The 105704-nt window shown below is 39.5% G+C and overlaps 3 protein-coding genes, 1 non-coding gene and 1 pseudogene across 5 annotated transcripts; 4 read left to right on the top strand and 1 right to left on the bottom strand.

The window, feature by feature from the left end:
* The first annotated feature begins 992 nt into the window (after window positions 1-992).
* On the top strand, window positions 993-19049 carry ARHGDIB (Rho GDP dissociation inhibitor beta). Of its 2 annotated transcripts, none has more exons than XM_036866606.1 (6): window positions 993-1244; window positions 10130-10313; window positions 11008-11091; window positions 13016-13092; window positions 16273-16336; window positions 18362-19049. In XM_036866606.1, exons 1-6 carry the CDS (start codon window positions 1005-1007, stop codon window positions 18559-18561), a joined length of 849 nt encoding a protein of 282 aa, XP_036722501.1. In that variant the 5' UTR covers window positions 993-1004; the 3' UTR covers window positions 18562-19049. The 2 variants fall into 2 exon arrangements, with proteins under 2 accessions (XP_036722501.1, XP_036722502.1); XM_036866607.1 differs by having other exon boundaries at window positions 1015-1125; window positions 18362-19043.
* Window positions 19050-19137: 88 nt separating this feature from the next.
* On the top strand, window positions 19138-41254 carry ERP27 (endoplasmic reticulum protein 27). The gene is made up of 7 exons (XM_036866608.1): window positions 19138-20178; window positions 20555-20652; window positions 22369-22506; window positions 34652-34768; window positions 38329-38454; window positions 39587-39784; window positions 40590-41254. Exons 1-7 carry the CDS (start codon window positions 20085-20087, stop codon window positions 40635-40637), a joined length of 819 nt encoding a protein of 272 aa, XP_036722503.1. The 5' UTR covers window positions 19138-20084; the 3' UTR covers window positions 40638-41254.
* A 2097-nt stretch (window positions 41255-43351) lies between these two features.
* On the bottom strand, window positions 43352-43426 carry TRNAA-AGC. The gene has a single exon. It is a non-coding gene; the product is annotated as a tRNA-Ala (tRNA).
* A 22889-nt stretch (window positions 43427-66315) lies between these two features.
* On the top strand, window positions 66316-66695 carry LOC118902027 (annotated as a pseudogene).
* A 10529-nt stretch (window positions 66696-77224) lies between these two features.
* Window positions 77225-80440, top strand: LOC118901535 (matrix Gla protein). Its single transcript, XM_036864724.1, has 4 exons — window positions 77225-77354; window positions 78805-78837; window positions 79578-79653; window positions 80064-80440. The coding sequence occupies exons 1-4, from the start codon at window positions 77294-77296 to the stop codon at window positions 80203-80205; spliced, it is 312 nt and encodes a 103-aa protein (XP_036720619.1). The 5' UTR covers window positions 77225-77293; the 3' UTR covers window positions 80206-80440.
* The last annotated feature ends 25264 nt before the right edge of the window (window positions 80441-105704 follow it).

The following is a 105704-nucleotide window of genomic DNA, read 5'->3' as shown; positions in this document are numbered from 1 at the left end:
TGTATTTGGTTTTCCTCACTTTTATTAATTTTAATTCTATACTGTTTTCCTTTTCATATTTTTCTAGATTAATCTCTTTTCTCCCATCAAATCACCACCACCTCCTTATTTATTTCAGTTCCATTGACTAAGGATAAGATCTAGCTGGTGGCATCAATTTACTAAATGAAGTGAACAAAATGCACTACATTTAAATGACTACAAAATAAATGTCAGTTTCTCCAAATATATTTGCATAATTTGTCAGCTCTAAACATATTAGAACAATGTAAATACTGAATATTGAAATATTAATATAAATAAGCATTTATTATTAGCAGCAACAATGGAAATGTCTAGTGAAAACGTGGCTTGGGTGCTTTAAAAACTGTTTGTTCCCTCAAATGATTTAAATATGGCCTCTGAAACTTGTTCCCATTTAAATTACTTCACAAGCCATTTCCTCAAATAAGGTACAAAGTCAGTTTTAGCACTTATTAAATTATAACAAGTTCTGAGTTAGAAGACTATGAATTAATGAAGTTTTATTTTGTAATCTGCATTCTTAGGTTTAATCAAAACAGTGCTTTGGCTTCTTTTAATTTAAAAGAAAAATTAGTGAAAACTACAATAAATAACATTTGATAGTTTGTGCTGGAATACACGCTACATCTTGAAATTATGACCAACAAAACTCTAAAGCTCAGTTTGAGGACAAATTTTAAGATTTAGGGCTAAATACATGTAGTTAAAATTCATAATTTCTTAGCACCCTGCATTCACTGCCAGCTAACTTTCAAAATATCTGGCTGATAAGGAAGCTGGCAGAGACCCCAAAGGAACAGAAGTTAGTGATACAAAGTAAGGCCTATGCGAATTTTCTGCTACTGGTTTTAGATTACTTGCCTCAGAAGCGTATGCACTGAAATGACTTGATTTTTAGACATATCCACACAATTATTCATAGGACGCACAGTTATAAGCTCCAGGCCCTTGTCTGCACACTCAGATATATCCGTGTTCACATGGGTGGCCGTGCTCTCACATGTGCCATGAATTGTCAGGAATGCTGTTCAGAGTTGGCTGATCAAGAGATACACAGCGCAGAGGAACAGGATTTGAGACAGCCCAGGGTTTCCTCTTCAAGTAGGTTTAAAACTTTTTTTTTTTTTTTCTCACAACTTCCTTCCTGTTCTAACTGCCAGTACTCAGAAGTCAGCCTTGAGAGACAGAGGCACCCAGGACGGAGACGTGAACCCCTGAATGTAAGTTGAAATACCTTCAGGGTAGGGGAGGCTACAGGTGAGCACAGACAAACGGAGGAATCTCTACACCAGACTACAGTCCTCTACGGTTTATTTTTTTGAGAGGGGCTGTGCCTCTTTAAAACAAACTTTATGAAAAGAAAGTACTAAGGAGGCTGCAGAGAAGGGGAAGTCAGAGCAGGGAGTGGCAGCAGTGACTCAGGCGAGGCACCTCGGTGAGGGAGGGCGAGTGCTGCAGCCCAGGAGATAAATTCTGGATGTCTTGGAAAAGGACTCTGAGTGTAACCACTGGGTGTGCCTGGCCAGGTTCCTACAAGGTTGGAGCCGGCATCTGGCCAAGCTCAGAAGCAAAAAGACTGTAGATCCAAACTGATACGAAACGCGTTGGTAGATGGTGGGTTGGTGCTGGGGTGGAGATGTGTGGTTTCCTGTTTATAGGCAGACTTTAAAGAGACTGGTTGAAAAGAAAAAAAAAAAAAGGTTCAAAGTTGTCAAATATTAAGCTCTTTTCCACTGAAGAATTTTCTGGGGATATAAGAGTAATGCATAATGAAAGCCTCCCCTAGGGTACAGTGCGATTTAATTATCCAGGGGGGGAGCATGGCTATTCACTCATCCCTCTACAGGGATAGATAGCATTTCTACCACTAGCAAAAGCCAATGAGATGGGCAAAAAGATAAGTGCTGTTGTTGCCAAAGACCAGCTCTTTACCTCTGAGAGAACTAAAAGCAAACACAGAAGACACCAAACAATTTATTAAGAGATACATTCTAGAAAAATCCAAGTGGGCTCAGAGAGGACCCCCAGTCAGTGGGCCTTCAAAATGTCAGGGTCTGAATTTGGCAGCCATGAGAAGTGCTTTAGGTGTGACCTGAAATACTTTCTTCCTTTTTAGAGGATGTCCTAGGCAGCATGTTTCAGAAAGTGGTCTGTAATTAAACTCTGGACCTAGGGTAACTTGTGGCATGGGTCTGATAAACTCTGAGCTGTTCTGCTCAGGGTGGAGGAAAGCAGATTGCTCCTACACGGAGGTCCCATAGTCGCCCCTTCACGTAGAGACCAAGAACCACTGAATTCAGGGTTAGCATGTTGGAGCCGCAGCGCAGGAATGATCAAGCAAAGGAAATCAAGCGGTCTGTGCTGGCCCCAGAGAGTTCAGTCGTAGGCAACCATCATTCACCCTCGCCATTGCTTTGTCTCATTACATTTATAAGGAAAGATCCCTCCCAAATCCAGATATGACACAGACATAGTAAGATCATCGTATTATTTCCTGAGATGTGTGGACTTCTGAGAGAATAGTTCATTCCCCATGCATACCGCCCAGATCCAGCACACGTGGAATAACCAGGTTATAGCCGAACAAAGGCTGGCATCTTCCAGGCATTGGAATTTGGTCCTCATTTGGGAGACCGTGAGTTTGTCCCTCAGGAAGTATCCTCTGAGCAATGTCAAGGTTCTGTTTTCAGTGGAAGGTCGGAACAGCAGAGTCAATCTGATGGAAAGATGAGGGCCCTGACCAATTCATGGGAGCACAATAAATTCCAGACTTCAGCTGGCAGGAAGAGAGGTGCCTTGGGGGGAGTAAAAATTAAGCAGATAGAGAAAGAGAAACAACTTACGTGGAGGGCCTTCTACGTGTCAGGTCTGGTATGAGAAATTTATAAATCTGAATTCTGAGAGGACACAGTGAAGGCAGGAAGGCTCAGAAGTGTTCAATGACTTGCCTAAGGTCACACACTGGTGCAAAAAAGAACCAGTAGCTACAATGCCTCAGAGGGACATTTTAGGAAATGCCCATGGAAGAAATATTCTTTAATCCCACATTTTGAGCACCCTTGTTCCTGGGTCAGTGTTACTGTCACCCAGGATCTTGCGTTAGAGTCCATACTGGCACCCCCAGAGATGGGTCTCATGTTACTCCTGAAGCTTCGACATTTATCCATTCAATGAAGAATCACTGAGTCCCTCCCTGCTGGTTTGCACACACTCTGGTTTCCACAGCCAGAGCTGGTAAAAATTCACTTGGGTTTTCTTAGAGGCGCTGATATTCACCAATTGTGCTTATAAAAATCGTGTCTACTTCTGTCTAACTTTTCATGCTTAATTTACAACCTCTGTGAATGGATCGAGTAATTGCAGTGTAGTCTTTTGCCCAATAATGGCTGCCTTAATGCAATTTTCTTTGAGCATTATTTCAGATGAATGTTTGTGGAAGTAGGGTGACTTCACACAGTAGAGGCTCAGGAAAGTTGAATGCATCCGCTGAGTTCTCTCTCCTTTTGCATATGAATCTGGGTGTCCACGGGGCATTGGCGCTAGGACCACCCGCCTTCTTCCTTGATACTAAAATCCACGGATGCTCTGAGTCCCGTGCCCTCAGTATCAGCAGAGGACCAACTGTACTATGAAAGTCCAGGAAGGAATGATGTATTATTTCTTGGGAAATAATTATTTCAAGGGAAATGCTAAAGAATTCTGCTTCTAGGAATCTGTATCCTCCTCTGATTGATCTTAATGTTTATTGTATGTAACAAGACACTGTCCTGTCAGGCATTGGGTTGGTTCCTCTCATCCAGCACTGCAGTTTCAGATGATCTTGGTGGGGCGGAGGTGGTAGAGAGCAGCTCTGAGAAGCCCTGGAAGCACCAATTCCTCTAGGTCACTAGGGAATAGTGACACCCCAGAAAGGAATCCAGAACCAAGACAACTTCTGGTGTCCCGAAGGATAAACTTGGATTCCCCCAAATGAGCCGAATTACCACGTAGGCAGCAAAGCAGACCCAAATCCTCCTCAACTAGCTCTGAGATGGTCCAGCTCTCCATGACCCGCTGTAAAGCTACAACCCCAGATTTGGGGAAAGTGGGCATATCCTGGACATCGGGAAGTGAAGATGTCAGGGATGAAAGGGAGTGCTGATGCTCACATAGGTACTTCTCTGATGGGAATCCCCTACTTCTGTTACTTCCCACATTATCTCTCTCTCTCCCTCAACTTTACTCTTTTATCTAATACTCCCGGCCTGTGCATCTAGAAGCATGATCTGGCAACTTTGGGGCATGAGTTAAGTCTCCACTGTACTTTGCTCCAGAGCCAGAGGGAATTCTCTCCATTAGCTGCGCCTGTGTCTCCTGTCATTTCCCATCATTCACAGAGTGACCCCTGGCTTCACTTATGAAAGAGAGCAATAAATAGAATCTAAAATTAAATTGCTTTTTAAATAAATATAATAGTGACAGTCCCATTTTACAGCTGACTCAGTTCATAAACAATCCTTGCAATTCCCAGAACTTCTTGTCTCTTTCCTACTCCTCAAAGAGACAAAATCTATTTTTAAGAAGGAAGGAGAGGACCTTGTCAACACTGCAGATCCAAAAGAAAGCATTGGTGTCTGGCAGCCAGTTCCCTTGCTGAAGCTGAAACTGTAGCAAAACAGACAACGTCACCAGGAAGGGAGGAGACAAAGGGAACAGAGTGTTATTGAGCATCTACTAGTGACCAGGATAGTCCAAGAACTTTTCATGTTTTCTCCCACCCTGTAAAGAAAGATTATTATTCCCACTTTACTGGTGGAAAAACTTGGGCTCAATGAGGTTAATAACTGGCTTAAGTCCCATAAAAAGTCAATCATGGATACACATTTTGAATTTCTGGTCCATCGGTCTCGAAGCTCAAGTTCCAGGAGACATACAGGGTCATCTTTCTATGAATTAACCAGGTGATTTGTTTCATCTAAACTCAAGAGTTTTACCTTTTCTTGCCCTCCACTTATTTAGAACTGCATTAATGGACCAGAAGAGTGTGCTCCATCCTGGAGACTGGTAAATTCTTAAGTGCATTTCACTTTCAGTGTCTTGGAAATTTCACTGAATTTGTAAGCAAAAACACTGATTTGTGCTATGTTATACTCATGCCATGAGTACCCACCCTAATTTAATTTGGCATTTTAATTGAGCCTGAGAGGATTAAGTTCCTGCCTCAGCCCATCTAAAGCTTGGCACTGTTTCACTGAATACTAAACATGGGTGTGTGAGGGTTTGCTGTGAAAATTCACATGTGTAGGCATCTGTGAAGCAGGAAATAGATAACTAGAGTGGTGAGCACATAAAAAAAAAAAAGCGTGTGTGCTTTGGGGCCTTATGAAATCTAAAATTGATAATTCTCCATTTCACTTCTACTGTGTAAAGAACCAAAGTCAAAAACAACCTACAAAGAAACAAACAAACAAAACAACCCTGCTCTTTGTGGAACAGGGGGTGAGCTGCAGAGGAAGGGGAGCAGACCCCAACAAGAACGTTCTATGCTCATGGGCTGGGTTCTCCCCAACCTCACCTCCACTTCCTCTTTCCCTTTCTTGTTTTACAGGCTTCTTTAACTTAAGGAGCATTAGGGTCATTGAATTATGAAGGGGGTCTCAGAGATCTTTTAACACAACGATTTCATTTTGCAGAGGCCAAAACTGGAACAGAGGTTCAGTGACTTGCGCAAGGGGACACGGAGCCTAGTTGCACCGAAACCCTCTTTATGTGACACTTCCCTGACTTGCTAAAGCCGCCCTGCAGAGTTTTGCAAAGCAGCACTTACCTCTGCCTGTGCACCCCCCGGGGAGATTCCCACAATGACCAACGAGCTCTCCAGAGCTCTCCAGTTTCATTATTACTTCTTAATAAAGACAGCTGGAGCGACAGAGCGTAGAGCCTCAGGTCAGACCACCCGGGCTCAGATATTCATTCTGCCGCTTACACCACAAGTCTTCTTGGGCAAGTTACTTACCTCACCTTTAGTTTCCTGATCTGTAGAAGGGAATGATGATAACGGCCGTCCTTAGGGTTGTGGTGAGGACTAAATGAGATAATCCTCAAGACAGCATTTAGCACTATGTGTGATAACTGTTAGAATTATTATCATCAATTACAAAACCAGCTGTTCTTTAGATGATGAGATTAGAAAAAAGTCTGGAATTTCCATAAAATTCCTATTCTCACTTCAGCAGCACCCATAAAATGGAAAAGAGAAAAATGAGGGAGTTCCCTGGTGGCCTAGTGGTTAGGATTCCGGGCTTTCACTGCCATGGTCCGGGTTCAACCCCTGGTCAGGGAACTGAGATCCTGCAAGCTGCACGGTGCGGCCAAAAAAAAAAAAAACAGTAAAAATTATAAAAAAAAAAAAAAAAAAGAAAATTGTATTTGTAGTTCAATATACACACACAGGTAGTCTGGGAAACCATTGTCAAGATATATAAACCAGTTGGGGCTTTGGGAGAATCTGAAGTTCCCCGGAAATGAACTGTGAAATTGAAAACGTAGGATCTTTGGGGAATTCACATAAATTTGAAATAGTAAAACAGAGGTAGGTAGTCTCTTATATACACCGGTGAAATACGGTAACTGAATGGCAATTTAGCTGACACTTGACTACAGGTAAAGGCCTTAGAAAAGGAAAGCACCTAGAGATGGTCTGCCCTAACCCCTCACTTCCCAAGATGAGGAAAGGAAGATCACAGCAGTTGGAACATTTGCTCACAGGGTTACAGCTAGTTAGTGGCAAAGCCAGAATGAGAACTCATGTATGATGAGGCCTAGTTCAGTGAGGGAATAATTATCCAAAATCAAATAGATTGACCCAGAACTCTTCCCTAAAACTGCCCCCTGTGCACCGTCGCTCTTCTGCTGGGCTTGTGGTCAGATCCAGATGTTACCTGGTATCTTCTCCTGCTTCTGAGGGCCAACGTTTCAGGTTCACAGACAGGATCCTTGGCTTGAGGCTGAGTTGTGCCATTGGTCTGGCCAGGCTTCAGAGACAAGCAAGCTTCCCCTTTAACACTCAATGCTCTGCTTCATTGTTTCCAAAAGTTACAGTTTCAAGGTCATGTTCTTAATCATGGACTTCAGTAGAATCTACAAAGGACTTTAGGAGTCCATGAACCCCTGTACTGCATGCACAATTTCATGGACTTTTTCCTTTTTTCCTTTTATAAGGACCGTGACCCTTACCCAATTTTTAAAGAGCTTTGTAATCTCCAAAAAGATTAAGAACCATCAGTCAAACGAGCTGGGCTTTTTTGATATGGCTAGATTGCTCTTCCTCCAGCGTTTTCTCCACTTTGGAGAATAACTTAAATATCAGTATGTGCTAAAGTACAGTGTCTTGTAAATACTAGATGCTCATCAAATATTTGTGACCTTAATTTTGCTTTTAAAAGGCCTTTCCCTGAGAAGTGGTTTCCAGTCTTTTATTTGCCATATTATAACATTTTCATCTTTTCTTCCAATCAGCTCTCCAGAGTGAACTGGTTTGGGGTCATCTGACTTCATATCTCTTTTTTTTTTATGCTATATAATTAGACCAAATTATTTTCATGTAGTCCCGAATTTCCTCCTTTTGACTTCCACAATTTCATATAGTAATCCCACATTATCCTCTGATCTTCAATGTCTTTAAATAAATTTTTGGCTCATTTTTATAGAGCAACTATTGTATCTCTAATGAATCAAGGAAATTTAAAAGTGACACAAGTCTCAGATTCACTAATGAAAAGATCAAGCTCTAGATGACAGTTAAATTGACTTGTCAATGATTACAGTGTGAGAAGTTAGCAAATGCTGTCCTAGACCAGATCTTTCTCTCTCTCTGTCTCTCTGTCTCTGTCTTTCTGTCTCTGTCTCTATCTCTCTCTCTCTCTTTTCAAAATTGAGATTGGAGGGTGCAGAATTACAATTCCCTAGGTTATTAAAGTCACCTTGATCTACTGTGATGTCATCATCTCATGGTCAAACTTCAAGCACATGACTTGTTAGAACCAAGCGATATATTCCAGAAAGTCCTGCCTATGGGGGTTGAGATGCTTTCATCTGTAGATAGCTTTACTGATGCTCTGTCTGCAGGTTTCTTATGTGACCTCTACCCTGGATATCTGGTCAGGCTCCAGAGGAGAACCTGTCTCATCTGATTAGTCTCCTCTGGGTTGCTCTTTATGTGTGGCTTAATGGTTGTCCTTAAACTACCCACAACCTACGACCTCCACCCACTGCATCCTTCATTGTTTTTCCAACCAGTTCATTCACTTTCCCTGAGTGTTGTTTGTAACATGAGTTGAGTTAGTCACTCTGTTTATTGTGATCTTCTCTAGAGGCTCAACTCTGAGTGGAGCTGGTTCTGTAGCTGAAGCAAGAGTTGCCATAGGAACAGGCCTACATGCTTCCTTCCTACACAGGAAGCGGACCTGGGCATTGCAATACTGTTTTCAGAGTTGATCAGGAGTCACAGTGTTTGGCTTGTTATTTTGCTGGAAGAGGATTGATGAGCCAGGAGATATGATTTCTTTTCCTTTCCTTTTTTTATTCTGTTAAAACTGCTTTTGTTTGGCTTCACTTCCAAATTATTTTTCTTCCTGTTGCCAGTAATAGTGACATTGAGACTCAAAACCATAACTGATTTTGGCCAGACACAGCTTCACTCTCAGGGGACTTTATAGAGATTTGAAGAGTCACTCAGGATGAGATGTGATAGGTATTTTCTTAGTGTTCTGCCACTTCCGAGCACTAAAGCCTTTACCCAAGACAGGGAAGAGAGTTACCCTCAGAGCAGAACAAAAGGAAATCAGGACATTATCTCCTTCTCCAAATATCTCCCTTGTTTCCCCAAATAGCTCCATTGCTGCCAGCCATGGGGCCTGAAATTCTTCCAGTAGAGATTTCTTCCTCTTTATTAAGACATGGCATCTCACCCAGCTATGTGAACTTGGGCAATTCTCTTAACCTCTGGGTTTCAAGGTTCTCAATGATTAAATTAGGGTTTGGAATATATTACCTCTAAGGTTCATTTCAGCTCTGAAAAGCTCTGAGTATACATGCCCTAAGAGGAATAATTTTAAAATTTATTATTCATTCATCAACACTTAAGTGTGAATAATTTTATTAGATCTTCCCTCAATGTTTTAACACAAAACAAGTAAATATAAATGATGATGGAAGAAGACAGACCCCAGAGTATGCCCAGGCGAGGTCTTAGAGCATAAGGTCAGGGGAAATCTCGAGAGGGTAGAGAGGTACTAAAAGGGAAGCGGAAATGGATAGAAGGTACTAAAGACACAGTTACAATTTGTCTGGAGGAATTTAGAGTCCTTTGTTATTTTGTGTCATTTCCAAAGAACAGAAGATCTTTATATATAGAACCTATTAAGTCAATGAATGAACGCTTATAAAATGGCTGAACTATTCCAGTGTCTTGGGAAATTCAAGAGAAACACAACACTTAGTACCTGCCCTCAAGGAATTATTAGCAGTGTGGGGTGAAAACCAATCAGACACTCAGGCAGGTATCACAGGGACCTACAACTTCTCATGAGTAACCTTTGAGCTCTTGCAGGAGTTCAGGGAAAGATTCAATGAATGGGAAAGAGCTAACTTTTTTTCGCATGTACTTGAAACCATCATAACTGGGATTGTACACCCTGAGCACTTTGACACAGGCAAGGCTGGCTGGATTTGGAGGACTGTGATAATTTCTATAAGTATATGAACTAGGGCCACTCATTATTGTCCGGGGCAGCTTGTGCTATGTTGTTTCACTTGTTTTACAGAACTCCCAAAGAGTTACTTATTTTCTGTCAGTTTCATTCAGTGAACGGGAGGGACCCGTCACAGTGTGGTAACATTCAGGCATGTGAAAGGAAAGCCTGGAATGCATTATATTCTTATTTTGTGAACTAGAATGAGGCTGAATTAGCGGAAAATCTGGAAAATCACGGACAATTGCACAAGTTCATTCTGGCAAAAATAATGCTAAGAACAGCCCCACAAACATCCTTCATATCCACTGACTTTTGGCTAATAGACCGTCATCTCTCTCTCTCTTTCTTTCTCTCCCTCCCTCTCTCTGTAGATCAAAATGACTGAAAAGGCCCCAGAACCACACCTGGAGGAGGAGGAGGAGGAGCTGGATGGCAAGCTCAATTACAAGCCTCCACCACAGAAGTCCCTGAAGGAGCTGCAGGAGATGGACAAAGATGATGAAAGTCTAACTAAGTACAAGAAAACGCTCCTGGGGGACGGTCCTGTGGTAGCAGGTGTGTGTGTGCGGAGATGGGGGGCAGGTGGAGGGGCACTGACAAGGCAGACATTTCAGCTACTCAGGAGCAGTTGCAAAGGAAAGTGTACCAAGTGCTTCCAGGGTTAAGTGAGTGAGGTGCAATCTCTATGTGCCGAATCAAATTATGGACCAGATAATTATGTTTACTTTCGAGATAAGGTGCAAGTTGACATTGAAATAGATAAAAATAACACATAGGGAGGGTTTAGAAGGAATTTCAGACTACCACTCAGAATTGCATTTTCTCCACGATTGTTCACATTCTCTCTCTTTCTTCTCTTTCTCTTTCTCACTCCTTACCTAAATAACCATCTCTTCCACATACACATATGCAATGGCGGACTAAGACATGGCCCAAAGATATGGATGGGCCGTGACTAACCAACAGAGTACCCATAGCCACTCAGGAAATGTCTGCTATTGATGATTGAGATGGACCTACAAGTACCTGAAGCAGAAATAGCATCACTGGAATTTATAAGGCCACTAAGACCAAGCATGGTGAATCTGCCACTTCCATTTCTATTTCTCCTCCAGATGGAGATATCCCTTTTCTTTTTTATCTTCTCTCTCTCCTACTTGAAATGCACACACACACACACACACACACACACACACAGAGTATGTAAATACCTCCTCTCTGTGCTTACATTCCCTTTTGAATCCTGCAGACCCAACAGCCCCCAATGTCACTGTCACCCGTCTTACCCTGGTTTGTGAAAGTGCCCCAGGACCAATCACCATGGACCTCACTGGTAAGTGGACACATCTTTTCTGTTCAGTGGGGCCTAATGGCATCACTGGGTAAACTGGTTTTTGTCCTCTGTCCCAGCAAAAAAAAAGAAAAATCCTAGTAAAGTGAATTCTAGTAAGGTATGCTGAGACCAGTTCACAAATCATAGTTTTCACAGTATTTACTGTGCTTAATGAAAAGCCCAATCTCTGTCTCTAATTGAAAAGCGGTCAGGTGTAAGTACTGGATATAGCTACCTATATCATATTTATTTCAGATTTTTATCTCCACATGGTAGCAGGAGAATTACTATTTGTGTAAAAAGACTGCTGATGGAAATGTTAAGAAGCAAGCTGTATGCTTCTGAAATGGTAATATTTATATAATCTAAACATCAGAGAAAATATTGACCTTACATCAGCTACAGAACTTACCTGAAGACAGGAAGCAATCTAAGACCTCCTGAATAATGCTAGGAATTCCACTGTTAAATAAACATTATTTAACTTAAAGCTCTGATTCTTTTAAAGAAGCAACTTCCCCCACTAAAGATATACAAATTAACATGTTATTTTCTTTCACTTTGTTGTGACAAGGGTCAGGTCCTTTCCTGAGACTTAGGTCTGGAGGAAATGAGGAGAGACGGGGAAGGTGGGTGATTTGGGGAAAATTGGCAACTAGGAGGAATGAGGAAAGGGCCACCGAGCTAGGGGTTGGGGGCATGAAAGGCAGGTCTTTAGTAAAAAACAAAAAATTATTACCAGATTCAAAAAATGGACTCATGAGACAGAATAAAGCATGACTCTAGAACAGTAGGCTTAGCAACAAGGTGGTTCCCCTCACACAGGACACATCCACTCTTTACCTTATATGGGCTTTTTGTCAGAGAGAGGAAATTGGAGGCTAAGACACACTTCCTATTCAACCGAAATCATTAGAGCACACATTCAACTACCTCCATGTTCTAGCATCTCTCCCAGAGAGAAACTCTCTCTCTCTTTCTCTCATCGGACCTCAGACCTCTTCCTGTGCGAAATTGCGTAAAGTTACCAGGTACAACCGTCATTTTGCAAGATAAGGTCTGAATTAGCGCTAAGGAAACCTGCTCTGTTCAGAAGGGCTTGATGATATTGCAGGGAAAACTTGGTCTCTGTCCTCTTTTCCCAGCAGCAAGAAAACCAAATTCAGTTTTCTGTCACAAAAAAGCTATGGAGGTGAATCCCAGATGTATACATAGGATTCTGGTACCAACTCTGTACATGAAGCAGCTGCACAGAACTGTGCAAAACATACACACACACACACACACACACACACACACTCACAGAGTCACCTCGAATGTCAAATTATACAGGATCACATTGGGAGAGGAGCAGAGAAAGATCACCTCTCTAACCAGGGTACAGGAATTAGGGGCAGATCTGTTTTATGGAGCCTGAAGCTTTTATAACTTAAGTGATGTTTCCTTTTCCTTAAGAAAAATGATATGAAATTGCAAATGCAAAAGCAAAATTAAGTACAAAAGTGAATTTTTTTCAGAATGATAAAAAGGAACCAAATGAGTACATTTTTTAAAGCTAGAAAACACCACAAATGCTAACAAATCTCCAAAAACAAATAGCTGGCACTCATATAATATTTTTCTCCTATTTCTTTATTTGTAGGGTGTGGGCAGAGTCTTTAACCATAATGTCTTACATATTCTTAAGGTTGCAGTCAAACTTGGGGAAAAGCTCTATCACATTTCTTTCACATCTGGCTGCAAGATTTCAGGCATTTCAAATGTGTGTTTGTGCAGCAACTAATCTCAGACATTCTTTGACTTGAGGACCATGTGGATCATGTTGCTCTGAGGAGCCCAGCAAATGGCTCTGGAGCTTCAACTTCATTCATCTCCTTGTGAATGTCCTTCTGAGAATTAACTGTTTCAAAATCCACTTCTACAGGGGATCTGGAAGCCCTCAAAAAAGAAACCTTTGTGCTAAAGGAAGGTGTTGAATATAGAGTCAAAATTAACTTCAAAGTAAGTATCTGGTTTTGTATGTTTTAATAAAGTTTAAATCCTTCCTATAATCAGAGGAAGAAAAAATCAAATTCCTTGCATTATCACGTTGGCATACTTTTTGTTTATTTCTCTTTTTTCCCTAGACTGTCCTCTCCCCAATCCTGGGCTCTACCTGTTAAAGGTGCACCTTTGCTTCATGCCTTTTTTCCAGCCAGGACCCTTCCCTTGGACTCTCCCTTGATCACTGAAGCCAATGGGATCCCTCTCCTGGGACCTTCTAATACTCCCATCCACAAGACACACATTACTTTGTTTTATATCATTTGTATCATTTCTCCCCTATTCAGCCTAAACACCTTGAGATAGGGAGAGACTATCTATCCCTTCTTTGCAATATTTCAAGCAAAACTTTGTAAATGGTAGATATTTCATGACTATTTATTGAGAAATAGATAAATGAATGAATAAATTAATAGGAAAAGAAAATAGAACAGCTAGAGCCTCAGCTCTAATTGTTCAAGGATATATAAATCCACGGGGTGTGGTCCTTGGTAAATAACTGGAAATTACAACTTAGTTGTAGAGCAGGTAAAGAAGTAAGAGCAAAACTAAATAGGAGATAAACTGACATAGAATGAATAGGCCCATATCCCAGTGAGCAGCCAAAATCAAGGAGAAAAGTAACCTTGACTTTGAAAACAAATGAGTTAGAAATTCACTGTTTGCATTTAATTGTTTATATGTGCCTTGGTTGCCCCTCACTCCCACTTGGTCACTTCCTCCAGGGCTTGGGCTCCACCAACAAAGACCCCATCTGCCCTCTCTATTTGCACACCAGCCCTTCTTTCTCCAAGGTTCAGGATATGATTCAGGGTCCATGGACAATCATTCCCCACCACATACAAATATGCCTCAATATAATTTCCTTCTGAAAATATTTGTTGATGCCTACTCTATAATAGACACTCTATAATAGTCACTTACTTGTTTCCTGTATTTATTATTAAAGCACCTGAGAGTTTAGTAAGGCATTGTATCCAAATATGCTTCAAATGGGTTTCACATCAGTCCAATTTCGAATCATTAATGCTACTGCCTTAATTTTTCAATTTAATAAGCAGTTGGGATTGACACATATACACTAATATGTATAAGACAGATAACTAATAGGAACCTGCTGTATAAAAATCAATAAATAAAATTCAAAAAGAAAATGTTGATGTGAATAAGATGAGAAGGAAAGGTCTGGTACATGGGCTTCTGCCACGGGTGGGAAGGCCGGGGTTGGGTCCTCGGCAGTCAGGGTTACACATGAAGGCGATGGAGGAGGTGGGCACAGAAAGCAGTTTTCAAGTCCCATCCACTTCAGAGATTTGGCCTTGTCTCTAACAGGGAAAGATCACTCTCTATGTGTAACCCACATAAAGTCGAACTGCCCTGTGGCCTGTCCCAGCATGGATCGAGGAAGAAACACCAGTCCAAAACTGAAAATATGTAATTGGAAAGTGATTTAAATCTTTATTGATGTCTCTTGAAAAATGTCCAAGAAAGTTTGCATTCATAACACCAGCAACACATCCTAGAATCCTCTTTCACTATCTCTCTTAGTTGCTCTCAAAGTTCTTCTCTTTCTTCCTCAAAACTTAACAACACTCTCCGAAAACTGGGATGGTTCTTTTAGTTTCTCCCCCTTTTCCTTCTGCCTCCCAAGGAGATGTGGTATATGTGATTCCCATGCCTCTCACTTTTATTCATGCCCTCAGTAAACTGTCTTTTCCTGGGGTGGAAAAGACAATTGCGAGGGATGTGCAGGCAGAGGAAGAGAATAGCTAGGAATATTTATACTTTTCTTTTGTCTGTCTCAACCATATTTATATTAAATGAACACTCTGTGCAGCATTAGAAAAACAGGAGTCTCTTTATCTTGAAGCCCTTATTTACCAGTCTGCCACCATTCCTGTGTTTTGGTCTTTTAACCACCAGACCACGTCTTCTACTAGGCCCAGAAGACCAGCTTAGAGACTTCTAGAAAGATGCATTCATTTTTCCTATTTCTATGAGTCACATGTGGAAGTCAGAGGAATTAGAAAGTTTGGGTTTCATTTCATCACAGTTTCTTCAATGAAGCTGTTTTCATTCTGTCTGCTTTTGGTAGGTTTATGCTACAGATTTTACCGAGTGACAGTTTCAAACCTCAGCTGGCAGTATTCACTGCTATGCTACCTCATTGCCAACAAAACAAAATGTAGCACTGACAGATTGCTTTAACTATTCTGTCCAAAACAAAAAGGGAGTCCTACCTATTGTTGAGGAGAAACTATTTTTAAGATGCTTTAATTCTTACATCGGTGAACAATTAACCAAGCCATCCAGCTAATGCTGCTATGCCCACTTTAATTTGTTTGTATAAACATGACCACTGTATAAAATTAACAGAGAGACCAGTTCAGTCCTAGGTAGAATGAATTATGGAAAAACAAAGTGCTTGGGCTGTCTATATTTTCATTCTGCTTTAGTAAATTTTCTTTGAAAGGCTTGGGAAAGTGGCAAGATCTCAGACAACGTCTGAAAATGACAGCCATCCAAAATACTTGCCAGATGCAAATGGATTTCACCCATTATTTACATATGAGTGGGATGTTTTCCTGTGACCCATCTCCTCATCTCTAGACTCCAATCACAGTTACATTACAGGCAAAGTCATCTTCTAGACCCGATTTTCCATTACGACTTTTCTCTTTGTTTGTTTTTCATATGCTAGGTGGATCATTTCTGAAGTTAGGATTTTTCAGATATTTACACAGTAGTTTCCATTAGTACCTTTGTAACCTAAAACAAGGGTGGTCTTCTGGCCAGTAATATCAGGGAGGGGGAGATCAAGACCATTCTCTGGACCATTGAGGAAGGAGAAATATAATGAAAAATATTGAGACCATGTTGTAATTAACTATCCCCTCCCCAACACCAAAAATCACAGTATTAGACAGTTACAACCAGATTGGTAACGTTGAGTCTTGTGACCTCCTCTCTCCAACGTCTGCCTCATCACCATGCTAAAAGACAGTAGTAACTTATTCTGAACCAAATCTTCAGTCCTTTCGTCCTCAGAGAAGCCTCAGCTAGGTAGGATCAGCATGAAAGATGAGGAAAAATGAAAGACCCTCTAATCTGAATCGCTTGGATCCTTCCCACCTACAGGTGAACAAGGATATTGTGTCAGGACTGAAATATGTTCAACACACCTACCGGACTGGGGTGAAAGGTAAAGTATCCACACTTTCCACTGTCCCAAACTCTGCTTCTCACTGACACTTAAACTTCAGGTTATTAGCAATTTTTAGTCCTAGACTCATTTAAGAATCTGATGACAGCTGTGGACACTCACCCTATGAGAGGCACACATATACTTCTGACCTACATACTAATGGCAAGTTCTATATTCAGGAAACTTAGTTAAGACTGGGTCAGCCACTAACCTTCAGCATTCAGCTTCTGGAATTCAACTTTATTACTTATAAAGGGGAAGAGTAACCAAGATAAGTTTGAATCAAAGTACATAAATGTACTCTTAAAACTAAAAAAAAAAAGCAGTTCATGAGTATAAAACCTGGGTGTCAGGGAAATCCAAGATAGGAAAGACCTATCCAATGGGAGGTGGTAGCAGCATACTGGGGGCAGGTGGCAGGGCAGAGGGGTGGGAACAGTGCTCAATTTCATAAACAAAGAAATAGAAAAAAGTACTCTTTCTAGAATTGAGAAAAGCTTTGTAACGGAAACAAATAATATCACATTACTTAACGTGCAGTTTTCTTAACAAGTTGTACCTAAGCGGTACATGCCGTGGGAACCTGTCTTTAGTTGTCTTCCATTAATATGGGCAGGGAGAAGAGAAAGGTGGAAGGCTGATGGAAGCACTTGTAAAGTTCCCTTTTACCTGAAGGTGTCAAACAGCATCCCCCAGAAGTGTGAAACAATAATGTGTAGGTCAGTTCCTCCAAATCAATCAATGAGGGCTAGGGAAGACATTGATCAATTTGCATGACATAGAGAACCACTCAGTGACTCAAATGCCACAGAAGATTGTTAACCTGAAAGATCTTGGTTGATCTTTCCAATACCTAGTCTCATGAAAAAATAGTTCAGTTTCCTATTTTCCTTTGGGCGTAAAGGCTGTGGTGCTTCACTGGGGCAAGAGGTCGATGACGTGTCTGTAGCTGTTCCTCCAAGCTTATTCAAAACAACAGCCAACTAAATGTCACCTGCCTGCCTACCTACCTTTACTTATACTTTCTAATCCCTACTATTCTTAGTATATATCCCAGTTACCTATTAATAACTTTGGTTAGCTATTTTTACCATCTGTCCCAGTTCATCACTATTTTTTTTTAACAAAATTATTGGTTTTTCCTTTTCATTTAATTATTCCATCCATGAATTCTGTTCATTCTGATCCCCAGCTGTTACCTTATCTCCTCCAACTGTTCATAGAATGATAGTTTGTAGACAGAAGATCCTTAAAGTTCATTATATAGAAAAGAAAGAGAGGCTCCAAAGTGTTAGGTAGTTGCAGAGCTGAAGCCAGAACTCAGGTCTCAACTAGTTTGAGATATTTTTTTATGGAGATATAATTGACATATAACATTGTATCATTTTGAGGCTTATAGCATAATGATCTGATATATGTATATATCGCAAAATGATTACCAAAAGTTTAGTTAATACCCATCACCACACATAGTTACAATGCTTTTTTCTCGTGTTGAGAACTTTTAATATCAACTCTCTCAGCAACTCTCAAATATACACTAGAGTACAGTTAACTATGGTCACCATGCTGTACATTACACCCCCAGGACTTACTTATCTTAACTGGAAGTTTGTACCTTTTGACCACCTGAGATTTTTTTTATGGTATAATCTGCTACATCTCCATAAAAAGAGTCTTGATCCCCATGGATTTAGGGCACTGATTCCCCACCTTCCTGAATCTCAAAATCAGCTGTGATGTGTTTTAAAGACACTGATTCTTGGGACCCCCAGCAGATCACTAACCTTTGGGAGTGGGTCAAAGAATAGTGTATTATTAAAAAGAACTCCAATTTTTTTAAAAAAAATGTTTTTAAGAGAAAACAAAAAGTTGCCCCAGGTAAATCTGGTGTTTAGCCAGGATTGGAAACCATTGCTCTTGGCTTTGATCACAGTGAGATGTGCTCCAAATTCTCCAGTGTGCAGAGTTTGTTTTCGCTCTACCAGGCTTTCACCCTAATGAACTTTTCTTTCTTCCCAGTGGATAAAGCAACATTCATGGTTGGCAGCTACGGACCTCGGCCAGAGGAGTATGAGTTTCTGACTCCAACTGAGGAGGCCCCCAAGGGCATGCTGGCTCGAGGCACTTACCACAACAAATCCTTCTTCACAGATGATGACAAGCACGACCACCTTACCTGGGAGTGGAGCCTGTCCATCAAGAAGGACTGGACAGAATGAGCGCCTCTGCCCATCCCTTTCCCTACCTTTGCCGCCCAGAAGAGCCCCGTCCCTCCTCCCTGATCACAGCTGAGCCCCTTCTCCAGCAACCTCCACCTTCTCTTATCGCTGCATCCTCTCCCACACTGTCTCTCACAGTGGTCCCCCGAACAAGATGCTTAAAACCCAGGCTTTAATCCTGCCCCACCCTTCTGATCCCCTCTCATAGCCAGATCTCCCCAGTTCTCCATCCCAACAGACAGTCATTTAATATTCCCTCTTTTATTCCCATTCGAGCAACTAGAGGCCAGGAAATGGGCAAACTAGCACTAACAGTCCTTTTGCCTGGGGTCCCTGTATCTCCTCCCATCCCTGGATTCTCCTGTGGTTGCTGCTTGTTCACTGAAGGTCCCTAATCACATTCCCTGCCAACTGGGGTTCTTCTTTACTGGGAGACACTGTAAACAGCACAAGAGTACAAGAATAAAACAGTTGTATGATCAGATTGAGACCCTCATTTCTTTGCTTTCTTCCTTCAAACAAATATGGTAACCGGATGGTTCCCATTCATGAGTTTCCTCAGAGGAACTGGGGCAGAGCACAGTACACGTGGTGCTACATCATTGGGAGCAGTGTCGTTCCCCTGTTCCAGTGCGATGGGCAATGAGCTTTCAGGATAGGAATGGTAGGAAATCTCAATTTATTTTATTTTATAGTATGATCATATAGAAGTTTCTACTAAGCTTGAGACTTATATATCCCTCTGCCTGTGAGAATCTCTCAAATTTCCACAGGCACCTGGGCCACATCAGGCACTGTTTCTCTCCTGCTTAAGATCTTTCAGTGGCTTCCCATCACCTACGAAATAAGACAAGCTCCTACACTTAGAATATAAAGCCCCCTGCGATCTGGTCCCAGCGTGCCTTTCTGCCTGGATTTATCATTCCCTTTTCTGGTAATACTAAATTACTAATAATTATCTCTCACACCACGTTTACATCTCTGTGCTTTGGCTCTTTACATGAAACTCCCTTTCCACCTTCGTTGCTTCGTAAAATTTTATTTACCCAGGACTCTGTTTAGGCATCCCCAGCAGGAAGAAAGCCTTCACTGGACCCCACCAGTGTTTAAAATGTCCTTAGTTCATCCTCTCCTAGCACCCTATGAGTTTCCCAATTTTATAATCACTTTCCATTTTATATTTAAACGATCTGTTCATTTGCCCATTTTTCACATAAACAATCTAGGCTGGGAGAGGTGATCAGGTCACAGGTATCATTGTATCTCTAGTGCATAGGTCAATACCCGGCATAGAATATTTTATTTAAATGAACTGACCTGACTTTCTTCTAGCTGGTTTTGTTCTGAGGCCCTGTCACTGAACTCCATCTCTTATCTCAGAAGTTGAAGGTCCCCCATCCCAGAGCCAGCTGCAAAGTTCCCAGAGCTTGAATAACACCACAGTCAACTGAAGAGTGGGCTGCCCTGAATCGGCAGCTTCAGACACCACGGCCGGGGCTTGGAGCAGGACCAGGAGCAGGAAAATGGGGGCCATGCCGTCCAGATGCCTGTATCTGTTATGTCTCTTCACGTGCAAACTATCCCCGGAAGTTGCTGCAGAAGTTCAGGAATCCTCAGGTAAAAGAAAAGAGCACCATGGGGTGAAAGTGTTGTTGGAAGAAGGGAAGGGAACATGCTAGGGCTCTGGGTATTTGTCTTCCAAACCTAGGAAACTTCCCAGGAGATGCTGGACAAAGATCTGCCTCGCCTAGTCTGGCATTCTCCTTCAGAAATAGGCTATCTTGTGGGGACACCCCCCTCCCCATGTTAGTAAAAAATAAATAAATAAAGCCTTGGAATGATAACTGCGCTCCTAAATCTCATTGGCCTTAGTATGAAGAGAAAAAGTAGAGATGCTCTTATGATTTAGAGCTGCTTCTTCTCTACTCTGTACGCCCAAACCTTCTGTCTCTCTCTCACTCTCCCCCCACCACCCTCCTCTGTCTCTGTCTAGATGGTCCCGGCGCCCGGGAACCCGTGCGGCTCACAGATGTCCAAGCCGCCATGGACTTCGTCGCTGCTGCTGAGGTGGCTGTCATAGGCTTCTTCCAGGTTTGTCCAGATGCCCCCAGCTGTCGTCCCTCCAAAGAACCAGAAATATTCTACCTTAAGGGAGCCGCGTTAGTCACATGCGGGCCAGATGACACTGCCTTAGCAGCCAAAGGGTACAGAGTCTGCTTTTAGCTTGTCCATCAAGATCTCTCAATTTCTAGACATTCCCAGTCTCTGAATTACGTCTTCCTCACACTTGCTTCAAGAGTTCTGAGACTGCCGACTGTGTCTCCCCATCTGTGGATGCTTTGAAGCTTCGGACGGTATCTGAATTTCTGAGGCAGGGGCCAGAGTAACCCAACTTCTATTATCCAGGCAACGCATTTGTCAATAGTTGCCTCCAGTCTCGAGGCTCTTACCAAATAAGTAGTCCCCCATGCTTCTCTCTCTTTGTTTGCTCTGAAATGTTGAATAAGGATGGCATTTTATATATTGAAGGTGTTAGCCTCCATCTTCCAGATTGGCTTCCTGGCTAAGAAAAGCACCCATAAAGGCGAAGGCATCATTCCATTATTTTTCTCTTTCTCTGGAGGTAACATCTGGAGATTCTCACAGCTGATCAAGCCCCTGCTCTCTCCTGGCAGATCTTCTTGTCTTCTTTCCATTCATTAATTCCAACTCATCATCACCCTGTCTATTCTGTGTACACAGCTGGAAATAGCCTTGATGAGATGTAAGTCGGGTAGGAAGACCAGGGAGCAAATTTTTCAGTGATGAGAGATCTGAACTGTAGACAAAAACAGCCACCCTCAGACAGGCAGGAGTGCCAAGTGGAGTTGGGCGCAATAACTTAAATGACCACCGGGTGTCGTTGTTTGATTCACGAGCAATTCCATTCTAAGGAGCAGAATAAAAAAAGAGGAAGCCTTGATGAAAAATCGTTCATAACCTCGAATGAACTCCACACACCCTTTTGGATGAGCAAGGTGCCAACTCCCTCTGCTTGACCCCAGATGCAAGGCTCACCATGATCTTTTCTCTTAGCACATCTACTTCTCTAGCTAGAGAGATGTCAGGGACAAATACATTCACTCTATAGTTTATTGCCTGGAGCTGCTGAGGACAAACGTCCCATGACAGCAGGGAAATAATGCCAGCTTGTTATAGAAGGACTGGAATCATCACTCAGAATAGGCTTCCCTGCTCTGTCCTGCAGGCCTGGGTTCTAGAATTGGACCAACGCATGAACAGTATCTTCATGGCTTACACACAGTGGAAAGAGGATTGTTCCTCTACATCCTACACAAGCCTTTGTTAATAAACCTTCTAAGATTCCACTTTAATTTCTCTTATTTTCATTATTTTCTTTTTTGGCCCTTTTGACAGCACCTATTCTGATTTTTGCATTTCTTTTTTCTTCCACAAATTATTCCCCAAACATTTGCCCCCTCTGGTATATCAATGATAGCGCAGCCCAACTCTGCAGGTCTCTATGATTTTGAGACCCCTCTCAGCTACTAATAAACTGCAAGTTCTATGGTAAAGACAGACAGGAGTCCCAGGCTTAGCCACAATGTTATAGTTACCTATTAACCCACCCAGCCTGGAAAATTCAACCATGTGGCTGCAGATCCAGCCTGCATTTTTAGAGGTCAATGTTGTCTCACTGGACACTATGATTTCTGATACAAGTGAACACATTTCTACTCCCTAGTCTGTTTCTCTGTCTCCCTCCTCCAAAAACAACCTGTGGGGTTTTTTTCTTCTCGTTTTTAGGATTTAGAAGTACCAGCAGTGTCCTTATTCCACAGTGTGGTGAAAAATTTCCAAGATGTGTCATTTGGAATCAGCACTGCCTCCGAGGTTCTGGCCCACTACAGTGTTACTGGGAACACCATTTCCCTCTTTCGTCTGGTAAGTCAGGTGGGCAGCTCCAGCCTTCTACCAGTTTTTCCTTGGGTTGTGGATGTACAGACTTCTGAGACCAGGAAGGAGTCTAGGTCTTGAACACTAATGGTGCTGCCTGAGTCATGATGACAAGGACGATGGCTCAACTCACGTTCCTAAACAGATGGTGTCACGAAATGGGAAGAAGCCTGGACTGAGGGTCAGGACATAAGATTTGGAGCACTGCTTTGTCACCGACCAGCCATGTGACTTGGGCAGGTCACTGAACATTTTTCGGCTTCAGTTCTTTCATCTATAAAATAAAAGGGTTTGACCATATCATCAGTAAGGTCATTGTGAGCTCTAAAATTTTATATTTTCATACCTTTGAGAGTTCACTTACATTCATCAAACATGTGGTAACAACTACTCTGTGTGCTATGCAAGATAATGATAATAAAAACGCATTGAGTATATTCTCCCCTCTCATAGATCTTACAAATATAGTAGAGATTGTAAACATAATATGCACGTATCTATAATACAAAGAGCATCACCATGGATAAAATATTACAAGGGTTCAAATGATAAAGGCAGGGTAGGAATTGTGACCAAAATAAATTATGAAGGAGACAACTGAACTGGGATTAAAAACAGATAAAATTTGGACAAAATAGAGGAGAATTCATGGCCAACATGGGGGAAAAAAAAATAAACTTGGGAAACAGTGATCAGGCCAACTTGACTGGATCTCAGGGAACATGTTTTGGGCGAATGAATAAAAGACAGAGAAGCTTGATTGGAACCATATTGTGAGGAAATTTGAATAGCAGCAAATGGGTTTGCACTTAAGTTGCTTGGCACTAGGCAGCCCCTCAAGCCTTTAGATCAGGGGAATAATATGAACAGAAATGTGTTTGCAAAATTATTTTGGCAGCAATGAGTCAGATGGATTGTTAGGCAAAAAGACAAGAGTAGAGAGAACTTTTATTAGGCTGACAAAATAGATCATGTACTAAGGATCTGTAGCAAAGAGGTAGCAGTAGAAAGTGAAGAAAAGGCAGGTCCTGCAAGGATTAGATATCAAAATTATGGAAAGGAGGCGAGGTTTAAAGCCAGGGTACCTAGGAATAGTGAGGGCATAACAGAAATAGGGATTTCTGATGCTTTATTTTGTTGTTGAGTTTACATTGTTGGTGGAACACCAAGGTGAAAATCACCAGAGTCCACTGGACATGAGAAACTGAGCAAAAGTTAAAGTTTCAAGATTTCTGGACTGAAGGTCCTTCCCGCTCTCACCTCCATCCTATCTATCTCATATTCCTCATCCAACTGTCTTTTAAATGTATTTTCTACTCAGTGTCTCCAACTTTCTTTAAGCCCATAAACTACATAGTTTATGTACCACTCCATTAAAACTGCTTTCATACAGTTCAGGGTGGCTTCCATATTTCCACATCCAATGAATACTGTTTAAGTCTTATTTTACTGAACATTTCTGCCATATTTGACATTGTTGGCCTCTTTTCTCTTTAATATTCTCTCTTTCCTTGACCTAGGAGCCTCCTTCTCCTGGTCCACCTCTTCTTTTCGTCTCCCTGGGATATTCTCTTCCTCCACCCATACTACTGCCTGACCCAATGCTCTTCCCAATCTAGGTTATATAATCCATGCTCCATGGAGGCAAAGACTGTCTTGTTCATTACTTCAACCACCGAGCATTTAAAAGTGCCTGTCATGTAGCAGGTACTCATAAATGTTTGGTGAATAGATGAATATGTGAATGAATAATTATTTTTTTTTACTTTTTGAAAAAGTATTTACTTGGAGTAGTTTTAGGTTCAGAGCAAAATTAAGAGAAAGATATAGAGATTCCTCTTATCTCCTGCCCCATACATACATGACCTCCCCCATTATCAACATCCCCCTCCAGAGTGGTACCTTTGTCACAATTGATGAAACTACACTGAAACATCATAATCACCCAAACTCCATAGTTTACTTCATGGTTCACTCTTGGTGTTCTGTGGTCTATGGTTTTGGACAAATATATAATGACATGAATCTATCATTACTGTATCCCAGTATTTTCACTGCCTTAAATTCCTCTGTACTCTGCCTGTGAACGAATCAATTACTGAATGAATGTGTAATCCTTCAGTGATATAATTCTTTCTCATGTTTGACGATTATGTGTTTGTTGAGGATTTGGAATATTTTACCTCTAGCCTGGACCTCTCCTGTGATTCAAATGCTTGCTGGATATAACTGTTTGAATATCCTCATAAGCACTGCAGTCTTAACTTTGTCAAAACTGAATTTGTCATCTGCACCTGCTGAATCATGTTCTTCCCTCTAAAACACTGTCTTACTGAATGACTGTGTTCATTCAGTATCTAATCTTTGCCAATCATACCTCCTAGCCTACTGAGTCTATGCTCTCCTCCACTCTTTCTATTTCACTCCTTGCTTAGATTCTTATAATCTTTGGCATAAATATTTTCAATACCTTCTTAATAGATCTCCCCTTACTACTTCTTAAAGTTTCTAGGTTGGTATCACAATGATGGATATAAAATGGAAATTTGACGATGACACGTCTTTCTTAAAAACTCTTCAATATTCCCCATGTCTTAAGAGAGCAAAATCAAGATATTTAAACATGTAGTTTTTATGACGTGGCACTACCTACTTCTCCATTTCCTTTTCTAGCACATTCCCACCCTGGGCTCTACACTCTCAATACCCAACTATACACAGTGTAGTTCCACCACGTCACACAGGCTATTTCTCTGCTCAGAATGCCAGCTCCCGGCAGGGACCCTGTCACAGCCTCACCCTCATATTCCAGTGAATCCATTCAAGCAGCTTATCCTTCAGAAAGCCTCCCTGGAATCTCCAAATTGGCCTAACTATTCCTCTAAATGTCCATGTCTCTGTTTTCAATTACCACTTTTTATAAGGCATGTCATGTATTTCTGTGTCTGTCTCACCTTTTACCCCACTAGACCATGAGCTATTCAAGGGCAGGAACCATGACTTATTCATCTTTGTATACCAAGGTCTACAGTATGTCTCTGGTACCTAGAAGACACTCAGAAAGTGTTTCAGGAACTTACTCACTCCCAAAAAATATGTCTGAAGGTGCCTGAGTCCCTTCGGCAATTCTTCCCCCACCTGGACAGCAGTTGCAGCTTTGCACTCTAAAATAGGATGAAATCAAACTCTTCTGTGAAGAGCTTTGATGAGAAAGATACAGACTATATATAAAATAGATAACCAACGAGGGCTTACTGTATAACACAGGGAACTATATACAATATCCTGTAATAAACCATAATGGAAAAGAATATGAAAATATACATATATAAAACTGAATCAATTTGCTATACACCAGAAACTAACACAACATTGTAAATCAACTATACTTCAGTAAAAAAATTTAAAAAAAAAAGATATGGAAGGTTACACTAATGCCATTGTACTGTTGAACTATTTGTAGCAACCTATCAGTACAAAAATTCTAATTAGCTACAGATCCACAAGTACTTCTTTCCCAGTTTTTTGTTTATAGATCTTATGAAAGCCTGATTTAAAGTCCTAGTACCACCAAGATACACATGTGGGGAAGAAAAACAAGTGCTGTTGCTTCCAATGTCTCTGCAGGCTTTACAACCTCTAATGGACGCACTACCTTTGTTTACAATTTATTCTTTACAAAGCCCTGTTGATGACTTCCCAGAGCTGCTCGCTCTCCTTTAGAATCTGTTTGTTGTTTCCCACTAGTGACAGACGTACTCCGAATGAACTCTTGGAACCTCTGGGGACAAGATTATTTATGTCCCATACCAAAAACAAGCACCCCGGTTTCTGCCCTACTCCACTGGCAGGTCTGGGACAGGATCAGCTTCTGCAGTGACAGCTTTTAGATAAACATTTTTTTTCTCAGTTTACACTTTCAAAAATTCAGTCCAAATTTTACTAGGATTATTGTTCAGGAGTTTGGAATAACTTTTTTTTTTAAAGAACATCAACCAAGACTATTCTTTTTTTTTTTTAGGGTTTTTAAAATTGCGGTGTATTTCAAATTTTTGCATTGAAAAAACTTTTTTTTTTTAACATCTTTATTGGAGTATAATTGCTTTACAATGGTGTGTTAGTTTCTGCTTTTAACATGTTCAAAAAACATCACACAATGCGATCGTGCCCTTCAGAAGATGATCCTAGTGTTTAGAAACAATGGTCAATTCCTGAGTCCTGCAGGGGTGGCCTGGGAGCTAATGGATGTCCTTACATGATGGACATGGTCTTTACTGATTCCTGCCAGTTGGTCACTGTGGACTCTATGTAGGCCCATGAGGAGACCCTTTTACGTCTGCAGTTAAGACTCTTCTTTTTGACATTGGGAAACATGAGCCAGTTGCAATCTTCTGGTACCTACTTTCATCTAAGGTCTAGAATTTCATCTGTTTGCTTTTCTGCCTAATTTACGATAGGCGCTCTGCCAGGTGTTCCCCGAGGTTCAACCATTGAATTCTCACAAGGCTCTGATGAAATTATTATTATTATCCTTGCATTATCAATAAGGAAACTAAAGTTGCATGAGATTGATTCCAGTATCTAGACTCGCATAACTAAAGAGTCACAGACACCTGATTCATCCCCAGCATGGCCGACTCCAAAGCTACCATTTCTACCATATTATAGTGACTTTCTACAGTACTTAACCCTGAAGAAAACCAATGTTTTTACTCCTAGATTCTATTTACTCTAATGCCCCTCATTCTAAAGACTTAAAAAAAAAAAGAAAAGAAACACACTTTCTCCTAAACCATTTCTCTATCTCCATGGCACTATTTAATCAAACCCCAGGATTATTTCTCAAGAGCTAATCTAGGCATGGCATATTTTGGCAAAGAAATTGCAGAATTTGTCCCTACAGTAAATTTCCATTGTAAGAACGTGTTTAGAAATAAGCTGAAATAATAAGTGGGAATATGAGTTGACAGCTATGTTGGAGAGATGAGAGACTGGCAAATGCTATATTTATGGAACGCATCACCTGCAAAAACAGTGCAGGCCAACTATATACATGTGATTGGGAAAAACGTAAAATGGAGCAATAGTAAGTTGTGTATGACAACCTGTCTGTGTGAGGACAGAGCTTGTCTTTTGTGAGAGTGATAGTAATCCTCACCACTCTCAATAGGACTCTTAATGTTGCCCCAACAGAGATGTAATCCCATGTTGAAAAAACCATGAGCCTGTCCTAAACTGGAATTTCAGATATTATTTGAATGTTTACCTCATTTTGAGTATTCTCAATCACTTCTATTTTAAGAAATATAAGGACTTCCCTGGTGGTCCAATGGTTAAGACTCTGTGTTTCCAGTGCAGGGGTTGCGGGTTCGATCCCTGGTTGGGGAACTAAGATCCCACATGCCAAAAAAGACATATAATTAGCCTAACTTTGACCCAATGGGATAGTGATGGAAACACAGCAGAGGCATCCTTTCATGCCTTTCACAATTATTCCTTGGAAACCTATTATAAGAAATGCACCTTTCCAAGCAGAGAATCAGAAGAAACCAGTGCATAAAAATAAACTGATAAGAAAGGCAAGAAGTAAGATAAATCAAATTTTTAAATATTTTTTTCTAAAGTATATATTTACCAAGTATATGGTAAGCTAAGCAGCTTATAAAAACAAACCCAGAGAAGCAGCCGCATAGCACAGGAAGATCAGCTCAGTGCTTTGTGACCACCTAGAGGAGTGGGATAGGGAGGGTGGGAGGGAGGGAGACGCAAGAGGGAGGAGATATGGAGATATATGTATATGTATAGCTGATTCACTTTGTTGTAGAGCAGAAACTAACACACCATTGTAAAGCAATTATACTCCAACAAAGATGTTTAAAAAAAAAACACAGAAAAAACAAACCCAGAGACATGAGGGCATTTGTTAAACAAATGATTTCTCCGTGATAGCCCAGATATTTAATATTGTAACTGGTGTAAACTAAGACAACTTTAATATGTCTTATGAACTGCTGGGTTGTTAATTAGAGAAATCGAGCAGAATTCAAAGGAATATTGCTGGAATACTAATAAACAGAAAAGGAGTGATGAAATCCATTGGTAGGACACAGTGTCTGAAACATAATCCACATCTGATTCTCTTGGAGAACCTCAAAATTATATTGTAAGGTGACAACCCTTCTGGTTTACTGTTTCTGGTTTACTGTTTACTGTTTTTATTCTGGTGCCTCTTTTCTTGGGGAGAAAAATAATATGATTTTTCAAGGAAAATTCTTTCCAAAAACTGGCAAAATATATAAAAAATTTTCCCCCACTCTTGGTTCCAGGGTTGGGTTTTCTTTCCAGTGCATTAGGCAAATAAATTCCCTTTACAGAGGAAGAATTCCTTTCAAATGTTGTTTCCAGGAACCCTACACATGAACGTTCCAGAGTTTTTGGTTTAAGAAATAGAGAAGTAACCGGGTATGTTTCGTTCAAAGAAGCCCAACCAACTGGAAAGCCTTCAGGAGGGTGGTTTTTATTAAAGCTCTTTGCTTCTCAGAGAATGTTATCACCGCTTAACCGTGGTGCTTCCAGTATACAGCATTCCTTAAGTCCAGAAACACCTGGAGGAGCTGGCGTTTCCTGTTCGTCTTGTTCTGGGAAATGTGAGGGTTTGCCTGGAAAAGGGAGCAGAAAGGGAGGAACTCCTGGCTCAGACCACAGCTCTGTCCCCTGAGCTTAGACACCAGGCCTGCAAGTTTCCAGAAAAATAATCAGGAAGTATTTAAACGTATTAAAGATTAAAAGGACACTGTTTTGTGACTACAATGATGATTTTGATGGTTGCACAATTAGCAAAGCCTTAGGAAGGAGACATGACAGGTGGCAAAGCAGGCCTTAAGCAGCTTTTAAGATCCTTTGTGTTCACTTTCTTCTCTACCGACTAGAGGAGAGGGATGGGAGAAGGGTGGGCAAGAACTCCACCTAGGAAGACATTTTTCTCCTGCTTTTATATTTCTGCCCCAAGCTTTCTACTCAAACTGTGTGAATTTAAAAACAATTAAATATGCAAAAGGAGTTCACCTTTTAAAATATCCCGTGGTTTCGATGAATTTTTTTCAAAATTCTTTTTTTGAAAGACAAACATTTGCTGTACCTCGGCATTTATGTATTTCATAAGTTCGGGTTGTGAAAAACAATCACAAAATAAAGTGATTAAATTGACATCTGAGTGAGGTCAGCACTTCTGGGCCTCAGTACCTAACATACAGCAGGCACTCAACAAATAATTGAACACAAATGGATTATAAGAGAAATACCCAGATATGACTAAATAGACTCAGAATTAATACAATTAACCATAAAGAGTGCATTGGGTTTCTTGGAGGTTCATATTGCTTTTAACTAACCCAGTGAGAGACCACCTTGAAGAAAAGAAGAGAAAAATAGAAGATGGTTCTGATCCAGGGCAAGATCTGATGGGGTAGGACCGATATAAGATAGCAGATAAAGGGAAAGGGTTAAGGAGGTGTTCAAGTGTTGGTGGCCCAAGGATCTCAAAAATGACCCAAATTATTTCAGGAAGCAGAATTGTTCAGGATCTGACCCTGACAGTTTTACCTGTAGGCATAGTTGCTATGGGTGATGGAAGTTTTATCTTCTGTCTTTATGGGCATGAGGAGATGGGGGAGGGGAATGGGAAACTTCTGGGAGCAATGTTTGGCAATATGACATCCTATCTTTTCAACATACCTGAGTATCATGGAAAGGCAGCTCTAAAATGCAAATCTGGGATAACAGACCAGGTAACTAGACAATCCCTTCCACTAAAGATAATTTTTTTGAAAAAGCTGAGCAAAAAAAATATTTTAAAGAAAGACCTTGGAGAACTAGCAAGAGAAGGGGGTATGTCTAGGCTAAGATCTAAAATAAAATGGAAACCCAAAAAGATGAACCCTGTATTTGGACTGCTTTTCATCTGGGGGGCTTAGCCAGTTCTAGAAGGAGCAGCAGAGACGCTGAGAGGTTTATTAGCATTTTTGCAATATTCAAGGAGCCAGAAAATTAAATGTTGGAGTTCAGGGACCACAAGAGGAAGTAGGAGGTAAAACTAGTAAGACATCCTTTGTTCTACTTTGGACCCTAAAGAGAAATACCCTAAAATCAAAGATAAACCGTAAGTAGATCAGCCCTCCCAAGAGCTGCAGCACAGATTCGAGTCACCTCAGCCCCTGATCATATATGAATATATAAATACACACACACACATACACATATATATATACACACACACTACATACACCTGCACACATATATAATTATATATATGTATCATCTATATAATTTACCCGTAGCCATGCCATAGTATAATAACAGAAAGTCAAAGAAGAAGAGAAAAATCTTAAATCAGACAAAAAAGATTACCTTCAAAGTAAGCTCAAAGGGTAATACTAAGATTCTCAGATGACTTCTCAATAGAAAGAGTGGAATGCAGAATACAAATAATTATATCTTTCAAAAACTGAAAGAAAATAACTCTCAACAAAGAATGCTACCCCCAGCAAAAATAACCTTCAAAAATAAAGGTGGGGGGCTTCCCTGGTGGCGCAGTGGTTGGGAATCTGCCTGCTAATGCAGGGGACACGGGTTCAAGCCCTGGTCTGGGAAGATCCCGCATGCCGCGGAGCAGCTGGGCCCGTGAGCCACAATTACTGAGCCTGCGCGTCTGGAGCCTGTGCTCCGCAGCAAGAGAGGCCGCGACAGTGAGAGGCCCGCGCACCGTGATGAAGAGTGGCCCCCGCTCGCCGCAACTAGAGAAAGTCCTCGCACAGAAACGAAGACCCAACACAGCCAAAAATAAATTAATTAATTAATTAATAAAAAAAAAAAATTAAAAAAAATAAAGGTGAAAGAAGCATATTTTAAACAATCAAACTGAAAGAATATGTCACCCAACAGATCTAACTCATTCTAAAGGAAATACTAAATGTGTTCTCTGGGCAGATGGGAAAAAATTCCCAGATAGAAGCTCAAAAATGCAGGAAGAAATGAAGAGAAACTAAGATATAAATATATGCATAAATGTAAATGTATATTGATTATATAACAATAATAATAATGTCTTGTGAGATTTAGAATTAACACACAGAACAATAATCGCCTGTAAGTCTTTTTTATTTTTTTTATTTTTATTTTTTTTTTGCCTGTAAGTCTTGAGTGTGGGCCACGGACTGATTTGGAAGGAAGTAAAGTGTATTAGAATGTTCTAATGTCTGCATTATCCAAGAAGAAGGTAGAATTGCCAGCTAATATTAGATTCTGGTAAGTAAAGTATGCATGTTGTAACGCATGCTGGTGATCCTTAGGAGAATAATTATAGCGTGTGTCACTTCTGAGTCAAAAAAGAGAAAGAAGGCATAATAAAAAGTGCTCAATGGATTCAAAGTAGGCCAAAAATGAAGGAAAATGAGATTTGGAACAGGCAGAACCAATGGAAAAATGCATATTTAATTAAATATATTAGTAATTACATTATATAAAAATAATCCAATTAAAAGGCAAAGATTATCAGACTGGATTTAAAAATAAAACTATGTGCTTTCTACAAGAGATACAATGTTTTAAAAAATAGGGACATATGTAAAGTATAAAGATAGGTTGAAAGTAAAAGGATGGAGATATGCCATGTAAACACTTCTAAAAGAATGCTGGTATAAGTATATTAGTATGAACAAAGTAGTCTTTTATGTAACGAGCATCCCTAGGGATAAAGAAGGACACTTCATAAAGACAACAATTTTAATTTGCCCAGAAGATTTACCAATTCTAAATCTGCCTACATGACTTGAGAATATATAAGAAGAAACTGCCAGAATTGTAAGAAAAAATGATTAAATCCACAATCATACCGGGAGATTCTGACACTCCTCTCTTGAGAGAATATGCTAGTCAAAAAAAAAAAAAAAAAAAAAATATATACATATATATATATATATATAATTTGAATTATAAATTAACTGTGTCCTGATGAGCATATGCAGAATACTGTATTCAAAAACTATAGTATATTCATAATTTTAAGGACACATATCACATATACAGAAGTTGACAAATAATAAGAATAAAATGTAGAAATTAAGCTGGAAATCAAAAACAAGCATATAACCCAAAAATCTTACATTTTGAAATTTAAAAATACACGTCTAAATAACCAATAGGTTGAGAAGAAATAAGAACAGAAATTAGAAAACATTTTGAATTGAATGATAATGAAACATACATATAAAATTTATGAATTTAGAAGGCATCCATAGCCTTATAAAGGGAAATATGGAGATTTTAATGTGTATTTTAGAGAAGAGTAATGCTAAAAATCAGAATCTAAACATCAGTTTAAGAAGGAAGAAAAAATGAGTCCCAGGTAGATTTTAGATCCATTGTGAACAACAAAGTAATAATGTTTCTAGGAGATAAAATAAGAGAATACTTTCAAAACTTTGGTGTAGTCAAAGCACTTTAAACAAAACAAAACAAAAACACACATGAGTTATAGGAAAAGGTTGATAACTTGACTACATTGAAATTACCTTCTGTTCATATGCAGTCACCATTAAAAGGGAAGTCCCCAGTGAGAAAAGATATATAATATAAAACCACAAAGGGTTCATATCCAGAATATATAAAACATCTTCAAATCAGCAAAGAAAGGATCAACTCAATAGAAAAATAGGCAAGTGACTTGAACAGACACTTCAAAGAAGAGGATATACAACTGGTTAATCAGAGAAATACAAGTGAAACCACAGTGAGATACTACCAGATATTCATCAAAATGAATAAAATTAGAAAGGTGGATAATACCAAGTGTTGGCAAGGATGTGGAACAATGGGACATTTCCAACAGTACAGATGCAAATGTACATTATTGTCCATTTTAGAAAATAGCTTGGCATTGTCTCCCAAACACACATCAAAATACATGTCAAAAATATACATATCCTACAATCAAATCCTAATCCTAGATACATGCCCAACAGATATAGAGACATGAGTACCAAGAGAAATGAACAAGAGTGTTCATTGCAGCCTTATTTTAATAACCAGAAGCTGAAAACAGTCTAAATTTTCATCAGTAGTAAAATGAATAAATGCTTTGCATATTTATACAATCGGATATTATAGAGCAAGGAAAATGAACAAACTATAGCTAAATGCAATAACATGGATGGCTCTTATAAACAAAATTTTAAGCAAAAGAATTGAGACACACATACAAAAAATAATTTGTTTCCACTTACATAATGTTTTTAAAAAGATGAAACTAAACTATAACATTAAGAGATGCATTTTTAAGCAGTAAAGCTATAAAGGAAAGGATGAAGATGGTCATCATAAGTCAGGATAATGGTCACTTTGGCAGAAAACTAATGGATTATTGATTAGAAGGGATCACATAGGGCTTCAGGCATTCTGGTAATGTTCTATTTCTTTCCCTGAGTGGTGGTTCCACAGTTGTTTGCTCTGTGATCATTTACTGAGGTTTATATTTTCTGTTTTGTGCTTTTCTCTATATGTGTGTTTTATTTCACATTAGAAGGGTACATAAATAAAACATAAATCTGATCCTGTAAGTGTCTCCCCTTGCCCTCAGGTTAGAGTTTAATCTACTTACCTTGACTTCAAGGCTCTTTAGGAATTTGCCCTGCTTACCCCACTGTCTATGTCTCTCTTCTACCTGCACTTAACATCTACTGCTAGAGTCAAGCTAAACAAACTGCAGCTTCTAGAATGGGCATCTCACATCTTTTTGCCTTTAGCAAATACTGTTCTTTATTTAAAATCCCATCCCCATCCTCATTCATCTGAACAAGTCTTATTAGCCATTCTTCAGGAGCTGCCTCTTCCTGGGAGTTTTTCTGCTCTTCCTTAGGTGACAAATGGGTCTGTGATGACGCTAGCCACATTCTGTGTGATGTTTCTGTTTACTTCTCTGTGTCCCACAGGACAGTGTGTTCCTAGAGGGCAGGGAACATTTCCTATTTACCTTTCTGTCTTTAGAGCTTTAGTTAGTGCCTGACATGTGGTAAATAGTCTAGAAACATTTATTGATGCATGAAGACAGTGACAATGTTATCCTTTTTGTGTGACCCAGGTGGATAACAAACAACTGGATTTAAAGAGTGAAGACATTGAAAGCATGGATGCTACCAAGTTAAGCCATTTCATTCAGAGCAACAACCTCCACTTGGTGACAGAGTATAACCCTATGGTAAATAGCCCCTGTCTGCAGACCCTTAAGTCGCTATGTCAAGGAGGGTACTTGCCTTCATAGCAGAAATCCTTTCCTCCAGGAGTTCTGATCTTTTGACCAATAATAATATTAACCACCATTAATTGAACACCTAGTTTATGTTGCCATCCCTCTACAACCCTTAAGTTGATAGACTTGTCCCTACCCAACAAAGAAAGAAACAGAAAAGTTAAATGACGTCACATGACTAGTAAGAAAGAGAGAGTGCAGTGCTGAGGTGACTAATTCAAAACTTCTGAGTTTGGTTGCCTGAGAGAGTTCAGTGAAGGCAACAAGATTGTGAGCTTGCTGCAATTGCAAAACTGCTGAAGGTCCATTTTGTTTTCCTAAAGCATTGGTGACCAATACTTTTGTAAAATACAATAAAAGTAAATTAATAGACAAATGAAATGTTTAAAAACAAAGCCCACCGATCACATATTTGGATGTCGCAATGATGTAAAATTTCTTTAAAGTTTTTATACACCTATTCCCATTTTCTGTGCCTATCTCCTTGTCGACTAGTAACTAACATTTCCTGGTCTGGCCTAGACCCTCATGGGGTCTCAGGTTTCTTTCTGGGTTTGTCTTCCTTGGGTGTTGCATGCTGCCTGAAACCTGGGTGAAGGTGCTGGTCCAGCTGTCCTGCTGGCCTTCTAACACTCTACAGCTTATAGCATTACCTTACATGTCCTGCCTTTTGCCTTCCTGAACGTAAATCATAGACTGATGGAGTGTTGACTTCCAGTGATCTACATCAGCTCAGAAATGCTATGCATTCTCTACTAACAGTACTTTATATGCATGTCATGCTTTTTAGAACTTACAAAGCCCTTTCACACCATTTTCTCATTTAATACTCACAGAGATTCTTTGAGGTAGGAGAGAGGAAATTATTATGTCCATTTTATAGAGAACTCTCAAGTTCCAAACAACATTCAAGATTACACAGTAAGTGGAAAAGGCATCTTTTAAGTCAGAAAATTTAACTGATGATGCATTAGTTCATATTGTCTATTTCTATTCTACTGGAGAGGAAATGGGAGTTCAGAAAAGTGAAGTAACTTCCTCAAGACCATATGACTAGGAATTTGAGCTTCAGTGACAGCCCTATCCATTTATCCCTGATTTTTTTATGACTGGTCTGTCTGACTGAGTCCTGTGGTTTTTCCATTGCCCCACACAGCCTTCAACAGAAAATACCCCTTTTCCTGTTGACTAAGTTCCTGTCCGCCTCTCACACCATGTTTTTCTCCGTGGAATGGTGACTCCATTTCCACTTTTGCTAAGATTCCAAACACACGCACCGCAGGGGTGTTGGCAGCAATAATTGAAAAGGAATTTTTCTCCTAGACCATCATCATTCTGGTCATTGTGTCTATAAAGCTGCCAGGAGTGCATGTGGGACCAGAAAAGATGATCTTCCGGTACCTGAGCTTATGGTCCAGGGTCCTGGAGTTCTGCAGGCGAATGAGGGCAGAGGCAAGGACTAGCCTTCCTGAGTTCTGATGCCTGGTCCATCTCTCATCTTATAGAACAATGACATTTGTTAAGTTCCATATTAATAGTGACAACAAATCACATCAAGAAGAAATTAGGAAAGAATTTCTTTAGAGAAGCAAGTTCAACTTTTATTGTGACTTTTTCATTTCCGAAAAGTAGTGTTTTTCTCAACTGGTGACCTGCCCACACTACTATAGTTGTTTCTCATTGGTTGCTGGTACAGAGGTTTGTACCAGTAGCAACTGGGAAGAAATTCACAGCCATGTACTTGGCCTCCTGTGCAGTTTTAAGGCACACACTCAATACTTGGTTGCAAGGAGAAAATCCAGCTGTTTAATCTATTAAGATTAAACTAATCACTTCTGCTGTGTTCAATCCCTTCTCCTAAGTCAACTATATCATTTGACTCCTCAGCTTTGATTTTTTGACTCCTCTCAAGATTTATTCTCCATCTCCGTTCTAGGAGAGTAGATGCATGGTCTAAGTTTAAGTAGCAGGATCTAGTAGAACAAGAGACAATTATTTAGCATCCAATCTCCCAAACTTAAAATGTAAGACCTGGTTTGAAACTCCAGGGAGAAAGTTTTGGGAAAGAACTCACTGGACTCTCCTTACCTACATGTTGGTCAGTAGAGCTGAAAAAAATCTCTACAGAGTAGTGTGTAGCTTCTGGAAGGATCCTACCTAGTTGCTCCCCTTCCCACCACCCTGGGACTCTGCCCAAAGATTCCTTAACACACCATACTCTCTCTTCTTGTGCACATGCTAGTTTTACAGCAGTGCTTTCTGTATTTAGAAGGGAGGGGTGAAAAGGAATGGGATTTTGTTTAAAATAGCGACAGTTGCAGCACCATTTCAGGAAAGGGAAATGAAGGGAATAGTTTTACACTGTATCTTCTCTCCTCCCTCCGGTTCACAGCTGTCCCCTCCCCTCCATCGCCGACAACTTCCTGGGGAATGACCATCTCTAATCACCAAAAAAGGGCCAATGCTTCTGGTCTCCTGAAGAGCTTACCTTGTGGCTGATCTGAGGTGGTCTGATTCAACCACGCTGAGGGCTGAATTGGTTCTGTTGAGGCTTTGCCATCAGCTGTGTATGAGGCAGTACATCCTGGTGGTTAAGATCATGGACTCTGGAGCCACACTGCTTGCTGCGAACCGCAGCTCAACACCTTCATGACTTTAGGAGATCTTGGGCCTCAATTTCTTCTTTTATAAAACTGGGACTTTGAGGATTAAATTAGTTATTACACGTAAAGACCGGAAAACAGTGCCCAGCACATCATAAGCACTCAAAAGTATACACTACTAACATGCAAAGTCCACATTTTAAGTGCGTCTGGCTGGTCTTGCAACATGAAAAGGGGTTTAAAAGGTGACTAAAATGTTCCACGGTGTATTTGTTACCTATGGATGCATAACAGCTTACTCCAAAATTTAACAACTTAGAACAGAAAAAAAATGGATTGTCTCACACAGTTTCTGTGGGTCAACCGTTTGGGAGTGGCTAGGGCTAGATGCTGCAAATCTGGGGGCTCATGTGACGTGGCAGCCATTGGTCAGGGAGGCAGTCATGGGAAGGTTTGACTGGGGCTGAAGAGTTTGCTTCCAAGATGGCTCAGTCACAGACAAGTCAGTGCTGGCTGTTAGCAGGAGGCCTTAGTTCCTTGTCATGCGAATCTCCTCATAAGACTGCTTGAGTGACCAGTATAAGAGAGTAAGTGATACGAGTGAGAACAAGGCAGAAGCCACTATGTCTTCTATGACCTAACCTTGGAGGTCACACTCCAGCATTACTGCAATATCCCTTTGGTTACTCAGCTCAGCCCTATTCAGTGTGGGGAGGAGGAAACCACACAGTTGCATGAAAATCAGAGGGTGAGACTGACTCAGAACCATCTTGGAGGAGTTACCACTGGTGTGATGGATGGACAGCTCTCATTTATGTTCCAGTGTACCTATTCACCGGTTGTCACTAATGGTTTTTTCCCCTCCTTTTCACTTTCATTCTACTTCAATACATTTCAATTTCCCAGGCTGTAATTGGCCTCTTTAATAGTATGATTCCAATTCATCTTCTACTGATGATGAACAAGGCCTCCCCAGAGTATGAAGCAAGCTTGCACAGATACAAGGAAGCAGCTAAGCTCTTCCAGGGGAAGGTAAGTCTGGACTGGGAAATACCCTTTTGAATACTCAGCAACAAGACACTAGAAAAAGGGAGATGGGACCAGGGAAGTGAGATAAATGAGGAAAATACATAAGGTTAAGAGATAACAAAGTGAGAACTGGGGCATAATAAATCCCATTACTCTGATTTAAAATTTAAGATGTATTTTATACTATTAAAGATGTATTTAATCATATCTTCCATTAGCAGTAAGTCTATTTCTTTTTTTTAATGCCTTGATGGGTGCAGAGAAAATAGAGACCCAAAGAAACTGAAAATAAAAATCACCTGTTAGTCACGATTTATTTACTCCTTGCTATAAACTCTGAAGTTTTAGACCTCAGGGCTTATTTCTCATCTAAAACACCTGTCAGGTATCTAGTGCCCACTGGGTGTCCAATAAATATTTATTTCTTTCCCTTCCCTACTTTGTGCAGTTCTGCTTATGTTACTGAAATAGTAAAACTTCAACCACTTCAAGGCTACTGCATTGAATTAGAGACCTCGATGACAAGGGCTGTCTGGTAATAAAACAAGCTGACTTTCTGGTGGTTGTTTCCCTAGCACTGGAAGTTTTCAGTGTTACTAAACGTAGATAACTCTCTACACTATTATCAAGAAGATTTCCACTTTGGGCAGAAGGTTTGATTTAATAATATAAAATAGTTAACAGTTTTCAAGCACTTACTATATGCTAAAAACTGTACTAGAAATATTAAATCCATTCTCTCATTCAATCTCCCCCAACAAAAGCCCATTTTTCCAATGAGAACACCTAATCTCAGGGAAGCTGAGTAATGTACCCAAAGTCACACAGCTAGAAAATACTACAGGTAACATTTAAAAGGAATTCTCTTCATTTAGCCAATAGGCCATACTTTCTCCCTTAGCTAACCACTAAAGTCTCTTCCAGTTCTATGGTCTTAAAATGAAATAAACCCGATCAAAGGGATAAAAAACCAAACAATGCAAAACAAGAAGAAATTCATTTTAACTCAATGAAGATTTAAATTGTGTGGCACAGACCCTAAATTCCATCAGTGTAAACTCCAACAATCACAAGGTGTCTCTTCCTCCCCAGGACCTCAGAGAGATCTTTCTTTTTCAAACTTCTCCTACTGCAGATTCTTTTTATTCTGGTGGACACTGGTGTGAAGCAAAATGGGAAGGTGATATCGTTTTTCAAACTAAAGAAGTCTCAGCTGCCTGCATTGGCAATTTACCAGACTCTGGATGATGTGTGGGATACACTGCCCATAACGGAAGTCTCAGTAGAGCACGTGCAAAACTTTTGTGATGGATTCCTCAAAGGGAAGAGGTTGGTAAGTGTGAGACTACAGGTAAAGCAAGTTGAAGTTTGTTTCCCCTCTTGGTCCCTTTAATTTCCTGTTGAATAAAAATTCTTTGACCTCCACTGGATTTGATTAAGAGTAAAGGGATAGGAAATGTTCATATAAATGCATGCACTCACCCTCTTCTTTTGCATAATTGATAAGAGTATTATACACTATTGTATATTATTGTACAGCTTGACTCTTTTACTTAATATGAAGTATTATTTCATTGTGTGAAAAGCTTTCTTATAGTTTATTAACCAACTACACAGAATTTAAATGTATTGATGGATCATGATTTATTTAACTATTCTCTTATTGATAGACATTTAGATTGTTTCCAATTTTTTGCTGTTTCTCATCCTCCAATCATATAAACAAAAGTCTGTTTTACCCAAACTTTGTCCACACAATGTGTTCTCAAGCTTCCTGATCTTTATCAATATTAAAGGCGAAAAAATGGTATCAGTGTAAAAAAAGAAAAGAGTAAAGGGATAGGAGGATATGGTGGTCAGAGTTGGGATGCTTTTTAAGATATAGTCATGGGAACAGAACTCCAAAAACATTTTTGGAAATGTCTTGCATATTCAAAGGAGCTGAATTTTGGATTTTACCATTCTGTGTACAACATCAGTGGGAAACAAGTAAATTCCATATGAGGAGTTCATGAGATAAAAATTGAAGATGGATTTAGGACTTTCAAGAGGAATTAAATAGCTCAATTTGCTAATCTCAGAGTTCAAAAACAAGAGTGGACTCCAAATCTGAATATCAGTCTCTTGGTGTTTTTCAGAGAGAAAATCATGAATCAGAAGAAAAGACGTCAAAGATGGAACTCTGATTTCTCCCTGCTTCTTCTGCGTAGGACCAAGTAGCTACTTTATGCCAAATAAAAAGGGGTGACCAAAACCTCAGAGACAGTAAACAGGATCACCAGGCTTTACACATACACGTACACGCATGCACACACACACACACACAGCCCCAGTTTGTTCCTTAAAATCTCATTGACTCTACTTTCCCTTTCTTTTAAATTTCCTCTACTCTCTCACTACCCTTCCGATTTTCTCTTCTGCATTCATACTGAGTAGGCCCATGCATTGTCATACATACCACTGGATGGAGGCTTTATGAGAAATACTGTGCTACTGCTACGAAGGGGCAACATTCCTAGAGGGAGATTGTTCTGGTGTGTCATTTGATATTGAATTCGTATACTGCAGGCGACTTACACACAACATCTTGTAGGGTTGCTTGAGGGTTGAAACTCTGCTTTCCTCATAAGCCCATGTCCCTCTCTGACTCAGGGCCAAGGACAAAAAGATGGTTTTAAATGCCTTTCTGAAACTGTCTTTTTGCCAGAAGTCAAATGATATTTCCAAGTCTCTGAACTCAGCAGAAACAGACCATGTAAAAACTCTATGCTTGTTTCGAGTTCTTAACTCCCCGTGTAAATCAACAGCTGCATGATAAATAAAAGGCCATCATGTTATAGGAAAAGACTGGCATCTCTTTGCAGATCAAACCTCTTATAAATACCCCGCCACCCAACTCAGCAGAATGGACCTCCCCCTTTGGTATCTACTGTTCGAGTCAGGCCATGAGCCACTAATGTGTTATCGTTCACTGTGAGTGGGATGGGAGCTGGTAGAGACCATCTTGCTTGAGGATTGGTATAAATGTGGCAGAGGAGCTATGGGAATCAAATTGGGTAAAAGGTTGGAGAAGGGGCAGGGGGGAACTTGGCCCCAGGGGCGAGCTGGGGCTGGCTAAACGTGGATTACTGCAGGTGAAGTGTGCAATCCAGCCCTTGTGGGATGGAGGGAGAGTTTGGCTGAGTGTCTCTGGCCCACAGGCTGTTACTGTCAACACACAGATGAGACATTGTTCCCAGGAGGCCCTTGGCTCCAAAGCAAAGTACCTAAGTGCTGAAGAGCTGAAAAACTACAGTGTATACCTAAGGACTGGTCCAAGAGACTGGAACAGAGACTGAAAGACTTAGTTGTTCCTTCCTGGGGGGAAAACTCCATGGCCCCTTAGCTGGGAGTCAGCTGTTGGCATGGACTCTGTGAAGGCAACTGTGTATGGCACACCCCTCGGCAACACGAGACCAGTAGATTCTGAGAAGCCCATCCCATCCATCCACAGGTCTACTGAAAACCACCCAAACAGTTTCCTGCTTAAGGCTGAAAAATATTCCTGGGATAGGCACATCCCAGAAGCCTCCCTTTGATACTGCAAACCAGAACTCTTGACGTTTACAGTCAGGAAATTCTTCCTGATATCCAGCTGAGGTCCAGTAGCCACACAAGCTCGTTTCTTCTTACCTGTACTGAGTGGAAATTCTTAACAGCTGCCAGTCACCATCACTAAATGGTACCTTTAACTCCGTGGGGGGTAAGCCCCTTATCCAACTCCTCCAAACTTATAATCCAAACTCACCTTTTTAAAAAAATTTCCAAGTCATTGATTGACTTTATTATTTTCTCTCTCCCTCTTTTTTCAAAGCCCGCTTTCTTGCTTAAATAAGAATGGGATTCCAGACTATCGGAGGAATTTGGTAAACGTAAAACATAATTCCCATGAGCTATATTTTATTCAATATCGAGTTAATTTTTCAATTATTTTACTTGAAGTCTTCCCCCTAATAACTATGGTCACCACTGACCATAGTTCTTACATTTTTACAGTGTATTTTTCTGCTTGATTACCTTCAAATAGCGATTTTATTATACATAGTACTTTGTATGTGCCTTTTTATCTTTATGGTATTTAATTTAATTATTCCTTCTCAGTTTATGTTTCTCCAGAACTGAAGGATATTTTTGTTTGTCTTCTTCACAGTCAATCTTGTTCTTTGTACAGGAGTTATGACCAAAGAAAGAACTTCATTCAAAAGAAGAGATTTATAAAGGTTCTCATTCATTCACTAAAGATCAGACTCAGTATTATAAACTTCTGTCATCTCTAGATCTTCTCTGTCTTTGAGTAATAGCTTCCTAAGCTGCTAGATTCATTTTCCCAAGGCCATATTATTGTTGAAATATCTAGATATATCACAGCTATTTTTCATTTTGGAGTCATTTATTGGTCCTAGCTGGCAAGACTGCCGTACTTTTTTCCTTAGAGGATGAAGGAAGTGGTGATGTTATACAATAGAACTTTGTAAAATCTATTAGAAGGTTTGGAAGACTACAACAGAAGGCAGGAGTGGGAGGAGGGCATGAGTCAGAGGAATGCCAAGAAAGTTTGTATTTGAGTCTCACCTCTTCTGTGCCTGTGGCTTTGTGACCTTGGAAAAACCACTTTCTATCTTAGAACTTCAGTTCACTGAAGATAATACAATAATAATTCATAGGATTTTTTGAGATCCCAGAGTGATAATACATATTAAGTTTGTCATTACTTTTATTTTTTGGTTTAATGCTACCTTGTCTTCTCTGGGTAATGGTCATTTCTCCAATTGTCAGAACTTATGGCAAAGGAAAGGCTTCCTTCAGGAGAAGTAGTTGAAATAACTTTTAAAGTTTTGTGTTTTTGTTAATCAATCAAACATGGAGGGGCTGGGAGTTGAACCCATGGCCTCATGTATGCTAAGCATGTGCTCTACCACTGAGCTACACCCCCTCCTTCCTTGAAATAATTTTTTAAATGTAGGCTTTATTATTATCCATGTATGGTGAAGCCAACAGATCAGAAGATGATGGTCATTGAAAAGATAGTTTGTTACTCACAGTGCCCAAGAGGAGGGCACATGCCATGTCACAAAGGGCCACATGGGGAAACACCAGCGTTGGTCAGGAGACAGAAGAAACAAGGGGTAAATATGGGCAAGAGCCTTCATTGTGGCTTTTGTGGGAAGGAACAGTCAAGGCAGGGTAAGCAGGATTGGCTGGTTTGAATAAATTCTGCAGACCCTGGGCCATAGAAGCTGTCCCTAGTTGCCTTGAACATGGCCCTGGTGTTATTAGGGCAAATGGATTTTGTCCTAGAGTGTAAAAGCCTTGTGAGAGTTCAGTAAAGGAGGTGGTATGGGTACAGAGTATGGACTTGTTAGTTTGCATATGAAAGAAACTCTAGCAGACGAGTTGTTTACTACCTCTAGGATTGGCTAGCTCTGGGAGGAGCAATCTCTCCGGGGTCAGCAAGGCCCCAGATGTCAAAGCATCAGAAACATATGGTTAATACAATCCTCTCACACTCACCCTGTCGTGAGATTTCTCTCCCAACTCACCTAGTTTGGTCATGCTACAAAGGAAGGCATACTGTCTTTATCAGGCCCTTATTAATACACGTATACCTTGGGTGTGCAGGGATAAGATGGGTACCAAGTGGTGCATTATTAGAGAACAGTTCATTTATTCATATATTCGTTCATTCATTTAAATACTTACTAATCAACTACAAGTATGTGAGGCAAAATTGCCTCCTAAGAGAGAAAAGTTGGCCTTGGGTGATGAGCTATAGAACAGGGAAGTTTCAGTTGTAGTGGCAACAGGCAGCATGGAAGCCATCAGACTGATTCAGAGAACTTTAGGACAGAGAAAGCTGGATAAAGGAGAAGGGGGTGCTGTGGAGAGGAATGGATGGGAGGCTGGCAGTGGGTTGAGGAGCCCCGGAGTTGGGGAAGGGAAACAACAAAGGGACAGAGTCTACCACAAAAGGGGAGAGGCTCATCATGGACAAACTTTACTTCACGATTGAGTTTGGAACCAGTCCTATTTATTTCACCTTTCTGGAAGGATCTGGTTTCCTAAGCAAGGAAAATAGAACAGGAAGTGGGATATATCTGACGCATGCTCCTAATTACAGCACTTTTACATACAGAGACCTAAGAATAGAAAAAGAAGGATGTTTAAAACTTCTTTTGAGTTTTGAACCTTTGAAGAAACGGTACTCAAGAAATCAAAGAAACAAATGAATGTTAAAATCATACCTTTGTAAACAGGCATGAGATTCACCCTCATTCAAATCATTTCCAAGATAGGCCAGGGTGTCATTCTTTTTCTTTCCATTCTGCAACCAGAGGTCATTGTTTCTGTGAGTTTCACAGTGAAATATCTGAGTGACTCTAGGAGCAGAAGGTAAGGGAGAGTGAAGGATGAGGGGGTTAAGCTACATGTATAGGTTCTGAAAAATTGTGTGGAATCCAGACTTTAATGTGTCGTTGTCCAAACAGTTGCACTAAGTCTTTTTTTTTTTTAAAGGAATTCCTTTATTTTTATTATTTATTTATTTATTTTTGGCTGTGTTGGGTCTTCGTTTCTGTGCAAGGGCTTTCTCTAGTTGCGGCAAGCGGGGGCCACTCTTCATCGCGGTGCGCGGGCCTCTCACTATCGCGGCCTCTCTTGTTGCGGAGCACAAGCTCCAGATGCGCAGGCTCAGTAGTTGTGGCTCACGGGCCCAGTTGCTCCTTGGCATGTGGGATCTTCCCAGACCAGGGCTCGAACCCGTGTCCCCTGCATTAGCAGGCAGATTCTCAACCACTGCGCCACCAGGGAAGCCCTGCACTAAGTCTTAATAGCAGGATTCAATTTCTACATTAGACCTACTAGTCTTAATACAGTAACATGGTTTTAGCCTGGGCTTGAGGAAGAAAAAATAGATGAGATTTGCCATAATTCCAGCTGTAGTGAAGTAAGAATTTAAAAATTAACAAATATGTAGTGTTGGACTTATCTGGTGGCACAGTGGTCAAGAATCCACCTGCCATTGCAGGGTACATGGTTCAAGCCCTGGTCCAGGAAGATCCCACATCCTGGGGAGCAACTAATCCTGTGCACCACAACTTATGAGCCTGCATTCTAGAGCCCATGAGCCACAACTACGGAGCCCGCATGCCACAACTACTGAAGCCCATGCACATCGAGCCCGTGCTCCACAGCAAGAGAAGCCACCTCAGTGAGAAGCCCGCGCACCACAATGAAGAGTAGCCCCTGCTCTCCACAACTAGAGAAAGCCCACGCACAGTAACAAAGACCCAACCCAGCCAAAAATAAATAATAAATTAATTAATAATGTAAAATGTAATGTTACAGGTCATGTTTCCCAGAAAGAAGACTCTGAGACTGAATTTCCTTACAGAAAGTTTATTGGGGGGTGTTCTTAGGACCTATGAGGAAATGAAGAAAGTAGGATTGGGCAGAAGGAAAAGCTGGGATGTGATATAGTCACACAATATCCAGATCATCCCATGGGGCTATTTGGTGGCTGAAATGTCCTTGCCAGAGTTACCCCAATTGGAGAATGAGAGGGTGGGGCCTTTATACCCTGATGTTGATCATTTGATGCAAGCCACACACAGGAAAGGGTGTGACTGTGGGCAAGGTGACTCTCCTTAGCAGAGGACAATCTCTGGGTTTGAAGTTAGTGAGTGGGAATTCTGCTAAGAGCTGTCATCTGTCAACACACCCAGCAGCTGGGGTGCTATAGTCTGAGTGTTTGTGTGACCCCAGGATTCATATATTAAATTCCAACACCCAATGTGATGGTATTAGGAGATGGGCTCTTTGGGGGGTGATTAGGTCAGGAGGGTGGAACCCTTGTGAATGAGATTAGTGCCTTTATAAGAGATCCCAGAGAGTTTCCTTCCCCTTCCACTATGTGAGGATACAATTAGAAGTTTGCCACCCAGAAGAGGACCCTCACTCAACCATACTGGCTCCCTGGTCTCAGACTTCCAGCCTCCAGAACCATGAGATATAAATTTCTGTTGTTTATAAGCCACTCAGTCTGTGGTATTTTGTTATTGCAGCCTGGATGGACTCAGACATGCGGGAAGAGTGCTTCTGATCTAAAGAAGTTGGGGGTGATCTTCTCACCACAGTATCCTCTTTCAGGCTACCATAATCATTGTACCAATGCTCTGCAAAAGAATGAGGAAAGAATAAATTTATTTTATCAAATAAAATATATAGCTACTTCACTGAATTGGGATTGGGGGTGAATGTTTGCTTATGTTATCTTCACAAAAAGGGTTAGAGCAGGCTTCCAGGGGCAGTACAAGACTGCTCGTTCTCTCAGTCACTCACCCATTCATCCTTTCATCAAGCATTTATTGTGTCTCCCAGGCAGTGAAGATGTTTCAGGAACCAGAGTAGACCCCATAATGTTGACTTCACCCTTTCCCATCCCCAGCCATCTGGTTTCCTAGTAGAGGACAAATATGAAGTTAACTGGGAATTTGGTCTGTTGGTTCTCAAACTTGAGAGCTCCCCAGGTGAAATCTAAAATTGGCCCCTGCACACTAAGAGCAAGGAGAGACAGAAGAAAGAGAGCACTCCAGATCAGTAGGCGGCAGTTTTAATCAGCAAGGGGACTTCATCCAAGGCTTGTTTAGGGTGGCCGAGAGACTAGTAGATCTCTGCACCTGCCCATCAGAATCTTAAAAGTTTATATAGAGATCTTAACAGGGTTCAGTCATGTATACTGTCCAGATGGCCTCAACAACACGTTACTCTCTCAAGGCCGTGTCCTTGAAATGGCTTCAGCTATGAGAACAGTGGGCAGAACGTACATTCCAAGGACAGGCAAGGGGGTGAGGAGCCTCCAGTTGCCCAGGTCCAGCTCACAGGTCAATGTCCTCTCAATGACTTCTTCCAACATGGTCTGAATTTCTAATGTACTCAGTAAGTATTCAAATATTTTAATGATGATGATGATGTATACTCAACAAAGGGAAAGCGAAGACTTGAATAGTAATTTGTGAGTGACCAAAAGCTAACATTAGATTTAATTCTCAATTCTGACCATAATGCTTATTTATACCAACTAAATTTCATAAACACTATCATATCACTTATTAAATATCTTTTCCCTTATGTTCAGAGCCAGTGGTGCCTTACCTTCCTGTCTCCACTTCCTGCTCCTCATTCCCTCTGGTATGTTACTTTCTGCTAATAATTACCAACCCTGAGGTCCATCCTTTATGACTTTCCTACCAATTCATGGTCTCTGTCTCTACTTCTCCCTCCATCTTTACCTCTTCCTAGGATGTTGCTCCGGGTGATGACATGGGGGAGATGTTGAGGCAGGTTGAGTTAGTATGAGGGGATAGCACAAAGGGGCATAGTCAGGGAACGAAGTGTCCAGAAGGAAGCAGATACACACTGAACAGTATATTGAAAGTTCTGGCCCTGTCCTGCACTCTCCACTTTTATCACCATGATCATGAGAATCTTACTGGTCCCAAAGGCACTCCCACTGCACTTAGGCAAACATGCCACAGAATGAAACTGGGAAATTAATTACTTGGATGACTCATTCTGCCCACTCCACCTGCTCTTTTCCCTTCACACCACTAGTAATATACCAGGGCTGGAGAGGGGAGGAGGCTAAGTCAGTCAATAAGTGGAAATGTTAGGTGTTTGTGGGCAGGCAGGTGGTTTGTGGTATTTACATGATTGTGAAATGCAAGAATGGTATTCGCCAATGATGGGATGTTGATTTGTAAGGCAAGGGCTAAAGGGTCAGAGAACTATTGCTGTGTTGGGGCCAGCTAGTATTTGGAAAAGGATGGCAGTCAGTGAGGTTAAGGCTGGATATAATTATGGAAGCTAGACCAAGTGTTAAAATGGCAATTTACCAAGGGTGACAGTTTTAGAATTGTCATCAACTTATGACCCTCTATTTCTCCTTCCACCGTCTCATTTTCCAATTTGCTAAATTACAAAATATTCAAGTTCATCAGCGTTTCCTCAGGGAGAAAGTCACCATTTTCTAATTGTGTGATTCTAGTTACATTTTAGTATCTTAGCACAAGCCATTTCTGAAAAGTCACAAACACAATTTTCACATAGTTTTCAAGACATCTGGTTTTAAACACAACTTTCTCAAGTTCCAAGAGATAAAATTTTAAGAATAAACTTAAAAGGATTTGGTTGCTAGATAAGTAAGGAATGAATGAGGAAAGCTGTGATAACCATCAAACAAGGTCTTAAAAGGGATGCATTTAGAACAGACCATATAATAGTTACAGCTCTTAGTCACCAAAAATGGAATAGAGCCCAAACCACAGCAAAGGCTGTTTCATTTGTGAAGCCAATATTAATTTCTCATGCACCTCCACAAGTTCTTCACCATGTTTCTGTTTATCCTTAAATAAACAAATACTCAAAAATCCAACAAGATAAAAGGTTTTATTTTTTTTCTTCCTATGGAGAGATCGAGCCTTTAATATCTGAGCGAAGTGGTCACTGTTGTATGGAAGGGAAGAAACTCCAAGGGAACAGGAATCTCATTAAGGAAAAAGTCACCTCTCCAAGCAGCTGTGCCTTCCACCAGAGCTACTCCTCTGCTCAGCTCTTAAAAGACTGTCATGGGTTTTGTTTTTAAGACATCTAGCCTTTTATCATCTGTCAGAGTAAAATGATTTTCCACTAGAAGGGTTGGGCATGGATTGTCCACAAAGAAGCATGTGAAAGGATCTGTCTCTTTAGTCTAGACATGGAAAGTTAAACTTTACAATAACAAAGTCCAAAAAGGAAGTGACTCTTAGGAATCCAAATGCTCTTCAAAATTAGCCCAACATATTGGACAAATTAACCAGAAGCATCTTTTGTGAAAATGAGCATAGGAGCATACGTACCTTCCGGTCTTCCTTTATCAGACAACTTTTCTAATTCATATTAACGGGAGGGAATGGTGGGAGAGAGGCCTGCTATTAAGAAAACTGAAGTGAGAGAGGGGACGTTTGGGTTTGAATCTGGACTTGCCCATTAAATTCAGCATATCGTCTTGAGAACATCTCTTGGTCTCATTTTCCCTGCATGTAAAATGGAGTTCATCGTAACTTTCTATCTCCTCACAAGTATACAGTCGGGATAAAATGAGATGAAGAATGGAAAGCATTCTGAGATATAAAAATACACATAGACTTTGGCCTGGACTCAGAAACTCCAGTGAACTAGCCCTGCGCAAACACGCACACACCCTTGTCCAGATTGCACCATAAAAGGCAACCTTGAATGGCTGAGAAGTTGAGGGGAGAAAACAGGAGAATCCTTAAACGCAGAGTCTATCAATTAATAAAGAGTTGACTCAGAATGTGTGCTCACCTGTGTGCAAATTGAATTGTTCCCACATTAGGTTTCAACCCAGAAGAGCCAAAAACGGAAAATCCCCCTTTGTAGGTACTGTCTCGTAAACTGAGTGATGTGTTGTTTGATCCCGTGCTCAGAAGGGGAAGACACCTTACTTCTCTGAGTCCCAGTTTCCGCCACGCAAAATAAGGTGGTGGGAAAAGTGATTGTAAGGGTTCCTTGAACTAACATTTTCCGTTTTGAAAACTGAAGGAAAAGGAGGGCAGAACTGACAGACTAGCTCCTGTCCTGGGCGCCAGGCCAGACATATTGCCTCCCTATCGTCCCCTCAGAATGAAAATAACTTTGGTTCAGTTCATTCCAGCACAGCCTTAATCTACCACTGGTTTGTAAATCAATCATTAGACTCGACTCAAAAGCAGCTGATTCTATTTCTGTCAGACTCTCAATGCCAAAACTCAATGCCTAGTTTGTTTGGTTTTAATAAATTTATTCCGTGTTGCAAACATTGCGCAAAATGGAAAAAAGTCTAGAGTGGTCTGAGTTCAGGAAGTGAGGGCAGGGTTTCTTTATGAAAAATAAACATCCTCCTCCTTGTTTCCTTTTCACTCTTTTCTCACAAATCTGCTCGCTCAAAGCCCTTGGAATCCAAGGCTCCAACATGTGCTTATTGCCTCAGATCCATGGAGAGCACCTCTGTGAATAATAAAGCCAAGAATATACGAAGTTCCTAAAGGCAGCTGACAGTCACACAAGCTGCACATGACAAAAAAACAAATTACCTGAACCCTAGTAGGATCCTTTATCTTCCTTTTATAAAAGTTGGCACATTAATCCCAGTAAATGAGACACGTTTTGTCTGAATCTTGCCTTCCAAGTTTTTTGGCACTCACTGTCCTTCTAGCGTTAACTAAGGATGTAACCTTTATCACCTCCTGTCCCACCACGGTATTCAGACCTGTAACTAAATCCAGGATTGAGTCTGTTTCAGCTCTCTCTTCTTCTACCTTTAAGGGTTTTCATTTCCTTTTGGGTCTGCTCCTTTTTTTTTCTCCTCAGGAGATTTTGTGAAGTGCTATTAAAATATAGGGGTTTCTGATTAGTGAAGCACACAAGTGACCCACAGAGGGAACCACACTAATATTAATTCTAGATCAACAAACACTTGGAAGGGCCTGGTAGAAGGGATTATAACGTGGGGTTAAGCACACGGACTCTGGAGTCAGAGAGCCTGATTCTACTACTTATTAACTGTGTAATAAACGCGTGAACTTTCTCAAGGTTACTGATTTCTCTGTGCCCCAGTTTCTGCAATGTAAAATGGGAATAATAACAGAACTAACTTCCTAGCTGAAGATCAAATGAAATAGCACAAGTTAAGGACTTGACACAGAGCAAGCACTGATTATCATACTTGAGAAATATTCCAAAGTAAGCAGATGTCACGCACTTTACAAACTTTCTTTGTTTTTCCTTTCTTTCCCTGGTTTGTGCTAGGTACTAGCTGTTCATTTTACCTAGAATGCCCACCGCACCTTCCCTGTTGGTGGCCCCTCATCAAGTCATCAAGGGCTCCAGTCAAATGGGTCTCTCTGGGCTCCCCTAACACACGGTACAGGCCCTGAATAATACAGCATTGATCACATCCTACTGCCATAATTTATTATATATTTTTTATATATATATTATATATTTTTATATATTTCTTATATATGATATATTATATATACACATCTTTACAAAGCATATAGCACACACTGAGAACTCAGTACATAGACTTGATCTCTGGGATACATCCCCAAACCTGTTTTCAATAGTTTCTTTCCACCACCATGTCTATGCTGATCTGATAAAGTACGAGCACATGACCATGACCCTCATAAGACTCAGAGCTGTCTGGGGCATACAGATTAGCTTGGTTGCTTCCAAGAATAAATTTGCTGGAATCTATTGGTTTTCTCCTCTAAGAAACTGTATGTATGTTCCCCCACCCCCCATAGGAAGGCCACACAAATTAGCAGCCCCAGCTGAACAAATTAACTTTTTGGAATTTAGCTAGTTATCTAAAGAGCTTTTGGAAATTTTTCAGATTAGACCAGGCATTTACTGATAGAAAAATACATCAGGGAGGTGGGAAGTAGGATTGAAAACTTACTTTTAAAAATAAATGAGTGTTTATGAACAAGTAAAAGGACAAAGAATAGTGAAGGCATAAAAGAAGGAAGAAGAAAACCAAAAAAAAAAAAAAAAAGAAAGAAAGAAACTGAAGCTTTTCTCATTTGAAATGAGGAGGCACAAAATGTGGGTCTCTCTCTCTCTCTCTTTCTTTGGCTCCTGTGTAGGCTGGCTCTGGAGATGGTCACAGAAGCTCTAGGAGATGAGGGACATAAACTATGTAATCAAGAATTCAGATTAGTCAAGTCGACAAATATTCCAAGACAGCCTGGAGTAGAGGAGAGAACTCAAACCTGAGCTCTGATCTCAACCTCAACATTTACTGGTCTACCTTTGAGCAAATTAGCCTTTCTAAACCCAAAATGGAGATAACATGCATATCTGGAAGGGTTTTATGAAAATTAGAAATAAAAAAGGTGAAATATCTGGAATATATTTGGGACTTCATAAATAATAGATATTATTTTTATTAAAAAATGTATGAAGCAATGTAAGTAAAACATGATTCCTAACCTGCAATAAGTATATGATGCATTAAATTTAATGTACTAAAACATCTTCAGTAATTATTTCCTGAAAATAGAAATTTTTCAGTAGCAAAAGAAGAGAAAAACTCACTGAAAGTTCTGGGGAAAAGTGGGCAAAATTCTTTAAGACACATAAAAGACAGCAACATCTACCTCTTAAAACAAACATACTACTATGACTTGGCATTTTTATTAGGAAATAGATTTTTTGCCCACTAGTTCTCAGGCCAGTTAAATACTGTATCAATGGTTACACAAGATATAGGACCTGAGCTGGTCCATGGAAAATAGAAAGGATTTAGGTAGGCAAAGGAGAGAGGGAAGCATTCCGAAAGAAAGGAGGGTGTGATGCAAAAGGACCCCAGGTGTCTGAGATGATCCTGAGCTTTAAATGCCCCCATCCTCGCAGCCCCAATAAAGAAACTCCTACACCCTTGCTTATTCACAACTACATTCTGGACCTTTTTCCATATTCTTGTCTCCTTGCACTAGGTTAGGAGACCTATTACTGATCTCTTAATTTCTGGCCACATTTCCTGTCTACACATCCCCAAACTCTACCCTAGGACCCAAGGTATAATATATTGTTCCTCTGGTTTTACCCCTTGACTTCCTTTCCTTGATAATAATTTGAACTTGGTATCTTTTTCTGGTCCTTCCAGATGACTGTTCAGCCTGATCCCATGGGGCTATTAGAGCTAAGTTTCTTGCCAAGTCCTTGGTCCCTAGAGAGGGGATGGAAAAAGACACAAAAAATACAAGATCTTTGTAAATTAATTTGACTGAGGCAGTATTTGGGAAGGTGAGTGGTTAAAAACTTTGGCAAAATTACCAAGTTCTTTCCACATTGCCTGTCTTATAAAACACTTTGTGTTAGCCAAATTATATTAGCTGTGAAGTCCCATGGCCTACCAAAGGCTAAGTGGCAGACTGAAACTTTGGGTCTGAGGTTATGTTGTCACTGAACTATGGTAGCCAAAGTCATCCCCTCCAGATTGGGAAGGGCTTTCTCTTGTCTTCTTAAAGGAGAGTGTAGAAGTATTTATGGCCATAGTCATGGTTCTTACAACAAACTCAATTATAAGCTATCATTATAAAAGTGATTTAACAATACTTTCCGTGTGACTTGGTCAAACAACAAATGCGTATTGATCGCCTACTCTGAGCAAATCATCCCAGTGGGCTTATGTGGTTTAAATTCCTTATATATAACTCAATTTTGTTGAGATTGTGCAGTATATTGTTTGGTTTTATTATTATTACTATCATTATTTGGCTTATTATTGTTCCTGGTAAAGGAGTGAAAATAGTAAGCAAAAGGAAATGACAGTCGCTTACCCCTAAGGACTCATCCCCTTCATCCATCCCTGAGTACCAAGCCGTTCCTTCTGTGGAGGAAGACAGGTGGGAACCTGTTTAGGAAAAGGTGTATTTTCATTTATTTTGAAAAATAAATGTAACCATTTTATTTGCATGGACTGATGACCTTGAGATTTGTATTTCCAGTTCAAATCAGACACTGGACACCAACCACTTTCTCTATATTTCTACCTAGATATCACGAAAGCACCTCAACTCACTATATCCATTTTGATTTCTCCCACAAACTATGAACTGCTCTAAATTAACACCGATTGTGCAAAGCAGAAGCAAAGGAGCCATCTTTGACACCACAGCTTTACCTCTGCATTCATTGTTTCAACATCACCTTCTAAACAACTTTCATATCCCTCTTCCTTTCTTCCTTTTCAACATCGTCTTGGTTTAAGCTCCCATCACTCTAGCACGTGGACTACTACAATGGCCCCCCAAATTGATCTCCCTGTGTTAACTCTTACCTCTTTCCAATCTGTTCTCTTCACTGCAGCCAAACTCATTTTTTTAAAACACAATATAATTATATCACTCTTCTTCTTAAACTTTTTCAATGGTTTTCAATTACCTTTAAGGTTCAAAGAAGTTAGATCTTTGGCATTTTCACATGGTCCTGCCTAATTCCCCAACCTGGTCTTATGTCTATTTTATTTTCAGTTTTATTGAGGTATGATTGACAAATAAAAATTGTATATATTTAGGTTATACAATATGATTTTTTAAGGTATATAATGTGTGAAGTGATTACTATAGTCAAGTTAATAACTCAATTATCACCTCACATAGCTGCCTTTTGTGTGGTGTGTGTGTGTGTGTGTATAATGAGAACACTTAAGATCTTGTGCCTTTGAAAACACAAAGCCTAATTCCATCTTACAACTTATATAGCTATTGTTCCTTGAGCCTGTAAGACTCTTTCTCTTCCTGTTCTTACTACCCCCTTTATACATTTAAGTCTTATTTATACCTCAAATTGCAGATCAAATATTCTTCTTCAAGAAATTTTTTCCTAACCCTCTAAACTAAGTCTGGATCCTCTGTCATGTACTTTCTCAACTCACTGTACTTTTCCTTCATAATATTTATCAAAGTTTATAATCATGAACTTTCATGATTATCTCATTCCACAAAACTGCCTTCTACAAAGGTAGAGATCTCTCCATCTTGCTCATTAACAAAGCACAGCACATTGATGAACATGTTTCAGGGGCAGATGGGGGTGGGTTAATCCAAAAGAACATCCAAATATGAGTAAGTGAACTACAGAGAATGTAGAAGAGGTGCTGACCCACTAAGCCATGCCTAAAATCTTTCCAATTACTTGTAGCATTTACCACTATCCCATACAAAATTATTTACTTATGTGTATTATGTTATTGTTTATCTCCTCTGCTAGAATTAATCTCCACGGGAGCAGGGGTTTTGCCTGCTTTGCTCAGTGCTGTATTCTCAGTGCCTAGACCAGTAGTACCTACACACAATAGCACCTTGATAAATAGATGGTTTGAAAAGTAAATAAAAGTTACTATCACATTAAAGCGAAAAAAATAATTTTAATGTGCCATAAAGGACAACGTTTATACCTGACCCTTTGAAATGTATCACTTGATCTATTCTCAGACTGCAAAGTTGGGTGCACATGTTCTGAAATATTAAGTGCCCTCATGTTCAAGATGGTTATATTTTTCTGTTCTATTGGTGTTTTTACTAGGATAAAACATACTCCATTGTCCTTTATGGCATTTTTCCTTGGCTTCTATTTTGTCAGACATTAAGATTGATACTCCTACTTTCCTTTGGCTTATATTTGCTTGAAATAATTTTTCCATTCTTTTTTTTTAAGCTTTTCTATATCTTTTGTCTTAAATGTGTCTCTAAGAGAACACATATTATTAGACTTCTTTTTAAAAATCTATTTTAATAGTCTGTATGTTAATTGATGAGTTTGGCCCATTTACATTAACTAGAATTACCACCTTATTAAGACTATTTTCTACAGCACAATGCTTTTTACATAACTAAGACTTTCTCACAGTATTTATAATTATTTATTTATATATCATCCTCTCTATAGACTATAATTTTCCTGAGGACAGATATGAATTCCAATTAATACAGCATCTGCACAGAAAGGCAAATATCATATGATATCGCTTATATGTGGAATCTAAAAAAAGGGCACAAACGAACTTATTTACAAAACAGAAGCAGAGTCACGGATGTAGAAAACAAGCTTATGGTTATGAGGGGATAAGTGGGGGAGGGATAAACTGGGAGATTGGGACTGACATATACACACTACTCTGTATAAAATAGGTAACTAATAAGAACCTGCTGTATAACACAGGAAACTCTACTCAATACTCTGTAATGGCCTATATGGGAAAAGAATCTAAACAAACAAATAAAGAGTGGATATATGTATATGTACAACTGATTCACTTTGCTGTACACCTGAAACTAACACAATATTGTAAATCAACTATACTCCAATAAAAATTTTTTTAAAAAAAGTCAACAAGAGAAAATTAAAACAAAAAAACAGTATCTGGAATAAAGTAAGTAGTAGTTTAAAAGTCTTGTAGAAATCAATTTTCACTGCAAAGTAAAGGACCTGTTACAGGGGAGGATTACTGGACTGAATGTCAATATTATGACATAGTATGAGTGTGTTTCGTGTTTGGTAATTGCAATCATTGTTGCTTTTGTTGTGGTCATCCATTTACAATGCTTGGTGTCAGTCTATTTATCTCTTGTAAAAATAAAATACAGTGTGTGTGTGTGAAAAAAAAAGTCTTGTAGAAAAATTAGCAAATGAATGAATTATAATTATTGTGCTTAGAAACTGCCTTGTCAGTAATATGTTAACTTGTTTTTATAAATTCTATCTATCAAATAATTATTAAGTGCTTACTATTTGCCAAGCAATGCATCATGTGTTATATTAGAATACAGATATTATGTATGTTAGAATACATAATCTTCACTCTTTAGATACTTATAATAAAATATAAATGATATATAATCCAATACAAATTATATGTACAATCACATATAAACATGCACACAGAGAACTGTTTGAAGTCAGGTAAAACACAAGGCATCCAAGCCATGATATCTTTTTGGACAAGTCAGTTGACAGTTCCAAGCGTCCCCATAAGAACTTTATAAACTATATTCTCTTTAACAAGATAATATTTTAGACTATATTTTGTATTTACATGCATTTATTATGGATTTTTATTATAGACTTGCTCAGTTGTTTGCATACTCTTTATCCTGATCCTCTTTGAAGAGTACTAAGAATTGCTTCTTTTTTTTTTTTTTTTTTTTTTAAACAACTGTCTATTTATTTAGTTAGTTAGTTAGTTTTGGCTGTGTTGGGTCTTCGTTTCTGTGCGAGGACTTTCTCTAGTTGTGGCAAGCGGGGGCCACTCTTCATCGCGGTGCGCGGGCCTCTCACTATCGCGGCCTCTCTTGTTGCGGAGCACAGGCTCCAGACGCGCAGGCTCAGTAGTTGTGGCGCACGGGCCTAGTTGCTCCGCGGCATGTGGGATCTTCCCAGACCAGGGCTCGAACCCGTGTCACCTGCATTAGCAGGCAGATTCTCAACCACTGCGCCACCAGGGAAGCCCCAGAATTGCTTCTTTTGTATGCATATATTCTATTTTTTTAAATCAGTTTTTGTGCATGTCACTGGTGGGAATTTTTTCTTTAAAGTATCATTTAAGTCCTAGATTAGATAGTTTAAATAATAAGTCACATGCCAGGGCCTGTAAAAATTTATTTAGATATTCACTGAAATGTTCCAGTATCTTTTCCTTTCTTGAGCTATTTTTTTTTTTCAGAACATTCAAAACGCCTGAGGGTTCTTTAACTGCCCTCATTTGAATAATTAATTCTAATCTTACACCCTATGGAAATCAACCCTACAAGCCAGGTTTGCCAAATCTCTTCATGGCAGTCCATGTGGTTGCTTTCCTTTAGTGCAACAGAAAGACACGCTGGCACGAGGAGCAGTGAGTCCGTTTTTTTACTTCTCCTTGAGCATACACAGGAAAAATCTCAGCCAGAGGAACTGTGCTTGGCCCTCGAAGGGGTGAGTTTAGGTACAAAGCACAATATGAAGACCAAATGTAAGGCTGAGAAGTCCAAGTTAAAGTTGCCAACTGACCTCCAATTGTTCCAGGAACATTTTTACTTTTGCACCATTGTCCATTTGATTTACTCCTGGCACCAAAATATTAAGTATTTAAGCCCTGCTCTTCTCAAGAGTCCACGGTATAGAGAACAGCCAATATCTGTATTTGAGTTCTTTCTCATTCCCAAGAATCTTTGTATTCAAAATGTGTATCCCCACAAATCCTCCAGCTCTGGCTGCTGACCTTGTGAGAAAGTTCATATGTCATCTGAAGATGGAAAGAAAGTACTGAAATTCATTCCAAGAAATACAGCACAACTTCTGGGAAAAGCGAAAATGGCACAAAATTTTCTTCCTTTCAGCTATTCAGCAAATGGTCAGTGAGCGTAAAAAAAATTGCACGTAGAGAGAGAGGAGATAGCCTTAGTCTCTCTTTTTTGTGAATGAACTTTTTGTATATTACTTCTAGATAAGGCATTCACATTTTTCCTTTTCTAACAAAAGTTGTGCTTTGTTTTAAGATAGTTGGCATAGATGAGAGGCTTGTTTTGGTGAACCAGAAAAAAAGCGAAGACAAGAAAGAAATGAAACTGTTTAATAAATATTATTCATTTTTTAACTTAATGAAAAAAGTAGTTAATTTAATTATTTAATTAATGATGGCCTTTTGGCCATCTTCCTATATTCTTGTTTTCTGTCCATTGAAATTCTTTTTTTTTTATAAATTGATTGATTGATAAATTTATTTATTTATTTATTTATTTATTTTTGGCTGCATTGAGTCTTCATTGCTGCACATGGGCTTTCTCTAGTTGCAGCGAGCGGGGGCTACTCTTCGTTGTGGTGTGCGGGCTTCTCATTGCGGTGACTTCTCTTGTTGCAGAGCACAGGCTCTAAGCATGTGAGCTTCAGTAGTTGTGGTCCACGGGCTCAGTAGTTGTGACTCACGGGCTCTAGGGCACAGGCTCAGTAGTTGTGGCGCACAGGCTTAGTTGCTCTGCAGCATGCGGCATCTTCCCAGACCAGGCTTAAACCCGTGTCCCCTGCATTGGCAGACGGATTCTCAACCACTGTGCCACCAGGGAAGCCCCACTGAAATTCTTATATCTGTAATCTGCAAACGTTTGGTGCTGTACATGGAGTCAGTTTCTTTCTATGACCTCAACTTGTATATACAGGTTCACTCCAGCAGATCCAAGTGTAAAAATCTACATGGAAAGAAAAACCTGCAAGGGGAAATTTTACATCCCACACACAGTAAGGGAACATTTCTTGTTTTACTCTTCCAGAGGAATTCTTGCTATTCAAGTCATTTTCTTTGAAGAGAAAGGACAGTTTTTCCTGTACTCACACTATAATTTGATTTTACAGTGTTATCATCTGAAAATTTTTCAGGAACATTGCTATTTCACAAAGTGGATAACCAGCTAATTTAATAGTTGGATTACCATATAAGCCAAAGGTAGAAAAAATATGAGTGAAATAGTATTTTTCCCTTCTTTGAGCATACTTATAATTTTTTTGTGTTTCACATTATAGCAATTTCCTATCTTTGCAAGGAATTAAATTTATACTTCAACAAAACAGCAGAGATATATTTAGTGTGTGTTATGACAGACTGCGGGAGTGGATTGTTAAGGGTAACTTCACTGAGCTCTCACAGTTTTCAAGCACTGCACAAGGTTTGCAGGTAAGACAATGTATATGGGACTAGGGCTACAAAGATGAATAGAATACAAGCCCTGACTTCCCTTTGAGGAGCTTAAAATTCATTGTAGGACCCTGTCATGTAAACAGACAATTTCAGTATTTTGCAGTGAAACCGTGTGTGATTTATGAAAGGGTGTCCTAGGGTTACTATGAGGACACACCAGAGGCATTTAACTCAATATGTGAATTCAGCAAGAGAGTCTTTTCCTTCTTTCAGAAGAAAGAATCCAGTCTTTCCAGAGATGACAGTTTCCTAGATAGTCAGTTGGACCCTGGTGGATAAATGTGCCTGGGGTGGGAAGGGGAAGAGACCTGTGATTGTACCATCAATAGTTGGGGAAAGGGTGTGTGGCACATACGGAGAACAGAAATGCCTGTAACTCAGAGAGGAAGAAGGTGTGCACTACTAAAGAAATAAAACAGAATGCTAAGGGAGTGTTTAAGGAAGGAGAGATAACCTAGTTGGGAAGCTTACTTATGTAATACATAGTGAAGCAGGTGGTATTTGAGATAAGCCTTAAAAGATGTCCAAGGTTGCAATAGACAGAGACAGGAATGCAGAAAAAGAGATTATGCAATTAAATGAGCAAAGGTGTGATGACAAACACTGAAGGACATCTTAGAACAAGTTGTTCAGTTTGGCTAGAGGACTGGTTACATTCAGAGGAAAAGTGAAAGAAAAGAATGGGACAGACAGCTGGGAATATAAGGAAGGGAACTAACATTTAATGAACAACTACTATATTACAGACACTTACTGGGTAGTTTACAAGGATTATCTCATTAAATCTTTACAACACTTTATGTAACAATTGTCATCCTTCACATGCTACAGTGAGGAAATGACTTATCCAGGGTCACATCGCTAATTAGCAAGAATAATAAGAAAAACTACTTTCATGGAACATTTACCATATGCCAACGCTGTGCCTGCTAAGTGTTCACATGCATTATCTTATTTAATCCTCACTACAACTTTATAAACTACTTTCCATCAGCACCCCCATTTTTTTCAGATAAAGAAAATGAGAATCAGAGAAATGGCAGAGATCACTAAGTGACAGAGCAGAATTCAAATTCAGTCCTGCTGACTCCAAAACGCATGCTCTTTTCCACTATCTACTATGTCACCAGAGAATTGGGGATATAAGAGGGATAGGATACTGACTCAATTCAAGCACTGGGCAGCTGTTGTATGTTAGAAAGATGAATAAGATCCAGTGGCTAAGGCCATGGAAGCAACCTAAATGCCCATTGACAGACGAACGGATAAAGAAGATGCGGTACATATATACAATGGAATATTACTCAGCCATGAAAAGGAACAAAATTGGGTCATTTGTAGAGACGTGGATGGACCTAGAGACTGTCATACAGAGTGAAGTCAGTCAGAAAGAGAAAAACAAATATCGTATATTAACGCATATATGTGAAATCTAGAAAAATGGTATACATGAACTGGTTTGCAAGGCAGAAATAGAGACACAGATGTAGAGAACAAATGTATGGACACCAAGGGGGGAAAGTTGGGGGGGATGGGATGAATTGGGAGACTGGGATTGACATATATACACTAATATGTATAAAATAGATAACTAATAAGAACATGCTGTATAAAAAATAAATTTTAAAAAATGAAAAGATCCAGCAGCTAACCTCAGAAACCTCGCAGTCTGGTGGGAGAGCAAGACAAACAAGTGTTCACGCCAGACTCTCCTCCTTACTCATCCCGGACCCCACCCCATATCCATTTCTCCTGCCCTTCTGTTGCTCTCTCAAAACAAAACAAAACATTACATCTTGTTCCCTTTCGTTTCTCTTCCCTTCCTTTTGATCCCATTCTTACTTGCACTCATTTATCTCCTACCAAAAGCCAGAGAAAGCACTCCAATGAAAAATCCCTTCATCCCCTCAACAAAATAAAAATCGCTTTTAAAATTTCATAGTGGCAGGAAAGAAATAATGTAGGATTACAAGAAAGACAGGAAACAGGGAGAATGATAAATTGGAAGAATCAGAGTCAGGGATGTTGCCACCAAGATTCAGACAAGCACTGGTTACAGGACTGTTTAAGTGAACAGCAGTGGTCAGGCTAAATCGCATTTCCACAGGTCATCCCAACCCACCTTTCACTGCAGTATTTTCCATCACAATTCTATCAGGGAGGAGTCAGATGTGGAAACGATCTCTCATTTCACAGCCTGTTCACTTCTTACCTTGATCAGCCGACGTGTTCTGCACTATACTCTCCCTACTATTAACCTGGAAATTTTTCCTTTCTGTCCTCTTCCAACTTTTTCTGAATTTCATCCTATTTCCAGGGTTTGCAGTGACTAGATGATGAAACAAAGGAGAGGAATTGTAGAGTTTCAGATCTCTGCCGCGAGATTTTTCTCCACTGACCAAACCCCGGCTAAAAAGATTGCTTTTTTTTGTCCCAAGGATTTCAAAGCATATCAATGTCCAACTTGAATGAATGAAGTTATTTGACAGCACTGGGAAATGACAGCAGAGAGGGCCAACTGGGAGGTGGTGATTTGAGTGAAATTTTTGCAAGGCATCTTGCTAGTGGTTTTCAAGCTCATGGGTGGACACCCAAACACCAGTCAGCCCTGGAAGAACCACTTTCAAAATAGCATTAAGAACATAGTGTTCCTTCAAACCCTGTATTATATAATTATTTCTCTATCTTGTTTATCTATTCCAAGGATGAAATAATCTAGAAGCACACAATTATAGCAGTCTATTTCAACACATGTTTAGAAAGAGAATTAAACGATTTTTTCAAAAGTCACATAGGCGTTGCGTGGCAGTGTCAGAACTAAATTGAGCTCTTTCAGCTTCCAATTTAGTTCCCATTGGACGAGACCTTGCTGATTCAATCACTCCCACTTTTTGTCTACTCTCCTCTGCTTTGGTCATTCTTAACAATCTATTCCTTGACTATTGGGGGGAAACCAAAATAACACTAAACCAATGGAGTTAAACCTATCTTTTTGGAAATAACATTGTGTGTGTGTGTGTGTGTGTGTGTGTGTGTGTGTATGTTTGTGTGTGTGTACTCCATGACACTACATGCCAGTGATTAATGGAGGTGCTCTACATGTGTTGTCCTATTTAATCCATCCAACAGTCCTGTGAGTCAAGTTTTATAATCCCTAACTGTGTCACTGAGAAACGTGAGGCTCAGGAAATTAAGTAACTGGTTGAATGTCACACGATAACATTCCATTGCATATATATACCACATTCTCTTTATCCAGTCATCTTCTGATAGACATTTAGGTCGTTTCCAAAAGTCACATCCCTCAGCTGGAAGAGTTACTTACCTTCCATGGGACCTTTCTTCAGAATCCAGTCTAGATTATATGATGATTGTCTGAGGAACTATCAAAAGTATGGAGGGAAAACCAAGATGGAATAAAGACAGGGGATTGTCACTCCTTCCAATTTTTTGTTTGTTTGTTTTGTTTGAGAAAACAATAAAAGAACAGGTGAAAAAGATACAGGCTGGAGTACAGAAAGAGTTTGGTAGATTTGAGTTATTCAATAGTTATTCAGCTATTGAGCAGACTTTCTTCTGCTCAATCTATTGCCTAAAGTTAAAATCACTTTAAGAATAATTTAAATTTCCACTTAAATGGAATACCTTTGGATCAGACAGAGGTCCATCCAGATATCTACCTCTGACTGAGGGAGGTCAAAGAGGAACATGTTTTCATTTCTCATGTCAACTTTAAAAGTGGTAACTATTTTTAACTTCTGTTACTAACTAATGATATCATTATTGTGTTTACTTCAATTTTTCTTGAATCATTTGCTGTTGTTTAAAGCTATTGTTCTATCTTCCCTAAAACTACTCTCTATAACTTAAAGCTGTGCTCTCAAGTTCTTGTGTACTGTGATTTGGTGAACAAAGCTATCATCCTGTCCTTTCCCTTCACATCTTTACAAATGCTTAACATACTCCTGCTCTGCTTCCGTCTTACTCAGAGACACCACTTCATCCTTCTCAAATTCTATTTTATCAGTCCTACCTTCAAACCTCCTGTTTCTGCCAGTCACCAATATCTCCTTCAGTTCCTACAAGTTACGTGGCTCCATTTCTTGCAGTTGTAAATCTCCTGAATGTAGGAAGGAATATTTTTATGTTGGTGAGTTGGAATAGTGAAAGGTGAATACAAGGATGTGGCAGAGTGTGGGAAGGCAGTAGAATAGATCTAAAAGGGCCCCTTGCCTTCCAGGTGAGGCCGTGGTACCATGGGAGAAATTCCCCAGACTTTAACTTCACACCTCTCTCAGAGGAAGCAACCAGAGTCTGATGAGAAAAAGGCCAGCCTTTCCCAACTTCATCTCTCTCCAAGATAGGATATGCAGAACCTGTTCTCTCTATTTTGCTTTGAGTTGAAGGAGCATCTTGTAAATTGAACCCAGATTTCCAGTTTTGCTTGGGGTCTAAGTAACTGTAGAAGTTGGCTTTGTAGACACCGTGGAGCCTGTATTCTTTTACCAAACGAGATGACAGTCAGCAAACATGAGTGTTCATAGACTGGGATGAGACTTGGTGATTTCCTGAAGTGAGATGAAAGGTTTTAGGAAGCAACATATTTGAGTTGGAGCTTGTTTGGACAGACAATTTAGTATGCAGAGTGCTGGATAAAGAAATGAGGGACTTTTAGGTTCCAATACCTAATGCATCCCTTTCTCTGATTTTATAAGTCATTTAGCTATCTGGGATTAAGTGGCAATATGCAAATCCTTAATTTGTATTGTCATATTTTAAAGGACATTGAATAAATTATTATGTTAAGTATGTATATCTTTGTATAATTTTATCTTTAGTTCTGAAACTGGGAACTCAAGGATCCCTGTAGACACAATCACACAATTATTTAAGTAAGTATCAGAACATTAGGGAACACTGTGTGATTGTATCAGTGGTTAAAATCATATTCTTCTAAATCACACAGCCCTGTGTTTGAATCCCGTCTTTGCCACTTAACTGCTGTGTGACCTTGGATTAAATATGTAACCTCTTTGAGCCTTAAGTTTCTCATATATAATATGTGAATAATTATACTCAGTATGTAGGACTATTATGGGAAGTAAAGAACACAGTGAATAAAAAGTGATTATCACAGTACTTAGTATGTAGAAAAGACGATGTATGGTATATCAATATTACTTGGATAGTTGTATAATTTTATTTGATATCTGCTATCATATTTTTAAAAATGAAGCTTTTAATAGAAAAGAAAAGGATAGAGGAAATCATCTCTACAGGAAGAATAGAAAAATTACAGCCGTTCTGAACCAGGAGTTCAGCTAACCTCCAGACTTCTTCACCTTTCCCCAGAAGTTTGTGCCCAGGCTTCCCTAGATGCTCTCCCAAACTTGAGTTCAACAAAGATTGATTTTCATTTAGTTCAGCTAAGACAAATTAAGAAAAAGACAGGGATTTGATGCATGGGAAGCTATGTGGATTAATAAATCTGAGATGTAGAATCCATGCAAGGGGCTTCCCTTAAAAGAACAGAACTAACAGGTCGGCACTGTCTCATGAAATTGGCTAGATGTTTCTCAATTCATTGCCTTTTTTTTTTTATAAGCTGACATTCATTTTTAATTATTATTTATTTGTTTATTTATGACTATGTTGGGTCTTCGTTTCTGTGTGAGGGCTTTCTCTAGTTGCGGCAAGCGAGGGCCACTCATCATCGCGGTGCGCGGGCCTCTCACGATCGCGGCCTCTCCTGTTGCAGAGCACAGGCTCCAGACGCGCAGGCTCAGTAGTTGTGGCTCACGGACCCAGTTGCTCCGCGGCATGTGGGATCTTCCCAGACCAGGGCTCGAACCCGTGTCCCCTGCATCGGCAGGCAGATTCTCAACCATTGCGCCACCAGGGAAGCCCAATTCATTGCCTTTTGATGTCCTAGAAAGTGATTTCTGTTTTTTATCTTCAGAAATGCTGCTTCCTAACTCTTCTTTGCCTTTTTCCCTTTACTGGCAAGAGAAAGGGTTTTAGAGCTGCCAGTAAAAGAATAATATGAACTCATAAAACCAACATTTTGTAAATAAAGCTGAATCTCATGGAGCTGAAAGAAAAAACTCTAATGGGAGCCAAGAAAATTTCTCAAAAAGACAGCATGCCTAGCAGTCTGAAAAAGACTTGAGAAAGGATAATAAAGGGCAGAGAGCAGAAGATGTGGAATTGGTGGGGATACATATTAGCTTCATTATTACTGTACCATTATTTTAGTCACAGAAATACTATAGAAGAAGGATAACTCTTTCGGTGTATGTTCCAGGACGTACCGTTCTGAGAAGCTTGTCCCCACAGTAATTCCTGGCAGCTCTGCCAACCTTCCCCCTCCTCCATTCTCTCCCTGAAGTCTGAGCTTCTCATCAGTGTTTTTTGCAATGTTCTGCAAACAAAAGTACTCCTGAGTGCCCATAACAATGTCGCTCCAAAGCCACCCGCCCCGCAGCGGAGAGGTCATGGCGCGAGGCCGCTGCCACAATCGCCGCGAGGTCGGAGCGCGGGGCTGCACCATGGCCTACAGCCAGCAGGAAGGGAAGGATCGAAGCATATTTGTAACCAAAGACCGTGAAACTCCAAGGAACGCGGAGCTGGTGGCCGACGAGCCCAATGATCCGTCCGAGGAGCACGGACTGATCCTGCCCCACGGAGACGACATCAGCTGGAACAGCCCGTGCCTCCGGGGAACGGCCAGCGGCCCGCGCGGGGAACAGTTCAAGGCGGCCTTTCCTGCTTCCACTGCAGCACAGAGGCTGCCAAGGGGTCGGACTGTGTAGACCAGCTCCGCGCCATGCAGGAGCGCATGCAGAAGTACCCGGACCTCTATCCCCAGGAGAAAGAGGAGAAGCCAGAGGATGGATTAGAGGAAACGGCTGCCTCTGAGGCCATGTAACCAGAGAAAAGGAGGGGTCCAGCTAATGAGGGCCCGGGGCGCTGGGCTCCGGCCTCCTTCAGAGCGTGTGAACCTCTCCAAGAAAGTGTCTCTCCCTCTGTTGTTCTGTGCACTGTAATGTACACAATAACTTGTTGTGCTGATCAGGGGTCTTGGCCCCTTGACATCTACACTGAAAAATGGGTTGTATGAACGTGTGTCTCACATGAAGCTATCAGCGAATGTAGCTGCCGCTTTTGAATTCTCTTCTCAGATTGTCCTGAATTTTGCCGCTTTGAAATAATGTGCTGAATAATCTCAGCAACCAATAATCATTATCTGGGAGTGTCTCTTGTGAGTGAGCTGACTTATTCTGATTCATTGTATCCCTTTTAGTGGATCTGATACCCAGTTGGAAAGTGAAATAGAAACAAAACATCTTCCTTTAAAAATACTGGAGTCGGGCCATTCCTTGTAGAAGAGGCAGGATGATCAGACCTTGAGTATTTGAGGAAGCACTATGCTTCATTTCTGATATATTTTGGTTTCCAGTTTGCATTGAGCTCCAGGTTTTCTACGTTTGGAAAACAGAGCTTTGGACCCTCTGAGTGACTCCTTTGTAAGTGAAGAGAAAGGCTGGTTTTTTCTGTTCTTGTTATTCCGAAAGCCCAGGTTTGGGGTCTGTGTTCACACTGGCTCTGTCTCAGCCTCTTCAGATGCAATGTTCTTGAAAGGTGGGGACCTAATCATTACCAAAGTAGCACCCGAGAGAGGAAACGGTGTCAATTAAAAGGAAAACATGATTTTTACCTGAAAAAAAAAAAGCCAGTCTGATGAGAAAACACATCACTTGGTCTTCTCTAGGGCCAGCTGGCTGCCTAAACAAATGTCTATAGAAGAAGGGCCACTGATTAAATTTGTGATCTGAGAACACACTTTATTCATGAGAGTAGGATCCATATCTGCATTTTTCTCCACTATATTTCCAGCTTAGTGTTGGCACATAGTAAATGCTCAATAAATTTGTAAGACAGATTCATGGATGGATGGATGGATGGATGATGGATGACTAAAAACATGAAGCTACTTCTGGCTCTGAAGTTGTGGCCATGCTTGTCTTTTCCTCCTGAGACAGGTGGAATAGGAGATCTTGTATTTCTCTATAGCTTCTGTTGCCTGCATTATGCCATACTGCCCATCACGCATGAGGAAATTCCTGTACAAACTAAAAAAAAAACTGGTAATCATATCACTGTCTCTCTCATATCTTTGTTGTCACTTCTGGGAGTGTCTTCAAATACCCTCTTCACGAAAGAATACTTTTCTTGGACTTCCCTGGTGGCACAGTGGTTAAGAATCCGCCTGCCAATGCAGGGGACATGGGTTCGAGCCCTGGTCCGGGCAGATCCCACGTGCCACGGAGCAACTAAGACTGTGAGCCACAACTACTGAGCCTGTGCTCTATAGCCCGAGAGCCACAACTACTGAACCTGCATGCCACAACTGCTGAAGCCCGAGCGCCTAGAGCCCGTGCTCCATAACAAAAGAAGCCACCCAATGAGAAGCCCATGAACTGCAATGAAGAGCAGCGTCCTCTCGCCACAACTAGAGAAAGCCCACACGCAACAATGAAGAGCCAACACAGCCAAAAATAAATTAATTAATTAATTAATTTTTTAAAAAGAATACTTTTCTTGAGTAGTAAGGGGGAAATATCTGTATAACTGGTTTTCATAATTACCTAAAATCCAAATGTAAGTTAAAGCTTCATGTGGTCTAGTCTTTACAAGATATACAAATTTTAAAAATACAAACTAGCAGGCAACATTAATTAAAAACGATTTCAAAATTTTTTGGCTATTCTTAAACAATCTTTTACTATCTAAAACAATACAATTCATAACTAAAGCCATTCTGACTTGTCTTTTCCCATGTCTTACTCTCAACGTCTCACATCCCACAGCTGCCTGAAAGTTTTTCTGTCCACAGCTCAAATCTCTACCTAAAACTCCCCCATCCAACAAACCAAGTCTACAAAGCTCTTCCCATTTCTCTCCCTCCACTTTTTATCTACCACCATTTTTTCTCTCTCTCTTCTCTCTGATGAGTTGATCTTGGCCTTTTTTGATACAAAGGCCCCATCAGGGGATTCCCTGGTGGCGCAGGGGTTAGGAATCCACCTGCCAATGCAGGGGACATGGGACCATGAGCCCTGGTCCAGGAAGATCAAACATGTCACAGAGCAACTAAGCCCACACACCACAACTACTGAGCCTGAGCTCTACAGCCAACGTGCCACAACTACTGAGCCTGCATGCCACAACTACTGAAGCCCATGTGCCTAGAGCCCATGCCCCGCAACAAGAGAAGACACTGCAATGAGAAGCCCACAAACCACAAGGAAGAGTAGTCCCTCCGCAATGCAACTAAAGAAAGCCCGCGTGCAGCAATGAAGACCCATTGCAGCCAAAAAAAAAAAGGACACATTGGGTTAGTTCAACTCCTCTTCATAAGAATACATGGCTGGAGAGAGCCTGAGGGAAGTCCAGATCATATACAGTTTGACAGAACATGCCGTATGGCTGACAGGGTCTTGGTGCTCCGGCCGGGTGTCAGGCCTCAGCCTCGTAGGTGGGAGAGCCAAGTTGAGGACATTGGTCCACCAGAGACCTCCCAGACCCTTGTAATATCAAACAGCAAAAGCTCTCCCAGAGATCTCAATGCTAAGACCCAGCTCCACTCAATGACCAGCAAGTTCCAGTGCTGGACACCCCATGCCAAGAAACTAGCAAGACAGGAACACAACCCCAGCCATTAGCAGAGAGGCTGCCTAAAATCATAATAAGTTCACAGACACCCCAAAACACAGCACCAGATGCGGTCCTGCCCACCAGAAAGACAAGATCCAGCCTCATCCACCAGAACACAAGCACCAGTCTCCTCCACCAGGAAGACTACACAACCCACTGAACCAACCTTACCCACTGGGGGCAGACACCAAAAACAACAGGAAGTACAAACCTGCAGCCTGCGAAAAGGAGACCACAAATGCAGTAAGTTAAGCAAAATGAGAAGACTGAGAAATACACAGCAGATGAAGGAGGAAAGTAAAAACCCACCAGACCAAACAAATGAAGAGGAAATAGGCAGTCTACCTGAAAAAGTATTCAGAGAAATGATAGTAAAGATGATCCAAAATCTTGGAAATAGAATGGAGAAAATACAAGAAATGTTTAACAAGGACCTAGAAGAACTAAAGAGCAAACAAACAATGATGAAAAACACAATAAATGAAATTTAAAATTCTCTAGAAGGAATCAAAAGCAGAATAACTGAAGCAGAAGAATGGATAAGTGAGCTGGAAGATAAAATAGTGGATATAACTACCACAGAGCAGAATAAAGAAAAAAGAATGAAAATAATTGAGGACAGTCTCAGAGACCTCTGGGACAACATTAAACACACTAACATTTGAATTATAGGGGTCCCAGAAGAAGAAGAGAAAAAGAAAGGGACTGAGAAAATACTTGAGGAGATTACACTTGAAAACTTCCCTAATATGGGAAAGGAAATAGTCAATCAACTCCAGGAAACACAGAGAGTCCAATACAGGATAAATCCAAGGAGAAACATGCCAAGACACATATTAATCAAACTATCAAAAATTAAATACAAAGAAAAAATATTAAAAGCAGCAAGGGAAAAGCAACAAATAATATACATGGGAATCCCCATAAGCTTAACAGCTGATTTTTCAACAGAAATTCTGCAAGCCAGAAGGGTGTGGCAGGATATATTTAAAGTGATGAAAGGAAAAAACCTACAACCAAGGGTACTCTACCCAGCAAGGATCTCATTCAGATTCAACAGAGAAATTAAAACCTTTACAGACAAGCAAAAACTAAGAGAATTCAGCACCACCAAACCAGCTTTACAACAAATGTTAAAGGAACTTCTCTAGGCAGGAAACACAGGAGAAGGAAAAGACCTACAATAGCAAACTCAAAACAATTAAGAAAATAGTAATAGGAACATACATATCAATAATTACATTAAATGTAAATAGATTAAATGCTCCAACCAGAAGACATAGACTGGCTGAATGGATACAAAAACAAGACCGCATATATACTGTCTACAAGAGACCCACTTCAGACCTAGGGACACATACAGACTGAAAGTGAGGGGATAGAAAAAGATATTCCATGCAAATGGAAATCAAAAGAAAGCTGGATTAGCAATTCTCATATCAGACAAAACAGACTTTAAAATAAAGACTCTTACAAGAGACAAAGAAGGACACTACATAATGATCAAGGGATCAATCGAAGAAGAGGATATAACAATTGTAAATATTTATGCATCCAACATGAGGCACCTCAATACATAAGGCAAATGCTAAGAGCCATAAAAGGGGAAATCGACAGTAACACAAACATAATAGGGGACTTTAACACCCCACTTTCACCAATGGACAGATCATCCAAAATGAAAATAAATAAGGAAACACAAGATTTAAATGATACATTAAATAAGATAGACTTTTACTGATATTTATAGGACATTCTATCCAAAAACAGCAGATTACAGTTTCTTCTCAAGTGCTCGTGGAATATTCTCCAGGATAGATCATATCTTGGGTCACAAATCAAGCCTTGGTAAATTTAAGAAATTGAAATGATATCAAATATCTTTTCCAACCACAATGCTATGAGACTAGATATCAATGACAAGAAAAAATCTGTAAAAAATACAAACATATGGAGGCTAAACAATACACTACTAAATAACCAATAGATTACTGAAGAAATCAAAGAGGAAATCAAAAAATACCTAGAAACAAATCACAATGAAAACACGACGACCCAAAACCTATGGGATGCAGCAAAAGCAGTTCTAAGAGGGAAGTTTATAGCAATACAATCCTACCTCAAAAAACAAGAAACATCTCAAATAAATAACCTAACCATACATCTAAAGCAATTAGAGAAAGAAGAACAAAAAAAAAAAAAACAAAGTTAGCAGAAGGAAAGAAATCATAAAGATCAGATCAGAAATAAATGAAAAAGAAATGAAGGAAACAATAGCAAAGATCAATAAAACTAAAAGCTGCTTCTTTGAGAAGATAAACAAGATTGATAAACCATTAGCCAGACTCATCAAGAAAAAAAGGGAGAAGACTCAAATCAATAGAATTAGAAATGAAAAAGAAGAAGTAACAACTGACACTGCAGAAATACAAAGGATCATAAGAGATTACTACAAGCAACTATATGCCAATAAAATGGACAACCTGGAAGAAATGGATAAATTCTTAGAAAAGCACAACCTTCCGAGACTGAACCAGGAAGAAATAGAAAATATAAACAGACCAATCACAAGCACTGAAATTGAAACAGTGATTAAAAATCTCTCAACAAACAAAAGCCCAGGACCAGGTAGATTCACAGGCAAATTCTATCAAACATTTAGAGAAGAGCTAACACCTATCCTTATCAAACTCTTCCAAAATATAGCAGGGGAGGAACACGCCCAAACTCATTCTACGAGGCCACCATCACCCTGATACCAAAACCAGACAAAGATGTCACAAAAAAAAGAAAAACACAGGACAATATCACTGATGAACATAGATGCAAAAATCCTCCACATAATACTAGCAAACAGAATCCAACAGCACATTTAACAGATCATACACCATGATCAAGTGGGGTTTATCCCAGGAATGCAAGGATTCTTCAATATACACAAATCAATCAATGTGATAAACCATATTAAAAAATTGAAGGATAAAAACCATATGGTCATCTCAATAGATGCAGAAAAACTTTCAACAAAATTCAACACCAATTTATGATAAAAAAACCCTCCAGAAAGTGGGCATAGAGGGAACTTATCTCAAGATAATAAAGGCCATGTATGACAAACCAGCAGCCAACATCATTCTCAATGGTGAAAAACTGAAACCATTTCCACTAAGATCAGGAACAAGACAAGGTTGCCCACTCTCACCACTATTATTCAACATAGTTTTGGAAGTTTTAGCCACAGCAATCAGAGAAGAAAAAGAAATAAAAGGAATCCAAATCGGAAAAGAAGTAAAACTGTCACTGTTTGCAGGTGACATGATACTATACATAGAGAATCCTAAAGATGCTACCAGAAAACTACTAGAGCTAATCAATGAATTTGGTAAAGTAGCAGGATACAAAATTAATGCACAGAAATCTCTTGCATTCCTATACACTAATGATGAAAAATCTGAAAGAAATTAAGGAAGCACTCCCATTTACCATTGCAACAAAAAGAATAAAATACCTAGGAATAAACCTACCTAAGGAGACAAAAGACCTGTATGCAGAAAACTGTAAGACACTGGTGAAAGAAATTAAAGGTGATACAAACAGATGGAGAGGTATACCATGTTCTTGGACTGGAAGAATCAACATTGTGAAGATGACTGTACTACCCAAAGCAATCTACAGACTCAGTGCAATCCCTATCAAATTACCAATGGCATTTTTCACGGAACTAGAACAAAAAAAAATTCACAATTTGTATGGAAACACAAAAGACCCCGAATAGCCAAAGCAATCTTGAGAAAGAAAAACGGAGCTGGAGGAATCAGGCTCCCTGACTTCAGACTATACTACAGAGCTACAGTAATCAAGACAGTATGGTACTGGCACAAAAAACAGAAATATAGATCAATGGAACAAGATAGAAAGCCCAAAGATAAACCCAAGCACATGTGGTCACCTTATCTTTGATAAAGGAGGCAAGAATATACAATGGAGAAAAGACAGCCTTTTCAATAACTGGTACTGGGAAAACTGGACAGCTACATGTAAAAGAATGAAATTAGAACACTCCCTAACACCATACACAAAAATAAACTCAAAATGGATTAAAGACCTAAATGTAAGGCCAGACACTTAGAGCAAAACATAGGCAGAATAGTCTATGACATAAATCACAGCAGATCCTTTTTGACCCACCTCCTAGAGAAATGGAAATAAAAACAAAAATAAGCAAATGGGACCTAATGAAACTTAAAAGCTTTTGAACAGCAAAGGAAACCATCAACAAGACGAAAAGACAACCCTCAGAATGGGAGAAAATATTTGCAAATGAAGCAACTGACAGAGGATTAATCTCCAAAATTTACAAGCAGCTCTTGCAGCTCAATATCAAAAAAACAAACAACCCAATCCAAAAATGGGCAGAAGACCTAAAGAGACATTTCTCCAAAGAAGATATACAGATTGCCAACAAACACATTGCCAAAATCACATGATTAGTGATGCTCAACATAGAGAAATTCAAATCAAAACTACAATGAGGTATCACCTCACACCAGTCAGACTGGCCATCATCAAAAGCTCTACAAACAATAAATGCTGGAGAGGGTGTCAAGAAAAGGGAACCCTCTTGTTGGTGGGATTGTAAATTGATACAGCCACTATGGAGAACAGTATGGAGGTTCCTTAAAAATCTAAAAATAGAACTGCCATACGACCCAGCAATCCCACTACTGGGCATATACCCTGAGAAAACCATAATTCAAAAAGAGTCATGTACCACGATGTTCATTGCAGCACTATTTACAATAGCCAGGACATGGAAGCAACCTAAGTGTCCATTGACAGATGAATGGATAAAGAAGATGTGGAACATAGATACAGTGGAATATTACTCAGCCATAAGAAGAACCAAAACTGAGTTATTTGTAGTGAGGTGGATGGACCTAGAGACTGTCATACAGAGTCAACTAATCAGAAAGAGAAAAACAAATACCATATGATAACAGATATATATGGAATCTAAAAAAAAAAAAAAAAGGTTATGAAGAACCTAGGGGCAGGACAGGAATAAAGACGCAGACATAGAGAATGGACTTGAGGATACGGGGAGGGGGAAAGGTAAGCTGGGACAAAGTGAGAGAGTGGCATGGACATATATACACTACCAAATGTAAAGCAGATAGCTAGTGGGAAGCAGCCGCATAGCACAGGGAGATCAGCTCGGTGCTTTGTGACCACCTAGAGGGGTGGGATATGGAGGGTGGGAGGGAGATGCAAGAGGGAGAAGATATGGGGATATATGTATACGTATAGCTGATTCACTTTGTTATACAGCAGAAACTAACACACAATTGTAAAGCAATTACACTCCAATAAAGATGTTAAAAAAAAAAAAGAATACGTGGCTGGAGTTGACACATACAAAATTGTCTTTGAGACTCAGAGTGATACGGGAGGAGAGAAAAGGAAGAGCCCTGAATTCTCACAGATGTTAATCATTTTTACAAATCATATATAAATGGGATTGAGCATAGGAGAACCCAGGCATAGATGGAAACATTGGAAAGGAGAGATAAGAGACTCGTGAGAGATAGTTTCCGAAAGAAAGTGTTAGCCTTACAAAAAGCAAGATGATAAAGAGAGATGCGTAAACGTTTAGGAAAACCAGTGGAAGCAATATTTAAGATAACTTGTGGAAAAGGTGAAGCTTAAATTGGAAAGACAAATGTAAGATTTTCAAGTTTGGACTTAGCGAATGTAAAACTAAACAATTGTGAGGTCAGAAGGCTGACAGAGCACAGACGCCATGTGCATTTGGGAGTAGAGGGGACTGCTAGAACCGACTGGAGAAAGACAGAGCTAGTGTACATTACGAAGCATGTGTTTGTAGCTGGAGAAGAGAGAATCCTCTTTAATTCTGGAGATGGGATGGGGGTGAGAGGTGAGTAGCCTACTCTTTTTAGGGTGAAACATTGGAATTAAACTTGTTTCAAATCATAATGATTGGGGGTTAGTGATTAAGTTGAGTACATATAAAATGCTATATGAACAAGCCATGGCTAGCTTGTTCCCCCAAAACCATGCCATGTAGTAAACTGGCTTTTGCAAATATAATGATCTGGATGATTTATCTTGGAAAAAGGGCACAGAAGCCAACACTGAGAGCAAATTTGTGATTTAAAGAGGAAAACAACCCCCAGTCTTGTGAGTATAAATTGTGATAGTTGAATTTATCAAAGGTGATCATACATTGTCTTCTTTCTGAGGTCTTTTTTAAGATTTTATCCCAAAGAGTATATCTCAATATGAAAAAATCTGGGGGGAAAACCTGAATTTTATTGGTCCCTTAGAACTCAGTAATCCTTCAGACTACACCTGAGTTTTTCCTTTAACAGGAAATCCTTTATTATTTATAAAAGCTCTTCACAGGTTGGGGTTTGGGAGGGTAAGTCCATTCCAATAAGACAAAAAGAATGAGGCATGAGGCCCCACCTAGTTGTTCATCACCGCTCTTAGCAATAAATCTTTTTTTATTGAAAAGTACATCCACCCACCCTCATCCCAGCCCTTTTGCTGATCCAGCCCAAGTTAGAGGTCCTGCAACTTTACCTCTTCTACAATCTGCTGCTCTGTGATGCAAGTCTATTTGTCTGCCAGGAAGACTCTTTGGTACCCAGGCGACAGAGACACATCTGATAGAAAAGGTTTTCTGATTGCCCAAGAGGCTAAAAAATAAAAGACCTCTGTCTACAAGACAACCAGAGACACCAAATTGCAATCTTCCTCCTAAAAGAAAAGAAACAGTGCCACTGGCTCTGATGGTACAGTGGAGGTGTGTGTTTGTGAAAATCTGTGTTGGAGGATACAGGACAGCTAAAGAGCAAAGCGAATAGTAAGTAGTTCTTACTTACCTCCTTAGGGACTGTCTTGGTTGTCTCTAGGTCACCTGCATCACCTAGCAGGGTACCTTGCATCTCACTGGCCACTCACTAAAAGCATATTGAATTAGTTCATTATCAAGACAGTGCCTTCAGAAAATGCAAGATGGGTACCTTCATATCCTTGCTGCACTTTAGATGAGTGATATCCAGCCTGAGAGAGCATCAGGGCACAGGTGTGAGCTCAACTCACAAAACTGGATGGGCAAGTTGCTACGGAGCCAATTGAGGAAACAGAACTCAGGGGGTCCCTGGCCATCTCTGACTTGAGCACCTGGAAAGATGCATCAGGCTATATCATCAGGCGAACACCCAATTGGTTAGGATTAATAGTTCAGCCCTACTGGAAAAATAATTCTAAATTAGTGCCAGTATAGGAAGTGAAGTCCTTTCTCCCCCAGAACCTCTCATCCATCCATCAGGGGAGCAAACAGAACACTATGGCTCTGTTTATGGACCAGACCTGAAAGACCCAAAGTCAGAGCCAAGAGGGCAGACCAGAGAAGGAATTAGAAAGGCAAACATGTGTTTGTGGCAACTCCCTTCTCCGTGGACCTGTGCCAGCTCTGACCCAGACATAGGGTGGCCACAACTTGTGTACCAGGGCAGCAGCTGCTGTAGCACAGTCGGGTCCAGAAGTGAGGGAAAACTGTTCACCCGGAGTAGATAATATCCGTAAGGAATGAATATTTGGGAAAAGTCCCAGTGCTAGTTGAGTGCCAACAAGTCCCCACCTTCTCCGGCCCCCTCCCGCTGGTTCCTCCCCTTTCAGCTGCTCTGATTCTTATAAAAACTCCACAGCCTTTCACCAGCAGCCTGTAGGAGCCTCTCTCTCCACCGCTGCTGCGCAAGACAGTGAGAGCGACCCGGAGACACCATGAAGAGCCTTCTCCTTCTCTCCATCCTGGCTGCCTTGGCTGTGGCAGCTCTGTGTTATGGTGAGAACTTTCTCCTGCCGTTTCTTTGTTTTTTTCTTTTCTGCCTCTGACTTCAGTTTACATGGATTTTTCCTCTCCCTCCTCCTCTTCTTCCCCCTTTCTCTATTATAATCTTAGAGGACCATGAATTTAACATTTCCCAAGCCCTTTGAACACTGATCTGTTCCATCAAGTCTTTTTTATATCCTCAATATCCAGACTATTGTAAGTAACTTAGCAGGCAAGTTCTTTCTATGGTAAGTCACTCTATACTTGGAAATTCTGCTGTTTCAGAAAGAAGATATCAACTTCCCAGCCCCTAAGCTCTCATTTTTTAAGGATGTTTGTTTAGACTTTGATAACAGTTGGTTAAGGGTATTGGTTGAATCACTCCCCTTTAAGAGATTCAGTTTTCACATGAAGTTTTATGTATACCTCTCTCTAAGAGCAAGACAGTCTCCCGAACTTCCGATATTTCTTCAGTGAATGAATTGAAAAATAAAGTTTTACACTTAAAGAACCTCAGAGAAAAATCGAGTTCTTAGTTTCTATTGTTAAAAGACAAATCTTGCTTGGTTTCTATGTGTTGTTAAATATATCTGTGTCTGTTCAAAGCTAATGAAAGGAAATCTGAAGCAAAATTATTTTTAGATCATTCAGTCTTATGCTTCAATTATCTGGATATTCCAGGTATTCTTGAGCTAAATTATATTAATAACCATCTGTATTTTGCTTCTTACTCTTGAAATTATTCACCAGTTTTCTGTGTCAGAAGATTTGGTTTCTTCACCTTCTTTTTAACTTTTCAAGCATATTCACTTGCTTACAAACATGAGCTTCTTATTGCCAGATTTACCTGCTGTGCCCAGGAGGGTGGTAGAAAGAAGAGAACTGTTGCTTTGGTATCATCTAAGTTCTTTCTCTGAACTGGCATTGTTCCCAGTGTGAGATGTCAGCTGAAGCCAGTGGTTTCTGTGGCTGTCAATTTAACACAGGTTCTTAAGAGGCTTTCAGAACCTCTTAGAAACTTGTCTTGGGAAAGCCAAGCTAAGCCATCTGCCCAGCCTGCCTGGAGAAACTTTCCTGTTTTCTAGGCCCTTTGTCCCTTCCTTGGCCCTGCTCTCAGACAGGTCCCAAATTAATCAAGGAAGGCTCTCTGGAGCCTTGTGTGCAGCGCTTAAATTGTCTTATTTCTCAAGACTAAAGACTTCATAGCCCTTGGGAAATTTTAGGCAATACCACGGCCACCAGCTCCTTCAACACCGGAAAAACTAAAGAGTAGAGTAATCCCAACAAGGACAGAGCTAGAGAAACAACTTATAAATCCTAAATGCCTGAAATTTGTAATAACCACACTGCTAAATATATTTCTCCCATCTTTTTGGTTCTTCCCTCCCCTTCCTTCCCTATATTTAGACTGTTGCGGTGCGTGAAAGGTAACAATAAAATGGGTCTTTTTTTTAAATTCCAGAATCTTATGAAAGCATGGAATCCTATGAAATCAGTAAGTGAATATTTGACTTCCTTATTGAAATCTCATGTATTGAAGAATCTCTCCCAATTCTTAAATAGACAAAAAGGTAATATATTTAACAGGGAGGGAAAAGAGGGTCTCTTTTGGAAAACTAAAGTAAATTTAAAAATTCAACTATAAAAAAATCACCAGATGAGCAATTTTTTAAGTTTGAAATAGTGTAAGATGGCAAGTATACTTTCAACATACTTAGAAGCCATAAAATCTCATTTGGGAATTTTAAGTCGGTACCACATCAACCACACAGATGGAAAACAAGGAGTAATGACAAATGACAAAGTACAGAATTGGAGGCCGAGTCCGCTGGGAGACCACAGGCATCAGCAGTTGGATGTTATCAAATATCAACTTATAAAGACTGAGTATAGGAATAAATAGCATATCACTCTCATCTTTAATTTGTTCATTATTTTTATGATGTTTAAACTGTTCATTTACTGGAAATCTAAAATTATGCTTAACAAGGCCTCAGGACAGAGAGAATTTCTCCTCACAGGAATAAAAAACACACTGAGTAGGAATACCAAAATCGGGTATTTGATCAGGCAGTTTATGAAATCTGCTTTATCTACCCATTTAATTTTCGCAGATCTCTAGTTACAAGAAATGCATGAATGAATGAGCTTTCAAATATGTTTGTGTCAGAGAATATTCATGGAAATATTTTCAACGATTGTTTCCCTAAAACTGCACTTATTTTCTGTTTTAAGATCCCTTCATTAACAGGAGAAATGCTAATATCTTTATATCCCCGCAACAGAGATGGAGGGTGAAAGCCCAGGAGAGGTAGGTGACACAACTTGATGGGGGAGGTCATCTTTCCCAGATCTGAATGGAGTGAGAAATGGGTTTTTCTCCATCATATATATTATTTCTAATTATATTCCCAAATCAAAGAATTTAAAAACAATGTACAGAAAACAACTGAATTTCTAGAAGACTATTTTGTGAAAGGCCCAGAAAGGAGAGGGAGGGAGGAGGAAAAGGAGGACAGAAAGAAAATTTCTATTTTCATTAAAAAAGAAAATCCCTGTTCCACCTTTCCTCCCTGTTCTACAAGTATCTCTTCATATTGGGTGATGAATGAGATCTCTCTACGATATTTTCTTATTCTTTTTTTTTTTTCTTTTCCTTTTTCTCATTTCTCCACTTTCTTTATGCCTCTCAATTCGGGCCTCTTTTTTTTCACTTTCTAGAATCCGCGAACACAGCAAACCTGCATATGAGATCAACAGGGAAGCTTGTGATGACTTCAAACTTTGCGAACGCTATGCCATGCTTTATGGATACAATGCTGCTTACAATCATTATTTCCGGCAGCGCCCAGGGGCCAAATGAGATTGGAAAAAGTTTCTTTCCAGAGCCTGGTGCCTGGTTTTGTATTCCCTTGCAGTAGCATCACTGAACTATATAGACACATACGAATTGCTTAATTGTTCCTTAAATGTTCTTGTCTGGCTGCACTCCTCTTTCCTGCCCCCAGTTGAAAAGCAATGAAAGTGCAGTGGAGTGAAGGTCAAAGGGAAGTTAAGATGTGTGATTATTCCATAATAAACTTCTGGTTGGATACTTACATTTTGTGAGTCTGATTTCTTCTGGGAAAATACTGAAATAGTTCAATCAAGGCCCACCTAGCCCAGAACAGTAGATTCTGCTAATCGTGTTCTAATGTTGATTAGAAGCATAAGTGCATAGGAAGAACAAATCTTAGAAGGCACTCACTCACCCATAACTTGTCTAGACTCTCTCTACCTTGGGATCAGTGAATCACTGCTTCCTATTATATGTTTTCCAGGATTTTCAAACATCATAGATGATCAGTCATATGATTTTCCTGCTCCCAAACTTTTTTCCTTGGCCACCGTGCAGCATGTGGGATCTTAGCTCCTCCACCAGGGATTGAACCCGCGCCCCTTGCATTGGAAGTGCAGAGTCTTAACCACTGGACCGCCAGGGAAGTCCCCTGCTCCCAAACTTTACATGACTCCTAAATTCCTTCCATGTGGATTCCAGACTCTGTACCTTGGCTCATCACCTTCACCTGAATGTTATCATATCCTAAGATGCTACAGTCTTGACTCTTACTTGAGCCAAGAAAATATGTGTGCTTTCAAAATGACCAGACATTTTTACAAGATTCGATCATGGAATTTTGGAGCCATACAAAATGCTAGAGCTCCCTTAAGCCTGGTTTGCCAATGAGGAGGCTCCAGAGTCTCCTGTTTGGTAGTTAGGGACAGAGCCCAGGATTTCTCAATCCCAATTCAGACCTTGTTCGCCTCTGTCATGAGGACTGATGCATGTCCACCCTTACATCCGTTCCTTCTGGTAGGCCCCCTGCCTTCATCTCTTTAGTGTAGCATCTTTCTATGCCTTCAAAACCCAGCTTAAGATTCAAGTACTTTATGAAATCAGTGATGGTTAAGTCCACCCAGCTCCCATCACACTACTCAAACCAGTATCCAGCGCTTCAAGAATGTATTTAAAGTCACTTTGCTATACAGCAGAGACTGGCACAACATTGTAAATCAACTATACTTCAACAAAAAAAAAAAAAATTAAAAAAAGAATTTATGTAAGGATTCAAGTACAATGATATTATTCAATTCATGTTTTGATTAAATTTCTTTTTCTGTGTATTTGTTTGTCTAACGTTATGGTAAGTTCTTTGAGCGCAGGCACTGTAACTGCAATTTCTTTTCTCTCTATAGCCTTGGTGCTATGTCTGTTCACAAAGGGTATTCAATGAAAACTAAAAAACCAGACGGACTAGTCATGCCTGGGAGTGATCAGCCAATTCTGAAACTGTTAGATTCATCACAGTAATGTGTGTCATATAATTTAACCCATCATTGTATTAATATAATGATGGGTGTTCTACAATTTTCTAAGCTCTATTGCATGCAGTAACTCATTAGATTTTAGAAAAATGCAGAAGATGAGTAATACGTATTAGATGGTAAAACTGAAACTCAGAGGTGTAACTTTCTGAAGACACTGTAGTAAATGCAGTGGCATGCCACTCAAACTGAGGCATTATTCACATGGTCACCAGATATACTGGCAGCAGTTAGGAAGGCCATAACATTCTCTCTGGGTTTCATTTTCTGTCCCATGGCCTGAAAACTCTCTAAGAGGTTGGGACAATTGTAGGGCTTACCTTATTTGTTTCCCATCTCTTTTGCATCAAGGTCAAGTAATCCAAAAGGAAGAGAAAAAAAAAATAGAGGAAAAGGGGAACAAAACAACAAAAGGGACAAATTGAAAACAAATGGCAAGATGATAGACTTAAACCTATCTCAATAATCTCATATGTAAAGAGTCTAAACAGTGTGATTATTATTTTACTTTTACCTATGTTATAGATCCTACAATACTATTTTATTACTTTTGTTTTAAACAGTCAATTATTTTCTAAAGGTTTAGGTAATACAAAAATATCTCATACGTTTACCCATGTAATTTCCGTTTCCAGGGACCTCATTCTTTTGTGCATCCGTATTTCCATCTGGTGTCATTTTCTTCCTGTCTGAAGGACTTCCTTTAACATTTCTCATAGTGCGGGTCTGCTGGATTCTTTACGTTTTAAAAAGTTGCCTTCATATTTGAAAGATATTTTCACTGTATATTGAAACCTATGCTGCCAGTTTTTTCTTCTAATTCCTTTAAGATATTGTTCCACTGTCCTCTAGCTTACAATGTTTCTGTTATAAAATCTGTTGCCATTCCTATCTTTATATGTCTGTATGCACTGTGTCTTTTATCTCTGGCTGCTTCTAAGGTTTTTCTCTTTATCATTGGTTTTGACTAAATTGGTTATGATGCATCTTGGTGTGGTTTTCCTTATTTTTCTTGTTCCTGGCGTTTATTGAGCTTCTTGAAATGAATTAAGTTTAGAAAGTTTTCAGTCATTATTTCTTCAAATATTTTCCCTCCCTCGCTCCTCTTCTCCTTTGGAGACTGCAATGACATGCAAATTAGGTCACTTGAAGTTGTTCCATAGCTTCCTGATGTTATTTTCATTTTTATAAGTTGTTTTTTCTCTGTGTGTTTCATTTTTTTTTTTTAATATTTATTTATTTATTTTTGGCTGCATTGGGTCTTTGTCACTGCGCGTGGACTTTCTCTAGTTGCGGTGAGTGGGGGCTACTCTTTGTTGCGGTGCATGGGCTTCTCATTGTGGTGGCTGATCCTGTTGCAGAGCATAGGCTCTAGGCGCGTGGGCTTCAGTAGTTGTGGCACGCAGGCTCAGTAGTTGTGGCTTGCGAGCCCTAGAGGGCAGGCTCAGTAGTTGTGGCGCACGGGCTTAGTTGCTCTGCGGCATGTGGGATCTTCCAAGGCCAGGGATCAAACCCATGTCGCCTGCATTGGTAGGTGGATTCTTAACCACTGTGCCACAGGGAAGTCCTGTGTGTTTCATTTTTGACAGTTCCTTTTAACGTATTTAAAAGTTTACTAACTTTATCTTCAGCAATATCTAATTTACTGTTAATCCCATTCAGTGTATTTTTCATCTCAGTCATTACAGTTTTCATCTCCAGAAGTTTGATATGGGTGTTTTCGTATTCTCCATGTCTCAACATTTTTAACATCTTGGATACTGTTATGATAACTATTTTAATGTCCTTATCTGTTAATTTCAATAACTGAGTCACTTCCAGGTTGATTTTGATTAATTATTCTACTTATTATGGATCATAATTTCCTACTTCTTTGAACTCCTGTTAATCTTTTATTTGATGCCAGAAATTGCAAACTGTACCTTTTTGTGTGCTAGATATCCCTGTATTTCTGTAAGTATTCTTGAACTTTGTTCTAGGATGCAGTTAAATCACTTGGGAAAAGCTTGATCATTTTAAGTTTTGTTTTTAAAATGAGACCAATGCAGCATTTAGTCTAGGGACAATTATTTCCCCCACACTGAGGCAAGACCTTCTGAATACTGCACCCAATATCCCATGATTGGGTGGTAGGAATAGGCAATAATCCCAGCCCTGAGTTAGTGCCAACCACTGTTCCCTCCGTTCCGCTTGGATGGTCATTTCCCCACATGTATGTGCCAATCAGTTTTCTGCTGCCTACATGAGAGGTTCTCTCCACAGATATCCAGAGATACTCTCTCCTCTCCAGTATTTTGTCATGTGAACTAGAACCACCATATTCTCCCAGGACTTACAACTCCATTTCACCTCATAATGTCCACTAGATTGCATCTTGGTCCCACCTCCCTGAACCATGGCCTGGAAATTCTCTTAAGATAATAACCTGTGGCAATCACAGGACTCATTTTGTTTGTTTCCCATCTCCTAGGGATCACTCTCTTTCATTGCTTGATGTCCAAGGCCTTGAAAACCATTGCTTTGTATATTTTGTCTCCTTCTTTATTTGTTTCCAGAAAGAAGGTAAACCCCATCCCTGAGACTTATTATTGGCCTAAAGTCCATTATCAGGCACAACTACTCCAAACGGTCATCCCAGCCTCAGAGTCCCCCATAGACTTGGCTGAAGCATTTATTGCAATTGCATAACAGCTCAGATGCTCACTCTGCCTGCTCCTACTTCCCTCTCCCCTCTCCTGTTATACTCAAGAGTACTCCCCAATAAACCATCTGTATACAGACTTCCAAGTCTTAAAGTTTGTTTCCCAGGAACCAGACCTGTGACAGATATTCAGATAGTAAATTGGGAGACCAGTGTCCTTCAGCTCCAGACCTCTTGTTTTATTTATTATACAACACTAGATTCATAGTTTTTGAGCTGGCAAGGAGTTCAGCAATAACCTAATTCAACTCCCTTCTTTTACACTGAGTAATTTGAGAGCTTAGAGACTAAATGACTATTGCAAGGGCAGGTAATTCTATTCTCTTGAGAAATTCACTTGTCCTGACCTCATAAAATCTAATTCCTTAAGCCAATTTTTTAAAGGGTTATTTATAAATGATCCATATATGTGTAACAATCTCTCACTTCCCCATCTGATGAAGCTATTTTTAACGTAGTTTCCACCTCAGTCAGAATTTTATCTACCTTCTCAGTTCTATTTCTTTTTTGAAATATTCTGATTTGTCTAGAGCTAAGACACATGAAGTGATAGGTCACAGGTCTTATTTTTTTTCCCCATTAATGATCTTGGTAAGGCCTTTCATGGAGTAGTACATCCTGGGAACCAAAGAGTGTTTAAACACAGCCAGGATGCTCTGCTCCCTTCCCATAAAAGCAATTTAGGATTTTGGCATAGCATTTGAGAATAAGGACTTTGGAAGTAGGCCTCCCAGCTCTACCACTTTGAACTGTGAAATTCTTGGTTAAGTTAATTAACCTTGCTGGGCCTCAGTTTCCTTATCTGTAAAAAAGATAATTCTAGTTCCCACCTTAGAGTTGTAAATATTAAATAAATGATTATATATAAAGTGCACAAAACACTGTCTAGCATATGGTAAGTGCTTAATAAGTGTTAGCTATTTCTACTGTTATTTTCTATTGTACTATTACTATTATTGTAATGCACTATACTCTGGATACTAAGAAATAACAAGACAGTCCCTCTTGAAGGCAGCCAGCAGGACTTATAACCAAAAACTACTGATAGCACTGGCCAGTTTGTACTCACTCCATTCTTCCTCTCTTCTACCTATGCTGACAGAGCATGCAGTTTCAGAAGATTGGGCCAGGGAAGTTCATTCTGATTTAAGGAAAATCATGATCTTAGCTTTCATGCTCAACTGGGTTTGGAATTCTTACACCAATACTTTTATGTAATAATAAAATATCCACGTTAGAATGCAGTTACAGTTATACGCTTATATAGCAGTAGTTGTAGTATGTTCAAGCACTATTTTCATCTATACATCTACCTTTTTAATAATAGAAATCTGCAAGTAATCTGATGTTCTACACCCAAGTTCTTGAGTACCTTGATTATCCATCATCAGTAGACTTTCCTTCAGTTTCTCAATCCTACTGCTTCTGGCCTAGTTCCTTGTCATAATGCAGAACTCTAATGAAAGTAAATTCTATCCTAAACTCATTTTGATTTGGAACCCTGAAACTTTGCCTAGATTGCTTCTGGTTTTTTATTTGTGAATTAGGGTTCTATTTCATCCTAGATGGTCCTTCTCTGGAACCCAGACATTGTTACCTCTCTATCACCAGATAAACCTGCTTCCATGACCCCTCCCCCAGTAAGAATCCCTGGCAACTGAAGTTAATTCAGACCAGAACATATTAATCTACTCTGCTTTCCCTAAAAGAATTGGGCACCTTTATGCAGGATGTGTTATACACCCTAAACTACCAAGCATTATATAGTGGTATGTTTCCAATAGGAAGAATACATGGGTCTGAGAACTAAGGTATGAAAGCAAGAGTGGCTCTATGTATCATATTTTGTAACTCACATGAGGAATTTATATTTTCTATCCTTAAAATTCTAATATCTGTGGGCCTGGAAATCCTGGTTCATACAGAGAGAACAATTTCACCAGGGACATTGGAAGAGTCCCATTTTTAAGTTCTAGCTGCTCCCTGGTCACTTCAGGCTTTTCATGACAAAAGACCAGTTAGCAAGTAAAGGAGTCATCTTTCCTAAAGGGGATGGTTGAGCATATTCATCAGGAGAAGATAGGGCTTCTGAATCTAAGAAGGGAAAAACACATTTGCTATCCAGGTAAGCCATTGTAATATATCTTGATATTTCTCTGCCCATTCGTAACAGTAAATAGACAAGTATATCAGCCATGGTCTGAGCAGGGCATGGTGATCAGCTCACACTCTCAGGAATGAGGGTCTATTTCACTTACTAACTTAGACACCTAGACCACCAGATGTGCTAACTAAGAGTGAGGGAATCTAGAATGGGCAGTTAAAGAGGAATACAACGAGTATTAGTAGTGGCCTTGTGACCAGCTGTAACCTTCACTACACTAACCTTCACAAGTATACTAACTTGCTCCAGGAGCGAATTATACTTCAAACATGTGAATATACCAGAGGAGAAATTACAAAGCTGGGAAAGAGGAGATAGTTGTTACACTAAAACTGGGAAAGACATTTCTGTAAAACAGCCACAGTATCCAGGAAAGTGTGACTAGAATCTATCTATTGTAAATTTTTCCTGGAAAAGGGACCAACCAAAATCCTGGAGAAGCTGTTCCTAGAACATATTGCATGAAGCAAGTGGATGTAACAGTGCAAGTGTGGACTTTAACTGATGCTGCAGTGCTTTCCCGAGATCCCTTCTTCAGGGCTGAGGCACTCATTCCCTCAGATGCTGGCAGCTGATGGCTTGCAGGTAGCTGAGTCTCTCTCCTAAAATTGCCCTGAGCTGAAAAGAGCAGCTTGCCCCTTTCTAGAAACAGTCCACATCCCAAAACTGGTCAATGCAAGGACATAAAGGCCTTAGCCCCTTTCCCCTGACACTGACATTTTTCAGTCTTGTGACTGCTTCTTTCTTATCTTCCCTTCTCCTGCTACCTCACTGTTAAACAGTCAGAATGTGTCATGGCTCAATTGCTCAGTCTATGAATATGTACACACACACACACACACACACATATATAAAGCAGAGGGAGGATATGGAAACCTCTTGGCGGGCTTTAAATTCATCCTAGGATTGAAATTGGCCCCAATTTTTCTGAATTTAAAATGTAGCTCCCTCCTGCCCACCAGACTCCTTTATGTGACTGCATTATGAGATTTATCTGTTAATTTCTTTAGAGAAATGAACTGGGTGACCTGTGGGGGGTTTTTCCATCTCTCACTTCTGTGAATTCAAACATGGAAAGCTAACCAACAAACAAGAAAGCCAGAAACATAAGTCATCTGGGGTTGTTAAAACATGAGGTTAAGCTTTGAAAATACTGTTAAAGAAATGTGCCTTTTTCTCAGTTCATACAGGAGATTTTTATGGTGTTTACCTAGAAACACTCTGATTCCTTTACTTTGGAGAAAGCAATATACAAAATTTGTCTCTACCTATTTCACCTAGTGATAATAACCACACTTTTGACAACAAACCTGTAATAAAGTAGGAAAATAATCTGCATATATTTGGATGCATGTGTTTAAACATCCCAAGAGAGAATTTTCCTTCTTATAAGGAGTCTTGGAAAGGCTTCTAAAGGGTAATAATTTTGTATTACAAAAGCACTCAAAGAAAATCTCAAGTGCCGTGACTTACTCATATGAGTGAATTAGTCCTCAAACATGAGAGCATACCAAAGAAGACATTTCAGAGCTGAGAAAGAGGAGATAAATTTTTCACTAAACTGATAAGTACACTTCTGTAAAATAGCCACAGTATCCAGGAAAAGGTAGCTAGAACTACAAAGTTTAGTTGAAGCATATGGACAAATAGCACTCATCTCTTTGAAAATCTAAAATGGAATTAAGAGTTGGAAGAAAAACGAAGCAAATTTAGACCAGTTTCCCAAACGTGTGTTCTAAAGAACAATGTTCCCGTCAGCATCCTGCCAAAAGTTGTTTTATGCTCAAATAAGTTCTATAGACTTTATATATCTCATTTTGGGGATATATATATATATATCTGGAGAGTGAAAGAGAGAGATATGATTTAATATATGAAGCCCTCATATATGATGCGTGGTCCATCAATAAAGGAATCTGAGTCTATTTAACACAGGGGTTCACAAGATAATTTGACAACAGAATATTCTTTTCAGAAGGCATTGATCAACATCTTGCACAACCTATTTTAGAATTTAGTCAAGCCCAACCTCTCACTCTTTCCTTCTGTAGCATGGCTAGTATGAATTTAACATTTAACAAACAGTTATCATGTGCCTGCTCTATGCCATACAATATGGCCATACAGTAACAGATGATCATGCAGTTTGCACTTAAAACTCTAGTGTTACAAAATTCTCTAGGTCACATGATGCACTAGTTCATTTTTGGATAACTAAATGTTAGGATAGAAACTTTTCTTATATTGAATCGGTTTAAACATTTTGGCCTTAATTCTTCTCTCTATTTCACTTACCAAGCAAAATGTTACCAATGACCCAATGCTACACGTTCCATTTGCCATAATTCTAAGACAGCAAAGCTATACAATTTCTTTTATATTACTTTATTATTGTGGTAAGCAATTTAATATCAGATCCACCATCTCAACTATTTTAAGTGTTCAATACATTATTATTGTTGACTAAGGTACAATGTTGTACAGCAGATCTTTAGAGCTTATTTATCTTGCTTAACTGAAACTCTATGCCCCTTGATGTGTAACTCTTCATCCCGCCACCCAACTCCTGACAATCACCATCCACTCTTCAATTCTACAAATTTGACCATCTGAGATACTGCATATAAGTGGAATAATGCAGTATTTTTCTTTCTGTGACTGGCTTATTTCACCAGGCATAATGTTGAAAGATTCATTCATGTTGCTGCACATTGTAAAATTCCTTCTTTTTTAAGATTGAATACTATTCCATTGTGTACCACATTTTCTTTATCCATTCATCTGTCAGTGGACATTTTGCTTGTTTCCACATCTTGGCTATTGTGAGTAGCACTGCAATGAACATGAGAGTACAATTATCTCTTTAATATCCTGATTTCATTCTTTTGGATCTAGAGGTGGGATTGCTAGATCATATGATAGTTCTGTATTTAATTTTTTGAGGAGCTGCCATACTGTTTTTTATAACGGCTGCACTATTTTTCATTCCACCAACAGTGTGCAAGAATTTCAATTTCTGCACAACTTCACCAACACTTATTTCTTGTCTTTCTGATAATTACCATCCTGACAGTTATGAGGTGATATCTCTGTGTGCTTTTGATCTGTATTTCCCTGATGATTAGTGTCAGTATCTTTTCCTTTATCTGTTGGCCATTTATATATCTTATTTGGAGAAATATCTATTCAAGACCTTTGCCCATTTTTTAAAATCAGGTATTTATTTATTTATTCATTTGCTACTGAGTTCTAGGTATTCCTTATATATTTTGGAGACTGACCTCTTATCAGAAATATGATTTGTGAGCACTTTCTCCCATTCCCTAGGTAGCCTTTTCACTCATTGATTTTTCCTTTGCTGTACAGAAACTTTTTAGTTTGATGTAGTCACAATTGCCTATATTTGTTTTGGGTACCTCTGTTTTAGTGTCATATCCATGAAATCATTACCAAGAGCAATGTCATAAAGACTTTTCTCTATGTTTTCTTCAGGAGTTTTATAATTTTAAGTCATAAATTTAAGTCTTTAACCCATTTTGAGTTGATTTTTGTGTATAGTGTAATATAAGGGTCCAATTTCATTCTTTTGTGTGTGGATATCTAGTTTCCCAAACATCATTTTTTGAAGAGACAATCCTTTTCCCATTGTGCATTCCCATTGAGATTTTGATAAGGATTGCATTGATCTGTTGATTGCTTTGGGTACTATGGACTTTTTAATAATATGAATCTTTCATCATGAACATGAGATGACTTTCCATTTGTGTCTTCTTAATTTCTCTCATCAGTGTTTTATAGTTTTCAGTGTATGAGTCTTTTACTTCAGGTTTATTCCTAAATATTTTATTCTTTTTGGCACTATTGTAAGTAGAAATTCTTTCCTATTTTCCTTTTCAGATAGTTTGTTGATAGTGTGTAGAAACTGATTTTTATATGTTGACTTCATATCCTGCAAACTTCCTGAAATTGTTGATTAGCAGTAACAGGTTTTTTAAGGAGTCTTTAAAGTTTCCTAATATAAGACCATGTTCTCTACAAACTAGAAGAATTTTACTTCTTCCTTCCTGATTTGTATGCCTTTTATTTCTTTGTTCAACATAATTGCTCTGGTTAGGACTTCCAGTATTATGTTGAATAGAAGCGGTGAGAGTGGGCATTCTTGCCTTGTTTCTGATCTCAGAGGAAAATATTTCAGGTTTTCACCATTGAGTATAATATTAGTTTTGGGATTGTCATATATGGTCTTTATTATGTTGAGGTATATTCCTTCTATTCGTAGTTTGTTCAAAGTTTTTATCATGAAAAGGTGCTGAATTTTGCAAAATGCTTTTTCTACATCTATTGAGGTGACTATGTGATTTTTTGAAGTATAGTTGATTTACAATATTATGTTAGTTTCGGGTGCACAGCATAGTGATTCAATATTTTTATAAATTATACTCCATTAAAAATTATTACAAAATAATGGCTATAATTCCAACTGCTGTACAATATATCTTTGTTGTTTACCTATTTTATGCATAGTAGTTCGGATCTCTTAATCCCATACCCTTTCTTGGCCCCCTTTCCCTCTTCCCATTGGTAACCACTAGCTTGTTTTCTATATCTGTGAGTCTGTTTCTGTTTTGCTATATACATTTGTTTATTTTTTTAGGTTCCACATATAAGTGATATCATACACTATTTGTCATTCTCTGTCTGACTTATTTCACTTAGCATATATATATATATATATATATATATATATATATATATATATTCTTTCCATTCATCTGTTGATGGACACTTGGTTTGCTTCCATGTCTTGGCTATTGTAAATAATGCTTCTATGAACATTGGGGTGCATGTATCTTTTTGAATTAGTATTTTTGTTTTCTTTGGATATATACCCAGGAGTGGAATTGCTGGATCATATGGTATTTCTATTTTTAGTTTTTTAAGGAATCTCAGTACTATTTTCCATAGTGGCTCCACCAATTTACATTCCCATCAACAGTGTACAAGGGTTCCTTTACTGTGTAGATTATCCTAGGTTGCAGTTTTTTTCCCTTTCAGCACTTTGAATATATCATGCCACTCTCTTCTGGCCTGCAAATTTTCTGCAGAGAAATCAGCTGATAGCCTTATGAAGATTCCCTTGTATATGACTCTTTGTTTTCCTCTTTTTGCCTTTATAATTCTCTCTTTATATTTAACTTTTGCCATTTTAATTATGATATGTCTTGTTGTGGGTCTGTTTCGGTTCATCATGTTGGGGCCCCTCTGTTCTTCCTATATTTGGATACCTGTTTCCTTCCTCAGGTTTGGGAAGTTTTCAGCCATAACTTCCTCAAATACATTTTTGATCCCCTTCTCTCTCTCTTCTCCTTCTGAGACCCCTATATTGTGAATGTTGATGTGCTTAATGTTACCTCAGAGACCTCTTAAAATGTTTTCATTTTTTTAACTTGTTTTTCTTTTTGCTGTTCTGATTGGCTGATTTCCATTTTTCTATCTTCCAGATCATGTATGCATTCTTCTGTACCACTTAGTCTGCTATTCATTTTTTCTAGTGTGTTTTTTATTTCATTTATTGAACTCTTTGTTTCTGATTGGGTCTTTTTTATATTTTCTAGTTCCTTGTTAAAATGTTCATTGAGTTCATCACTTCTTTTCCCTAATTTAGTTAACACTCCTATTACCAATGCTTTGAATTCTTTATCTGGTAAACTGTTCATTTCTGTTTCATTATTTATTTTTTCAGGTGTTTTCTCTTGATCTTTCAATTGAGAGCAATTCCTCTGCCTTTCCATTGTGCTTAACTGTCTTTGCCTCTATAAATTTAGGTGAAACAGTTACCTATTGAGGACTTGAAGGGGTCTTTTCATGTGGGAGTACCCATATAGAGACAACATGTGCCTTTGGTGAGAGAGCAGATATATGCCAGTTCCCTGAGTAGCCCCAGAGAACTTGGGGTGCTGGGTGCATGTATCAACTCTTGTCCTCCCCTGGGGGAAGCTGAGAGCTGGGATTTTTTTTCACCTGCTCATTCTGTGCTAAGCCAGGGAGAAGAGCTATGGCATCTACCTGCCCAAACCCCATCTCCATTCTCTCCCAGACAACTAGACTGTGCCAAACCCATCAGGCCTCCAAGACTGACAAGACTGGTACAAGTTAGTTCTTTGGGAAGCCCTGGAAAAGTTGGAATACTGGACACATGCATCAACTTTTTCCCTCCTCACGGTATAGCTGAGAGCTCAGATTTTTCATCCTATTCACTCCCTGTTGAGCAGGCAGAAGGATCTATTGCATTCACTAGCTCAAGCTGCCATCTTCATTCTCCCCTATGTAGCTAGATTGTTCCAGACCTGTCAGGGTTCCAAGACTAGCAAGGCAAGAAGAAGCCGTTTCTTCTAGGTTGTCCCCCTCAGTAAAGCTGGGATGCTGAATGTACAGGACAATGCCTTCCCTCTCCTGGGAGGAGCTTGGAGCTGAAATGTCTCTTCTAGATTATATGGCTGTGCTGGGGGCAGGGACCCCAGTGGGAGGGTGTCCCAAGCCTCTCTATTGGCTTCAGTGAGTCTGGTGTTGTGTTTGCCCAGGGGGTAGGAGCCTTCCAAGTAGAAGAATTTAGAAATTCTGAATTTCTGAATTTCTCACAGAGAGAAATTGTCTGTGAATTGTTGCTGAATTGGTGTGTTTGTGGGGAGAAGGAGGGTCCATGGCCTCCTACTTCACCATCTTGTTTATGTCACCCCCCATCAATGAATCTTTTCCTGAATATATTCTAGTTTAGCAGTATCTGTCCTAAAGGACCCAATGTGAAGCACAATACTTGTTTGATGGTCTCAGAGTGCCACTAATTGTGACTGCTCATGACCCAAAACTTGTTACATCTACAGGGAGTTTAATCCTGCCTTTGTTTCTCTCATGGTTGCTTCTCATGACCTGTTAAAACCTTCAGGTGTTTTTTGACATGAACTGCTAGCAAGTCACATCTTCCCTCATCCTGCCCTTGCGAGCACGTTTTATAATCCAAATGCAAAGTATATTTTATCCTTTTTAAAATGTCATCTTGTTGGATTCAATAGCGGAGATAATTTGTCACTTATTTGTTAGCTCTTTCTTCGAGATTTTACATGCCTGAATATTTAATGAGTATGTCTTCATCTATGCCTTTGAATAAAATGTGTTCACCAATGGGAATTAGCAACAGATTGGTCAGGAGGAAAGAGCCAAAGAGGGCAGGGTGAGGAACGTCTGGGAAGGCAACACAACGAAAGAGTGCTGGGCATTAAAATTCACTTCAAAGTTAATTGTATCACCCACTCTGGCACATGTATCCCCATTAGTTTAGCCTGCAATATTGGAGACCCCAATGCAGATTTAGGGAGCCAGTAAGTTAATTACATGTTCTCACTTGGTCCACTCTGCTTTATTCCCTTATCATTCAAAATGCCTAACTGAGTCATCAGGTGCTACATAATGATTAGCTAATATATAACCCAGTATAAACCCAGCTAACTGGGCCAAGAGGACAGAAGACGAAGAAATTTCGTTAAAAGTTTACAATGAGTCAGATGAAGTCTCCTGGATGAAGGGCAATTTAGAGGATTTCCCAGGCTAGGCCTTACTCACTCCTCCCACCCCAGAGTTTTAAGTCCATATTAGGTATTTACTAACATGCGCTTTGCATTGGATGACCTGAGACCAGGTCAGTCTGAGATAGAACTGTGACAAAGAAGGAAAATATTGTCTCAAGCATCCATACTTTTCCTTTCCAGTTTTTCTTTTTCTGTCTACTCCCTCCCACTACTGGCCAAAACAAGTTTACCTTTGTCTTTCCAAAGAGATGTCTGCATTTTAAAAATAGAATTTGGAGAGGACTATGTTGAGTCACAAAAAAATTAGTCTCAAATAGTGTCCTTAAAGGCAGCAAGACGAGCTCCCGAACAAGGTGCTTTGCGTTATTACCCCCAGAGTACCTCTTAAATCATATTATCGAGTAATAACCTAGCCTATTGACAAGTAAAAGCCCTTCTCTGCCAGCTGAACAGCTAAGCAGGTTTCTCAAGCTATAAACTAAGAGCAAAGGATAAAGAGGGCCAGACCAACTTGGTCCCTGAGGGATTCTCTATATAAAGGGGAACCTGAAGATTATCTGGACACCTAGGAATTACTAGTTTCTGGAGCCCCTGCCTTTTCCCAGTATCTATAAAGTAGTCAGGATTGGTTTGAAGGAGAAGCATGCAAGTCCTAACCTCTAGAATGTCAGCTATGAATGCAGACTTATAATAGAAACTGTATTTGCACACATGTGCCTCTGTGTGTGTGTGTGTGTGTGTGTGTGTAATGAAAGAAAAAGGAGAAGCAATCTCAGTGCAAACCCAGTTGAAGGTCTTCTCCATACAGGCTCTGCCCTTACTTCTGCCCTAGGAGCCCTGGATGTATGGTACTAATTTCCCATTTTTATAAACGGATTTATTTTAAATGCTTTCACATACATACATTATCTCTACTGGTACTAACAGCATCTGTGGGTTGTAGGCAAAACAGGAATTATAATCCATAATCAAGAGGTGTTAAAACTAAAAATTTGATAGGTTAAAGTCATCTTTGGGATAAAAGCAAAACCAGCACTGGAACACAATTTTCAATACCTGGATGCCCCCTTAATTCATTACAGGCAAGAAACTTTGGGAGTCTTTTTGCAAAGGCAAAACTAGGGTTGGACAATGTTTGCAAACTGACTAAACTTTCAACAGCATAAAGAGAAGGCCCAGCCCTAATGCTAGGAAAAGTGTTGAGAAGGAAAAGCTCCTTTGCAGTCATCTTTCAGTTTCTGATAAGACTTCCTTGATAATCACAGTCACATGTTTGAAATCAGTCTAAAAAGCATTTTCCAGGATCGTCAGTCTCCTGTCATAGAACAAACTAGGTCCCTTGGACAAAATCAAATAATTCAATTTCAGCTTTGCAAGAGGAGAAAATGAACCTGTGCTTCAAAAATATGTTCAGTGTTGGGTTTTTTTTTCCTTTGCACTCAGTGACCTGGAAGATGTAAAGAAGGTTTCAAGCCAAACCAAAATATTTCCATGGTTTTCCACAAGCTGAACTGGGGCTCTAAATGCTGCCATTTGAATGCTTCAAAGTCACAATTCAGGTTTGTGCACGCCTGGTATACACATACCTTAGAATTTTGAGCAATGACATGATTTATCACCTTCATATTAAAGACAAACAGATATTTCTTGCAGAGGCTAAATAAGATCTTGATGGACAAACTAGGTATTTAGATACTCAAGCTCTAGAATTAGCCCTACATATACTACAGTTTTTCCAGTAAGCATATTTATAAGCCTCTAGGTTTCCAAGAACTTTCGTACCTCTCTGTACCTCTCTAAGCTTAATTGGGATTTATTTTCAGTCTACCTCTTCACGTCCTCTTCCATCCCAGTCACTAGAACCAAAGAATGCCTAAATTAGAAGAGTAGACCCCCTCCTATGTTTGACCTTTCCTCCCACCATGATCTCAAGGGACCCACCACTCCCCTTTTGAAAACTCAGATATATATGTCCCTTAAATCCAAATGGCTGTCTTTATCCTGGCTCATTTTATAGCCCAGAGATGAGCTCTGGAAATCAAGAGCACTATGTCTAGAGGAGAATAAACAAACAAACAAAAAAGAGACTTTAAGCTATATGACCAACGTTTGAAGAAGTGACTGCTGTTTGGTTTGGAGCAGAGAAGGTATGTATTACATCTAGTACAAAGGTGAAGATACAGCATGTGGGAACAGAAAAGACTTATACGTTATCCTAAGGGTAGGACTATGAACAAAGGGTAAAAGAAGACAGGGAGAAAAATTTTTTTCAAAGAATGCAAAATCTAAGGGAAAAGTTCAAATTTGAAAACAGCTGTGGAGTAAGCTTCTCATCATGGGATATATTTAAACATGGGAATAACATCACTTGACAGGGGCAAAGATAAGGAGACTCCTGAAGTGGATTGTCACTGAGACCAGATGAACCTTCAAACCTTAATATTTTATGATTTTTACCTGTTCTCAAAAAGGAAAGATATATGAAGTCAATACTTATCTCCATAAAACCAGCTGTTAGCCTTCATTTCGTGCAGAAAAGGGAGAGGATTATACAGTAGAAGATACAAAAAAACAGGCCGAAGGAAGTAAAGTACTCTAGGACAGATATTGAGCATGTGAAGTTAGTCAAATAAGGAAATGATTATAATTGAGCTATTAGATTGGTGACTAATCAGAGAAATAAAATTAAGTAACTATTTGGCATTGTATCTTGATTTGTATCTTGACTCTTCGTTAATATGCACAGATAACATGTCTGTGAGGTAGGCATATTTGGAGCTTGTATTTTATTTTTCGGATGACTGATTTAATTCTTTAGGTCTCGTTATAACCTCACCCTGGGTTGTGAATTAAATGTGGTCAAATGCAGGTGACAGTTAAGAGTTTGACAAGGAAGGAAAGAATTTCTATTATTCTCTAAGCATCTCATGTCTCATAATCTTAAACGTAATTAAACTAATAAAAACATGTATAGCACATTTTATTTTGCTATGGTCCATGCCTTGTAGTAGAAATGAACCTGGGCTTAAAAACAGTAAACAGTAGATGTGGGTCTTATGCCTAGTCCTCACATATACTAGTTATGTGTAACTTAACAAGGTCACCTAGCCTATTTGACCCACACCTGGAAAAAAAACGCTAATAGTGTCTGTTCTACCTACTTTATGTCCTATTATTAGAATCAAATTGGATAATGAAAATTTTTAAACTGCTGAGTGCAAATTTAGTATATGAGTGGGAAAAACAAGCATAAAAAGAATTCTTGACCCAGGTTAGATATTTTTATAGACACTATTGCATGCTTCTCTATATAGAACTTGTAAAAATATATACTCATCAACCACTTTTTAGCAGATCATAAATCAGTTCCCTTTTTTAAAAAATTTCTAACTCCAGTCTTTAAAATGGGAGTTTTCTCTATACTGTACACAAAAATATGAAAATGTACTAATTCACATATCTCTGTGTTTTCTAATAATTTCAATATTTCTAACCTAAATCTGAGAATGAAAGACTCTTCAGCACACAAAGGACCAACTCAAGGTAAAATCCTAAAATAGTTTGGTTTTCGTCAGTGTCTCTCAATTCCCTTTTGTTTGCACTTCCTTACACACACACCCCTTACTTCTAGGTAAAGGGTGACCCTGTGTCAGCCCCTTTAACCTCACCCCAATCAAAAATCTCCCATCAGGAAATAATCTGTGGTCAGTCTTGTGTACCTTGACACATGAAAGTCAATGTATCATTCTCTACATAGATAATTGCTTTTTGAGACGTATCCCTATAGTCTGAAATCCTAGCTCTACTAATTTAGGAACTATCAGGCACACGTGAGCTGGTAGAGAAGATCATGGCTTAGTTGCCCAAATCTTCTTCCCCAGCTGGCTCTGAAACCTCACAATGCAAATCACTGAGAGAATTATAGTAAGCTGTCTCACTAGGCCAGTAAGTGAACAACGCCAACCCTGAACTTTTGGTGTGAGTAGCTGTTTTCCCAGCCATTAGTCACATAATGTCAATGTTTATGTAACTACAGTCAAAATCCAGAGACACCAGCTTGACCAAAACTTTCCTTCTCAATATTACAGTACAGTTCTGCTTTTGTACACAACTTACATGAATGTCAAACTGTGTGGTTATATTAAGTTGGCCGGAAAATTATGTTTTCCTTGACAGTAATTAGGGTTCTACCCATAGATCTTCCCTCCTGAAACAACATTTAAAGGCATATTTTAAAATTAAGGGGAAAAAAACTATTAATTAGGCAATGAAGGTGTATGCCAGGTACAGAAAACCTGTTATATCTCAGTTGAAATATTCTTATTGCTCCCTACATGGGAACAGTGATATAGTGTCTATCAATTAGCAGTTTTACAATTAAATATACTAAATATTTATACTATTTATTGAAACTACAAAGCATCTATTTGCAAAATGTACATATTTCTTCTATAAGAAAAAAAATAATAGTTCCTGAAACATTCATGGTTACTTAAGAAAAGAAAAGAGAACAATAATAAAATGTTGAGCAGTTGCAACTTAAAGGATTTATATTATTTAAAATTTAAAAGAACACTGAAAACCCCTCTTCTGATACTTAAATTTCTTTTGCCTCCACCCATCTCCCCAAGGTCTTTGCTAAGCAGTCAACTGATTAAATACAGCTGAAAACATGGGTATATGAAAAGTGAGGTCCATTTGTCAGAAAATTATTGTGCAGATAGATGATTTTGACTGGCTTGATCTGATGATTAGTCTATAGTGTTAAGAACAATAAAGATATCAATTTGTATCTAGACAACCTCCCTCTAAACAATAAAAATTGTAGTAATACAAGCTGTAGTAATAATTGCCATTCACTGAGCACTCCCTATATAATAGACACTGTCCCAAACACTTTACAAACTTTGTTCATTCTGTCCTAATAGTGACCATTTCAGGTGGATAGTATTAACTCCATTTTCCAAAAGTGTAAGCTAAGACTCAGAGAGGATAAGTTATTTGCTCAGTGTCATCAGATCAGAAAAAGTAGAATCAGTGTTGAAGCCCACATGTGCCTGTCTCTTAAACACTGTGTCCTTTGATCAGATGGGACTTGAATGAGATGATGAACTTAAACATCAAGACTACAGGACTGGCCAAGAGGTGTTAAAACTGTGTCCAGAATTCATCAAGACTAGGTCAGAGAATCCCAAACTCTGCCCATCAGGGTTTGTGAACTTGACAAACCCTGTGATGTTCAGAGAAGTAAGCTGAGTCAGAAAGGAGACTCTAGGTACCATATTTCATATGGACAAGAATCAAACAGAAAAATCTGCTAGTTAGGGAAAAAAAACAGGCTTGTATCACCACTTCAGGAAAATAAGATTCAGAATGCAAAGGGTCATAAACTCAAGTCAGGAGAGTAAGGACAAAACACCTCTCCACTGCCCTCACCCCAACAAAGGATCTGGAAATAAGACATAACAGAAACTAGGAAGAAGGCTAAAAGTTCCTTTGATTACTTCAAACCTCAGATCCTTAGTAAACTTGAAATAATGATAATACTATTACCAAAAAGGGCAACTGAGGGAATTAAGTAAGATTAAACATATACAGAACTTGGCACAATATCTGGTTTATAGAAAGTATTCAGTAAATGTAGGTGGTGGTTTTGTTTTAGAGGGCCATGTTCAGCTTTCTTATTTAGTGCGTTTAGTGTAAATACTCATTGACTGAGAGTCAGAAGACCTGTTTTGAATCTTGTTTGCTTTGCTCTAGCTAAGCAACGTTGGGCAAGTTACATTACCTATCTGAGTCTCAACATGTTCATCTGTAAAAAAGGGACTAAAATACCTACTCACAAAATCATGGGGAGGATTAAGTAAGAATATATTAGAAAATGCTTAGCATGGTATTTGGCAAGCATAGTTTGCTTCATTCACACATACAAAAAAAAAATGTATTCAACCAAAAGTAATTCATTGAGGGCCTATTCAGGTGACAGGCACTATTACAAGCCAAAGTGATAGATCGGTGAACAAAAGATATGGTTTCTGCCCTCATGAAGCTTACACTCTGAAAATGCTACTTGAGTATTTGTTTGATCTGAACTGCATATTAAATTAGGGTGGTAATATGATTTTCTAAGGATGATAGACCCACAGGCCTTTACTTATTAGTAGAAACTAGTGGGTGGACCAGGCTAAAAATAGCACTAAAGAGGAGGAGAAAACAAAATTTTTTATCGCTGTTCAAGACAGAGAAGAGTCAGCACAGAGTCATCCAAGCCATTAAAAACACAAAGCACACAACTTTTTTTTTTTTTAGAAAAAAAAAGTCTTTAAGAACAACAATAGGGCTTCCCTGGTGGCGCAGTGATTGAGAATCTGCCTGCCAATGCAGGGGACACGGGTTCGAGCCCTGGTCTGGAAGATCCCACATGCCGCGGAGCAACTAGGCCGTGAGCCACAAACTACTGAGCCTGCGCGTCTGGAGCCTGTGCTCCGCAACAAGAGAGGCCATGATAGTGAGAGGCCCGCGCACCGCGATGAAGAGTGGCCCCCGCTTGCCACAACTAGAGAAAGCCCTCGCACAGAAACAAAGACCCAACACAGCCATAAATAAATAAATAAATAAATAAATAAATAAATAAATAAATAAAAGTTCAAGTTAAAATATTTCAAAGTAAATTTAAATTCTAAAAAAACAAAAAATAAAAAAAAAGAACAACAATAACAACATACTGAGTAGAAATCTATTATTCAGAAAAGAAGACAAAGACAGCAAACCCTTAAAACACTGTCCATTTCCTCCAAAGCATATACATGTAAGTAAAGGTATACTTAGCTCCTAACACATTTAGCTGTTAAATATATGGGAAACTTGGGGATCACTTGGGCTCACTTGGAAATTTCAAAGGCTCATTTAAAACAAAAGTTCCTCTCTCTACTCAGCTTCATGGAACCTATAAAATAATTTGACAATAAAATGATGTCACATTCTAGAACAAATTAAATATATTAAAATGAATGAACTGTAATTGTTATAGTGATGTGATCCATAGTAATAGCTACAAAATACATAAGAAAAAATAACAGGAATGGGAGGACAATTATAGCAAAGCTTAAAAGGCTAGAAAAGTTTCAGGAGGACCCAAGAGAGAATTAAGCAAACCTGTGGCATAAGCTAAAAAATATGGAAACCATGAGACATCCAGTATGTCAAGTGATTTGGGAGACAAAGAGAAGAAAAGGCAGAAGTGATGACAATCAAATCAAATCAATACATTTTTTAAAGTTATATAGAGAATATTTGATGAGCACCTGAACCAAGTGGTGAGGGAAATTAGAGAATTAAGCCAAACAAACAAGATGATTAGCATGAAGAAATCTGCTTTAATAAACTTCATAGACCAGGTTCTAACGAAGTAGGTTTCAAGAGGTTCAGAGAAAAACGGACCCAAATATAGAGAGAGACTTCTAAGATGGCAGCTGAATTAAGAGGGTTGAGATGTGTTATATTTAGACGTCAAGAAAGCATTTGACAAACGTTTAGCGTGTCTTTAACCTCTTCATCATAGTTACATTCTTGTCCTTACCTAATAGCTCCACCATCTGGATCATCTCTAAGTTTGTTTCTGGGGATTGCTTTGTCTCTTGACAATGGATTGTTTTTCTTGGTTTTATGTGTGTGTGTCATAATTTTGGGTTGAATGCTAGACGCTAGGTGTAGAAAAAACAATGAAGACAGAGGTCAGTTGTATTTGTGTCCTGAATAGACACACATCCGTCAGGCTTTAATGTTGGGAATATGTCGCCGTAGTCAGTAGTTGAGCTGCATTTGAGCTTAGTTTTGCTCTAGTTGCCTTCAGTGTACCATAGACCTCGCATCCTCCAGGGTGAGCTGCTGTTAGCCTGTGCTTCCTCTGGGGTCTGAGGTGCCTGAGGGTTTCCTCAGCGTTTCTGTTCTGCTCTCAGTTTTGAGCAGGCCCCGTGAGCCTGCACTCCCGGGACCTGGGGCTTGTCTCTCTCCGCAATCTTGCTCTGCCCCATGCAGTGATCAGCTGTGGTTTGCTACTTGCTGCTCAGCTCCTGGTGAGGTAGGGGAAGGGGTTCTCAATTCTGGTACAGCCTCACACTCAGGAGGACTCTTGCACCTGACTTCTGGGATGGGACTATCTCAGCACTCATACCCCCTCATCCCCCCCACCAGGGCAGACCAGCTCTGCCTGGTATCTATGAGGGGGTTCTTGCATGGAGAGAGTTTCCAGCCCATCCCAATGCTTGTAGACCTCTCTTTGTATCACCACAGGCTCCTGAGACAGACAGGTTTCCTTACCTGTCCACTAGAGGCAGATGGCTTTACTTCAACTAAGAGAAGTTTTGTACCTGTTTTCATCACCAAGGGGGGCAATTTCTCTGTTCTTTTGTCCTGCCTCCAATCTTTTTCATGAACACCCAGTGGAGGCTTAGAAAAGAGCTTGAGAACGGTGCCTCTTCTGTCCTGTGACCCTGGCTGTTTCATGGATTCCAGAAATTTTATGATTTTGTGGATGTCTGGGTTTTTTTTTTTCTCATTTTTATCATGGTGATGACATTCTTTTAAGGTTTCTTTACCCTAAGTGGAATGATTCAGATAGGGCTACAAATGTCTGAAGAGTCTATGTAAATAGGTAACATATATTATTAAGCTAGTCTAAGACTGAAAGGTACGAATTATGGCTAAATGAAGAATACATGACCTGCCTGAATTATTAAAGTCAAAAGCATCTTTTGAATTCAACTGACAAGTTACGATCCCTGGTTAAGACATGGGCAGAATTAGGTGTGTTCAAACCTGGTTGAACAACTGGTTGATGCATCACTAAAAAGAACCTTAAAATGTATCATTTTTAACCTAAAAGAAGATTCCTATTGTTATGCCCAGGAATCTCTACTTAACCCTGTGCTATTTTTAATATTTTAATTAATGTTTTAATGAAGGTATGAAAAGAATGGTATTCAGTTTTGCATGAAACTAAACCAAGAGTTATTGCTGTAATACTTTGTATTAGAATCAGGATTTGTGAAGGCATTGACAAGTTAAAATAAAGGGGCTAAGGATGCATAAACGTTAAGGTCCTAAAAGTGAGCTTGCACTCATAATGATAGTGGCTTGTGGAAGACTGTCTGCTCCATAAATGTTTTTAATCAGCTAGCATCATTAAATAGATAAATAAATAAATAAATAAATAAATAAAAGGAGCTTGCTAAATCTACTTCAAATTTACAGTTGCATAGGATCAGTGATATCTGACTTAATAATAGAAGTTCATGTCCGAATGACTCTATGATTTCTAATAGGTACAAATTCAGCAAGTGAAAAAAATGACATAGCTACACAAAAAAGCTGCTTCACCTTAGGTTGCATCAGTTAAAGAAAGCATTCAGAACAAAAGAAGCCTTTAGCCCCATTGATTAGATACATGTGTGGTGTCCTATTGCCATATTTACAGGAGTCATTGACTTACTGGAATTTAGAAAGAGGAAGATGGCCAGGATGATAGTCTGAGGAAACAGTTTGAGTCAGAACGTTAGTCTGGAAAGGGAAACCTGAAAGAACAGACAGCATCTTCAAATGCTAGAAAGAACAGAGGCAGTGGAGGGGGTGTGTGTGGGATTTGGCCCCCAGAGATGAGAAGTTATTTAAAACAATAGTGAATGGATTGGGATTAGATGAAACTGATGTAATAATATGTGTTATTTGATATGCTATTACATTTGGGGTAAGGTAGACAAACATTTTCCCCTCTAGTCAAACAAAAAACTAATGATTGAGAAATGTGGTGTATGTTTGTACCCTTCATTGTTAATGTAAGAAGATTTGTCACATGTCTTAGAGCAGGGGAAGAGCAAATTTCTGTTAGCATAAGGACAGAGTTATGAATTTTATAGAATAAGATTAATATTATGATTATGATATTAACTTTTCAAGTAGAAGATTGGAGTTTTTCAAAGAAATTCATCTTTAATTGGTGAAATAGATTTGATTTTAAATATTCATAGAACCTAGGAGGAAAATGGCTGTAGCATGGATGATTTTTTATTCTCATCATCATCCATGACAAAATAGCTTACTCTTCCCACCTCTCAAGGACCAGCAATGGACAGGAAACCCAGATTTCACCTCTCTGAGAAGGGATACCTGGGTGGAGGAGAAAGGACATCGATTTTTAGTCGAGGACAAAAGCCTCAAATTTTTCCAGATGCAGTCAGGACTGAGTACTGGAAGTTAATTATATTTCTAGGGAGTGGTTTGTGATCCCAGAGTAATAGGAGACTGGATAAGAGCCCTTATCTTTGGTGGGGTTATACGTTAAAAGAAAACTTCAGGAGGCAGACTTCTGAGCCATAGGAAGCATTTACTCACTGTGACCATCAGGACAAGAGTAAAGTTCATCCTCCCTGAATTACACCCTTCTGCCTTGAGTAGTAGAGACATGTCATATAGGAAATAAAAGGAAAGGGCCGACCACACAGGAAACAGATGTAAACTTGGTAAAAGCCCTCTGATTCATTGCACCTTAATGAACAGGTGTAAAGAAAAAATTACTGAATATAAAACTGTTATACCAAAAGAGAAGTATCTTAATTTCTAAGGAGTCTGGGAGCTAACGTGAGTGTGGAACTAAATTTACAACTACTAATCCATGGAATGCAGAGAGTTGCTATGTAGGTCAGAAACCTCAGTCTACTTAGCAAATTTGATGTACATGAGAAACAAGCAGTACTTCAATCAAACGCGTGCTAAAGTGGGAATGTTGCAGAAAATGAAGGAACACAGCTCAAGAGAAAACTTTATATCATGGAAAATACTTGCCCAAAATATCATGTTATCACACACATACATGTACACACACACACACACACACACACTTTTTAAACACCCTGTAGACAAAGAATGTCCTGCCATATCAGGTAAACGAAGCATGTTGCCGCATGAAGCCGTCAGCTCTGCAGCCGCCCCAGACGGTGCACTCTGAGGGGACTCAGGATGGAGAAAACAGGATTCTGGCCCTAGATAGTTAAGGTGCATATCAAAGGAACAATTTCAGTAAACCCAGACTCTTGCACCTTCCCACACATAGAAAAGCACTAAATTCATTAACTTGAGATATCTGGTTTCTTTCATTAGCAGTAATCTTTTGATGATCCGATTCCCTGGTGTTTTTTTTTTTTGGCAAAGGCTCCTATATAATCTTGACTCTTCCCTTCACTCTTTGGAGTGGTCCCTCAGAGCAATCTGGGGAGACTGTCTCCTGGGCTTAAGTCCTCTGTAAGTCCGCCAAGTAAAACATAATTCTCAACTCTTAGGTTTGTGCATTTTTTTTTTCAGTTAACAGCCCCAAACAGAAATGTCTGAAACCTCCCTGGAATGAAAGTGCTTAGCTTCTCCTGTCCCAGTGCCTGCTTGTTCCTTGCTCCTTCTCCTGATTCTGCCATCCTCAGTTTCCCACAGATGAACTCCCTCACTCCACCTCTGAAAAGCCCAGCACTGCTCTTTTCCCTACTGCCACACATGCTGCCTCC

This window comes from Balaenoptera musculus, chromosome 10 (assembly GCF_009873245.2).
Source record: "Balaenoptera musculus isolate JJ_BM4_2016_0621 chromosome 10, mBalMus1.pri.v3, whole genome shotgun sequence".
Classification (NCBI taxonomy): domain Eukaryota; kingdom Metazoa; phylum Chordata; class Mammalia; order Artiodactyla; family Balaenopteridae; genus Balaenoptera; species Balaenoptera musculus.
Note: the sequence above shows the minus strand (reverse complement) of the source record. Positions and strands in the feature narration are given on the sequence as shown.

Coding starts and splice junctions, on each gene's coding strand:
- ERP27 (XM_036866608.1), top strand. CDS start 20,085: ATGGGGGCCATGCCGTCCAGATGCCTGTATCTGTTATGTCTCTTCACG. Junction 22,507..34,651: donor CCATTTCCCTCTTTCGTCTG/GTAAGTCAGGTG, acceptor TGTGTGACCCAG/GTGGATAACAAACAACTGGA. Junction 34,769..38,328: donor TGACAGAGTATAACCCTATG/GTAAATAGCCCC, acceptor TCAATTTCCCAG/GCTGTAATTGGCCTCTTTAA.
- LOC118901535 (XM_036864724.1), top strand. CDS start 77,294: ATGAAGAGCCTTCTCCTTCTCTCCATCCTGGCTGCCTTGGCTGTGGCA. Junction 77,355..78,804: donor TGTGGCAGCTCTGTGTTATG/GTGAGAACTTTC, acceptor TTTAAATTCCAG/AATCTTATGAAAGCATGGAA. Junction 79,654..80,063: donor AGGGTGAAAGCCCAGGAGAG/GTAGGTGACACA, acceptor TTCACTTTCTAG/AATCCGCGAACACAGCAAAC.
- ARHGDIB (XM_036866606.1), top strand. CDS start 1,005: ATGGGTGGCCGTGCTCTCACATGTGCCATGAATTGTCAGGAATGCTGT. Junction 11,092..13,015: donor AATCACCATGGACCTCACTG/GTAAGTGGACAC, acceptor CCACTTCTACAG/GGGATCTGGAAGCCCTCAAA. Junction 13,093..16,272: donor GAGTCAAAATTAACTTCAAA/GTAAGTATCTGG, acceptor TCCCACCTACAG/GTGAACAAGGATATTGTGTC.